This window comes from Rana temporaria, chromosome 1 (genome assembly GCF_905171775.1).
Source record: "Rana temporaria chromosome 1, aRanTem1.1, whole genome shotgun sequence".
In the NCBI taxonomy this organism is placed as follows: domain Eukaryota; kingdom Metazoa; phylum Chordata; class Amphibia; order Anura; family Ranidae; genus Rana; species Rana temporaria.
In genome coordinates this window covers 389,830,871-389,975,049 of record NC_053489.1, presented here as the reverse complement: position 1 = coordinate 389,975,049, position 144,179 = coordinate 389,830,871, and the positions used below count along the sequence as shown (strand labels likewise).

The 144,179-nt window shown below is 45.9% G+C and overlaps 2 protein-coding genes across 3 annotated transcripts; one reads left to right on the top strand and one right to left on the bottom strand.

Annotated features, from left to right (window-relative positions):
• The first annotated feature begins 34,663 nt into the window (after positions 1-34,663).
• MOB3A (MOB kinase activator 3A) lies at positions 34,664-115,843 on the top strand. 2 transcript variants are annotated; one of them, XM_040322581.1, is made up of 4 exons: positions 34,664-34,810; positions 58,871-59,381; positions 86,131-86,333; positions 115,334-115,843. In XM_040322581.1, the coding sequence occupies exons 2-4, from the start codon at positions 58,964-58,966 to the stop codon at positions 115,361-115,363; spliced, it is 651 nt and encodes a 216-aa protein (XP_040178515.1). In that variant the 5' UTR covers positions 34,664-34,810; positions 58,871-58,963; the 3' UTR covers positions 115,364-115,843. The 2 variants fall into 2 exon arrangements, with proteins under 2 accessions (XP_040178515.1, XP_040178516.1); XM_040322582.1 differs by lacking the exon at positions 34,664-34,810 and adding an exon at positions 48,837-48,857.
• A 1,517-nt stretch (positions 115,844-117,360) lies between these two features.
• On the bottom strand, positions 117,361-118,831 carry LOC120912147. Its single transcript, XM_040322580.1, has one exon. The coding sequence runs from the start codon at positions 118,771-118,773 to the stop codon at positions 118,090-118,092; it is 684 nt and encodes a 227-aa protein (XP_040178514.1). The 5' UTR covers positions 118,774-118,831; the 3' UTR covers positions 117,361-118,089.
• Positions 118,832-144,179: the final 25,348 nt, after the last annotated feature.

Here is a 144,179-nt window from a genome sequence, read left to right as displayed (position 1 = left end):
GACATGCTCCCGATGTTGATCTAACGAGCCGAAGAAGACTAGAATGTCATCCAAGTAAACGATGACGAAGATGTCCAAAAAATCTCTAAACACATCATTGACTAAATGCTGAAAAGTAGCGGGAGCGTTGCATTACCCCGAAAGGCATGACCAAGTACTCGTAGTGGCCGTATTGGGTACGAAAGGCTGTTTTCCATTCATCACCGTCCCTGATGCAGATCAAATTGTTATTCCCCCTCAGGTCCAGCTTGGTAAAAATAATGGAAGTTCTCAGTTTTTGGAAAAGTTCAGGTATCAGAGGCAGTGGGTAACAGTTTTTAACCGTGATGTTGTTAAGCAGAGTCAGGCAAGCCGGGTCACAACGGATAATCTGGTAATCAGGTACGGAAGGCTGAAGCGTAGTCGTGATACAGGCAGGAGGGTCTGGCAGCGGTGGATCATTTAGAGGAGCAGGGTCAACAGAAGCCAAGGTCAGAGGTTGGAGAGGTACGGATGGTCGACAAGCCGGGTCAGAAGGTTTAAACAGACAATCAGGTTCAGATGCAGATTAACACTCAAAAGCTGCAGATCAGACAGCAATGTGCTGGGAAAACTAGTGAGCTTTTAAAAGATGTTTGGCGCCAAGCCGAATTAACGTGCACACGTGCACTCCCACCGCGCACCTTCCCATTGTGCACGAGCGCGTGCCATTGGTGCATGCGCACGCACATTGGACGCGCGACGGCGCGCAGTCACAGGTGAGCGCTGCTGCCTCAACCGAATGGTGGTCCGCCGGGATTGAGAGGTAAGTCCCTGACATTATCTCCTTAACACTCCTAGGGACAGGCCAATCCACCACTGCTTTGATCTTATCAGGATCCATGCTTACTCCTTCAGAAGAGATTATGTATCGCAAGAACTGGATCTGAGTTTGTTCAAACTCGCATTTCTCTAGTTTGATGTAAACTTTATTCCGCTGTAATCTCTCGAAAACAATACAGACATGTTTGCGGTGTTCTTCCAAAGTATCAGAGAAAATGTCATCAAATATGCTATTACAAACTGATCAAGCAAATCTCGAAAAGCATCATTAATAAAATGTTGAAAAGTTGCAGGAGCATTACAAAGCCCAAAGGGTATGACCAAAGACTCAAAATGTCCATATCTGGTTCTGAAAACAGTTTTCCATTCATCTCCGGGACGAATGCGGACAAGATTGTATGCCCCCGTAAATCTAATTTAGTAAAGAGCTTGGCAGGGTCTCTCAAGCATTTCTGGAATCAGTGGGAGTGGATAGCGATTCTTAATTGTGATCCTATTTAAATCTCTGTAGTCAATACACGGATGCAGGGTGGAGTCCTTTTTCACCACAAAGAATAAGGCTGCCCCAGCAGGAGAGGTTGAGTGTCTGATAAAACCCTTCTCTAGACTCTCATTAATCCACTCTTTGAGCACCTTCAGTTCAGGTTCTGATAAAGAATAACGGCGCCCAAATGGTATTTCTGCCCCTGGAAGCAATTCAATGGGACAATCATAAGAGCGATGAGGAGGCAGCTGATCCCGAAACTCAAGATATTGTGGAGGTAGCTTGTCGTATGACTTGATAGTTGCCAAAGCTGCTTGTAAATGGTGGAGGGCTTATTTGATAAGATTCTTTGCAATGTTTTTTGCAATGGTCAGATGTAAAGCTTAAAGAACGTGTCTCCCAGTTGCTGGAGGGATTATGGATAGAGAGCCAAGGAATGCCTAGGATAATAGGGAACTTGGGTGATGTGATCAGCTCAAAGCTGATAGTCTTCTGATGGTCAGTCTCAATTAGGAGTTTAAGAGGGATGGTCTCGTGGGTAACTGGTCCTGAAGACAAAGGTGAGTCATCCACAATTTCCATATTAATAGGGGCGAGTTTATTTCTTATTTGAATGTTATTACTTTGAGCAAATTTGATGTCCATGAAGTTTCCCCCGGCCCCTGAGTCCAGCATAACAGAGCAAGGTATTTCATTGCTTTCAACGATAAGCCTTATTGGGATGACAAAATGAGTTGATAAAGAATTAATTTTATTTGCTTCCTGAATCAAAGGAGAGATGGACTGAGAAATTGAGTTTATTTGTTCAGATACTGTAATATCTGTTGCTGCAATTGTTCTTCTTTTAAATTTATTGGGACAATTAACTGCATAATGTCCAGAGTCTCCACAATAAAGACATAAGTTCTCTGAAAGTCGTCTTTCTTTCTCCTGAGTAGTAATAGATCTTTTAATAGCATCCACCTGCATAGGTTCAGGAGTGTCAGAATCAGGAAAAACTCTTGGACCCTTAGGAGGATACTGAGTAGTAGAAAAACGCATGCTACCATTACTGCCTTAGGGCTCTTTCACACTGGCGGCCCGTTCAGGTCCGCCTGACAGTTTTTTTTGCTGACCTGAACGGGCGCTCCGTGCTCCTCTATGGAGCCGCGGATGTCAGCAGTGACATGCCCGCTGACATCCGACCCGCTCCGATCCGCCAAAGTGTGACGGAGGAAAAACCTACTTTTCCATCCGTCTGGCGGAACGGATCGGGTGAACACGGACAGACGGTCCGTGTTCATCCGATCCCCCATAGGGGAGAGCGGAGAAAAGACAGGGCGGTCCCTGCACAGTGTGCAGGGACCGCCCTGTCATCCGCCGGCTCAGCGGGGATCAACGGAGCGATCCCCGCTGAGCTGCCCCATGTGAAAGGGGCCTAAGATTCCCAGTCTCTCCTTTCTCCGATCATTTTTCGGCATGAAAAAAAACGAAGTTTTTCGGCATTTAGGAAAAGACGACGTTTTTCCAACTTCATCATTAAAATGACGTTGCCCACACACCATCGTTTTAAAAAAATGCTCTAGCAAAGCGCGGTGACGTACAACGGCACTATAAAGGGGAAGTTCCATGCGGATGACGCCACCCTTGGGGCTGCTTTAGCTGATTCCATGTTAGTAAAAGACGATTCGCGCTTTTCTGTCTGTTACAGCGTGATGAATGTGCTTACTCCATTATGAACGGTAGTTTTACCAGAACGAGCACTCCCGTCTCATAACTTGCTTCTGAGGATGCGCGGGTTTTTAACGTCGTTTTAGCCCACACACGATCATTTTTTACAACCCAAAAAACAACATTGTTTAAAACGTCGTTAAAAAATGCAGCATGTTCGAAAAAAAAAATTGTCGTTTTTCAGACCCTGAAAAATGATGTGAAGCCCACAAACGATCATTTTAAATGCATTTTTTTTAAAACAACGTTTTTTTTCATGCCGGAAAATGATCGTGTGTAAGTCTCTGATCAATTCAAATACATAATTTAATAAAAGCCTCAAGGTCGTCAGGACTTTCTACTCTGGCAAGCTCATCTTTCACTTGTTCCGAGAGTCCTTGACAGAACTGACTCATTTGTGCTGCTGGATTGCAATTGGTATCTGAGATCCAACGTCGGAATTCAGTTGTGTACTCTGCAACAGAGCATCTACCCTGCCGTAAATTGTGCAATTTTGCCTCAGCAGTAGCGCAGCGGTTAGGATCATTGAAAACTTGGTTCATCGCAGTCACAAAATAATCGAAATCATCCAGGACGACATCATCTTTCTCCACATAAGGGGGGGCCCAGGCTCAGTCAGGAGGTTGATAATAAACAGCACCTTCTTCCTGTCTGAAGTAAATGAAGCAGGTTGCATCTGAAAGTATATACGACATTGATTAAGGAACCCTCAATAATGGCGGCGGTCTCCGTTAAACTTAAGTGGTAGGGGCATTCGTGCATTAGTATCTACGGCAGCAGTGTCTCGGGCACGAAAGTCACACAATTGTTTATTCAGATCAAGGATTTCCTCTTGTAGTGCTTTCACTTCAATTTGTAACTCAGAAATTTTTTCCTGGTAGTTAACACCAAATGTCTGCAACTCAGCGATTTGCACCCTGAGAGGAGCTACAGCAGCTGCTACAACGGCCTCCATGTTTTGGGCCAGAATATTCTGTCACGGTCTGGAGTCAGGCTCAGAGGCCAGTAGCTATAGCAGCAGAGCGGATATTCACACAGGTCACCCTGGCTGATGACATGGGTTCACCTGAGGTGCGGGGTCTAAGCACTAACCGGTATTCACCAGAGCTCCTGATGGTGGAGATGGGCTTTGCTAGTGTTAGTGCCAAGTCGCGATCTTCAGGATAGCCCCACCAGGAGGTGAGCAAGCCGGGGTCTGGAAGCAAATATAACAGGTAGGGATCAAGCAGAAGCGTAGTCGGGGAACCAGCCAAAAGTCGGTAACAGATAGTTGCAGGTTGGGATTCAGCAAAATCGTAGTCGGGGGACGAGCCAAAAGTCAGTAGCGAATGGTAGCAAAGATCGGTCAGCAGCAAGAGAGACAGGAGCAAGATATTGGCTTGTGAAGGCACAATATTCGGGCAACCAGGAAGTGCAGGGACTAGGCATGTGCAATTTTTTAAGTTACGAATACGTTTTCCGTCAATTTTCGTTATTTTAGTTGATTCGTTAACATACGAATGAACGAATGGTTTAGCGCAATTAATAACGAATAACGATATTTTCAAAATAACGAATATGAAAAACAACGAAGATACGAAAGATGAAAGAAACGAAAACATAGAAATAACGAAAATACCGAACCCAAAAAAAATAATAATTACGAAAAACAAAATGAACGAAAATGCAAACTTACTAATATTCGAAGACCGAAAAGAAAACAACCAAAATGCCGAACAAAGAATAAAAAATCAAAATCAAAACTAACGAAAAATAAATTACGAATCTTCGGAAAACGTAAATGAAAACAACGAAAATACGAAATAATGTAAATTAGCTTTCGTTAGTACTGAAATATTTCTGGACATTGACCAATAGCCACTGAGCGCTGTCCCTTTCCTCTGAAGAGGTTTGTTCCTTCCCCCAATGAGCTTCTTTCTCTCTTTCAATACATTTTTATTGAGAATATGAATAAGGTTACAGCAGTTACAAAAAAATTGTCAGGAATAATAATAGCCCTATTGGGCGATGCATGTCAGTTTGCAAACAGATAAAATTGGAACTAAAATAAAAAGAGCCAATTACGGAGAAGTAATACAAAGTTTAAAATCATCTGGCATGCTGTCTGAAAAGGTCATATAAATACATATGAGTGCATCATCTTCACCCAAAAAAAAAAAAAAAAGGGGGGAGGGAGGGACAGGACCTAAGGGGAGCCCGGGACCAACCCCCCCCCGGCACCCCACATGGGATCATACTGTGCCAAGAGCGAGGTCCCTGCCCCCCCCCACCCCCGCCCCACACCCATACTACCTCTACTAAAGCGGGAGGGACTTATACATTGTCAAAAAGGCCATATAGGGAGAACCTCCCCCAAAAAAAAAAAAAAAATGGGGGGGGGGGGGGGAATCCTTATGAAGACAGTAACCTTGCAAAGAAATGCACATATTTAACGTTAAGAACACACCAACCAACAGAAATAGTAAGAGAGGTAAAGAGAAAAGAGGGGGAGAAAAAGAAGAGCGGGGGCGGGGGCAAGGGAAAGAGGGAATGCTTAGTGCCTATCGTCCAATAAAAATCTGGTCATACGTGTGCTGGATCAGGGGTAAGGGGGATACCAACATAGGTAGCCCAAGGAGTCCAGACCTCATGGAACTTCGTAACGGAATCAGCCAGTATGCTGGATAATTTTTCTTGAATCATGATCCATGAGATTTTCTTTTTAACAATCGAAATGAGCGGCTTGGGTTGTTTCCAGGATTTGGCAATGGCTATTTTGGAGCCAAGTAAAATAAATTGAATCAGCTTTTGTGTAGACTTAGGAAGCGAGGGAATGAGAGCATTTAATAAGGCTACATCAGGGGTCCCTGGAATCCGAAATCCAGTCACTCTGTAAATCATGTTAAAGACGATTCTCCAGAATGAGCGGATCCTAGGGCATTCCCACCAGATGTGGGCCATGGTACCCCGGAGCTGGCAGCCCCTAAAGCAGAGGGGATCAGCATCAGAAAACATGGCAGCCAATCTGGAGGGAGTGAGGTACCATCTGGTAATGACTTTAACATTCGCCTCCACCAAGAAGATATTCTGAATGCCCTTGAATGATCTGGAGACAGCCTTGTGCCAAGACTCCAAACTAATGCTTCTCTGAAAGTCAGACTCCCAAGCCTTCATGAAAGAAGTTTTATCAATTGGGTGAGTGAGGGCCGAGTAGATCACTGAAATACCTCCCCCCCCGCCCCATGGCCTGTCCGCACCAAATCTCATATGAAGTGAAATCAGGGGGTAGGGGTTTGGATCTCCAAATACTATGTAGAAAACTTGAAATTTGTCCAAAGTGGACCCTCTCGGAGTCGGGGAGTTTCAGAGTGTGGATACAGTAGTTCAGGGAGATGGGACCGCTAGAGGTGAAGTATTGGCCTATCCGATATAGCCCCTTATCCAGCCACCATTTAAAGTTTGTGGTTTGCAATCCTGGTGGGAAATCGGGATTGTTAAAAATATGTGCTAGAGGACGGATAGTGGACGTTAGGCAGGGATTGCGTTTGAGGTGGTCCCATAATGCAAAGGACTGTGATAATACTGGGGATAGGATGGAAGGGCGGGACTTGGTGGGGGGCCATAGTAGAAAGTCCAGGGGAATAGACGGGACTGCTTGCTTCTCAATGTTGACCCAATCCGGTTTATCAACTCTGGAGTATAGGGAGGAAAATTGAGCCAATCTAGCTGAGAGATAGTATTTGTAAAGGTCGGGAAATCCCAGACCCCCTTTGTTTCTGTGGCGAAAAAGTGTTTCTTGCGGTATACGATATCCTGAAGAGCCCCAGGTAAACTTAAGTAATTTACTTTGAAAAGATTTAAGATGGTTTCTTCTGATTGGGATTGGAAGGGATCGAAATAAGTAAAGCAATCTTGGGAGCAGCGTCATTTTAAGTGAGTTGATCTTCCCTAGCCAGGAGAGGTAAAGTTTGGACCATATGGCAAGATCAGCCTCTAGTTTTTTATAGATAGGGGGATAGTTAAGGTCGTAAAGAGTTTCAGTCTTAGCGGAGAGGACTATACCTAGATACCGTATCGAGGTATCACTCCATTTAAATTTAAAAGAATGTTTCAGGTTTGACACTAAATTAGGGGGAAGAGATACGTTAAGAGCCTCCGACTTGGAAAAATTGACGAAAGACCTGCTAATGTAGAGAAATCATCCAAAGTGCGGCATAGGTTGGGAAGAGTGGATAGGGGGAGGTCAAAAACAGCAGAATATCGTGCGCAAAGAGGGCACATTTGTGGACTCGACCCCCACAATGGACTCCCGAAATATTAGGGTTCTGTCGAATAGCAATTGCCAGAGTCTCAATCGCGATGGCGAAAATTAGAGGGGACAACGGACAACCTTGTCGAGTGCCTCGTCTAATTTCGATAGGGGAGGAATAATGACCTTTAATCCTGATGAGTGCTCTGGGGTTTGAGTAGAGGGCCTTAATAATTCCCATGAACTTGGTACCAAAACCCCATTTCTCTAGAATATTGAAGATATAGGGCCAGGACACAGAGTCAAAGGCCTTCTGAAGGTCCAGAGACAACAAAAATCCCTTCTGGGGGGTCCCTCCCGTCCAATTGGTTTGTAGGATCGATACCAGGTCTATTGCATGCCTAATTTGGTCCGGACCTTGTCTGCCGGGTATAAATCCCACCTGGTCCTTATGAACATATTGTCCGATGAACCCTGCCATTCTATTGGCCAGTATTTTAGTGAGAATTTTAAGATCGTTATTGATAAGGGAAATTGGGCGATAATTAGTGACATCTTCCGGATTCCTGTCTGGTTTGGGAATTACCGTGATAAAGGCTGTATTAATCTGGGAGTCGAAGGGATCACCCTTGATTTTGAAATGAAAAAACTTGGTCATATGTGGCGTTAGTATGTCTAAAAAAAAATTGTAATAGGGGACAGGCAGACCATCAGGGACAGGCAGACCATCAGGGCCAGGGGCAGACCCGCTGCGGAGGCCCTTTACCACCCCTCTCACCTCATCTTCTGTGATTGAGGCATCCATTATGTCTCTGTGGGCTGTAGACAGGGAGGGGATAGGAAGTCCCTCGAGAAATCGTCAGTAGAGTCAGTAGAGGGAAGGGTGGAAGAATCATAAAGTTTTGAGTAGAAACCTTGAAAGGCATCTAAAATTCTGGTTGGGTTGGACGTAGGTGGAAGTCCCCCTATTCTAATCTTGGGCATGGAGAGTAGTTTGGGTTTAGGGGTGAGTTTGGACGCAAGAAGGGGACCGATTTTGTCTGCCTGAGAGTAAAATTTATGCTTACTCCACCTAATTGATTTCTCTGCCCGGGTAGTGAGAGCGAGGTTAAGGGCTAACCTGGCATTGTCAAGTTGGATTGTGGGGATTCCGGAAGGGTCTTTTTTATGTTTAGCCTTAAGGGAAATAAAATCAGTTTCCAATTTATCTATTTCCGCTTGTCTTTCCTTCTTTACTTGCATGGAGATCTGAATGAGCTTACCCCTGACGAAGGCCTTGTGGGCAGCCCAAAGCGTTTCAGCAGAAACTTCTTCTGTGTCATTAAATGAAAAATATTCCGCCAGGGCAATTTCTATTTCCGTAACTCTGGCAGGGTCAGAGAGCAGAGACTCATTCAGCCTCCAAAACGTGCGTGACCCCTCCGGAAGACCCAGCTTAAGAGAAATGATCACCAAGGAGTGGTCGGACAGTGCAGAATCCCTAATAGAGGCGGAGAGGACTCCCGGTGGAATGGTAGAAGGAGTGAAAATGTGGTCTATGCGGGCATATGTAAGGTGAGGGTGAGAAAAATGAGTCTTGGAAGGGTTGAGTTCCCTCCACGTATCAGCTAGGCCAAAATCGTGAAGGATTTTAGCAATTTTAAGGCTTTCTCTCGTGGGACGAATTATTCTAGACCCAGGTGGTTTTGTTTTGTCTAAGCCCTGATCCAAAGCCGTATTAGAATCCCCCTCGAAAACTATGGTTCCCTCTAATTCGGGGGACAGGGTATCTAGCATCGATTTGAAGAATTTAGCTTGACCCCTGTTAGGCGCATAATATGAGACCAAAGAGAAGAGTTGGTCTCCTATCTTACCTTTCACTAAGATAAACCTCCCTTCAGGATCAATATTATCAGATATTTTAACAAAAGTACATTTCTTGGATATCAGAATTGCCACCCCTTTGGTCTTGTTTTCGGCACTGGCCAAATAAAATTGAGGAAAATATGAGTGGATAAAAGTAGGGCTATAACGGACAGGAAAATGAGTCTCCTGTAGCATAATGACGTCAAGATGAAGAGATTTGTAGTGGTCCATTACCTTTCTCCGTTTAATCGGAGAATTGATGCCTTGAACATTATGAGAGGCAATGCGGAGTCTAATGTCTAGTTTATCAGCCATGGAGCGTAGAGTTGGCACCCCGTCTAAAGCAGCCCCCACTCACCCAATGCAGTTTCGGGTCCCGGAGGAATCCGATTCCAGAAGCATCCGAAGCTTCAGAGGCAGTACCCCTAGGGAAATAGTGAAGGAGTAAACAATATACCATTAAAACAAATATTAGGCACATTCGTAGTTGAAAAGGGAAAGCTGGGTAAGGTGAGGAGAGACAGAAAAGAACAGAGAAAAGCAGTACTCCCTGAAAAGGAAAACGGAGCTCCAGGGGGGAGATTCCCCGGAAGCTCTGAGAATCGAGATTAAAGTCAGCTCCCCCTAAACAGGAGCGAGCTGTCCATCCCTCGGAAACCATCAGGTGTCCGAAGGCTGGGTGGAGGCGCAGTGTAACCAGGCCAGAACCGGGCGCCCACAAACTTACACATTCTAATCCAATAGACATATGTATGGTACATAGCATTAAATTATATTACTCTTGCTAAATAAATAGCCCCCAATGATCACCCCGGGCCCCCGTCACCCCACCAGGTGGGGCGAGGGGAGCCCAAAGGGACCATACAAGAGCGTCAGTGACTTAAAGAGCGTCACTCCTCCTGAGCAAAAAAAGGGTAAATAAATGAACATAAATGAAAAAATAACTTGTGGTCACCATGGCCAGTGGCCGAGCATTAGGCTCCCCTCAGGGTCAACAGGGAGAGCTCCAAAACATGGCCCCAATACAATAGATAGAAGGAGCCTGTAAAATTAAGAATAAACCGTGAAGTACTAAAGTCATCTGAGATGGCCAATTGAGGAAAAAGCAAAAAGGCCCATAGAATACAGGAATACGAATGGGGAAAAACCCCCTAAAACAAAAGTCAATTCATGGAAAGAATCATAGTGGAATGTTCATCTTATCCCGAACCAAACATCGAAACAAGCGGGGATCCGCTGGTAGAGCAGGATAATCAGTTCTTCAGGTCGCTCCATTGTCCCTTGCTTTCTTAGATCTGCCCTTCAACCACAGGGGAGATTGAGGACTGGTGGGGATGGCTCGTTTATTGGATCCTTGTCCCACGGAGGATGTATCCATGTCAGCTTCGTGTGAAATTAGCTTCAAGCGCAGAAGTAAATTTTCTCCTTGATGAAGGGTGGAAAAAGCAAAAGGTTTACCGTTGACAGCGAACTTGACCGCAAAGGGGAAGGCCCACTTACATTTGATGGCTTTCTGAGATAGGACTTGAAGCAGCGGTTTTAGAGATCTCCTTCTTTGTATTGTGGACGGAGAAAGGTCTGCAAAAAGTTGTACCTGGTGGCCTTGACACATCACTGCCTGAGCCGCCCTTGCTTGCCTCATAACCTCCTCCTTAATGGAGTAATGATGGGGTTTGGCGATGATGTCTCTCGGGGAACCATCTTTCCTAGGGGGCCCCAAAGCTCTATGGGCCCTATCAAGCTCCAAATGCTGAGGAGAGATGCTAGGGAGGAACAGCTTCAGGCACATTGAGGATAGTTTCTGGGAGTCCGCGAATTCTAATATTAGACCTCCTTGATCTGTTCTCGAGGTCGTCTATGCGGAACATCGCCACATCCAATTGATCTTGAAGTGAATGAATGTGTTTATAGTTCTGGGTCGTGGCGGCAACCGTTTCCTCAACCTTGTTTTCAATGGCCTCAATCCTAGATCCCAGGGATTGGAAGTCTGCCTTCAAATCACACGTTATTTTAGCTGCTGTTTGGGATAGTCCTCTATCCAGCAAGTTTGAAAATTTAAGGAACAGGTCCTCCATGAGGAAAGCAGGCTCCAAGGGACGTGCGTCCTGGTTTATGATACTGTGTTGAAGCGGTGTAATTACACCCAGAGATGAAGGGGTTAATTCAGACATCAATATCTTAGATAATGAATCTCCAGGGGTAGAGGATAGGGAGCATATTCGTGGAGGAATCCCCGCTGGATCAGGGGTGATTTGTGGCTGGAAGAGGGATGGCTCTGACCTGTTTACCCTCTGGTCATTCAGGTTGTGTGCTGGAGCCTTAGGTAGCGGTGTGGCGGCCATTTTGGATTTACCTTACGGTTTTCCAGCGCTCAAAACGGCCTCTAATCCTCAGTGAAACGCGGGCCAAACGGTATGGAAATGTGCCCGCTGGTGTGAGGAGCTAGCCCGTGGTCTTTCGCCTTTCTGGGGTAGCCGTGCACCGAGCCGTGGGCGCCGCGGTAATAGCCTGGAGCGGAGCTTACGGATCAGGCGACCATCTCCGTAGCCCGCGCATGCACACTCATGAGCTTCTTTCTCATGACCTCCTGGCTCCTTGTGTCTTTTTCTGTGTTAGACTGCAGTGCATCTAATTTCTAGATTTGTATTTGTAATATCTGACATATTTTAGTTTTCTTCTACGTCAGACTTCATTCTAGACAAGGTGTGTGTGCTAACTAAGACAGTCAAGTCAATCACAGTAAAGTACGAATTACAAAATTACGACGAGTAGTGTGTTGAATAAACATAAAATGTATTCTAACAGAATTACGAATGCAATAAAATCTACAAAAGTACGTTTTTACAATCAAAGGAAATTAGACACGAAAATACGAATGATCATAAAGCAACGAAAATATATTTCTTACGAAAATACGAAGGCGGCATGATGGAAAATATAATGTAAATACGAATAGCAAAACAACGAAAATTAAACCAACGTAAAAACGAAGGAACGAATAAAATCATTTTAAAAATACAAACGTGGCAGAATACAAAATATAACGAAAATACGAATCTCGATTCAACGAAAAATAAACTAACAGAAAAAAACGGAAACGGAAAAAAGAGTGTTACGAAAATACTAAAGAATACGATAACTAACGTCTTACGAAATTACGACTCGTTACGAATCACGATAAACGAACAGAAACGAAACAGAAATAAACGAACATTTTTGCTGTGCACATGTCTAGCAGGGACATGGCTTTCATAGGAAGTTTATTGGAGGAGCAAAAGGGTTCAAGGTTCAAGGCAAACGAGATTCAAGACAAGATCATTCAAGGAACTATCTGAAGAACTGTCCAAGGAGCTGTCCAGCATTCCAGGTGGCTCAGCAAGCAGAGTCACTACAAGACACACCAGAGGTCTCAGGTTTAAGCCCAGGTCCTAACAGCTTGACTGTAGGCTAGGCACACATGTCTTTGTACTCCTCACATTGTTGCCGCCACACATGCTTAACGCCATCTGAACCAAATAGGTTTATCTTGGTCTCATCAGACCACAGTACATGGTTCCAGTAATACATGTCCCTAGTCTGCTTGTCTTTAGCAAACTGTTTGCGGATTTTCTTGTGAATCATTTTTAGAAGAGGCTTCCTTCTTAGAGGACAGCCATGCAGACCAATTTGATACAGTGTGCAGCGTATGGTCTGAGCACTGACAGGCTGACCCCCCACCCCTTCAACCTCTGCAGCAATGCTGGCTGCACTCATATATCTATTTACCAAAGACAACCTCTGCATATGACGCTGAGCATGTGCACTCAACTTCTTTGGTTGTTCTGATTGGAACCTGTCCTGTTAAACCGCTGTAAGGTCTTGGACACCATGCTGCAGCTTTGTTTCAGGATCTTGGCAATCTTCTTATAGCCTAGGCCATCTTTATGAGCAACGATTCTTTTTTTCAGATCCTCAGAGAGTTCTTTCCCATGAGGTGTCATGTTGAACTTCCAGTAACCAGTATGGGAGAGTGAGAGTGATAACACCAAATTTAACACACCTGCTCCCCATTCACACATGAGACCTTGTAACACTAATGAGTCACAAGACACCGTGGAGGGAAAAATAGGATTTTTGTACTCGTAAAATCGTGTTTCTCTGAGTTCATGGACGGACACAGCAGCATTGACCTTACCGTAAAATCCATTTCTCTGAGTTCATGGACGGACACAGCAGCATTGACCTTAGGGTTATATATCCTTCCTTTCAGGAGAGACTAGGCAGAAAAAACAGCACTTCAAGTGTTAAAACACTTCTCTCAGTACAGCACCTCACAAGGGGCGGGTCCCCCGGGTACATCCCACTCTCTGGAACATCCAGCCTCAGTTCGTAAACAAGCAGTACAAACAAAGGAGGGTGGGTGCTGTGTCCGTCCATGAACTAAGAGAAATGGATTTCACGGTGAGTACAAAAATCCTATTTTCTCTTCCGTTCATGGACGGACACAGCAGCATTGACCTTAGGGACATCCCCAAGCAGTGTCAAAAAAATTCGAGGGGTGGGAAAAACACAGCAAACCAAGCTTCCCCCAAACAAACCAGAGTTACTCAACGGAGGAACTTCAACCTTAAACTGCCGGCTGTAAAACCTTGCGGCCAAAGGAGGCATCCGAAGATGCACTTACATCCACCTTGTAAAACTTTGAGAAGGTGTGGAATGACGACCAGGTCGCTGCTTTACACACCTGTAAAACAGACGCCCAAGAGGCACCAATCACCCTGGTCGAATGCGCTGTAACCTGAAAGGGAGGCGCCCGCCCCTTTAGGGCATAGACCTGGAGCATGACCTGTCTGATCCACCTAGAAATGGTGGCCGACGAGACCACCAGACCCTTCTTAGGACCAGTCACCGACACGAACAGTGAGTCCGACTTCTGAAACGGAGCCGTAGCAGACAAGTACACCAGTAGGGCCCGAACCACGTCCAAGGAATGTAAAGTGGCCTCCTTCGGGTTTTTCGGCCGAGGACATAAGGATGGCAAAACAATGTGCTCATTAATGGGAAAAGCAGAAACAACCTTTGAAAGGAATGACGGCTGCGGCCGCAGCACCACCTTATCCTTATGGATGACCAAGTAAGGAGCCTTGCAGGACAAGGCTGCTAGTTAAGATACTCGTCTGACCGAGGTAATTGCTACCAGAAAAACCACCTTCTGGGACAGAGTCAACAAAGGAATCTTCCGAATGTCCTCAAACGGAGCTTCTTGAAGCACCGAAATAACTAAATTCAAGTCCCATGGAAGCAGTGGAGGACACACAGGAGGGGCCACATGCCGGACCCCCTGCACACACGTACGCACCAAGGAGTGCGCTGCCAAGGGACGCTGAAAGTAGACAGCTAGAGCCGATATCTGACTCTTAACCGTACTTAAGGCGAGAGCCCGATCCACTCCATGCTGTAAGAACAGCAGAATCCGGGACATCACGTATGTACGGGGATGCCATTTCATCTCTTCACACATAGAGATGTAGGCCTTCCACGTACAATGGTAAATCTTTTGTGAAGTGGACTTCCGTGCTTGTAGCATGGTAGAGATCACCGAGCCCGACAGACCTCGGTCCTTCAACACCTGGCTCTCAACAGCCACGCCGTTAAAGCCAGTGACTGTAAAACAGGGTGAAAGATAGGACCCTGGGACAGAAGGTCTTCTCTCAGGGGTAGACGCCAAGGGACGTCTGCCACCAGATGCACCAGGTCCGCGTACCAGGGACGGCGCGGCCAATCCGGAGCGATCAGAATTGTTGGTATCCCCTCGGCTTCCACCCTGCGCAGCAGGGGAGGAAGAAGCTGCAGGGGAGGGAAGGCGTTTATTAGGCGATAGTGATCCCATGGCGCCACCAACACATCGGCCCACGGGTCCCTTGACCTGGTCACGAACCGTGACACCTTCCGATTGAGACGGGACGCTAGAAGGTCCACGTCTGGAGTGCCCCATTTTCGGCACAGACTTTGACAGACCTCCGGGTGTAGTGACCATTCTCCTTGGTATAGCTTTTGGCGACTTAGGTAGTCGGCTTGCCAGTTCAGCACCCCTGGAATGTACACCGCCGACAGAGCCGGAACGTAACTTTCAGCCCACCGAAGGATGTGCGCGACTTCCGTCGCTGCAGCTGAGCTTTGTGTGCCCCCCTGATGATTGACGTACGCCACGGCCGTGGCGTTGTCGGACTGAATTATGACCGGCCGGCCTTGCAGACCCAGAGACCACTTGGAGAGACACAACTTGATCGCTCGGAGCTCCAGTACATTGATTGGAAGGCGGGACTCCTCCTGAGTCCAGCGCCCCTGGGCTGACTGGACACCCCAGACACCCCCCCAGCCGGAGAGGCTGGCATCCGTCGTGATCACTGTCCAATGACACGGCAGAAACGATTTTCCGGTCCGAAGTACTGGAGATGTCAGCCACCACACTAGGGAGGACTTGACCAGTCAATTCACCCAAATCTGGTAATCCAGAGACAAAGGAAGCTTGTTCCAACGTGACAGAATCTCTTTCTGCAACACTCGGGTGTGGGATTGGGCATACGGAACTGCCTTGAAAGAGGCCACCATCAGACCCAGCACTCTCATGCAAAAGCGAAGCGATGCCTATTTCTGGGTCGCCAACCGCTGCACCGCAGATTGCAGTGTCTGTAGTTTTTCCGTTGGGAGAAAAACTCTCGCCTCTGAGGAATCCAGGACTAACCCCAGATATTACAGCCGCTGAGACGGTACCAGTACTGACTTCTGGATATTCAGTAGCCAACCGAATTCTCGGAGGGTCTGACAGGTGATAGACACGTCCTCTTCTAACTCTGAGCTTGAGGAAGCTCTCAGAAAAAGGCCATCCAGGTATCCCACGATAGCGATCCTGCGATGCTGCAGCAGGGCCAGAATCGGGGCGAGCAACTTGGTGAAAACCCGCGGTGCTGAGGCCAGGCCGAACGGGAGGGCCACAAATTGAAAGTGGTCCTCCCCGACCGCAAAACGCAGAAACCTCTGGTGTTTTGCGCATATGGGGATATGCAGGTACGCGTCCTTGATATCCAAGGATGCTAGGGAATCCCCCTGATGGAGCGCTGCTATTACTGAGCGAATCAACTCTATCCTGAATTTTTGCACTTTGACAAAGCAATTGAGGGCCTTGAGGTCCAGGATTGGACGGACCCCTTCCTTCTTGGGGACTACAAACAGATTGGAGTAAAACCTCTGAAACCGTTCCGTTGAGGGAACCGGGACAATCACTCCCCTGACCAGCAGATCCTGGACAGCCCCTGACAGATCCTTCAGGCGATCCGGAGGAAGCCGGAGGTTGGAGGGAAAAAATCTGTTTGGTGGACAAGAGAGAAACTCTATCTTGTACCCCGAGGAAACAACTTCGCAAACCCAACGGTCGGAAAGAAGAGACCTCCACCGAGCCGCAAATTCGTGAAGCTGGCCCCCCACCCGAGATGTGGGCGGGGGAAGACCTTCGTGCAGAGGCAGGCTTGTTGGGCTTGCGGTACCAGGGGCGCTTTTTCCCTTCAGTGGACGCCTTAGTACCCTGGAAACGTTTTCCTGCCGCACTTGGCGGGCGAAAAAAACGCTTGGGGGTAGTAAAAGAGGGCCATTGCTTACGGCGAGGCTCCTTACCCTTCCCAGATTGCGGGAGCAGAGTGCTCTTACCGCCTGTGGCATCTTTTATGATGTCATCCAGGGACGCCCCAAAAAGCTGTTCACACTTAAAAGGCAAATCCACCAGGGCCTTCTTAGAGGACTGGTCCGCAGACCAACACTTTAGCCACAACAGGCGGCGTAGTACCACCGCGTAGGTGGAGGCCCTGGAGAGCAAGGGGAGCGTATCCAGGGCCGACTCACAGACAAATTTTAGGCCCTGTACCAACTGGTTGGCCAGGTCCACACAGAGCTCAGAAGCATTCTGCGCCTCCAGCTCCTGCAACAGGGACTTAGCCCGTTCGGTAAGTGTCTGCGACACCAGAGCCCCGGCCAAAACCGGTCTCACCGCCAACCCCACTACTGTGAATATGGAGCGGGCCACAGCCTCAACTCTCCTATCTGCGGGGTCCTTAAATGCGGAAGCCTCTTCCACAGGCAACGTGGTGGCCTTGTTCAGCCTGGACACCGGAGGGTCCACTGACGGAGGAGAAACCCACTTTTTTAAAAAGTCCTCCTCAAAAGGGACCGGCATGTCTGATGCCTCCGCCAAATCCTCAAGTTTCTGAGTGTCCCGCATCGCAGTGATAAGAGCTCCAACAAATTCCTTTTTACCCCCCTTCTGGCCACTTGCCGCTTCAATCCTGGCAACAAACGCCTCAAGGACTGCCGTCATAGCATCCACCGAGGTCGCAGGGGCACTAAGGGTTAACTGTGGCCGCTGACATGCAGAAAAAACAGCATGTGGGCTACAAGAAAATACACAGAACTGCGTCACCGGTAAAATGGCGGCCGTACACGTGTTTAAAAACCCAGTTACACACAGCAAAACACTATAAGCATACACAGAACAATCACAATAAAAAACAATAGCACCCCATAGCAGCACAGCCCCCCGGCAGTAACAGAGCCCCCCCAGGTGGACCCCCCACCTCACAGCCGCCACCCAGAACAGGGAAGGAGGAAGAGGAAGGGAGATAGGAAAGCAGGGCGGACCCTCAGTCGACCTCCCCAGGAATGCACCAGCCAAACCACCCTGCCGAGGCAAGGGGACACTACTTACCCATCCTGCGACCATTGGCTGGAGGCATTCCAGACAGACCCAACGTCTGCAGGTAGATACGGCATGGCTGTCGGCCCGGCACACTGTGACAAAGCCATAGAGACCGGTCATATGTGCGCCCTGTAGCATATAGCTCACCGGCCACCCCTGGAGCAACGGGGCATGTCGTGGACGGCCTAGCTAAAGGCCGGCACACGCTCGATGGCCGAACATAGGGGGACTACAAGGATCAAGATCCAGCCTGCCACCCAGTCGGCAGTTGATTGTAGATCCCAGGATCCAAAAATGCAGGAAAAAAATCGCAAAAAATAAAAAATCCAGAGCACATGGGTTTCAGAAGGGCCATGTCTTCTCCTAACGCTAGGCATAAAAAAACTGAGGCTGGATGTTCCAGAGAGTGGGATGTACCCGGGGGACCTGCCCCCTGGGAGGTGCTGTACTGAGAGAAGTGTTTTAACACTTGAAGTGCTGTTTTTTTAACCCTAAGGTCAATGCTGCTGTGTCCGTCCATGAACGGAAGAGAAATTACTAATTGGGCCCAATTTTGACATTTTCACTTAGTGGTGTACACACATTTGTTGCCAGCGGTTTAGACATTAATGGCTGTGCGTTGAGTTATATTGAGGGGACAGCAACTGTAACTATGCAAAGATTTACCATGCCTGGACTTCTTCTTTAACCACTTCAGCTCCAGAAGGTTTTACCCCCTTCATGACCAGGCCATTTTTTGATATTTAGCACTGCGCTACTTTAACTGGTAATTGTGCATCACCACTGACACCAATACAATGATCAGTGATAATGCTACACTGTCATTGTACTAATGACACTGACTGGGAAGGGGTTAATATTGCAGCTTAATCAAGGATAATGTTAATGTGTGTATTATGTGCTACTTTCTACTAAAAACCTCTTTGTTCCTTCTCCCTGCTGTGCAGAGCCCTGTGTTGTTTGTCAACACAGGGCTCTGGACTGTGCTTAGACACAGCTGATCAGCTGGTCCTGGCCATGAATAATTGGCAATCCCGCTGTGTCTAATCACAGTATCACAGTGGGAGTTGACAGTGACGTACAGTTACATCGCTGTGCCTGTATGGGCCGCCTGTCCGCAGTACAATGTGGTCGGGCAGTCCTGAAGAGGTTAAAAACAAGCACAAAAGGCTTGCAGTGACATTTATCATTAAAGTGATACTAAAGTGTTATTTTTTTAATTTAAAAATATTAAACATGTTATACTTACCTGCTCTGAGCAGTTGTTTTGCACAGAGCATCCCAGATTATCTTCTTCTCCCCCATTGGCGCTTCTGACCCCTCCCTCCTGCCCTCACAGCAAGCAGCTTACTATGGGGCACCAGAGCCGAGCCGCTGCTCCCGTGCGTGTTAATTCAGACATGGAGACGTGGCACTGCCCCTCTCTCCTCTGTTTGTCTCATTGGCTTTGATTGACAAAAGTGGGAGTCTCTCACAACATTGCTGTATTGAGAGGGGGACTCGGGTAAGTGTTAGGAAGCTGCCGCACACAGAAGTTTTTTTTTTATCTTAATGCATAAAGATAAAAAAAAACTGCTTTTACAACCACTTTAATAGCAATTCAAACACGTGTTTTTGGAGTGAAAAAACAAGTGCAAAATGGTGCATGAGCTACTTTACAGTGTGGTTAATGCATAGGGAATTAAAATGGGTTGGCTGTCCTATGTGCTTGTGCAGAACACATATAAATCCACACCCAATATTTGTGCACGCTTTGGAGTAAATATGGCTGTAATGCAAAGCTGATTTTATCTTCATAGACATCGAAGGAAGTGCCAGTACACTAGCACCTCAAGTGGGGGTAAAATTTTTACACTTTTTCACCTTAAAGCGGAGCTCTACCCTAAAGTGGAACTCCCGCTGATCGGAACCCTCCTCCCTCCGGTGTCACATTTGACACCTTTCAGGGGGAGGGGGGTGCAGATACCTGTCTAAAGACAGGTATTTGCACCCACTTCCGTGCCACATGCGCTGTAGGGAACCGGGCAGTGAAGCCGGAGCGCTTCACTTCCTGGTTCCCTCACTGAGGATGGCGGAGGGGGCAGCAGGGTGACGAGCGATCGCTCGTCCTCTGCTGCGGACGGCGCTGGACTCCAGGACAGGTCAGTGTCCTAATATTAAAAGTCAGCAGCTGCAGTATTTGTAGCTGCTGACTTTTAATATTTTTTTTTTCAGCGGACATCCGCTTTAACAAACGTTCTCTCTTCCCAGCCAGGAATTTGCACACCTATGCACAAACACTTGCAAAACCAAAAAAAATCACATGGATAAGTGCGCATAACTGCTTTAAGCGGAGTTCCACCCATTTTTGTGTTTATTAAAAGTCAGCAGCTACAAATAGTGTAGCTGCTGACTGTAATAAACAAACACTTACATGTCCCATGATCCAGCAATGCAGCCAACCGAACCCTCGATCCTCTCTGCAGCGTAAGCATCACTACTGTGGGCACCAGGCAGTGACAGCTTGTGGCTTCAAGTGGGAGCTGGGTACCTTTGAAAACTAGGTACCCGCTCCTTCCCCCCCAAAAAAAATCCACTTTTGGGTGGAACTCCGCTTTAAAGAGGATCTTCATCCTAGAAACAAACAATTAAAAGTCAGCAGCTACAAGTACTGTAAGTACTGTAGATCAGGGTTTGATAAATTTGCTTGGAGTCTAGGAGCCAGCTAAAAAAGTTAGGAGCCAGAAAACGCGCCCCGTCCCGCCAAGCTCGGGCGCAGAAGCGAACACATATATGAGTAGCGCCCGCATATGTAAACGGTATTCAAACCACACATGTGAGGTATCGCCGCGATCGTTAGTGCGAGAGCAATAATTCTAGCCCTAGACCTGCTCTGTAATTATACCAGTCACATTTAGATGATATTGTATATTGTTGTAGCCCTTATGGGAGAGGAAGTGGGATAGGTTTCTGCCCCCAAAAAATGTTGGCTGTTTTTTTTTTTTTTGTGTAAACCAATAACTTAATTTGGACTCTTTTAGCCTTCGGTCTGGCACCCCATTTATTGCTGGATGTTTTTCTGTTAACTTGCTGCGTACCTTTTGGAGGGTAGCCTTGTCTTTTGTTAACAGCTTAACCTGAGTCAGCGAGCTCTCCGAATATTTTTGCCCTCTTGCTACTTTGCATGAACTCACATCAAAGTCCCAGAGCCTTTTAGATATTTTTTTGTTTCATTGGTTCCAAAATAACTTTGGTGGCTGAAAAGTCTTCACCATTTGTGTCAGACTTGGTCCTTCACTATGCAGTGTGGCAGCTCATATCACCAGCTCATCACTATTTTGTCTGGTAGTGACATACGGGTTTATGGATGTAACAATGGCATGCAGTGAGAGACGGAAGCATCTGACACTCTTGGAAGTGACCAGTGCGGACTATTCTGCCAAAAGTCATAGCTTTTAAAGATAGTGAAGTTTGGATTTACCACCCACTAGACAGGTACAGTAAGTACTAAGAGCCTTGTTTTGCAGAAATCATTTTTGCAGATGATACGGTCCTTTAACCACTTGCTTACTGGGCACATATACCCCCCTCCTGCCCAGGTGAAATTTCAGCTTTCGGCACTGCATCGCTTTAACTAACAATTGCGCGGTCGTGCGACGTGGCTCCCAAACAAAATTGACGTCCTTTTTTCCCCACAAGTAGAGCTTTCTTTTGGTGGTATTTGATCGCCTGTGCGGTTTTTATTTTTTGCGCTATAAACAAAAAAGTGAGACAATTTTGAAAAAAATACAATATTTTTTACTTCTTGCTATAATAAATATCCCAATTTAAAAAAAAAAAAAAATTTTTTTTTCTCAGTTTAGGCCGATACGTATTCTTCTACATATTTTTGGTAAAAAAAAAAAAAAAAATCGCAATAAGCGACTGGTTTGCGCAAAAGTTATAGCGCTTACAAAATAGGGGACAGAATTATTTTTTTTAATTATTTTTTTTACTAGAAATGGCGGCGATCTGCGATTTTTAATGGACTGCGACGTTATGGCGGACACATCGGACACATTTTTGGCGCCATTCACATTTATACTGCGATCAGTGCTATAAATATGCACTAATTACAGTATAAATGTGACTGGCATTGAAGGGGTTAACACTAGGGGGTGAGGAAGGGGTTAAATGTATCCCTGCTTAGTGTTCTAACTGTAGGTGGGGGGGGGGTGACTGGGGGGGGTGACCGATCTGTGTCTCTATGTACAAGAGACACAGATCCGTCTCCTCTCCAGAGACAGCACCGCTGTCTCTGTGTAAAACGGCAATGAGAGATGATCTCATATGTTTACATATGAGATCCTCTCTCATTGGCCGCACAGATCGCCTCGCGAACGGCCACTCTGATTGGCCGTTCGCGGCGATCTGTAATTGGCTGTGTCCGAGGGACACGGCCAACACAGATTTTCCCCGCAGCGCGCTCTGGAGCGCGCGCGGGGACTGCCCTAAGGGGCGGCCGTCAATTGACGGCGGTTTGGAAATTGGGATCCGCACTGTAGCCGTCAATTGACGGCAGGCGGATCCCAAGTGGTTAAAGGCAAGAAAATCAGTCTAGTAGAATGTCAGTCTTTCTCAGCAAAAATAATTGCTTCTGATCACTGTTCATGCGAGCCGCACCTGAGCCAGTCGGCAGACCCGGGACCCGGCGCCATGATGATCCCATCCTCTCCGTGGTCGCGGCTCTGATCAGTCTCTGCAGTGGCTTTTAGAGCCGAGCAGAGAGTGAAGCCGTCCCCCCTCCTCCTGCATGCACAGCACTGTGTAGACATAACGGATGAGGGGGGCGGCTTCACTCTCTGCTCGGCTGAAAGCCACTGCAGAGACTGATCAGAGCACGGAAAGGAGAGAATGTGATGGTTGCGCCGAGTCCCGGGTGTGCAGACTGGCTCGGGAGCAGCTCCTCGGGCTCTACACGTGTGTCCAGTGACCGCTCTGTGCTGCCTAAACCTGCGGCACTGTCTTCAGTCGCGGGAGGGGCGCCGCCGGCCTGACACCCCCCAGTCCCTTAGGAAGCATAGTGTCATGGTCTTACCTCTCTCCTGTCTCCTTCGTTTGACATGTGCTGGCGGCCATCTTGGTTTCCAGGTCTCTTGTAGCCTCCCACCCTGCGGCTCCTCCTTCCCACTGGGAGGAGCTGGATGCCTGGCTCATATATATAGGAGTTCTGTGGCTTCAGTTCCTTGCTTGGTCCTCCTGTGTTCACATGCTTCTAAGACTGCTGCTGCTTCTGGTTCCGATCCTGGCTTCGTCTGACTTCCCTGCTGGTTCCTGATCCTGGCTTCGTCTGACATCCCTGCTGGTTCCTGATCCTGGCTTCGTCTGACTACCCTTCTGGTTCCTGACCTCTGGCTTCGCAAGACTCTGATTCGGGTTCACCATCTGTTTTGGACTTTTTTCTTTAATGCTTGATATTCAATAAAGCCTTCTTATTTTTCACTTATCTCTTGTTGTACGTCTGGTTCATGGTTCCGTAACATTAGGACCAAGCCATGAATTTTGACGGTACAGAGCCATCCTTGCTACCCACGCTGGTTGCCAGACTTGATCAGCTGGAGTCCCTGTTGGGTCAGTTCGCCGTGGCGTTGCAAACCCTGCTTGAACGCACGGTTCATTTCGCTCCCGTTGCCGATGGGTCGGTCGTCGCTCCTGGGCCCGCTCCTACGGCCGATCCGACTGTTGCGCCAGAGTCTACCTCGACACCTGTTGTTGCGCCTGCGGTGTTTCGGGGTATGTCCGGTTCTGCCCCCCTTCCACAGCGATTTGGGGGAGAGCCAACTCAGTGCCGAGGTTTCCTTAACCAAGTGGGCATTTATTTCGAGTTGCTGCCACATGCCTTTCCCACTGAGAGATCAAAGGTGGGGTTCTTGATCTCGCTGCTCTCGGACAAGGCCTTGGCCTGGGCCAGTCCTTTATGGGAGAACAACAATCCGGTGGTTGCCGAGTTTTCCGGTTTTGTTGCTTCTCTTCGGAAGGTATTCGATGTGCCGGCTCGCTCCGCCTCTGCTGCGAAGCTCCTTATGTCCGTCAGACAGGGTTCACGATCCGTAGCCGAATACGCCATTGAGTTTCGTACCCTGGCAGCAGAGGTAGGTTGGAATAATGAGGCCCTGGTCGCTTCTTTCTCTCATGGTCTCTCGGATGCCTTGAAGGATGAGGTTGCAGCTAAGGACCTACCAGTGGAGCTCGAGGCTCTTATTTCTTTCCTGATTTTGATTGACACCAGACTCAGGGAGAGACCTTCCTTTAAGGTGAGCCTGCGGAGGCCTCCTAACAGTTTGGCGCCTACGTTTGCTGTCCCACCCGTGCCTCCCTCTCCTCCCACGCCTCCTGGTGTTGACTTGTCTGGGGGTGAATCCTCGCAGCTGGGGTTTGCTCGCTTGTCCGAGGGGGAGAGGGTACTCCGGAGACGCGAGGGCCGATGCATGTACTGTGGTCTCGATGGGCATTTTCGGTTGGCATGTCCGAACCGTCCGGGAAACGCTCGCACCTGAGATCCTGTCGGGGGCAGATCTTGGGTGGAGTCTCCTCGTCCCCGGTTTCCCGTGTTGATAAACCACTGATCACTGTTGTCCTCTCCTGGGTCGGGGGCTCGGTGACGACCCAGGCGTTGGTGGACTCTGGTGCTGGTGGTTTTTTCATTGATAGTGAGTTCGCTGCCGCCAATTCCATTCCTCTACAGGCTCGAGGTTCCCCGCTGGCTCTAGAGGCGATAGACGGCAGACCCCTCCAACCGTCACACGTGACTCATGAGACCCTTCCAGTGGGGGTAGCCATTGGTGCCGCTCACAGAGAGTCGGTCTGCTTCCAAGTTATTTCGTCTCCACACTACTCGGTGGTCTTGGGGTACCCCTGGCTCCAGAAGCATAATCCGATTTTTGACTGGAGATCGGCCGAGATCCTCTCATGGTCACCACAGTGTGGGGCTAAGTGCATCCATGGGCCTGTCAAGTTGCTGTGTACTTCCTCGGACTCTCTGTTGCCTCCTGAATACGAGGAGTACCGGGATGTATTCGATAAGGTGCGCGCAGTTGCCCTACCTCCGCACCGCCCATATGATTGTGCCATTGAGTTACAACCTGGTGCCGTTCCTCCTCGCGGCAAGGTCTATCCACTGTCGGTTGCGGAGAATGAGGCCATGGAGGAGTACGTGAGGGAGGCGCTGTCCCGTGGTCACATTCGCAAATCCTCGTCCCCGGCAGGGGCTGGATTTTTCTTTGTGAAAAAGAAGGGCGGTGAGTTGAGGCCTTGCATCGATTACAGGGGTCTCAATCGCATCACGATCAAGAACGCTTACCCGATACCCTTGATTTCCGAGCTGTTCGATCGCCTTAAAGGGGCCACGGTCTTTACCAAACTCGACCTGAGGGCGGCATATAACCTGGTAAGGATCAAGGCGGGCGATGAGTGGAAGACCGCCTTTAACACCAGGACCGGTCATTATGAATCCTTGGTTATGCCCTTTGGGTTGTGCAATGCGCCCGCAGTCTTTCAGGAATTCATCAACGATGTTTTCCGTGACCTGTTGCAGCAGTGTGTGGTGGTCTATTTGGATGACATCTTGGTATATTCTGAATCCAGGGAGGCCCACATTCTGGATGTCAAACGAGTGTTGCAACGGTTACGGGAGTACAAGCTGTTCGGTAAGCTTGAGAAATGCGAATTTCACCGATCCCAGGTAACCTTCCTAGGTTACATCATTTCCGCTGAGGGGTTCTCCATGGATCCTGAGAAGGTTTCGGCTGTCTTACAGTGGCCTCAGCCCAGTGGTCTTCGTTCCTTGCAGCGTTTTTTTGGGCTTCGCCAATTATTATCGGAAGTTCATCAGGGACTTCTCCATGCTGGCCAAGCCTCTCACGGATCTGACCAGGAAGGGCAGTAATTCCCAGGTCTGGCCGCTCGAGGCCACCCGGGCTTTTGAGGCCCTAAAATCCGCCTTTGTGTCAGCTCCGATTCTGTCTCATCCCAACCCTGGGTTGCCCTTTGTCCTCGAGGTGGACGCGTCCGAGACGGGAGTAGGCGCCCTTCTGTCTCAACGTAGGACACCAGAGGGTCCGCTGCTTCCTTGTGGGTTTTACTCCCGGAAACTGTCACCCGCGGAGTGCAACTATCAGATTGGTGACAGGGAGTTATTGGCCATAGTGCAGGCTCTCAAAGAGTGGAGGCACTTGCTCGAGGGCTCGGTGGTTCCGGTTCTCATCCTGACGGACCACAAGAATCTGACCTACCTTTCTGAGGCCAAGAGATTGACACCACGTCAGGCCAGATGGGCTCTGTTCTTGTCACGTTTTAATTACGTGGTCTCCTACCTACCTGGTTCCAAGAACATCAGGGCGGATGCCTTATCACGGCAGTACTCCGAGCTGTCCAGGGAGGAATCTATACCGACTTCGGTCATACCTCCGAATCAGATCCTGGCCGCCATTCGCACCAGCCTGACCTCTCCCCTTGGTGAGCAGATTTTGGCGGCTCAGTCTGGTGCTCCCTCTGGGACACCCAACGGCAGATGTTTTGTGCCTGAGGAGTTGCGCACTCGGTTGTTGCGAACCTACCATAACTCCAAGACCGCGGGGCATCCTGGTAAGAATCAGCTGTCCTGGGCTGTTTCACGTCTGTTCTGGTGGCCTTCCCTACGTTCCGACATCGCCGCATATGTAGCGGCATGCTCCGTTTGTGCCCAAAGTAAGTCCCCTCGTCACCTTCCGTTGGGCCTGCTGCAACCCATAGCCACCGGGGAGCGCCCATGGTCACACCTGGGGATGGATTTCATTGTGGACCTCCCTGCATCCCGAGGCCATACGGTCATTCTCATGATTGTGGATCGGTTTTCCAAAATGTGCCACTGTGTTCCTCTCAAGAAGTTACCCTCTGCACAAGAGTTGGCCACGATTTTTGCCCGGGAGGTCTTCCGCTTGCACGGTTTGCCCAAAGAGATAGTGTCGGATCGGGGGAGTCAGTTTGTGTCCAGGTTCTGGCGCGCCTTTTTCTCCCAGTTGGGGATTCATCTCTCCTTCTCCTCGGCCTACCACCCTCAGTCCAATGGGGCCGCAGAACGATCCAATCAGGCCTTGGAGCAATTCCTTCGTTGCTATGTCTCCGATCACCAGGACAATTGGGTTGACCTCCTGCCTTGGGCTGAGTTTGCCAGGAACACGGCTGTGAACTCTTCCTCTGGGACGTCTCCCTTCATGGCCAATTATGGGTTCCAACCTGCCGTGTTACCGGAGGCATTCTCTCCCCAGGATATTCCGGCTGTGGAGGATCACCTTTCTGCTCTACGTGCTTCTTGGGTACAGATCCAGAGGTCCCTTGAGGTCTCTGCGCAGCGCCAGAAACTCCAGGCTGATCGCAGACGAGCGCCTGCTCCTTCCTACCAGGTCGGAGACCGTGTATGGCTGTCCACTCGCAACCTCAACCTTCGAGTGCCCACTCCCAAGCTGGCTCCTCGCTTTGTTGGTCCCTTCCGAGTGCTTCGCAGGGTAAACCCGGTAGCCTATGCCCTTGCGCTTCCTCCTGGCATGCGGATCTCCAACGTGTTTCATGTCTCCCTGTTGAAGCCACTGGTGTGCAATCGCTTCACTTCCTCGGTTCCTCGGCCTCGTCCGGTCCAAGTGGGCAATCATGAGGAGTATGAGGTGAGCAATATCCTGGACTCACGCCTGGTCCGCGGTCGGGTGCAGTTTTTGGTCCACTGGCGTGGTTATGGTCCAGAGGAGCGTTCCTGGGTTCCCTCCGCAGATGTCCATGCTCCTGCCTTGCTCCGAGCCTTCCACGCACGCTTCCCTCAGAAACCGTTTTTTGCACCGCGGAGGAGGGGCCCTTGAGGGGGAGGTACTGTCATGGTCTTACCTCTCTCCTGTCTCCTTCGTTTGACATGTGCTGGCGGCCATCTTGGTTTCCAGGTCTCTTGTAGCCTCCCACCCTGCGGCTCCTCCTTCCCACTGGGAGGAGCTGGATGCCTGGCTCATATATATAGGAGTTCTGTGGCTTCAGTTCCTTGCTTGGTCCTCCTGTGTTCACATGCTTCTAAGACTGCTGCTGCTTCTGGTTCCGATCCTGGCTTCGTCTGACTTCCCTGCTGGTTCCTGATCCTGGCTTCGTCTGACATCCCTGCTGGTTCCTGATCCTGGCTTCGTCTGACTACCCTTCTGGTTCCTGACCTCTGGCTTCGCAAGACTCTGATTCGGGTTCACCATCTGTTTTGGACGTTTTGCTTTAATGCTTGATATTCAATAAAGCCTTCTTATTTTTCACTTATCTCTTGTTGTACGTCTGGTTCATGGTTCCGTAACACATAGGCCGCATAGCCGCGGCCTCAATTAGCGGCCATCGCGGCACCGCGAGATCACGGGTGGGGGGGCATTGTCCGACGCGCACAGGATAACCCAGCTATGCTCCCCCGGGCGCCAGTTCGATAATTCTACACGCAACTGCGACCTGGCGCCCGGTATTTGTCGAACCCTGCTGTAGATTATTATTATTATTTTTTATTATTATACAGGATTTATATAGCGCCACAGTTTAACAGGGCTTAACAAAATTAAGGCATTACAGTTACATTACAATTTGGTACAAGAGGAATTAGAGGGCCCTGTAGATGCTAAGTTACCTTAAAGGTCACTTACCTGTTGAAGAATCTAGCACCGTCCACACCCAGACCGATCCCTCACTGGTCTTCGGGTCCCCGGTGTCGGTGTTCCATCAGAATCTGCAACCCGTCAGATTGGGTAACGGAAGTGACGTTCGGTCAGCTGCACATGTGCTCCACCTGTACCGGGTTGCTAATTTGACAGAACACCTGCAGTCAGAAAAAGGTGGCAGCAGACATTTTACTACACCCAGCTACGTCTTGAATTTCAGAGTAATTTTAGCAATAAAGTGAACGTATAAAATACCAGCAGTAGGAAGGTGGCGGAGCCCATGTTGGTACACCCTGCACTGCTCAGTGCTAAACCTTTAGGCTTTTAATATTTAACATCCAAACATCGGCACAGATGTGAGTACACTATATATATATATTTTTTATATACACTCATTTTATTGGTAAAATTACTGTGAAATTCAAGACGTAGTAAGATGTCCGCTGCTGATGGAACGTCACTTCCGTAATTACCGATTCTGATGGGAACACCGGCATATTTAGTATGGGCCTTGCGGCTTCCATGCCTGCTTCTCATGGTGCTGCACTTTGTGAATGGTCCCGCATCCTTCTGAGACCTGTGATTGGTCCCTAAGAGGCTGTGGGCTAGGGTGCCTACATGTCCCGGATTGCCCGGGACTGTCCCGCAATTGACATGTCTGTCCTGGGTCCCGGGCACCTTCATTCTGGGACAATACAATGTCCTGGAATGAAATAGAGGACACAGCCACCCCCTACTAACTACATTTCCAGAACTGGTTGCTACGGCTGGCTCTGCCCGGCATCTTGCAACCAGTGACAATTTACTCTCAGACAGTGAGACCGGGAGCGAGGCCTGCGCCTAGTGCAGTACTGCTGTCCCCACCCACCTCGGAACCTCCTTCTCCGGCACCCAGCAGTAAGCAGCAGGGACTGGTGTGATCTTTACTCTCCAGATAGTGACTCCACTCTTTTCCTTCTACGTACGCAGCTCATGCAGAGGGAGTTACAGCAGCACTGCATCTGGTGGCAGACTATGGGTGGCAAGTGGCACTGCAGCTGGTGGCAAGTGGCACATTCACCTGACAAATAACCCGCCGCCAAATTCCCCATCAACCCCGAGACTACATTTCCCCCCGCCCCCCCCATCTTTTTTTGTAGGAATGTGAGAGAGGGGGTGTGTCCCTGAATGGCACTTTGGAAATGTGGCCACCCTACTGTGGGTTGAGAAAGTAAAAGCAGGTTCCTATCAAAACTAGATAATCGTCCTGCCTTAGGCTGCATTCACACCTGAGCGTTTTGTCGCCTGAAGCGCGACAATCAAAAACGCTAGAGGGGAAAAAATACATTATTCCCTATAGAAATGGTTCACATCTCCACTCCAAAACGCCCGACGCCGAACGCCTGAAGCTCAAACAAGTTCCGGACCCTTTTTTGTCGCGCGTATAGGGCGGTTTGGGCGTTTTTGAGCGTTTCCATTTCCCATAGAAGCTAATGGAAACGCTCGATTCAAGCGACTAGCGCGGCAACGATCGTTTGCTACGGGCGTTTCGTCGCTTTAACCACTTCCAGACCTGCGCACGACGATGTACGTCCTATTTTTAAAGACGGATATCTCGGTAACGGCAGCAGCTGCTGTCACAACCGAGCTATGAAGAAGCACTAAGGCATAGTGCGAAACGTCAGCTTTTCTTTTGTTGTGCTGTTTTTTGCTGTGGCATGTATTTTGTGATTTTTAATTAAAGGAGGAGTTTTTTTGGAGTGCGGCTGTCCCAGCTTTTTTCCTTCATCCTAACCTGCATTTTGATTGCACTGCCTGCACCCTTGGCTCGGACCACAGGAATCAGATTACCTGGTTCTCTTTGAGCGGTTACCCACTCTCTCATTGCTGTCACAACCGAGGTATCCATCTTTAGTGTGCGCGGTCTGGAATCCGATAATGGCGGTCTCCGCGGCGGATTCACCGCGAGATCGCCGTTATCGGTGGCGGGAGAGGGCCCCCCCCGCCGCTCTCCCGCGCCCTCCGCCACTTACCGGAGCCGTCGGTAGCGGCGGAGGGGATCGGATGCTGTCGGCTGGTGAGCGGGGACGAGACTGAAGGAAAAATCTCCTTCGCCTGTCCCCATAGCTCGGCTGGGCGGAAGTGACGTCAAAACGTCAGTCCCGCCCAGCCTCTTAACCACTTGACCACTGGGCACGAAAACCCCCTTAATCACCAGACCAATTTTCAGCTTTCGGTGCTCTCACAATTTGAATGACAATTACTCAGTCATACAACATTGTACCCATCTGAAATTTTTGTCCTTTTTTTCCCACAAATAGAGCTTTCTTTTGGTGGTATTTGATCACCTCTGCGGTTTTTATTTTTTGCGCTATAAAAGAAAAAAGACTGAAAATTCTGTAAAAAAAAAAAAAAAAATCTAGTTTCTGTCATATTAGCAGGTTATTTCTCACACACAGCATATGCATACTACAAATTACACCCCAAAACACATTCTGCTATTCCTCCAGAGTATAGCGATACCACATGTGTGCGACTTTTACACAGCGTGGCCACATAGAGAGGCCCAACATGCAGGGAGCACCATCAGGCGTTCTGGAGCACCCAGGCCAATTCTGACATTTCTCTCCTACATGTAAAAATCATCATTTATTTGCTAAAAAAATTACATAGAAACCCAAAACATTATATATGCTTTTTTTTCAAAGACCCTAGAGAATACAATGGCGGTTGTTGCAACTTTTTATCTTGCACGGTATTTTCGCAGCAATTTTTTGAACGCGTGTTTTTAAAAAAAAAACAGTTTTGTGCTTAAAAAAAAAAAAAACAGTAAAGTTAGCCCAATGTTTTTGCATAATATGAAAGATGAAGTTACGCCGAGTAAATAGATACCCAACATGTCACCCTTCAAAATTGCACACGCTCGTGAAATTGCGCCAAACGTTGCTACTTAAAAATCCCCATAGGCGACGTATTGCAAGGTATTGGAGTATTGAGGGTATTGCGGAGTATTGGGGGGGTATTGCAGAGTATGGGGGGGTATTGCAGAGTATGGGGGGGGTATTGCAGAGTATGGGGGGGGGTATTGCAGAGTATGGGGGGGTATTGCAGAGTATGGGGGGGGTATTGCAGAGTATGGGGGGGGGGTATTGCAGAGTATGGGGGGGGGGATTGCAGAGTATGGGGGGGGTATTGCAGAGTATGGGGGGGGTATTGCAGAGTATGGGTGGGTATTGCAGAGTATGGGGGGGTGGGTATTGCAGAGTATGGGTGGGTATTGCAGAGTATGGGTGGGTGGGTATTGCAGAGTATGGGGGGGTGGGTATTGCAGAGTAAAATAAAAAAAATGATGAGTGCAATACTCTGCAATACCCCACCCCATACTCTGCAATACCCCACCCCATACTCTGCAATACCCACCCCCCCAGGGTGGGTATTGCAGAGTATGGGGTGGGGTATTGCAGAGTATGGGGTGGGGTATTGCAGAGTATGGGGTGGGGTATTGCAGAGTATTGCACTCATCATTATTTTTATTTTGCAGAGTATTGCGCAGGGATGGCTGGATCTGTGACTGCAATTGTCACAGATCCAGCCCACAGTGCGGCGGCTGCTGCTGCCGCCCGATCCCCCCCCCCTCCCTCTCCTCTCACACTGTACCGAACGGTACAGAGAGGAGAGGGAGGAACCGGCGTCATTACATGACGCCGGTTTGTTTACAAGTGATCGCGCCGTCATTGGACGGCGCGATCACGTGGTAAGGAGCCGCTTCCATTGGCTCCTTACCGCGAGTGCTGTTGCTGCGGGTCCCGTAGACCCGGCGAGCACCGGCGATCGCGTGTGCGCGCCCGCTCGGGCGCGCACAACGCAGTCTCTGGGAGGACGTACATTGACGCCCTCCTAGAGTACAGGAACCGCTCTGTAGCCGTATTTTGGCTATAGGGCGGTTACCAACTGGTTAAAGAGACAAAATTTTTTTTTGGTCATTTGAAAAAATGACATTTTTTATTTTTTTTCTATTTTTTGCATTTAAGCCCAAATATGAGATCTGAGGTCTTTTTGACCCCAGATCTCATATTTAAGAGGACCTGTCATGCTTTTTTCTATTACAAGGGATGTTTACATTCCTTGTAATAGGAATAAAAGTGATAATTTTTTTTTTTTTTTTTCAGTGTTAAAAATTCTAAAATAAATAAAAATAAATGCGAAAAGCAAAAAAAATTTTTTATAAAGCGCCCCGTCCCGACGAGCTCGCGCGTAGAAGCGAACGCATACGCGAGTAGCGCCGACATATGAAAACGGTATTCAAACCACACAAGTGAGGTATCGCCGCGATCGTTAGAGCGAGAGCAATAATTTTAGCCTTATGCCGCGTACACACCATCACTTTATGTGATGAAAAAAAATGACGTTTTTAAAAACGTCACTTTAATTGACTGTGTGTGGGGGAAAACGTTGTTTTATGTCTTGTAAAAAACGACCAAAAAAAATTGAAGCATGCTTCAATTTTATGTGTCGTTTTTCAAAAGTGCACTTTTTACTTCACAGAAATTGACCGTGTGTAGCAAAAAACGTCGTTTTCTAAGACGTTTTTTCATCCACGCATGCCCAGAAGCTACTTATGAAGCAAGCTTCAATGGTAAAACGTGGTGGAACGTAACCTCGCTTTGCTAGAACATTGTGAGAAAAACGATGGTGTGTAGGCAACTTCGTCTTTGAAAATTGAAGTTTCAAAAACGTCATTTTTTACTTCACAGAAAGTGTCGTTTTTTTTCATCACATAAAGTGATGGTGTGTACGCGGCATTAGGCCTACTCTGTAACTCAAAAAATGCAACCTGTAGAATTTTTTAAACGTCGCCTATCAAGATTTTTAAGGGTAAAAGTTTGACGCCATGCCACGAGCGGGCGCAATTTTTAAGCGTGACATGTTGGGCATCATTTTACTCGGCGTAACATTATCTTTCAAAATATATAAAACAATTGGGCCAAATTTATTGTTGTCTTATTTTTTAATTCAAAAAAGTGAATTTTTTCCAAAAAAAGTGCGCTTGTAAGACCGCTGCGCAAATACGGTGTGACAAAAAGTATTGGAATGACCACTATTTTATTCTCTAGGGTGTTAGAAAAAAAAAATATAATGTTTGGGGGTTTTAAGTAATTTTCTAGCAGAAAAAAATGTTTTAGTCTTGCAAACACCGAATCTGAAAAACACCTAAGGTCTGGAAGTGGTTAATAAATAGAACATTTTACTACCAGGCAGAAGATAAAAAAAATCTACCAACATAGCAACAAGTGATGAAAAGATGATCATTTTTCCTATTGGCTAAAATAAAAAACGTTGAAGTACAAAGACGTCGGACGACGATGTATGCAAACGCGCAAATAAGCATGAATACGCGCAAAAAAACGCAGAAAAAAACGACCGAACGACCTACGTTCAGGTGTGAATGCAGCCTTAAAGCGGAGGTTCACCGGTAAAATGCTGTTTTTACCCTTAGATTAATGCTCATTTAGTCTAGGGGAATCGGCTAGTTGTTTTAAAATCCGAGCAGTACTTACCGTTGTAGAGAGCGATCTTCTCCGCCACTTCCGGGTATGGGCTGCGGGACTGGGCGTTCCTTCTTGATTGACAGTCTTCCGACGGTCGCATCCATCGCGTCACGATTTTCCGAAAGTAGCCGAACGTCGGTGCGCAGGCGCAGTATAGAGCCGCACCGACGTTCGGCTTCTTTCGGCTACTCGTGACGCGATGGATGCGACCGTCGGAAGCCTTTCGGAAGACTGTCAATCAAGAAGGAACGCCCAGTCCCGAAGACCCATACCCGGAAGTGGCGGAGAAGATCGCCCTCTACAACGGTAAGTAATGCTTGGATTTTAAAACAACTAGCTGATCCCCTTAGACTAAATGAGCATCCATCTAAGGGTATCTAAGGGTAAAAACAGCATTTATGGGTGAACTCCCGCTTTAAAATAAAATAAAAAATGAAAATAAAAAGAGGAAGGAGGCAAATAATTGAAACTTCCTCTTTTCAGAGAAGTTCCGCTTTAAACCCTGCCTGTTTAAGATTTTTCTAGGCATGAAGACGTAATTTTTAAAGGCACGAACAAGGTTTTATATAGTCCCAGGACTCGGAAGTTATCCCTGAGCTTGCACACATTCAAGAATAGCGAGCATCCTTCCTCTGCTCCCCTCACAGCATCCCTTCCCGCTGCCATCTTTAGTCATCCGATGACACTCAGTGCTGGCAGGGGGCGGAGCCGGCGCGGGCTCACGAGTTTCAATTAGAGAAGAAGGAAGCCCGGGCGGAAACGGTCTGAAGTCACACCTCAGAAGTTTAGCGAGAGATGATGGATGTCTGAGGCGGTCTGGGAGCGAAGGTAACCGGTTCCCTTCGGAGCAATGCGACTGAGAGACTTGTGTGGATGTGGAGAGGTCATTTAAATAATGAGGGCGGGAGCGCCGTTCTTGGTAATAGTGTGTTGTTCAGCGGGTAATGCGGAATTGGGTATTTCTAGGCCATGGAGCCTGTAGGTGTAAGGTACCAGGCTACTCATTTTGTCTTTGGCTTAGTTTTCTCCGGTATTTTTGTTCTCCCCATGTGGTGTAATAAAGTTTTACAGAGGCTCCTCTGCTGTAGGTGACGTTGGAATGCTGTTTTCTGATTGGTCGCCGGGTGTACATCATCGTCGTTCTAATTGTTCTCTATCGTTATCCTGGCTGACACCGTTACAGAAAACGGACTAAAGTATTTATATGGTTATTGCAACCACAACCTGTGGAAGTGCTTTTCAAAGGTCACACCACTTAAACTGACTTGTAATTTCATGATAAATCCTAAAAGGAGAGGCTCCAGCCCCTGCCTCCCAATTCTTAAAGTGGAGGTTCCCCCTAAAAAAAAAAATTCTAACAATACATTCAGAAGACTGATTACACTGCGGGTAGGCTGGGTTTTTTTTTTATTTATTTTTTTGTACATACCTCGTTATCGCCGTTTCATCCCTCGGCTTCCGGGTATGATTCTTGCTGGACCTAGTTGATTGACGTTCCTCCGAACGGCGCATACTGCACGTCACGACTTACGGCGCCTGCGCAGCGACATTCGGCTTCTTTCGGAAAGTCGTGACGTCAAGTATGCGTTGGTCGGAGGAAGGTCAATCAACTAGGAACGCCCAGCCCCACAAGAATCATACCAGGAAGCCGAGGGATGAAACAGCGATATCGAGGTATGTACGGAAAAAAAACAGCCTACCCGCAGTGTAATCAGTCTTCTGAATGTATTGTTAGAATTTTTTTTTAGGGGGAACCTCCACTTCAAATCTCTTCTAGAATATGCTCAGCAAAATTCAGAACACTTTCTGCTTTAGACCCCTTTCACACTGAGGAGTTTTTCAGGTGTTTTGGCGCTAAAAATAGCGCCTAAATACCACCTGAAAAACTCCTGCCCTGCAGTCTCGATGTGAAAGCCTGCGTGCTTTCACACTGAGGCGATGTGCTGGCGGGACCGCTCCAGAAGACCTGCTAGCAGCATCTTTGGAGCGGTGTGTTTACTGTTTCTCCACCGCTTCCTATTGAAAACAATGGGACACCACGGCTATACTGCTGGCAATGTGCCTCCTTTTCGGCCGCTAGCGAGGGTTAAACCTGCACCGCTAGCGGCCAAATACCGCGGCTATTCCAATGGTATAGCGCTGCAAAAAATAGCGACGCTATACCGCCACCGCACCTCCCGCCCCAGTGTGAAAGGGGCCTTAAATTGGGATATCTGTTTATATAACCCTTTTTTCCCTCCTAGGCTTCCATTTTAAAAAGTCCTGAATTGGCTGACACAGTGGTTACGTGATCGGGAACTGAGAAGTAAAAACTAAAGCTTATTCTGTACTCGGGTGGATGCAGTATTTATCCAATGCTGAAGCTGTCCCCTGCCATCTCTGCAATGAGAACTGAGTGATCAAACACTGCTGATCGCTCAGTTCTCCCCCTCCGCTCTAAGCAGAGAGCTGTGACTGTCAGTCAGTGGCTCTCTGGTCTGCCCCTTCAGCACTCACTGCAGTTTTGGGGAGGGAGTGGTCAGTGGTTGGCTCAGTCTGACAGTGATCCATGTATGTGGATGGGTCGAGATCTTTTCCCTGCCTGGACCAATTGAGTGACGTTAGCTGACAGTGGGCTAGAGCTGCATGCTTTATCTTTAGACCCCTTTCACACTGGGGGTGTTTTGCAGGCGCTATAGCGTTAAAAATAGCACCTGCATTCCGCCCTTAAACAGCTGCTCCTCACACTCCAGTGTGAAAGCCTGAGGGCTTTCACACTGGAGCGATGCGCTGGCGGGGCATCAGAAAAAGTCCTGCCAGCAGCTTCTTTGGAGCGCATTACCAGCCGTGAACTCACTGCTGCTAATGCGCTCCTGCCCATTGAAATAAATGGGCAGCGCAGCCGGACTTCCAGCGCTATTAACGCTTTCTGGGCTGCTAGCGGGGGTTAGGGGAAGCTCTGCTGATTTTATTATCTGATCAACGTGTAGGAGGAAATGGATACCAAGCGCCCCGAGGCGATTCAGTTCGCATGTGTTGCGCTATATAAGTTTTTCACTCACTCATGTGCAAGCTAAAATGCTGTCTTTTTTTTCTTTTTTCCTTCCATGTCCTCCTTAGATCACTTGTAGTGCTAAGTGGATTTTCCTTTAGTAAATAACACCAATGTATCTTTTAGATCAAAGGGCAGAACCACTTAAAGCGGTTGTATACCCTTGTAATGCAAAAGGCATAATGAGCTAGTATGCACTGCATACTAGCTCATTATGAAATACTTGCCTTAGGCCGAGGCGTCGGTAACTCACCTGGTCCACGCCGAGGTAGCTGACGTGTTGCCTCGGCGTGTCTTCTGGGTATCACGGCTCCAGCGCTGTGAGTGGCTGGAGCCGCAACATCGTCACTCCCACGCATGCGCGGGAGACTTCTTTCCGGCAAGGTCGGCCGGGCTTTCAGCTGAAAATCCCCTGTACGCATGCGCAGCTGCAGTCAGCGCCTCATTGCGGGGGGAATATCTCCGAAACCATACAGGTTTAGGAGAGGATTTTTTTACCTACAGATAAGCCTTATTATAGGCTTACCTGTAGGTAAAAGTAAAAAATCTGACTATACAACCGCTTTAAAGACTAAAACTTTTTCTGACATTTGTTGCTTACAAGTTAATATCAGTATTTTTTGCTAGAAAATTACTTAAAACCCCCAAACATTATGTAAATACTTATAACAGAGAATAAGCAACAAGGGGTAAATATATTGCGCTAAAAGAAAAAATGAAGTACTAAATTGATATGTGTAGAAAAAGTTATGAAAAAACAAATGTTGAATTGATAACTGAAGCTGCAACGCCCAAAAAAACATGTGATATACATGTGACAAATAGAACCAAAAACAAGATAAAATAAATCTAATGAATAAACACTACATAAATAATATTAAGTGAATATATTATGTATATAGATAAATGGGTTAATCGTTGGGACGTGATGAAATGTCACACAAAGGCCAACAAAACATATGTTAATAAACCAAGTGAAAAATTGTGTAATTGAAAGCAATCCCTTGAGGGTTAGCCTGATACCATATGGAATTGATAACAGTCCCCAAATCAACATATATAAAAAATAGTGTCCAAATCCAAAATCATCCAAAGTAAAGAGATGGAAAAGATGAAGAAAAATCCACCACCGATTTCAGATTGAGGTTGGTTAGAGAAGATTCTTGAAATCACACCGGAGAAAGGTAAGTATATGCTCTTACCAGATATGAGATCAAACAGGCATATCCATCCACTCGATCCAGGGATGAGGGCACTCAAAGGTTAAGAACTCCCCAGCTTCCAGCTGATCCTCGCAGGATTCATGCAGGTGGCTCTTTCCGCAAAGGACACTCCACTTTGAACTCCAAATCCCAATGCGATCACCCAGAGGAAAAAAATGAGGGCTCGAAATGGGTGAAGTACCATAAAAACTGGTTTTATTTAAAACGGCGTGTAGCAATGTACACTCAACATTTAAAATTGCCGGCATAAAAAACAACAGAACAAACAAATAAATGTACGCCCGGGGGCACGTTAACGCGGTGATGTCAGTGCGTGGCTCCGCCCTGACATGTTTCGTCATAGATGACGTTATCAAAGGGATTGCTTTCAATTACACATTTTTTCACTTGGTTTAGTTAACATATGTTTTGTTGGCCTTTGTGTGACATTTCATCACGTCCCAACGATTAACCCATTTATCTATATACATAATATATTTACTTAATATTACTTATAGCAGAGACCCTAGAGAATAAAATGGCAGTCGTTGCAACATTTTATGTCGCACTATTTGCACAGCGGTCTTTCAAACTAATTTTTTTGGGGAAAAATACACTTCAATTCATTAAAAAAGAAAAAAAAATTTAAAGTTAGCCCAATTTTTTTTGCATAATGTAAAAGATGATGTTACGCTGCGAGAATCGTGATCTTTATTGTAAGCAAAAAAATGTTTCTCATTTTATCCAGAATGGTGCAGCTCTACTGATGGCTGAAAACAGGTCACAGGAGTGCAGAACAAACTGCACTACTGTAATTCTTGGAGAAGTAGGGCCAAAAAAAACTTTAGCAATACCTCTCCTTTTAACAGGACCAAGAACACCTTTTCTCATCAGCAGTTAGAGCAGTCTTGTGACTTCTATCAGTCTCTGGTTAAAGCTTGTAGGGAAAGTTTTTTTCATTGTCCTCTGAGGATACAAGATTCCTAACCCTCTGCACAGTGCTGATTGGGCCTGTGCTGATCACACAATGACTACTGTATGTAACTATACATACATACACACGTGTGTGTGTGTGTGTATGTATGTATGTGTGTGTCTGTGTATATGTGTATATGTATATATATAATATATATATATATATATATATATATATATATATATATATATATATATATATACACATACACATACACACACATTTTTCTCCTTTTAGAAAAAAATCTTTCTCTCCTTTTTTAAATTATTTTATCCCCGTCCTCGACTTATATATTTTATAATTATTTCCCTGTTTTCCCATGAGTTTGTTTCTCTCCTGTGTAGTTATTGAACAGGTCCAGTTCCTGTTCCTTACCACTAGGTGGCACTCCCCCCATTGCTATATATAGGCATCCAGTTCCTTCTAGTACTCTATGCTTGAAAAAGGAGCGCGCTCAGCTACACGCAAGCGCCAGCTCCGGAACGTCGCCGCATTCCAGTGACGTCACCGCGACTCACGCTGCGCTCCACGCCTCCCCCTCGAGTGTCTCATCGTACCAGCTGGATTTCCTGCTAACGGACGGTCCGATGCAGAGAGGCCCTGGAGCAACACATCAGCTAACATCTAGCGCGGACGTACGTCACATTAGGAACTATGGGCCTGATCCACAAAAGGGATACGCCGGCGTATCTACTGATACGCCGTCATATCCCTGTTTCTATCTATGGAACTGATCCACAGAATCAGTTTCTCATAGATAGGCAGAAGATCCGTCATGTGTAAGGGACTTACACTGTCGGATCTTAGGATGCAGTACCGCGGCCGCCACTGGGGGCATTTCTCGTCGAAATCCAGCGTCGGGTATGCAAATTAGCACTTATGGAGATCCACGAAGCTTTTTCGGTTCGTTTTTTCTCCGGAAGTATTAGTTTGCCGTCGCAAAATTAGGGCTGCTTTTACAAAGTGTAAACTGTTTACACCTTGTAAAAGTATACCCTTCTATCCCGCGTCGCTGTCATTTATTTATTTTTTATTTTTTCCCGCCGCAACTCTTTTTTTTTTTTTTTTTTTTTACGCCCGTCGCGATTCTCAAAACCCGGCGCAACGTAAATCCGCGCAAAGCACGTCGGGGAAAATAACGTCGGGAGCATGCGCAGTACGTCCGGCGCGGGAGCGCGCTTAATTTAAATGGGACTCGCCCCATTAGATTAGGCACGCCTTGCGCCGGACGGATTTAAGTTACACCGCTGAAAATTTCTAGGTAAGTGCTTTGTGGATCAGGCACTTAGGTAGAGATTTTGCGGCAGTGTAACTTAAATGGCAAAAGTTAAGTTACGGACGGTTTTTGTGGATCAGGCCCTATCTACCTAGGATCTTCATGTCGGATCTCTATAATCTTATATGTAAGTAGATGTTGTCACCCTTGTATTATTAAAGCTTCTTTGTCGCTAATCCGCAGGCGGCCTCTTCTTTTTTTTTTTTTTTTTTTTTTTTTTTTTTTTATTCCAAATAAATTGTTTAAGTTTGGTATTTAATTGCTGAACAAAATTGGCAGGTGTATAGGGATAGGAAGGCACCTAAAATAATAAAGTATTTTTGGCAATGTCTGCATCTTAAATGCAGCTATTTTCCCAACCCAAGATAGTTGAGTCTTCTGTATGTTTATTAGGTCTTGATTAATACGATCTAAGAGGGGATGAAAGTTATTTTCTTAAACTTTGGATGGTTGTCAGGTTAGTTGTATTCCTAAGTAAGTTAATGAGGTGTTTTTTCCAGCTGAAATCATACTGTGTCCTAAGGTTGTTTGCTAATAAATTCGGTATGTTCATGGGTAGAATATAACATTTATTTTGATTTTATAGTATGACACAGCGTTGAATTTTTCTGATGCTGCAATTACTGACGGTAAGGATATTTCAGGGTTAGCTAAAGTTAGTATAATATCATTGGCAAATAAACCTAATTTGTGTTCGTCTTGACCAATTGTAATACCTTTGACATCTGGGGAGGAACGTATATATATTCCCCTAGGGGTTCTATCGCTATGAAAAATATTAATGGGGATAAAGGGCAGCCTTGTCTGGTCCCGTTTTGTAAGTGCAAAATTTCTAGAGAGCATGCCTGATGAGAAAACCCTTGCCGTGGGATTGGTGTATGAAGCCATAATGGCAGAATGAATAAAGCCATGAAGGCCGAATTTAGTCAGAGTTTGAGAAATATATTCCCAATGCATCCTATCGAAAGCTTTTTCAGCATCTAATGCTAGAAGTAGGGCGGGACTACGGTCGTTATGTATTCGATTTGATAATATTTAACATTCTTCTAGTGCTAGCGGGTGCTTGTCTACCTTTGACGAAGCCTACTTGGTCGGGTTTGATTAGTGAGGGGGTTATGTTAACTAGTCTATTTGCCAGTATTTCCACATACATTTTAAGATCGGAGTTTAGTAAATAAATGGATCTGTAGTTTAAGGGAGATGTAGGGTCCTTTCCGGATTTTGGTAGTGTTATTATTACTGCTTCTAGAAGCTCTTTTGAGAAGGTTTTTGAAATTGCTGCTTGGTTGAACAGTCTGGACAGATTAAAACGTCCTTGAATGTCCAATAATATTCTCCTGATAGGCCATCGGCACCTGGTGCTTTATTTTTAGGTAATTCATTTATGACTTTCAGAATTTCCCTCACTGGAAATCTGATTATTAAGCTTTTTTTAAGGATAATGGGTCATTGGAGGGCAATTTAGCTTTGTCTAGAAACGCTTTTATTTTATTGGTGTCGGGTTGAGGGGTGTTCATGCCTTCTTTAAAGCGGGAGTTCACCCAATTCCTTTTTTTTTTTCTTTCCCCTTAGATTCCTGCTCGTTTTGTCTAGGGGAATCGGCTATTTGTTTTAAAATATGATCCGTACTTACCCGTTTTCGAGATGCATCTTCTTCCGTCGCTTCCGGGTATGGGTCTTCGGGAGCGGGCGTTCCTTCTTGATTGACAGGCTTCCGACGGTCGCATCCATCGCGTCACTCGTAGCCGAAAGAAGCCGAACGTCGGTGCGGCTCTATACTGCGCCTGCGCACCGACATTCGGCTTCTTTCGGAAAATCGTGACGCGATGGATGCGACCGTCGGAAGCCTCTCGGAAGACTGTCAATCAAGAAGGAACGCCCAGTCCCGCAGCCCATACCCGGAAGCGGCGGAGAAGATGCATCTCGTAAACGGGTAAGTACGGATCATATTTTAAAACAAATAGCCGATTCCCCTAGACAAAACGAGCATGAAGCGAAGGGGAAAATGTGTAAGGTATGGGTGAACCTCCGCTTTAAGGTTGCACAACGCCTCATAATATTGTGAGAATGTGTCTACGATGTCTTGGGGGATGATTGATACTTTACCTGAGCTGTGGTGAGTTATTTTAAGAATTTTTTTTTTTTTTTTTTTTTGACGTTGGCGCAATTGGGAAGTAAGGAGTTTACCTGCTCTATTTCCTTCTGAGTAATATTTTAAATTTAGTTTTCTAAAGTACTTCTCCTGATCAGCTATTAGGATAGATTTGAGTTCCTCTCTTAGGTTGGAAAATCGACGTTCTAATTTTGTGTCTATAGGATTCTTTTTATGTAGATCTTCCTGGTTTGCCATCTCTTTAAGTAGTGAATTTTATTTTGATGTTTGTTTTTTTTCCTCTAGCGGTTATTTGTATTAGGAGGCCTCTAACATAGGCTTTATGGGAGCACCATAAAGTAGAATCATTAACATTGTCATTATCATTCAGTACAAAAAATTCTTCAATGTATTTCTTCATCACAGACTGATGTTTCTCCTGAGAGAGAATAAACGTGTTATTCCTCCACAAATAATTATTGGGGCTGAATTGGTTTGAATCGATCTCTAGTGTAATTTGGAGTGTGGTCGGACCACGTTAAGCTGTGAATTTTAGCGTCAACTATTTTGGGAAGGAGATTTTTGTCTGTGATGAAGTAATCTAATCTGGAGTAGGATTTGTGCACATTGGAAAATAAGGTGAAGTATTTTTCTGTAGTGTGCAAGCATCTCCATGGATCATACTTCTATAGAGAAAATGTTGGCTAATCCTCTTCTGGGAGTCTTCCCCTTTTTTGACGTGTCCATGTCTGGATCCATTGGAGCGTTGAAGTCCCAGCAAATAATGAGGTGACCCTTCTGTATTTTCTTTGCCTTCTGAATCACTTTTTGGATGAACTGGTGTGTTTTTTTTTTTGGGAGAGTAGATGTTGACAATAGTGTACAGTGGGGATCGAAAGTTTGGGCACCCCAGGTAAAAATTTGTATTAATGTGCATAACGAAGCCAAGGAAAAATGGAAAAATCTCCAAAAGGCATCAAATTACAGATTAGACATTCTTATAATATGTGAAAAAAAGTTAGATTTTATTTCCATCATTTACACTTTCAAAATTGCAGAAAACAAAAAAAATGGTGTCTGCAAAAGTTTGGGCACCCTGCAGAGTTAATATCTTGTACTGCCCCCTTTGGCAAGTATCACAGCTTGTAAACACTTTTTGTAGCTAGCCAAGAGTCTTTCAATTCTTGTTTGAGGTATCTTTGCCCATTCTTCCTTACAAAAGTCTTCCAGTTCTTTGAGATGTCTGGGCTGTCTGTCACGCACTGCTCTTTTAAGGTCTATCCATAGATTTTCAATTTATGTTGAGGTCAGGAGATTGTGAAGGCCATGGCAAAACCTTCAGTTTACGCCTCTTGATGTAATCCCCCGTGGATTTTGAGGTGTGTTTAGGATCATTATCCATTTGTAGAAGCCATCCTCTCTTTAACTTCAGCTTTTTCACAGATGGCATCAAGTTACCATCCAAAAATGGCTGAAATTTTATTGAATCCATTTTTCCTTCTACTCGTGAAATGTTCCCTGTGCCACTGGCTGCAATACAACCCCAAAGCATGATTGATCCACCCCCATGCTTAACAGTTGGGCAGAGGTTCTTTTCATTAAATTCTGTGCCCTTTCTTCTCCAAACGTCACTTTGCTCATTCCGGCCAAAAAGTTCTATTTTAACCTCATCAAAGAACTTGTTTCCAAAATGCATCAGGCTTGTCTATATGTTCGATTGCAAAGTTCAAACGCTGATTTTTGTGGTGAGGACGTAGAAGAGGTTTTCTTCTGATGACTCCTACATGAAGACCATATTTGTACAAGTATCTCTTTATAGTGGAATAGTGTACCACAACTCCAGTGTCTGCCAGATCTTTCTGGAGGGATTGTGCAGTCAAACGTGGGTTTTGAATTGCTTTTCTCACAATCCTGCAAGCTGTTCTGTCTGATATTTTTCTTGGTCTTCCAGATCTTGCTTTAACTTCCACTGTTCCTGATGACTGCCATTTCTTAATTACATTCCGAACAGAGGATATTGACATCTGAAAACGCTTTGCTACCTTCTTATAGCCTTCTCCAGCTTTGTGAGCGTCAACTATTTTCAGTTTCAGTTTTCTAGACCACTGCTTAGAAGAACCCATGGTGCTGATTGTTGGGGCAAGGTCAGATGAGTCTGGGCATTTAAAACCTTTGAGATTGACATCACCTGGTCTTCCCAGATGATGATTGAGAACAATCCATGACACTGGCAGGTCTCAGCTTTGCAAAGAGGGCAGTGCATGCTATAAATTCTGCAGGGTGCCCAAACTTTTGCAGACGCCATTTTCTGTAATTTTGAAAGTGTAAATGATGTAAATAAAACCTAACTTTTTTTGACATATATTATAAGAATGTCTAATCTGTAATTTGATGCCTTTTTGGAGATTTTTCCATCTTTCCTTGGCTTTGTTATGCACATTAATACACATTTTTACCTGGGGTGCTCAAACTTTCAATCCCCACTGTATATTGTATTGTCTATTGAGGCCACTAAAATTATGTATCGTCCTTGGGCATCCGTTTTGATGTCTAATTGTTGAAAGGAGACACTGTCTTTTTATAATTGTAATCTCTCCTTTTCTTCTTGTCGGATACGAATATTTGAGGAAATTTTTGGTGATTAAATTTGGGAGGGTTATCCTTGGCAAAATGGGATTCTTGAATACAAATGACATCACCTCCGAATTTAATAGCATCTGTCCATAGAGCTCTTCTCTTGAACGGGCTATTAAGGCCCTTCACATTCAATGACATGAGTTTGAGAGACATCTTGGATAAAGGGATAAATGCTGATGTGTAAAATCATCTTTTTATATATATATATATATATATACCGATACTAGTATCGGTACCGATACCGAGCATTTCCCCGAGTACTTGTGCTCGGGGGAAATGCTCCGATGCCTCATCCGATACCTGGGCAGGCAGGGGAGTTGCAAGTCTCCTCCCCCATGCTGTCTTTCCCCCTGCTCCGTGCCCATCTTTCCCCCTGCTCCGTGCCCATCTTCCCCCCATGCTCGTCTTCTCTCCTCCGTGACCGGCTTCTCTCCCCCCGCTCCTCCGTGAGTTAGGAGCCAGAATACGCGCCCCGTCCCGACGAGCTTGCGCGCAGAAGCGAACACATACGTGAGCAGCGACCGCATATGTAAACGGTGTTCAAACCACACATGTAAGGTATCACCACGATTGGTAGAGCGAGAGCAATAATTCTAGCCCTAGACCTCCTCTGTAACTCAAAACATGCAACCTGTAAAGTTTTTTTAAACCAGTCGCTTATTGCGATATTTTTTTTTTACCAAAAATATGTAGAAGAATACGCATCGGCCTAAACTGAGAAAAAAAATGTGTTTTTTATTTTTATTTTTTTAATTGGGATATTTATTATAGCAACAAGTACAAAATATTGTATTTTTTTCAAAATTGTCGCTCTTTTTTGTTTATAGCGCAAAAAATTAAAACCGCACAGGCGATCAAATACCACCAAAAGAAAGCTCTACTTGTGGGGAAAAAAGGACGTCAATTTTGTTTGGGAGCCACGTCGCACGACCGCGCAATTGTTAGTTAAAGCGACACAGTGCCGAAAGCTGAAATTTCACCTGGGCAGGAGGGGGGTATATGTGCCCAGTAAGCAAGTGGTTAAATAAAAAAAAAAATGTGAGAATCGTGATCTTCATTTTATGCAAAAGAATCGCGATTCTCATTTTTCCCAGAATCGTGCAGCTCTAGTGTGTTGAGATGTACAGTATCTCACAAAAGTGAGTACACCCCTCACATTTTTGTAAATATTTTATTAAATCTTTTCATGTGACAACACTAAAGAAATTACACTTTGCTACAATGTAAAGTTGTGAGTGTACAGCTTGTATAACAGTGTTAATGTGCTGTTCCCTCAAAATAACTCAACACAGAGCCATTAATTTCTAAACCGCTGGCATCAAAAGTGATTACACCCCTAAGTGAAAATGTCCAAATCGGGCCCAAAGTGTCAAAATTTTGTGTGGCACTATTATTTTCCAGCACTTTCTTAACCCTCGTGGGTATGGAGTAGAGCTGCACGATTATTCGTCAGTCGTTATCGCAATCTTTTTACTGTTGCGATTCTTGACACAGGGTTTCACGATCTTTGACATGAAAATAATTTTCTCTCTGCACTTGGGTATGCAAAGAATTTCTTGTCTGCTCTCAGCCAAAAGTCAGTCTGGGCAATCTGCCAAGTTTTGAAAACATTCTTTATCAGTGGAAAGTTAAGTCTAAACATTGAAAACATTTTACATCAAAGGAATAAACTTCTGTAGAAACATTTAACCACTTAAACACCAAACCTTTTTCTGACAGCTCTTTTCAAGTTAAAATCATTTTTTTTTGCTAGAAAATTACTTTGAACCCCCAAACATTTTATAATTTTTTAGTAGAGACCCTAGAGAATAAAATGGCGGTTGTTGCAATATTTTATGTTGCACTGTATTTGCGCAGCAGTCTTTTTAAATCCAATTTTTTTTGGAAAAAATTACTTTAATGAATTAAAAAAACTAGCCAGTAAAGTTAGCCCATTTTTTTTTTTTTTTTTTGTATAAATGTAAAAGATTTTACGCCGTGAGAGAATCGTTATCTTCATTCTAAGCAAAAAAATTGTGATTCTCATTTTGGCCAGAATCGTGCAGATCTAGTATGAAGTTCCTCAGAGCTCCACAGGTTGCCACTGGAGTCCTCTTTCACTGTTCTATGATGACATCGCGGAGCTGGTGGATGTTGGACAACTTGCGCTCCTCTACCTGTCATTTTTTAGGATGCCCCACAGATGCTCAGTAGGGTTTAGGTCTAGACATGCTTGGCCAGTCCATCACCTTTACTCTCGGGTTCTTTAGCAAGGCAGTGGTAGTCTTGGAGATGTGTTTGGGGTCATTTTGTTTGGGATACCCCCCTGCAGCCCAGTCTCCGAAGGGAGGGCATCATACTCTGCTTGAGTATGTCACAGTACATGTTGACATTCATGGTTCCCTCAATGAACTGTAGCTCCCCAGTGCCAGAAGCCCTTGTGCAGCCCCAGACCATGACACTCCCACCACCATGCTTGACTGTAGGCAAGACACACTTGTCTTTGTATTCCCCACCTGGTTTCTGCCACACACGCTTGACACCATCTGAACCAGATAAGTTTATCTTGGTCTCATTATACCACAGGACATGGTTTCAGTAATCCATGTCCTTAGTCTGCTTGTCTTCAGCAAACTATTTTGTAGGCTTTCTTGTGCATCATCTTTAACCACTTGTGGACCGCTGCATGACGATATACGTCGACAAAATGTCACGGCTGGGCACACTGGCGTACAGGTACAACCCCATGAAGAACCCAGCCGTGGGTCACGAGCGCGCCGGTCCGAAGCTCCGTGACACCCGATCGCCGCGATCGGGTCACAGAGCTGAATAACGGGGAGAGGTAAGTGTAAACAAACCTTTCCCCGTTCTTCCTAGTGGCTTGTCAGTGATAGTCTGTTCCCTGTCATAGGGAACGACGATCAGTGACATCACACGCCCAGCCACGCACCCCTACAGTAAAAATCACACACTAGGGCACATTTAACCCCTTCACTGCCATTGTCCTTTTCACAGTAATCGGTGCATTTTTATAGCACTAATCACTATAAAAATGAAAATGGTCCCAAACGTGTCTGCCATAATGTCGCAGTCACGATAAAAATCACTGATCGCCGCCATTAGTAGTAGTAAAAAAAAAATATATATATATATATATATATATATATATATATATTAATAAAAATGCCATAAAACTATCCCCTATTTTGTAGACGCTAAAACTAAAATATTGCACTTTTTTTTCAAAATTGTCGCTCTATTTTTGTTTATAGCGCAAAAAATAAAAACCGCAGAGGTGATCAAATGCCACTAAAAGAAAGCTCTATATGTGGGGAAAAAAAGGACGTCTGTTTTGTTTGGGAGCCATGTTGCACGACCGCGCAATTGTCAGTTAAAGCGACGCAGTGCCGAATTGCAAAAATTCGGGACTTAAAAGGGTTGTAAAGGTAAAAAAAAAATTCCCAGGAGAGTCGGGACGCCCACTAACATACAGCTCCTTTCTCTATTTGAAATGTAGGGAGCGTCCTGACTTTCCTGCTCGCCCCCTCCCCCATCTAGGGAGGGGGCGAGCACGACACTCAAAGAAGAAGCCTTGCATTACTTTGTGGAGTTACAAACAGAACAGGAATCGAGCATTTCTCAGAAGAAATAAGGACATTTAAAAGCAAAATCGAAGGATGAGGTAAGTGTAGGAGGACTGCACTAAGGTAAAGAAAGCAATTTTTTTACTTTTTTTTTTTTTACCTTTACAACCCCTTTAACCACTTAAGACACGGACCAAAATGCAGGTAAAAGACCAGGCCCCTTTTTTGCGATTCGGCACTGCGTCGCTTTAACTGACAATTGCGCGGTCTTTTGGTGGTATTTGATCAGCTCTGCGGTTTTTATTTGTTGCGATATAAACAAAAATAGAGCGACAATTTTGAAAAAAATGCAATATTTTTTACTTTTTGCTATAATAAATATCCCCCAAAAATATATATATAAAAAAAAAAAAATGCGTATTCTTCTACCTTTTTACCTTTTTTTTTTTTTTTTTTACTACTAATGGCGGTGATCAGCAATTTTTTTTCGTGACTGCAACATTATGGCGGACACTTCGGACAATTTTGACACATTTTTGGGACCATTGTCATTTTCACAGCAAAAAATGCATTTAAAATGCATTGTTTATTGTGAAAATGACAGTTGCAGTTTGGGAGTTAACCACAGGGGGCGCTGATGGGGTTGTGTGACCTGAAATGTGTTTACAACTGTAGTGGGGTGTGGCTGTAGGTGTGACATCGATTGTGTCCCCCTATAAAAGGGATGACACGATCGATGCTGCCGCCACAGTGAAGAACGGGGAAGCCGTGTTTACACACGGCTCTCCCTGTTCTTCAGCTCCGGGGACCGATCGCGGGACTCCATCGGCGATCGGGTCCCGGTCACCGAGCTTCGGACTGGCCACGGGAGCGCCTCGCGACCCACGGCTGGGTATTAGTACAGGACGTACCTGTACGTGGATGTGCCCAGCCGTGCCATTCTGCCGACGTATATGTGCAGGAGGCGGTCCTTAAGTGGTTAAAAGAGGCTTCCTTCTGGGACGACAGCCATGCAGAACGGTGTTCGGCGTATGGTCTGAGCACTGACAGGTTGACCCCCCACCCCTTTCAACCACTGCTGCAATGCTGGCAGCACTCGTACGTCTATTTCCCAAAGACAACCTCTGGCTATGGCGCTGAGCACGTGCACTCTACTTCTTTGGTCGACCATGGCGAGGCCTGTTCTGAGTGGAACCTGTCCTGTTAAGCCTAGGCCATCTTTTATGGCAACAATTCTTTTTTTATAGATCCTCAGTTATTTGCCATGAGGTGCCATGTTGAACTTCCAGTGACTAATATGAGAGAGTGAGAGCGATAACACCAAATTTAACACACCACCTCCCCATTCACACCTGAGACCTTGTAACACCAAGGAGTCACATGACACCGGGGAGGTGAAATGGTTAATTGTGCCCAATTTGGACAGTTTCACTTGGGGGTGTACTCACTTTTGTTGCCAGCGGTTTAGACATTAATGGCTGTGTGGAGTTAATTTGAGGGGACAGAAAATGTACACTGTTATACAAGCTGTACACTCACTACTTAACATTGTAGCAAAGTGTAATTTCTTTAGTGTTGTCGCATTAAAGGATATAATATATTTACAAAAATGTGAGGGGTGTACTCGCTTTTGTGAGATACTGTATGTACATCAGTGCTGCATTGCCATACAAAATGAATGGCACCACAACGTGCTAACTCAAAACAGTGGCCCGGATTCATATAGGAGATACGACGGCGTATCTGAGTCCGGCCGTCGTATCTATGCGCCTGATTCATAGAATCAGTTACGTATAGATATCCCTAAGATCCGACAGGTGTAAGTGTCTTCCACCGTCGTATCTTAGGCTGCAATTTCACGCTGGCCGCTAGGTGGCGCTTCCGTTTGTTTACGCAAGGAATATGCAAATTACTATTTGCGTATTTTTTTTTTACGTCGTTTGCGTTAGGCTTTTTCCGGCGTATAGTTACCCCTGCTATATGAGGCGTAGCTAATGTTAAGTATGGCTGTCGTTCCCGTGGCGAAATTTGAAATTTTAACATTGTTTGCGTAAGTCGTTCGCGAATACGGCTGGACGTAATTTACGTTCACGTCGAAAGCATGACGATTTGCCGACGTGATTTGGAGCATGCGCACTGGGATTCAGTCGCGGCCGGCGCATGCGCAGTTCGTTTCGGCGCGGGGACGTGCTTGATTTAAATGATACACGCCCCCTACCCGCCGAATTTGAATTCCGCCGGGTGATTTACGCTACGCCGCCTCAACTTTACAGGCAAGTGCTTTGTGAATAAAGCACTTGCCTGAAAAACTTGCGGCAGCGTAACGTAAATGACATACGTTACGCCAATATAAAGATCCGCTCTCCTACCTGAATCTGGCCCAGTGTGTGTTTATGATAATGCAAGTGTTATCCTAAGAGCCGGTTCACACAGGGGCAATACGACTTCCAGCACGACTTTGGGAGGCAACTTGGACACGACTTGAGTATGAATCATCAGGCAACTTGCAAGGCAACTTCAAGTTGCCTCCAGGACAGGTCTGTGGGAGGGAGGGGTTTGCCTGAGAAATGTATGTTATCTTCCTGTATTGTTGCTTCAGTTAAAACCAGGGCTGTGGAGTCGGTAGATAAATGTTCCGACTCCGACGTTTTATGTACTTCCGACTCAGACTCCCCGACTCCGACTCCTCGGTATTAATATGCGAATGTATTTTATACATTCCTTGAGGGAAAGAAACGCAACCTACCACAGGACTACTGGCTGGGAAGCCAACAGTCTACTGTATTGCACAGTTTAAGCAAAAGACAAACACAATGAAAACAATCAAGTGACTGGATAGTAGCAGCAGGCATAAACATCAGGAACAGGATCTTTACCAGTTCAAAAATACAAACCACATTATTTGTTTTTTTTAGAACAAAAACAAAGCTTATCTATAATGAACCAAAAACAAAATCTGCAAAACCTAGAAATGGTTTATATTAATCTTGAAATGTAGTTATAGGCTTAGCAAATGCAAATCAATTCAATGTAGAGTTCTAAGGAAGAGAATTGCCTCTGCCAGATCCTCTTTCATAGAGGCTCTTAAGTCAGACTTTATTATTTTTAGGGCTGAAAATAATCTTTCGACACTGACTTGGGTGGGTGGCATTGCAGTAACTATTCTGGCCACATCACTAACGATCTCTGGATAAACAAGGATGGCTTCTTCAACAGTAAGTTTTGATGAGCGATCATACTTTTCAACTTCTTTTAGTACTGGTTCTCTAACATGCGTTCCCTGTAAAAGCAGAACACAACACTATGGAAAGTATAAGTATTGCAGCTCCTAATTGTGCGTTGCGTGCCATATAGTGAAGCACATGAAAAGCATGCTTCTTCACGGTCACTTAAAGCGGTGGTTCACCCTCCTTCACATCATTAGACCATTACATTCGGCATCGTAGCGCGAGCTACGGTATGCCGGTCTTAAATTTTTAATCCCCGTACTCACTGTGCTATCGATCATTGAAGAATCCGACTCCCGCGGGGAATGGGCGTGCCTATGGACGATGATCGACGGCCGGCTCTGGCACGTCACGCTCCCCGAAGACAGCCGGAGTAGGTCTCGGCTCTTCACGGCGCCTGCGCACAGGCTATGCGCAGGCGCCGTGAATAGCCAAGCCTATTTCGGCTATTTCCGGAGAAGCGTGACGTGCCAGGGCCGGTCGTCAATCACCTTCTCTCACCATAGGAACGCCCATTCCCCGGAATCTTCAATGAGCCATAGCACAGTGAGTACGGGGATAAAAAATGTAAGACCGGCATACCGTAGCTCGCGCTACGATGCCGAATGTAATGGTCTAATAAAAAAAAACATTTTTTTTTTTTTTTAACAGGGTGAACCCCCGCTTTAACGTGTTCGTTTTGCGGTTACGTGAGGCACTGCATGCATTGGTCTTTATTCTTACAGTAGAGAAGTCATTAATTATAACTTTTTGTGAATTGGGACATTTAAACTTGCTTTTTTTTTTTTATTATTCCAATCTAAATTTAGTCGGAGTCGGTGCATTGTTTGCCGACTCCGACTCCAGGTACCCAAAATTTCCTCCGACTCCACAGCCCTGGTTAAAACAGTGATCAGACTTCTGAGGCAACTTCCATTGAAATCAATGGGTACAAGTTGCCTAGAAGTCGGATTGAAGTAGTACAGGAACCTTTTCTGAAGTCGGAGCGACTTCAGCAGTGTGTATTAAGATGGCTCCATTCACTTCCATTGATTTTTCTCAACCACTCGACTTGGGGCAACTTCAAGTCAGATCCCAGGTCGCCCCTGTGTGAACCGGCTCTAAAGGAGAAGTTCCTCTTCCCTAAATATGTCACAATGTATTTAGGGCATAACGTGTTTCAGCTCCTGCCCTACTGTTACCCTTCTCTTGTGAAAGCGAGTTCCTCTCCTCTGCAGCAACTGTCACATTTTGAAATCTGCCCACACCTTCATTCATTCAGAGGTCTGTGAATGAAGAAACTACAAGTCCTGTCTTGCATCCTCCACATTGGCTTGTAGTTAATGGACTGCGAGCTTGCAGATCAGCATGCTCCTAGTCCATTCACTCTTCCTCCAGCTTTCAAACTGAAAACTTGTACAGAGGTATGGGCAGAAAGCTGGAGAGAGGGACAATGTGCAGAAGCCTGACATTGTACCTGTGCTTCACTGATTACAGGTGCAATGCTTTGCAGGCTCCTGGGGGGAAAAAAAATGCAAATTTTTATTTCTCTTATTGTCCATGGACGGACACAGCTCCTTAAATCTTGACAAGTGGGTTATGTTCCCTGTTTACAGGAAAGGACTAGGCAGAAACATGTTGGCTAATTAAATACATGTTACATTGACAGAGTTGAACAGCCCCGCCCAGGGGGCGGTCCCTCCAGACATAACCCTCCTCACTGCAGCCTCAGTATCGTTCTGCCTAGCAAGGAGAAGGACGTATGGCTCCCCTTGGGGTCAGCGCCCTGAGGAGAAATTTTATTTTACTTTTTCTTGAAGAATCTTCTTTCAACTGTCGGCTGAGAGACAGGCTGGATCATATAGATCTTTGTAGTCTACTCAGTCCGACCAGCAAGCGTGGGCACACCTTTGCAAAGAGGCTGGGTCTGCCACGCCATACCCCATGACTCCTGGGGTGGCCGGCGAGCTTTGCTCCGAGGTCCACAAATGACTGGGCTGTGGTGTTGTCTCACTCACAGTGGACCGGGCCGACGGCTACCTCCATTGCGGTTGTAGTTCTGTCAGGAATGCGTCAGCGAGTTCTCGCTCGGACGGGTAAGTACAGTCCCTCCTGCTTCGGTGGGTTGGTACGGCTGGGCATTCCTGGGATTCGGGGGTCCTCTTCTCCTCCCTTCCCTGCTCCTTTTCCCTTGCTGCATTGCTAACATTGCCGCTGTCAGGGGGGAGGGGGCCTTCCTGAGGGGACTGTGTTATCTGGCCTGTGTTTTTTCACTGTTAAAAAGCCCTGTGATGAGCACAGATGTTTATAATTACCCTGTATTATACTTCAGCGAGTAATTAGACACTGAATGATTGGTGATCCTTACCCACCTGTAACGGTTTTGTATGGTCATTATATCTCATATGCTCATTGCAATGTATCTGTGTCTTATCCTTAAAGGGTCACTAAAGGAAAACATTTTTTTTTGCTGAAATGACTGTTTATTGGGTATAGAGACATAAAAGTTAACTGATTCCTTTTAAAAATGATTAATCTATCATATAATGTGCCTCTACTTTCACTTTCGGTTTTAAAGGACATACATGAAGTTCCGGGTGAGAGGTGAGTCGGGAAGACTCACAGAACAAAAACAAACAAATCCAGGGCAGTGTTTTGTTTTTAAAATGAATCTGATTGGTTCTGAGGAGTTTTAGACACACAGTAATGACAGCTTAGACCACCGTGAAAATCTCCCAGTATGATGGTTATAAGGAAACAGGCAACCAGGAAGTGTGGAGATCCCAGCAGAATTACAGCAACTTCAAAGCAAAAACGAACAATAAGGACATGAAACCAGTACTGCAGTAAGGTAAAGAAAGCTATTTAGCTAAAAAAAAAATTCCTTTAGTGACCCTTTAAAAAAAAAGCCCTAGGAGGCTTTTCCTCTTTAAATGCGGCATTTTGCCGCCATTTGGCACACAGGTCCCTGCAGATGCAGAACAGTTACCTCACGGTTCTTTTCCTCTCGCACGCTGTGTGCTGAGAGTGGTCGGCAGTGCTGGGCTGTCTCCTCCTGAGGTGAGTCCCCTGGTTACCCCTGAACAGGGCTCTAGGAGCTTTTGTCTATTTGTAAGGACAGGTGTGCATATTATAATACACACTATGTAAATATTATTAATATCTGGAGTCCGTATCTGGGTCCTTCCCCACATTCTGGTGGTGGCAGCAGGTGTTAGCACCTGGGATTCCCACAGAGGTTTTATTGTTAGTCCTGGACACGTTTGTGGCAGGGTGGGGGTGGACTGTGGACGGGCGGTAAAAGAGTGTCTCCTTCCCCTGTTATCCCCTGGGGAATGCTCTGTTATGGAGCCATTTACCAGGTACCTGGGTAGTAAAAAAAAAAGAAGCAGGCTAAGGCATTTCTGGGTGCGCTTTTTACTGCTGCAAGGGACTCTCTCTTAAGCTGGATAGTGCAGCTGGGTTTCCGCCGAGGGCTCTGTCTTTTTTGGATCACACAAATCAGACCGCTCTGTGTGTATTTTTTACTTTATTTTATTTTTTACTTCTGTGCCCTTCTTTGATAATTTCTGAGATGCGGAATGAGAAAAGCCGCTGAGGGTTTTTGTGGTCCCTCACCGCCGGGCGGGAACCCCCGCTTGTATGGATCTGACTGATAGAAGATCCGAAGTACTGACCTGTTCCAGGTTTACCATGCTGGGGTCTGACTTGCGGCCTATTGTGGCCACTACTCTGGGGTCTTAGTCGGCGCTGGCGCCATTTTTTGGGAGGTTTTTCAATTACATTGAAAACTCCCATTGGTGGCCATTTTGTCATGGCTGCGCTCCATCCGGGGGACGTCCTGGCATCCCCGGACATTAGGGACGTATACATGCATGTCCCGTTTTTGCGCATGTCAGTGTTTTTTTTTTTTTTTTTTTTCTGTGCTTCGTGATGAGAGAGGGTCTCTGTCAGCCTGTGGCCCTACCTTTTGATCTGGCGTCAGCACCATGGGTTTTCAGCTAGGAGCTCGCACTTATCCTAACTTTCTTGGGACAGCGAGGCTTTGGCTACTTGGACGACTTTCTTCTGAGAGCAGCTTCTGTCTCCGACCTAGTGGATGTGTTCTTCCCATTCAGACCCTCCGATGATTAGGGTGGGTGGTAAATGTTTAGGCCAGAAGGTGTAGCTCAGTGGCAGCAAGCCTGCCCTCCATGTGTGCGGCCCAGGGTTCAAATCCTGTGCATGCTAGGTTCCGACTCAGCGTTGGAGTATCTAGTGTTGATCCATACTCCTTGGCGAAGGTCCTTCTTCCCCTGGAGAAATTGCAGACTCTTCAGTCTGCAGTGAAGGTATTGGCATCACGCAATCGGTCTTCTCTCCGGGCGCCTGCTGGTTTGGGGCCTGTGGGTAGCCTCCTTCAAGGCGGTACTGTATGCCCAGTTCCACACTCTGGTTTTCCAGTGTAAATACTGTCCAGGTGGTAAAAATCTCTTGTCTCTGAAATCATCAGATTCCGGTGCGCCACCTAGTCAGTCTCTCTGAGTTGGTGACAGATCTCCTACTCTTCGGTCCAGGAAGTTGTTTCTTCCTTCCAGTGGTCAGTGTTTACGACGGATGCCGGTTCACAAACCTGGGGGGTCCAGTCGGCCCTGAGTCGCTGGACTTGCATGGCCACACCTCCCTGAATGTGTCTGGTTTCGGTAGCTACCCAGGGTCGGGCATGGCTAGTGCCTGGGTGGGAGACCGCCTGGGAATACCAAGTGCTGTCTTCTGTTCATATTTTAGGCGATCAGGCTATGCTTCTCCTCGTGGTCGACCGATCTGGTTTCAGCCGGACAAAGCCACGGCCGTGGCTTCGGTCTACCATCAGGTATACCAGCAGGCGGACTACAGATGCTGGACCAGGGCGACTGGTCTTTGTGCTTGGGGTGTTGCGGCTTCCTTGCAGGAGGTGAGCCTCACAGGGCATGGATCTCCTGGCCGCTCATCTCCGCCGCAAGGGTGTCAAAGTTAGTGGCCAAGTCTAGTGATCTGGTACAGACACGTCAGTCGCGCTGGTGGCCCTGTGGGGTCTGTATCGCCGACTTTTTGCCGTTCCTCTATGGTAGTTGCTTCCTCGGCTGCTCCACAGAGTGGAGGCTGAGGAGATCCTGATGATTCTAATCGCTCCAGATTGACCTCGGCGTCCTTGGTACGCCAATATCGGGCGCCTGGTAGCAGAGGTACCCTGGTGGTTGCCAGGGCAGGAGGTCCCTCTGTCTCGAGGTCCCATACTTCCTCCTGTTGTACAGTCACCGACTTGCTCAACATGGCTATTGGAAGCCAGACTTTAGGTGACCGGGGTCTGTCTGACTCGGTCATCTCAACAATGATGAGGGCACCGTAGTCTTCTTCCGGAGGATCTACCGTCGCACCTGGCAGGCCTACATCTCTTGGTGCGAAGGGATGGAGTGACGTCCACGGACTTACTCGTTGTCCGGGGTCCTGCTGTTTTTAAAGCTTGGAGTGGATCTAAAAATTGCTTAAAGCACCGTTTGGGGACAGATTTCAGCCTTGGCTGTGTTCTTTCAGTGGCCTTTTTGCGTTCCCTGGTGGGGCCCCTTTTTTGTGTGCAGTGGGTTTGTCATATACTTTCCCCTCTTGGCCCATCTCTTCCCCCATGAGCTTTGACTCTGGTGCTCTCGGTTCTTCAGGAACCTTCCTTTTTGGAAACATTAGAGAGATTTTCTCTTGACACTATCTCAGAAGGTGGCCCCTTTAGTGGCCTTTACCTCTGTTAGAGGGGTTTCTGAGTTGGCGGTCTTGTCTTGCAAGCCACCATGCTTGATCCTCCATAAGGATTAGGTGATGGTGTGCCTGTGACCTTACTTCTTCCGAAGGAGGTTTCGGCCTTTCATACTTTAGGCATGGTATGCGCTTTGCGGGTGTACCAGCCTACTACGGCTCCGTTTTGGAGTTCTGACTCTATTTTGTGTCGGTGTCTGGTCCACAAAAGGGCCTGGTGGTCTCGTCGACCACCATTTCTCGGTGGATCAGGTAGGCCGTCATACAGGCCTATGCTCTTAAGGGGCGGGCCCCCCTTTCCGGTCACGGCACCTTCGACCAGGGCAATTGGTGCTTCCTGTTTTTTTTTCGACATCATGCGTCTGTCTCACAGGTGTGCGAGGCGGCGACTTGCTCGTCCGTTCACGCTTTTTCCAGAATTTACATGGTTGCTGTGAGTGCATCTTCTGATGCTTTTTTCGGCCGCTAGTTTTTGCCGGCGGCAGTTTAAAGTTGCACCTCCTACGTTGAGGAGCTCTACTTGTTTTGGGGTGAAGTTGAAATTGGTTTTACTGATTTCCCACCCCTCGTTTTTGATACTGCTTGGGGGACGTCCCACTTGTCAAGATTTAAGGAGCTGTGTCTGTCCATGGACGATAAGAGAAAATAGGATTTTTTGTACTCACCGTAAAATCCTTTTCTCTGAGTCCATAGACGGACACAGCACCCACCCCTCCTTTTTAGGTTTGTATTTCTTGTTACGAACTGAGGCTGCAGTGAGGGTTATGTCTGGAGGGACCGCCCCCTGGGCGTGGCTGTTCAACTCTGTTAATGTAACATTTATCTAACATGATTCTGCCTAGTCCCCTCCTGTAAACAGGGAACATAACCCACTTGTCAAGATTTAAGGAGCTGTGTCCGTCCATGGACTCAGAAAATGATTTTACGGTGAGTACAAAAAAATCCAATTTTTTATTTTTTTTATTTTTTTTTCTACCTGCAAAAATATGTGCATTTATCCTAAAAGGTGAACTTGGCCTTCAACTCAATGCAGCACAGATATGTTTTTAAGCCCTACAAATAAAGTATTATGTATTAATGTACCTTTCATTTGGTTTGTTTTAACAGTGTTTGTTTTTTTTGTTTTTTGTTTTTTCCAGATCAAAAGCCATAGTTGCTCTATAGTCGTTTGGACGTGGACGGTCAAGTAAAAAGCTGACACAGGAAACGGGTTTTTTTTTTTCGTTGCAGCCATGTCCAATCCCCTCAAACAAGTTTTTAACAAAGACAGAACATTCCGCCCCAAGCGAAAGTTCGAGCCAGGCACTCAGCGATTTGAGTTGCATAAGAAAGCCCAAGCGTCTCTCAATGCAGGTCTAGATTTGAAGTTGGCTGTTCAACTACCACATGGAGAAGATTTAAACGACTGGGTGGCAGTTCATGTTGTGGATTTTTTCAACCGTATCAATCTTATTTATGGTACAGTCAGTGACAGCTGTACTGAGCAGTCTTGTCCTACTATGTCTGGTGGTCCAAAATATGAATATAGATGGCAAGATGAAAACAAATATCGAAAACCTACAGCATTGTCTGCTCCAGAGTACATGAATCTTTTGATGGATTGGATAGAAGTTCAAATAAACAATGAAGGACTCTTTCCTACAAATGTTGGTAAGTTTTTAGCATTTTTACTTCTGTTATAGAAACCTAGAAGATTGACGGCAGTAAAAAGACCAAGTGGTCCATGAAGTCTGCCTCCCTTTTTTTTATTTTTTTTTTTTTTTTACTGATGACGGACTCGCTACCTCTACTGGAAGTCTTCAAGTATCAACCACTCTTTCGGTAACACAGTACTTTCTAAGATTAGTTTAGCATTTCCTCCTGCTTGTTTGAGGTCATGTCCCCAAACACCCTTATTTTGTTTTGTTACTTCACCATTTTATGTTTCTGATATGTCTGTTGTATCGTGTGATAATGTGGACTGGGCACCTCACAAGGCTGTGTGAAAGGGCAAGGCCACCGATTGGAACATTAGTAGAGCAAACATCAGTGATCCCCTTTACATCCTTAGGATACAATCAACATATTTTTTTTTTTTTTTATAAATTCTTATTATTACAATGTTTTAAAAAAAATACAAAGACAGAGCCTCCGGGCAAACCCGGCTTGCGAAAAACAAGCAAATAAGAAACCAAACAACCTCGTAACTAACTAAAATTAAACATTCTAAGAATCTTGCTGCTAAGGTCGAGGATTAACGAGTGCTCAAGTAAACTAAGCATGTAATTACTAGGGTAACTCAACCAGACCAGTGACACCAGCCGTCTACTGTCTCAACCGTGCCATTGATATGGGAGGAGCTTGTCTATTATGACAGGCCATACAGTGCGGAATACATAGATGAAACCTTGTGATAACCAGTCCAGAGCTGCCCGGAGGGAAGGCACTGAATCCCGAAGGAAAAGCATGTCATCAGCGTACAAGGCCAGCTTTTCCTCCAGGGATCTGACCCTCACCCCCCGGACCGCCCCAGGGGATCTAATAGCCGAATCAATGGGTTTTATCATGAGGGAAAACAAATTCCGGGGATATAGAGCATACCTGCCTAGTGCCCCTTTTTGATTAGAAAGGGAGAGGCGAGCAATCTGCCAAGTTTAATTGGGCCCTCGGGCCCAATTAAAAGATTGACCCATGTGCAGAAGATAGGACCAAAACCATAGACTTTGGGTACCTCCATATAGATCCAGGAATTTAATGTTTTTTTTTCTGATAAAGTGCAACAAGCACTCTAGTACCTTGTTCATCAGAAGGAATATGCAAATGAATAAAAACTCTACAGATATTTACATTCGTAGACTTGCATAGTTCCATAGTCAGGTTGAAAAAAGACACAAGTCCATCTAGTTCAACCATAAATAAATATCGTACAATCCCATATACCCAATTCTATACCCACAGTTGATCCAGAGGAAGGCAAAAAAAAAAAAAGCAGCATATGCTCCAATTTGCTACAGCAGGAGGAAAAAAATTCCTTCCTGATCCCCCTAGAGACAATCGGATTTCCCCGGGATCAATTTTACCTATAAATGTTAGTACCCAGTTATATTATGTATATTTAGGCAAGTATATTGACTACTATCTGCAACAATTAGTTCAGAAGATCCCATCATACATCAGGGACACTAAACAGGTCATTAACTTGTTGGCCAATGTCACCCAGAAGAGGGGATTGTGGCTGGTTACGGCAGATGTAACCTCGCTTTACACCATCATCCCTCATCTTTGTTTGGAAGCAGTTTAAAGCAGGGGTTCACCCAAAAAAAAAAAATTCTAACATTGCATTGAGCCGAGTTGTGAGAATGACATTATGCTGTGTTTGTTTTTTTTTTTTTGTTTTTTTTTTATTTCCTTGCCGTACGTACCGTTTTTTTATCTATTTTCACCGCGGCTTCCGGGTATGTAATCTGCGGGACTGGGCGTTCCTATTCACATGTTAATTGATTGACATGCTTCCCACCGGCGCATACAGCGTGTCACGAGTTGCCGAAAAAAGCAGAACGTCGGTGCACAGGCGCCGTATAGAGCCGACTCGCAGTCCAGCTTCTTTCGGCAACTCGTGACGCGCTGTATGCGCCGGTGGGAAGCATGTCAATCAATTAACATGTACAAAAACAATTAAGTGGCGCTAGAATAATGATAAATGGATGTAAAAAAATGAATCGACACCAAGTGACAATGTGATCAAAATGGAAAGTCCATATATGTTGAATCAAATAACAGTGGGTCGTTTGAAAATACACTGTTGATGGATGATCTTATATGATGGATGATTCCAAACACCACAGTGAAATGGGAATGAATAAGATGTGAAATAACCACCGCCGGGAGAGGAGGCTTACCGGAGGTATTGAACCCTAATAAGCATACGCTTAGAGGGTCAATACAGGCTGTGTATAAGTTGATGAAAACCACATCAATCGGATCTGGATATACAGTTGGAACGATGGCCTGAAAGCATCACTTAAACCAGAGCAGGGGGAGTGACAACGGCTTGATGATGACTCACAAGGGATCAGATCATATCCAAGGTACATAAAAGAAAACGAAGTCGCATAGTGTAATACCGTAATAATATTGAAATTTAATGACCGTTAAAAACACTTACAGTTTCGATAGAAACAAAGGGCATCAATAAAAAGTTGTGCATGGCAGCAGCAGAGTCCCGACGCGTTTCGCAATAGTTTGCATAAACTCTGCTGTTGCCACCATGCTTAAATATCAAATATGACCCCATCAAACCATTTCCTGGGTGTTCACTCAATCCAAGATCACTTCCGGGTTGATTTGTCATGTGATAAACATGTATATGGGGAATGATTAAAAACAAGAGAGCTGGGAGGCTCATATGTGTTTGCAGTTCAAATATTGCAATATTAAAACAGAAATTCTAAAAGGGAAAACACTTGCTGACATAGGTGATGAACACGAGTATGTTTAACATTGTGTATCCTTAAAGATCATGTGACGTGTCATGTGGGGCTTAACCTTTCATGTTGGCCAATGAGATAAAAACGTGTAGGTCACGTGTATGGTGACCCCACGTCAGACTCCACCAATGAGACATGGAAGGCCCGGCAACGGCTGAAGAACACAAGTCTGGCACAGCAAACATGATCGCAGCAAAGTGCTCTACATGATTGCTGCGATCATGTTTGCTGTGCCAGACTTGTGTTCTTCAGCCGTTGCCGGGCCTTCCATGTATGGACTTTCCATTTTGATCACATTGTCACTTGGTGGTGTTTCATTTTTTTACATCCATTTATCATTATTCTAGCGCCACTTAATTGTTTTTGTATATTTGTATCACTTTCTTGTTTCACTAGATTGTTTGTGGCTGCTCATTGCACAGATAGCGCAGATTTATTTTTTGTTTTCGAATCAATTAACATGTGAATAGGAAAGCCCAGTCCTGCAGATTACATACCCGGAAGCCGTGGTGAAAATATAGATAAAACCATATGTACGGCAAAGATATAAAAAAAAAACAGCATAATGTCATTCTCACAACTCTGCTCAATGTAATGTTAGAATTTTTTTTGGGGTGAATCCCCGCTTTTAAGTTATATCTAACAAAAGGGTCTAATTTGGTTTTGCCACAGATTGATTTTTATCATGGAACTATTAGAATATGCCGCCAGCCACAACTATTTTTGGTTTAACCATCAATTTTATCGCCAGGCTAGGGGTGTGGCAATGGGGGAAAGATACGCCCTATTAGAAAGTGCTGTACTTTACAAGGCTATTAAATATAAACAAAATTAATGAGCTCAAGAGATATTCACAGGTTTCCTCTATCTACTGCATAAATGGATTCATTGGTCCATGCCTATTAAAACACGCACTGCTGCTGGTAAAATTAACATCTCTTGTTTATTCCCAAGAAATAGGGATATTCCCACGTCACATATTTAACATAACAATACATACATTATACAAGGGAAATTCAAAGATACTTATCACATCTGGAAAATCAGCTGGTTGGGCGATGAGCCTAGAGCTCCCATAGAGCATGTGGCAGGAACCAAGAGGTAGGGGAAAAAGGGAGAAGTCCTCGGCCTGGCCACATGTCTTAGACCCAAGATGGCCACCAGGTTTCCATGAGGCTTTTGGCCAGCCGAGATCCTTACTCACCTAGCATCCAAGAGAACAGAGAGAGCTCTGAGTTCCAGCCACTCACTCAACACCCATTCAAAACTCCCTCCCCTTTGCCTTTGGACCAATGACCATTCATAGGGCAGCCCCTTTCTCCAGCTGGCTTGCAGGATATTTGTCTTACACATCTAGGCCGGCCCCCCTGCTGTGCAGCTTTTGCCTGAGGGCGAAAATCCTCTGTGCCTTTAAAGATTGCAAGTGTCATTTGTTGTACAGCCTGCTGAATTTCTCCAACATATGCCGCTTTGCGCCTGAAGGGCGCATATCACCCTTCTTCAGACATGGCTCCCATTGAACAGTCCATATGGTCTTAACGCCCAACATGTGTCTACTAACCAGTACCCCTAGAACAGTCCTTAACTGTCTTAACGTATTGCGTTTTTCCACATGCGTCTCAGAAACGGCTCCTATGAAACAGTCCATAACGGTCTTCCAACATGTGTTTCAGACACCGCTCCTGTGGAAGAGCACATAATGGTTTTACTGTGTTGTGCCTCTCAACATAGGCTCCAGAACCGGCTCCTATGAAACAGTCCATGTGTTTCCGAATCAATACCTCTGGAACGGTCCTTGACTGTCTTCCAACATGTGCTTCAGAATTGGCCCTTTGGAACAGTCCATAGTGGTTTTAACGTGCTGTGCTTCCCAACATGTGCCGCTTTGCTACTGGGTGACGCACCAACTTCCGTGACGGCTTCCATGTCACCATTCCGTATCTTTTTCTTTCTGACATCTTAATGAAAGAGGTGTAGTACAGGCAAGGGGTATCCATTCACTCACCACTCGCCAGCACACACTCAGAGCAGCATATTAACCAGCTTTCAGATACGGAGTCTCAAGGAGGGCCTTTTCTTGCCCATCTTACTAGCCTAAAATATACCGTTATCACACTACACCATGACCTAAATCAACCCATTACCATAATGTCTACATATATGCATATGACCCATCAAATTTCATATCCCGCTTCCAACCTTCTATAACTCTATACTGTAAATACGGGTCGGGATTATGCAGGCTTGCTCACAGTGGTTTTTCCTACTGCAACTTGGCCTGTCTGCGGTACCTCAGGGATCTAAATTGGCAGCAAAGTCTCTAATTTGTACGAAGAGACCCTACCGTCAATTTGTCCCTCAACTTGCATAGATAAGCAGGAGAGCTTCCTATAGAAGTTTTGAGTCTAAAAACACATATAAATCTCAAACAATGACAAAAAACCCACACAATTCTATCCCTGTGACTGGATTCCAGCGACCATGCCCAGGGTATATCCTGCACCTCTACCTACTGTTAGGCTCAAGAAATACCCTTGTTTCATGACTGACGTTACATTGGTATCCTCTAGGACAAGGAAAAACGTGTCTACGTCCTAAATAATACCCAGGTGCTTCCTTCCCAGCAATGATCTCTCTATCTAGAACACAGAGTACTGTGTATTGACCCGGTATGCAGAGGACATCGTGGTCATGCTTTCAACAGAGGGAAATATAAACCTGCCCCCAGCTTCCATACTCTCTGACCACATGTGGGTCACTTAGCCACAAATGCAACAACATAGAATCCCCAGTCAGTAAGCCCATTGACGCCACAAAATCTACAGACCGAGTCTGCACTTCTGTACATGGATCATACAGCACCACCTTTCACAATCCAAACCAGTACAGCCCATCCAGGCATTCGACTACCACTTTGGATTAGTGTAAGCGACGTGTTTTGCAAAGTCTTACTGAGCGGTGATGCTAACTCATCAGGCCACTGCCCTTCATAGAGAGACTGTACAATCAGCTTGATGGTGGTTAACTCCGCCTGCCGCTGCATGCACGCCAGAGCCAATGACATATATCTGTCCTATACCATCTCACACTCTACCAACCTCTCTCCCTGGTTGACAGAATCTTGAGCCACTTTACACTGGATCCTATTCCCCCCAATATAGTGCTGAATACATCCCTCCTCTTCTGGTTACTCCTCGGAGATAAGCGTCCTGAACCTCACTCTGTGTCCGCACGTCTCCTGAGAGCAAGCCACTAATATACCGTACCTGATTCAGAGTATATTCAGCACATATAGGGTACTAGGATTCTATCAACCACTGCGAGATGCTGAAGCGCCATGTGGTGACGGCATACTGTACCCTGGTAGCCAGCGTTTATTGCACTGGCATTTCCCATGCAGGGTTTCAACCTCTCAGGTAAGACATCAATTAGGTGTATCTCCCACATGTCCAGTAACCGAGAGCTTCTCTATAGGACTGCTAAGATTGAGACACCGCCCCTACGAGGAAGTTTTCACCCCATTGATGTATCACCTGGCACCCTCTAGTCTGGCCAACAGACACTGTATTATGCATAAGTGCCAGCCTCCTAGGTACCTGCACCATATTCAGTTACGTCAATACATCTAAACAAAAAAACATTTCCTTCTTTGGTAATAAACAAAAAAACATATTTTACAACTCTTGTTCTGAAGGATTGGATGCGTTCTATTCCTTCCCCAACCTCCAACCCATTGCATTTGTATTTAAGTCCGTTTGCATCCATAAATGACAGGAGAGACTTTGGCAAAATGTTTCACGCGTCTCGTTGTTGGGCAAAGTCTTTCAGATTCAGTATTGGTGCAAAAATTGTCCTTAACCACTTCCAGACCTTAGGTGTTTTTCAGATTTGGTGTTTGCAAGACTAAAACAGTTTTTTCTGCTAGAAAATTACTTCAAACCCCCAAACATTATATATTTTTTTTCTAACACCCTAGAGAATAAAATAGTGGTCATTCCAATACTTTTTTGTCACACCGTATTTGCGCAGCGGTCTTACAAGCGCACTTTTTTTGAAAAAAAATCACTTTTTTGAATTAAAAAATAAGACAACAATAAATTTGGCCCAATTTTTTATATATTGTGAAAGATAATGTTACGCCAAGTAAAATGATACCCAACATGTCACGCTTAAAAATTGCGCCCGGTCGTGGCATGGCGTCAAACTTTTACCCTTAAAAATCCCGATAGGCGACATTTAAAAAATTCTAGAGATTGCATTTTTTGAGCTACAGAGTAGGCCTAGGGCTAGAATTATTGCTCTCGCTCTAACGATCGCGGTGATACCTCACTTGTGTGATTTGAACACCGTTTTCATATGCAGGCGCTACTCGCGTATGCGTTCGCTTCTGCGTGTGAGCTCGTCGGGACGGGGCGCTTTAAAAAAAATGTTTTTTTTGTTTTCTTATTTATATTTATTTTATTACTTTTTACACTGAAAAAAAATAAAATACAAATTGATCACTTTTATTCCTATTATAAGGAATGCAAACATCCCTTGTAATAGAAAAGAGCATGACAGGTCCTCTTAAATATGAGATCTGGGGTCAAAAAGACCTCAGATCTCATATTTAGACTAAAATGCAAAAAAAAAAAAAATGTGAAACTGTAATTTTTTCAAATGACAAAAAAAATTTGTCTCTTTAAGAGGCTGGGCGGGACTGACGTTTTGACGTCACTTCCGCCCAGCAGAGCTATGGGGACAGGCGAAGGAGATTTTTACTTCAGTCTCGTCCCCAGTCAGCTGCCGAACGGTCCCGATCTCCTCCGCCGCTACCGACGGCTCCGGTAAGCGGCGGGAGGGGGGGGGGACCCTCTCCCGCCACTGATAACGGCGATCTCGCGGCGAATCCGCCGCGGAGACCGCCGTTATCGTGTACCAGACCGCGCACACTAAAGATCGATACCTCGGTTGTGGCAGCAGCTGCTGCCGTTACCGAGATATCAATCTTTAAAAACAGGACGTACATCGTCGTGCGCAGGTCTGGAAGTGGTTAAGGACCCTTTCACGCTGATATACGTCAGCAGAATGGCACGGCTGGGCACATCAACGTATAGGTATGTTGTCCTTTAAGCCCAGCCTTGGGGTCGCGGGCGCGCGCCCGCGACCTGGTCCGAAGCTCCGTGACCGCGGGACTCGCGGACCCGATCGCCGATGGAGTCCCGCGATCGGTCCCCGGAGCTGAAGAACGGGGAGAGCCGTGTGGAAACACGGCTTCCCCGTTATTCACTTTTATAGGGGGACACAATCGATGACGTCACACCTACAGCCACACCCCCCTACAGTTGTAAACACACTTCAGGGAACACATAACCCCAACAGCGCCCCCTGTGGTTAACTCCCAAACTGCAACTGTCATTTTCACAATAAACAATGCATTTTAAATGCATTTTTCCCAAGGCGTCTTCTAGGACAGCCCTTGAGAGATGGAGCTCCTCCCTGGACAGGAAACACATCACCCCCAGCTCTTTAAAAGGCGGTCCCTCAGGCATCTGGTCAGTTTTATGTGTTTCCTCAGAACGGAGGAGACATGTCACCTGAGGAACCGTCTTTTCAGAGGGGGATGGATCCGGGAGAGTGTCCATCTCTAAGGGCGGGGGAAGACAGCTGGGCTGGTTGTTCCCTCACCTGATAATCCTCTCCGTTTTTTGGGCCACGGGTTCCCTCCGCATGTGTATGGAGTTCCCCGTTCCTCCTTCCCTCCGGTGCCCGGCGAGGGAGTGGGCAGTGATGGCGTGCATGGGCGGCGGCGTCTGGCGGCGGGAGAATCTCTCCTTGCGGTGGACGCCGTGACCCGGAAGTCGCTGGGCGTAACCTCCAGGCCGGAATGCGCGTCATTACTGTGCGCCGGAAGCTCAGGTTCCGGTTTCCTGGCGCGGGGTTTGGAAGAAGGCCGAGTCGGCGCATTCAAAAGGCAGCAAGCGTGGGCTGTACTCTGCCTATCCACCGAGCAGCATGGACGCTGCACACGCTCCAGGGGAGTCTGGCGCCGGCTCTTCACAGGTAGGCTGGCTGTGCCAGAACCTTATGCCTGTGTTTTTTCACCTGTGTAGGGGAGCTAGATAGGTCTGTAATCCTATGTATAGCTCAGTGGGCACCTTAGGACAGGGGAGGAGGGGGCACTTGTTATGTATTTACTAAGAGACCCTCTCTCTCTCTCTCTCTCTTTTTCCTGTCAGAAAGAATCAAAGGATGCTAAAACCCCTTCTAGAGACAAAAAGAAATGTGCCACATGTAATTCAAGGCTTGCTTCTGGCTATACCAAAAGCTTATGTGGTCCCTGTATTACTACTGTTGTGAATAGCGAAGAGGATTCCCCGCTTAATAAGTTTCTGGGTTCTTTTAAGGATGAAATGCAAGCCACTTTTCAGTCTTTCAGGAAACTAATTGCTGACACACAGATTCCAGGTTCAGCTGCTAGACAGCAGGAGGTGCTCACCTCTCCAATTCCGGTAGCATCAGGAACAGGTGATCCTGTAGAGAATGAGGAGATTTCCCTTGATAATTCTGATGCAGATTCTTCCCAGGCAGATTCTGGGCAAGAAAATGTTCAGGATGACTCCCACACCCCTACTAGATTCAAACTCTCCCAGGAGGAGGTAGATGAACTAATTGGGGCTATTCATGAGACATTGGAGTTGAAGGAGGAAAAAGCTTCGCTCTCACGTCATGATAGGATGTATCAGGGGTTAAGCAGGAAAAAACAGAAGGTTTTTCCAGTGCACAAAATAGTTTCAGACTTGGTTCTGAAAGAATGGGAGGAACCTGACAAGAGGCCCTTCTTTTCAGGTGGTCTAAAAAAGAGATTCCCCTTTGATGAGGACCCCGCTGCGGTCTGGAATCAATCTCCCAAACTTGATGCCCCACTAGCAAAGGTATCTAAACACTCAGATCTCGTTTTCGAGGATATGGGACATTTGGCGGATCCCATGGATAAGAGGGGATGTTATCCTCAAGAGATCCTGGGACACGGCCATGGCTAACCTTAAGCCAGCCCTAGCAACCATGTGTGTAGCACGTAATTTGGAGTTTTGGCTCAAACAATTGCAGGAACACCTGACAGCAGGTACGTCTAGAGAAGAGCTGTTAAAATCCTTTCCCATGCTGTTTAAAGCTGTGGGCTTTATTGCCGATGCCTCGGCAGAATCGGTAAAACTTTCAGCCAGGGCAGCTTCCCTATCAGTGGCTGCGAGGAGAACTCTTTGGCTCAAAACCTGGCTGGGAGACACTGCCTCTAAGTTACGCCTTTGCAGCGTTACTTTTTCAGGAAATTTTTTGTTTGGCACTCCGCTAGATGAAGCGTTAGAACGCACTGCGGATAAAAAGAAGACTTTTCCTGACAAGAAAAAGTCAGGTTTCAAGAAGTTTTTTCGTCCCTTTAAAGGGCAAAAGAAAAATCAGGAAAAAGGGAAGTCAAATAGACCCTGGGCGACACAGGGGGGGAAAAAGAAAGCCAATGTGCTCTTTAACCCTCCTGACAAAAATCCCAAAACCCAGTGATGTCAGGATCCAAGTGGGAGGAAGATTGGGGGACTTCCTTCCACAATGGAAAAAACTGACCTCCAACAATTTTGTCAGGGGAGTCATAGAAAAGGGTTATGCTCTGGAGTTCGATCAAGTACCACCAAAAAGGTTCTTGATTACACAACTGGCAAAAGATCAGACAAAAGCCCAGGCATTACAACATCTCATAGGAGAGCTTGTAGATCAGAAAGTCATAATACCAGTTCCCAAACAAGAGGAAGGTCAGGGTTTTTACTCGCACGTCTTTTTAGTGCGGAAGCCGTCAGGCAAGTACCGCCTGATCTTCAACCTAAAACCTTTGAACACGGCCATTCGATACAAAAAGTTCCGGATGGAATCAATCTATTCTGTGAAGAATCTGCTTCAAAAAGATTGTTTCATGGCAAAAATAGATTTGAAGGATGCCTACCTTCATATTCCTATCAGGGAAAGCTCCCAAAAGTTCCTCCGCATAGCCATTCAAGTGAGAGAAAAAATTTATCATTTTCAGAGTCAAGCTCTTCACTTTGGCCTCTCCTCGTCCCCGAGGATCTTTACCAAGATTCTTGCGGAGACACTGGCCCCCCTAAGACTCCAGGGCATAACAGTCGTCCCATACTTAGACGACTTACTGTTCTTGGCACCAACAAGGCAAAAATTGCTGGCAGACCTAGTGGTCGCCCAGCAGTGGTTGACTCAGTTAGGTTGGATCATCAACCAGGAGAAATCAAACCTCATTCCCTCTCAGGAGATCCTGTTTTTGGGCTACATAATAAATTCAACAGAACAGAAGACCTTTCTTCCTCAAGAAAAAATCGATCACATAAGTCAACGAGTAGCGCAAATACAGACAAATCTCCCTGTAACAGTAAGGGAGATAATGTCGGTTTTAGGCCTCATGACAGCCTCCATCCCAGCAGTGAAATGGGCCAGGTTTCACCAAAGACCGCTCCAGTCATTCCTTTTACAGAATCTTTTAGGAAAGGACTTGGAGGACAAAGTGTTTCTTTCAGAAAAAACAAAACAAGCACTTTGGTGGTGGAGAAACCAAAACAATCTGAAAGGAGGTCTGTTGAGGAACCCCTCGGTTACGCTCATCCTGGCGACGGACGCTAGCAACCAAGGCTGGGGAGCCCATCTAGGGGATCAATGGGCGCAAGGCCCTTGGAGTCGCCTAGAAAAGAAGCGCTCGTCAAATTACAGAGAGTTAAAAGCTGTAGCAAAAGGCATGGCAGCATTTCAAGACCAACTAAAACATCAACATCTGCAGATCAGGTCGGACAACGTCACGTCAGTGGCGTATCTGAACAAGCAGGGGGGAACCAGGAACCCCAGCCTGATGAATATAGCCAAAGAAATGTTTGTTTGGGCAGAAGAGAATCTGGAGTCTCTATCAGCCGTCCATCTCAAGGGTACGCAGAACGGTCTAGCAGATTTTTTGAGCAGACAGTTTATCTCTCAAGAGGAGTGGTCTCTAGATCCGACAGTGTTTGCAGACATAGTTACCAAGTGGGGTCTTCCGGAAATCGACCTTTTCGCAAACAGGAAAAATGCCAAACTACCAAATTTTTTCTCTCTGAATCCAAGGGATCAACCACTAGCAGTCGATGCCTTACAGAACCGTTGGACATTCACCCTGACCTATGCTTTCCCTCCACTTCATCTTTTGCCGAGAGTCCTCTCCAAATTCAAGACGGAGAAGACTTCCCTCATTTTAATAGCCCCTTTTTGGCCGAAAAGGGCGTGGTTTTCACTTCTACTATCCTTAGTAGATCGGCCACCCTGGATGTTGCCGTGCAGTCCGGATCTGCTGTCTCAAGGTCCGGTCCAGCACCCCAACCCAGCCTTTTTGAATCTGGCGGCTTGGTATCTGAAATAGACATCCTGAAGTCCAAGGGTCTATCAGACAGGGTGATCAAAACTCTGTTGCAGAGTCGCAAGCCAAATACCAGAGCAATTTATCAGAAGCACTGGAAAAAATTTAATCTCTGGCTGAAAGAGAATAGGAAGAGAGAATACGATTCTCCAACAATTCTAGAATTCTTACAAGAGGGCATCGACAAGAAATTGGCTTTAAGTACAATTAAAGTTCAAATTGCGACCCTATCAGTTTACGTTCAACGCTCATTACAGCAAGATCCACTTATTAACAGATTTTGTAAGGCGGTTGCTAAACAACGGCCGGCCCCATGCCGAAAAGTACCGACATGGGATCTTTCCATTATGTTGAAAGCAGTTATTAGAGAGCCCTTTGAGCCGATATCAGAGGCTTCTCTAAGGTTAATTACTTTAAAGACAGTCTTCTTAATTGCGATGACTACAGCTCGCAGAGTCAGCGAACTCCAGGCTCTGTCAATCAGAGAACCTTACATGCAGGTATTGGAGGATCGAGTCATTCTGAGGACGGACCAATCTTTTGTTCCAAAGGTCGCTTCCTCTTTTCACAAGAGTCAGGACATCATTTTACCCTCTTTTTGCAATAAACCTGCAAACAGCAAAGAAGAACAGCTGCATCGGCTGGACGTCCGAAGATGCCTCCTTGCCTATCTAGATGCAACTAAGGAGTTTAGAACATCAGAGGCCCTGTTTGTTCTTTTTTCCGGAAATCGAAAAGGAAAACAAGCTTCAAAAGGGACAATATCCAGGTGGATCAAAATGGCCATCTTGGAAGGGTACAAAACTCTGCACCTGGACCCTCCGCAAGGCTTGAAGGCACATTCTACAAGGGCGTTAGCCACGTCCTGGGCAGAAAGAGCCGGCGCTACCCCAGAGCAGATATGTAAGGCCGCCACGTGGTCAAGCATGTCAACATTCATTCGACACTATCGTTTGGATGTCTTGAGTAATCAAGATCAGGCCTTTGGGAGAAAAGTCCTCCAAGCAGTAGTCCCACCCTAATCTGGTGAGTGCTTGCTCATCCTCAAGGGCTGTCCTGGAAGACGCCTTGGGAAAAACAGTTAGTCTTACCGGAAACTCTGTTTCCAGGAGTCTTCCAGGACAGCACGTTCCCACCCTATGCTTTGAGGTAGGTGTGTGTGTGTGTATATATATATATATATATATATATATATATATATATATATATATATATATATATATATATATATAATATATATTTATATATATATATATATTTATATATATATATATTTATATATATATTTATATATATATATATATATATATATGAATATGCATGAATAATGTAAATGGTATATATGTTATTAACTGTATTTCAGCTCCGTCCTTCGGTTCTTGGATTAAAACTGACCAGATGCATGAGGGACCGCCTTTTAAAGAGCTGGGGGTGATGTGTTTCCTGTCCAGGGAGGAGCTCCATCTCTCAAGGGCTGTCCTGGAAGACTCCTGGAAACAGAGTTTCCGGTAAGACTAACTCTGTTTTTTGCTGTGAAAATGACAATGGTCCCAAAAACGTGTCAAAATTGTCCGAAGTGTCCGCCATAATGTCGCAGTCACGAAAAAAATCGATGATTGCCGCCATTAGTAGTAAAAAAATTAATAAAAATGCAATAAAACTATCCCCTATTTTGTAAACGCTATAAATTTTGCGCAAACCAGCCCATAAACGATTATTGCGATTTTTTTTTTTTTTTTGTTTGTTTTTTTTGTTTTTTTCTTAGACCAAAAATAGGTAGAAGAATACGTATCGGCCTAAACTGAGGGAAACAAATGTTTTTATATATTTTTGGGGGATATTTATTATAGCAAAAAGTTAAAAATATTGATTTTTTTTTTTCAAAATTGTCGCTCTATTTTTGTTTATAGCGCAAAAAATAAAAACCGCAGAGGTGATCAAATACCACCAAAAGAAAGCTCTATTTGTGGGGGAAAAAAGGACGTTAATTTTGTTTGGAAGCCACGTCGCACGACCGCGCAATTGTCAGTTAAAGCGACGCAGTGCCGAATCGCAAAAACTGGCTGGGTCCTTTTAGCTGCCTAAAGGTCCGGGTCTTAAGTGGTAAAGTAACACTGCACCCGCCAGGCGCTGTCAATGTCCTCCTTGGAATGAGTTCCACATAAGAGTCTGTCCAACACACCGAAGTCTGGTGGCAGTCTGGTACAAAGTCTTTACGTTCAGGTTCCAAGGCCCTCAACAGGTAATGTGCAAAGGGGCACTTCCAGAAAACATGCAAAGCAGTTTCCTCCTGGATGATGTAAAATGGGCAGTGCCTGTATCTGCACAGGTTTCTGGCATGCATTAATGTCCTCCAGTGGCATCCCCCCCTGGATTGTCATCCATGCCAGTTTTGTGCCTGTTGGTGAGTCCCTTTTTGAAGAAACATTCCTCCAGACCACTTTGCAAGTGGCTGAAGGGAGGCCTGGAACAGTCTCAACAATGTCTGATCAACTTGTGAATAGTTTTTGGTTTCCACAAGTCAGGTTTAACTCCATGCAGCCCCAGCTCCTTGATCAACTTAAAAATATCCACGTAATACCAAGGAGTGTCCCTGTTGTAGGGTATGGAACTGTCCCATTTGTCCCATCGAAGGGACCTCTTAAGAGGCAGGAGGAAAAAACGAGACACGGCGTTGCCACCAGAGTTCAAAGTTCTGTTAACCAAAGTCCAGCGGACGTAGCTACAATTAAAGAACACCCTCAGAAGTGTGATGTCTGGCACACCCTTGCTTCCCTTGAGAGGTTCCTTGAACATAACCATCCGCTTTACTCTGTCCATTTTGGAGCCCCAGATGAAGTGAAACTTTGCCCTGGTGATGGCCTTGCAGGTATTGACCCGAGGGGGCCAGGCCTGGACGAGGCACTGCAACACAGGGAGAATCTCGCTGCGGAGTACCAGTTTTTTCCTTTCAGTGGTGAGGTCTCTGAGGCTCCAAGTCCAAACTTCTGTCTCATCTTGGACAGTTTCTCCTCCCAGGACTTCAGGGCTGCGCCCTCGGCACCAGACCCCAAGAATTTTGATGAAATCCATTTTGATGGTGAAAGGAATGGATGCAGAAGATGGAAACCACTTTACGAAGAGCATGACTTCTGACTTACCGCAGTTGACCTTTGCCCCTGAAGCTTTGCTGAAGTCCTCACAGGTATGGACAAGTGGTGAGGATAGAGCGCCGGTCAGCACAGAACACTGTCACGGCGTCCATGTAGAGTGAGCACTTGATCTCCCGTATGTCTGGTCCTGGTGCTGTGATCCCTCTGATCTCTGGGTTCCGTCTGATGCTTTGGGCAAAGAGCTCTATACAGGAAACAAAAAGGGTGAGAGAGGGCAGCCTTGTCTGAACCTAGAAGGAACCAGAAAGGGGTCAGTTTCTCTTCCGTTCATGGACGGACACGGCATCATTTGACTGAAGGGTTATATCCGCTTCCTTCCAGGAGATTTAGGCAGAATTACAGCACTTAAAGTGTTGACAACCTTCCTTTAGTGCAGCTCCTCCCAGGGGGCGTGGTTCCCCGGGTATAACCCACATCCTACTCTTGTAGCCTCAGTTTTTTTTCTGCTGCCTAACGACAGGAGAGGTCAGGCACTCTGGAGTCCTGTACTCTGGAATTTTTTTTCTTGCGATATTTCTCGCTTTTTATTATTTTTTTTTCTGCATTTTTTAATCCTGTGATTCTTCTATCAACTGCCGACTGGGTGACAGGCTGGGTCTTGACTCTTGTAGTCCCCCCATGTTCGGCCATCGAGCGTGTGCCGGCCCTCAGCTCAGCTTTGGGACGTCCACGACAGGCCCCGTTGCTCCAGGGGCGGCCGGGGAACATCTTGTTCTAGGGCACACATATGACCGGTCTTTTATAGCTTTGTCACAGTGTGTCTGACTGACAGCCATGCCGTTTAGCGGACGTTAAATCTGTCTGGGATACATCCAGCCGGTGGTCACAGGACGGGTAAGTAGTGGCCCCTTGCTCAGGTAAGGTGGTATGGCTGGAATTTTCCCCTGGGAGGTCGACTGAGGGCTTGCCCTGCTTTCCTCTCTCCCTTATTTCCTCTTCCTCCTTTCCTATGGGGGTATCGGCTGTGAGGGGGGGGGGGCTTTCTGTGGGCTTTTATACACCTGGGCCTGTGTGCGGAGCGGGGGGCTGTGTGTGTTCACTGCAGGGGGCTGTGTGTGTTCACTAGAGGGCCTTTTGTGTGCTATGGTGTGAATTATGTGCTGCGCTGTATTGCTGTGTCACTGTCTTTTTAAATGCGCAACGGCCGCCATTTTGCCGATGTCGCTCTTTGTATAGCTCGGTGGTCCTATGCTGTTTTTATACATTCGGCGGCCATCTTGGATTTCATTTGGCCTCGTGTGGCCGTTTTGTGATGCAAAAAAGACCGCAAATCTGCCTGAGGGGACAGGCGCAGCCGGCTTCTCAGCACACCTTGGGCTTCTCTCAGCCCGCGCTGCACCGGGAGGGGTGGTGAGTTCCCAGGGGGCCCCCCTACTCTGTAGTAGCAGCCAGGGGGTGACACAGCGGTGGGGCATAATGGAGCCTGAACCAGGGACTTCTTCCCCAGCAATGCCTGAGTTAACCCTTGTTGCCCCTCCCCCTGCCACATCTGTTGAGGCAATGTCGGCTGTCCTGGAGTCTTTTCTCGCCAGGTTTGAAGCGGCTAGTGCCCAGAAGGGGGGTAAAAAGCGCCCCCTCCCTGAGCCTGCTTCTGGGGATGTCTCCAACGCAGAATCGGACCATGCTATTTCTGGTTCTGTGGTGTCGGAGGATGCGGGCTTAACCCACGTGGACAGTGAGGATGACTCTGCTTCAGGGTCAGTTGCGGACAAGGAATTTGTTGGAGCTCTTATTTCTGCGGTGCGTGATACTCTGAAACTTGAAGATGTGGCAGTGGCACCTGACGTGCCAGTCCTTTTTTTGGTTCCGCAAACCGCCACGCACCGCTAAAGTGTTTCCTTGTGTTCCTGATTTGGACAATATGTTGTATAATGAATGGGATACACCGCAAAAAGTTTTTGCCGTTCCAAAAAACTTTGCAACCCGTTACCCCTTTGAGGAGGACTTTTTAAAAAAGTGGGTCTCTGGGGCATCCCTGGATGACATCATTAAGGATGCCACTGATGGTAAGAGCACACTGCTCCCACAGTTTGGGAAGGGCAAGGAGCCTCGTCGCAAGCAAGGTCCCTCCTTTACTACCCCAAAGCGTTTTTTTTCGTGCGCCCCCGCTGCGGGGCAGAAGCGCACCTGGTACCGCAAGCCCAACAAGCCTGCGGACAAACCTGCTGTTTCCGCATGAAAGTCTGCCCCCGCCCGGGTCTCGGGTGGGGGGCCGGCTTCGCAAATTCGCGGCTCGGTGGAGGTCTCTTCTGTCTGACCGTTGGGTTTGCAAAGTGGTTGCCTTGGGGGTACAAGATAGTTTCTCTCTTGTCCCCCAAGCAGATTTTTTCCTTCCAACCTCCAGCTTCCTCCGGTTCGCCGGCAGGCGCTGTCAGGGGCTGTCCAGGATTTCCTGGACAGGGGGGTGATTGTGCCAGTTCCCTTGCAGGAACGGTTTCAGGGGTTTTACTCCAATCTGTTTGTGGTCCCCAAGAAGGACGGGGTCCGCCCTATCCTGGACCTCAAGGCCCTCAATTGCTTTGTCAAGGTGCAAATATTCAGGATGGAGTCTATCCGCTTGGTGATAGCGGCACTCCATCAGGGGGACTTCTTGGCGTCCTTGGATATCATGGACGCATACCTACATGTTCCCATATGCACAAAGCACCAGAGGTTTCTGCGCTTTGCGATCGGGGATGATCACTTTCAATTTGTGGTCCTCCCGTTCGGCTTGGCCTCGGCACCGCAGGTTTTCACCAAGGTGCTCGCCCCGATACTAGCCCTGCTGAGACAGCAAGGCATCGTTATCGTGGGATATCTGGACGACCTTCTCCTGCGAGCTTCCTCAGGCTCAGAATTAGAAGAGGACGTGTCTATCACGTGTCAGACTCTCCAAGAGTTCGGCTGGCTTCTGAATTTCCAGAAGTCAGTGTTCCGGCCCAGAGACTGGAATACCTGGGACTAGTCCTGGACTCCGCGGAGGCGAGAGTGTTCCTCCCGACGGGAAAACTGAAGACCCTGCAATCTGCAGTTGTCGACCCAGAAGTGGTCGTCTCTTCGCTTCTGCATGAGGGTTCTGGGTCTGATGGTGGCCTCCTTCGAGGCGGTTCCGTATGCCCAATTCCACACCAGGGACCTACAGAAGGAGATTCTGTCACGTTGGGACAAGCTCCCGTCTTCTATGGATTTCCAGATTCAGTTGAGCCATCTGGTCAAGTCTTCCCTCGTGTAGTGGCTGACGTCCCCGGTGCTTCAGACCGGGAAGTCTTTTCTGCAGTGCCGCTGGACAGTGGTCACGACTGATGCCAGCCTCTCCGGCTGGGGGGGGGGAGTTTGGGGCACTCAGTCAGCCCAGGGGCGCTGGACTCAGGAGGAGTCACGCCTGCCGATCAATATTCTGGAACTCCGAGCAATCAAGCTGTGCCTTGCCAGGTGGTCCCTGGAGCTGCAGGGCTGACCGGTCAGGATCCAGTCCGACAACGCCACGGCCGTGGCGTACGTCAATCATCAGGGAGGCACAAGGAGCTCAGCTGCAGCGACGGAGGTCGCGCACATCCTTCGGTGGGCCGAAAGGTCCGTTCCGGCTCTGTCTGCCGTGTACATTCCGGGAGTTTAAAATTGGCAAGCCGACTTCCTAAGTCGCACAACTCTGGATCAAGGGGAGTGGTCTCTCCACCCGGAGGTGTTTCAGGGTCTGTGCCGAAAATGGGGCACTCCAGACGTGGTCCTTCTAGCGTCCCGCCTCAACCGGAAGGTGCCACAGTTCGTGGCCAGGTAGAGAGAACCGTGGGCGGACGCGTCAGACGGGTTGATGGCCCCTTGGGGTCACTATCGCCTAATTTACGCCTTCCCTCCTCTGAGGCTTCTTCCTCGCCTGCTGCGCAGGGTGGAAGCCGAGGGGATTCCATCAATCCTGATCGCCCCAGATTGGCCGCGCTGCTCCTGGTACGCGGACCTGGTGCGTCTGGTGGCAGACGTCCCCTGGCGTCTACCCCTGAGAGAAGATCTTCTGTCGCAGGGTCTGATCTTCCATCCTGCTTTACAGTCACTGGCTTTAACGGCGTGGCTGTTGAGAGCCAGGTGCTGAAGGACCGGGGCCTGTCAGGGCTCGGTGATCTCTACCATGCTACGTGCACGGAAGTCTACTTCACGAAAGATTTACCATCATACGTGGAAAGCCTACACCTCTGTGTGAGGAGATTAAGTGGCACCCTCGTACATACGTGGTGTCCCGGATTCTGCTGTTCTTACAGCGGGGAGTGGATCAGGCTCTCGCCTTGAGCACGGTCAAGAGCCAGATATCTGCTCTGGCTGTTTACTTTCAGCGTTCCTTGGCAGCGCACTCCTTGATACGCACGTTTGTGCAGGGTGTCCGCCATGTGGCCTCTCCGGTGCGCCCTCCACTGCCCACATGGGACTTGAATTTGGTCCTCTCGGTGCTTCAGCGAGCTCCCTTTGAGGAAATTCGGAAGATCCCTTTGCTGACTCTGTCACAAAAGGTGTTTTTTTCTGGTAGCTATTACCTCAATCAGATGGGTGTCTGAACTGGCGGCCTTGTCCTGCAAGGCCCCCTACTTGGTCATCCATCAGGATAAGGTGGTGCTGTGTCTGCAGCCCTCTTTTTTTCTTCCTGAGGTCGTTTCAGCCTTTCACATTAATGAGGACATTGTTCTTCCATCCTTATGTCCTCAGCCAAAGAACCCGAAGGAGGCCACTTTGCATTCCCTGGATGTGGTTCGGGCCCTTTCGAGTTTACTTATCGGCGACGGCTCCGTTCCGGAAGTCGGACTCACTGTTTGTGTCGGTGTCTGGTCCCAGAAAGGGCCTGGCAGTCTCGTCGGCCACCATTTCCAGGTGGATCCGACAGGTTGTGCTTCAGGCCTATGCCCTGAAGAGGCGGGCGCCTCCTTTTCGAGTCACGGCGCATTCGACCAGGGCGATCAGTACCTCTTGGGCTTTCCGACATCAAGCCTCTGTGTTACAGGTGTGTAAGGCAGCGACCTGGTCGTCGGTCCACACTTTTTGAAAGTTTTACAAGATGTGAGTGCATCTTCTGATGCCTCCTTCGGCCGCAGGGTGTTACAAGCGCAGTTTAAGGTTGGAGTTCCTCCGTTAAGTAACTCCGGTTTTGTTTGGGGTGAAGCTTGGTTTGCTGTGTGTTTTTTTTTCCCACCCCTCTAATTTTTGACACTGCTTGGGGACGTCCCTACAGTCAAATGATACTGTGTCCGTCCATGAACGGAAGAGAAAATAGGATTTTTGTACTGACCGTAAAATCCATTTCTCTGAGTTCATGGACGGACACAGCACCCACCCCTCCTTTGTTTGTACTGCTTGTTACGAACTGAGGCTGCTAGAGCAGGGTGTGGGTTATACACGGGGGAACCACGCCCCCTGAGAGGAGCTGCACTAAAGGAAGGTTGTTAACACTTTAAGTGCTGTAATTCTGCCTAAATCTCTTGGAAGGAAGCGGATATAACCCTACAGTGATGCTGTGTCCGTCCATGAACTCAGAGAAATGGATTTTACGGTGAGTACAAAAATCCTATTTTTTTTCAGCCATTCACCAACACCAAACGTCATACATCGCATTCACATATGAACATAACATTTCCCCAAGACCAAACCTGTGCAGAGCTCTGCACATAAACTCATGGTCAAAGGCCTTCTGGTCAAGAATGACCAGCACCGCATGCACACGGCGGCCATGAATGTACTGGACCGTGTCCCGGACGGGTGCAAGGCTGTCTGCAATTCTGCGACCAAAAATGCACAAGTCTGATTCGGGTGGATGATCTGTCTGTCTGATGGCAGACTTCAGCCTGTTGGCCAAAACCTTGGCGAGGATTTTATAGTCCACGTTCAAGAGAGATTGGATGCCAATTTTTCAGGTCTGATCGCTCTCCCTTCTGCTTATACAATATCGTGATCATCCCCTCCCTCATTGACTGAGGCATTCTGCCCTCCATCCCCATCTTCTCATACAGCTCGAGCAGGTCCGGGCCCACAAGATCCCACAGCGCTACATAGAGCTCTGCTGGGAGACCATTGCAGCCCGGGGTCCTGCCCCACCTAATGGATTTATCGGCAAAGTGCCGCTCCTCCAGCACAGTGGAGGCAGGGAGGATTGACCGGAGGCAGGGACAGGAACCTGGGGAGGGTGGACTCACCTGTGGCCTTCTGAGGCTCCTTTTGGCTTCTTTAGTGGCTTTTTCCTGACGCTGGAAGATGTACCCTGAATCAGGGCTCAAGTGTAGTTCCGGGTTCTCTGGCGGCAGTCTTTGAACACATGCTCTGCCAATCCTTAGATGTTGCTCTGAACCTCGGACAGTCCCTGGTCGTGTGGCCTGCAACCCGAAAGTACAAACTGTGCAAACCTTACTTACGTGTCCAGGCTGGCCACACCTGTGACAGTTGTGGGGCTGGCCAGGGCAGTACAGGATTTTTGCGGAGGCTCCCAGGGAGAAGCACGGCTGCAGATGCTGGAGGTCCCCCAAGAGTGTCCCTTTAACCTGCAAGACAAACCACTTGCCTATCCAGAAGCCAAAGACATTGAAGATTCGGACCAGATCCTTTGCCACAAAGCAGAACCTCCGGAGGTAGGGGGGATATTTCTTTTTCTTGGGTATGGGGGTTCCTCATGGCAACCGTCGCTAACCTTTTTTCTCGTTGTATGGGAGTGTTTGCAATAAAGTTACTGAAAGGGGGTTCCGGGCTGCAAGTCTCCATGATTTTCCAGCGTCGTCTGCAGACACAAGTAATAGAAAAATATACCTCTTGTGAAGGTCTGTATGAACAGTGTCTCTGCTTTGCTTGCACCCTTGCTCCAAGATCATCTTCTTGCCTAAGATCTCCTGGGTCATGTTGGGGACTCTTCCGTCCACCTCCTTCAGCTGCAGCACAACCGTCTGTTTCATCCAAGGCTGCAGTGGAGGAAGCCCCACTGCGGATGTCCCTTCTGGAGTTCTTTGGTGGCTTTCTTCTGGTTCAACGTCTTTTTTTTGCAGCCTTTACAAAGGCTCATGAGCGTCTACTACCTGAAAGTAGTAACACAGAGTTGGGGAGGGGGGAGGTTTGCAAAGTCGTTCCCTGTGGCGGCTAAGCCTCTGCACAATAGCAGCAAGTAGGTGAAGCTGAATTTAATCAACGATCCTAGAAGGCCGAGCAGAGGTACCCCACAAGGACCAAATGGCTTGGATAGGTAAAAATGGCTCTCAACGCCTTACCTGTGAAGCAGACACCCCTAAAGGCTATAGTCGATACTACACTTGATCTTGGCCAAAAGCTCCTTACCACGGCCAGGAGGGTTGGGGATCTACAAGGGCTGTCCATGAAGGAACCTTTCCTATTGATACAGTCAGTCGCCCTCAGGCCAGACCCTTTTTATCTACCAAAGGTAGCATCCTTATTTCATAGGATGCAAAATATAACTTTACAGTATTTTTGTGATAAACCAAAAAAGAAAAAATGGATCAGGAAAGCTATCTCACTGGCTTATGGGAGAGTTCTGGTCCCAGTCCCATTCAACCAGGTCACTAGCAAATTCCTGGGCAGAAAAAAGCAGGGGCCTCCTGGGAACAAATCCACAGGGCGGCCACCTGGTCCAGTCAGGATATGTTCCTAAAGCACTACAAGCTGTGGTCCCACCCTGAAGGTAGGCCTGTGTTTCTTTCCACATTTTCCACAAACTTGTGGGAAAAAACGACATGTTCAAAAGACTCATTGTGCCTCATAGAATAATCGTTGGTGTTTGCTTTCCAAAATAAGCTAATTTTCTTGGGTGTTGCCATTGTCCTGGTGCTCCAGGACCTTCAAAAGTGTAAGAGGTTGTCCAGAAATGTTATGTGTAATTTATGATCCTAGAACACCTGATGGTGCTCCTTGCATGTTGGGCATCTATATGTGGCCAGGCTGTGTAAAGGTCTCATACGTGGTATTGCCTTACTCAGGAGTAAGAAGAATGTATTTCAGGGTGTAATTTGTGGTAGGCATGTGCTCTGTGTGAGAAATAACCTGTTAATATGACAATTTTGTGGGGAAAAAATCGTAATTTTGCAAATTGTAGGAAAAAATTAGAACTGCAAAAAACTTACTGTGCCTCTTACTAAATACCTTGGAATGTCTACTTTCCAGAAAGGGGGAAATTGGGTGATATTTGTACTTTCCTGGCACTTACTCTGAAGCTGTCCCCCACAGCGCGACCTCAGCACGGCTTGCAAACGACTTCTTTAATAGAAGTCAATGCAAGCTGCTCCGCAGTCGCCCCAAAGTAGTACAGGAACTTTTTTCTAAGTCGAAGCGACTTGTGTCGCTCCTATTAGAACAGTTCCATTGTACTGAAGGGAGCGCAACTTGTCAGCTTGTGAACCGTCACTGAGGCTGGGTTTACACTGGTACGACAAATGCTCCGTCATTGGGAGCACCTGCTGCATGACGTGTATAAATCAATGTTTCCCTTTGAGAGCCGTCTTAACTGGTCTGACTTTGAAATTGGTTCCTGCACTACTTTGGTCTGACTTTGATTCTACTTCAGCCCATTGAATATCATTGAAGTTGGATGAAAGTCAGATCACCTTCTTAACTGATCTGACTTTGGCATGCGACTTGTGCTCTGAGAATCTTGAAGGGGCAACTCCACACCAATTAAAAAAAAAAGGCGTGGGGTTCCCCCTTCAAGACCATACCGGAAGATTTTTAAGGGGGGAAACCCTATACCAAAAAAAAAAAACAGGACATGTTGTAGAGCTGCACAATTAATCGTAAAAAAAAATCGTGATCTCGCTTTAACCCCCCCTTACAATCTCTATTGCAGAGTTTCCCGATTTATTCATGTAACAAGCGTAGAGACTTCTCTACTCATACTGGCAGTCTGCCAAGATTTTAACATTGTCTGTGCTAGTAGATAAGTAGAAACATAGTAACTCTCTTCCTTCTTAGATCAAAGGGATAAAACTTCTGTGTCTAAACCTTTTTCTGAGACTTGTTTCTTACAAAGTTAAAATCAGATTTTTTTGCTAGAAAATTACTTGGAACCCCCAAACATTGTATATATATTTTTTTAGCAGAGACCCTAGGGAATAACATGGCGATTGTTGCAATATTTTATGTTGCACTGTATTTGCATAGTGGTCTTTCAAACACAATTTTTTGGTAAATACTTTAATGTATTAAAAAAAAAAAATGAAACCGTAAGGTAAGCCCAATTTTTTTATTTTGTTTAATGTGAAAGATGATGTTGCGCCGTGAGAATCGTGATCTATCTTCTAAGCAAAAAAATTGTGATTCTCATTTTAGCTAGAATTGTGTAGCTCTAACATTGTCGTCGTCCCCCCCCCCCCCCAATCCATATCGGACTCTTCCGAGCACGCAGCCCGGCAGGTTAGGAAAGGGGGGGACTAGCGAGGACCCCCCCCACTCACTCCTAAACCATACCAGGACGCATGCCCTCAACATGAGGGGGTGCTTTGGGGCAGGGGGCCCTGAGCCTCCCACCCCAAAGCACCTTGTTCATGTGTTGATGAGGACAAGGGCCTCTGGCAGGTGGTTGATGGAGTCTGTGGGTGGGGGGGGCTTATTTGAATCTGTAAATCCCCTTTTACAGGGGGGTGGGGCAGATCCTGGCCTCCCACCCTATGTGAATGAGTGTGGGGTACATTGGATCTCTCGCCTTTAAAAAAAAGTGTCAAAGTTAACAATAGTACAGAGGTTTTTAAAGTAATTTATTAAGGCAGCTCTGGGTGTCCTCCGATTTCTTCTCCCTACTCCGCTGATGTCTGCCAGGTCTTGTTTCTCTGCTGTCTTCTCCCTCTGTTTTCCTCTGATCTTCTCTTGACGCTCTCTACTGTTCTAATGCTAAGACCACCGTGTGCTATGACTTAAATAGGCATGGGGCAGGACCACCCGCTGATGTCGTCCAGCGGCACCGCCCTGGGGCAAGGTGAGCATTGATGTCACAAGGGGAGGGGCATCTGATGTCAGTGGGTGGCCCCGCCCCATGTCTATATAAGTCATGGCACATGACGGCCCTAGCATTAGAGTGGGAGAGAGCGTTGAGAAGATTGGAGGAAGAACAGAGGGAGAAGACAGTGGAGAGAGGAGACCCAGTGGAAGACAGTGGAGAGACGAGAAGGACCGTTTTCTTGACATGAGGGGTTCCCCCTTTAAAATCCATACCACAGGTACTGTATTGAAACTGTACAATGACAAGTTGTGACTTTTATATTTTTGTATGGTAAAACTTTAATAAAAATCATTGAAACATAAAATCCATACCAGACCAAAGGGCCTGGTGTGATCTTGGTGGTGAGAACCCCATGCCTTTTTTTCTTTTCTTTTCTTTTTCATTTATTTTTTTGGCGAGGAGTTTTTCCCTAAAGAATCATACCAGGTGCCTGGTATTGTCGGGATCAAAGTCGGATCCCGTTCATTGAAGACTTCAAGTCACAAGGCAAATTCAGATTTAGTGTCAAAAGAAATGAGATGGGCCTTCAGTACGTTTTCAATGATTGGCACCATAGCTTGTAGACTCTCTAAATTTCATATATGTAACAGTTTAACTTTTGGCCCAATTTTATGAAAAAAAATTACCAATTTGCAAAATTTTATAACCAAAACAAAAAACTAATTTTTTAACAATTTATAGCGCAAAAAAATAAAAACCCAATGGTGATCAAATACCACAAAAAGAAAGCTCTATTTGTGTGAAAAAAAGGACAACGATTTTCATATGGGTACAGTGTTGCATGACTGAGCAATTGTCATTCAAAATGTGAGCACTGAAAGCTGAAAATTGGTCTGGTTAGGAAGGGGTTTAAGTGCCCAGTGGTCAAGTTAAAATAAAAAATCTGATTTATACTTGCCTGCTCTGTGTAACAATCTTGCACAGAGCAGCCCCTTTCCTATTTGGTTGTCCAAGGCCAGTGCTGTTCACTCTCACTCCTCTCCTCAGAGTGCCCCCACAGCAAGCTGTGTGCTATGGGGTACCCAAACTGGTGCTCTCCTGAGCCAGGCTGTGTGCATCACAAAGCTTGCCCATATTTGCTGATCACTGGATTTGGCAGACAGCAGCAGGAGCCTATAGCTCTCACTGCTCTGTGAATCCAAGCACAGAGGAGAGTGGTGCTGCTGGCAGGGACAATGCTGGCTTGTAAGAGGTGTCGGGTAAGTGTTTTTTTGGAGAGGCAGGAAACCAGTAGTGTGTGTGTGTGTGTTTGTGTGTGTGTTTGTGTGTGTGTTTGTGTTTGTGTTTGTGTTTTTTTTTTTTTTTTCCTTTAATGCAGGGAATGCATTAGGTTAAACACCTAGACGTTGGAACCACTTTAACTCATTCTGTATATAGTGAATTATTTTTTTTACATATTCCTTTTTTTGTTTTCTTTTGATAGGTACTCCCTTTCCAAAGAATTTTCTGCAGATAGTGAAAAAAATTCTGTCAAGACTTTTCCGGGTCTTTGTTCATGTCTACATTCATCACTTTGACAGAATCATCCAGATGGGTGCAGAGGCACATGTGAATACCTGCTACAAACACTTTTATTATTTTGTAAAAGAATTTAATCTGATTGACACCAAGGAACTGGAGCCATTGGTGAGCACATTTTACTTTCTCTACACCCCCCGTCTTGCGTTCCAAAATGGCATCTAAAAATATGTAAGGATTACCTGAGGACTTATCTTAGAGGAACACTGGGTGTCAAATGAAATTTCTAAGCTTCTAAAGCTACCCAGAAAGCACTGCTGCTGTTAAATCAGAACATCAACTTATATATATATATATATATATTACCGTATTTATCGGCGTATACCGCGCACTTTTTTGCCCTGAAAATCAGGGCAAAATCGTGGGTGCGCGGTATACGCCGATACCCGCTTTCCCGCGCCGAGTTTTGTATACTGCGCCGACATATACCGAGCGCAGTACACTCGGGTATAGTCGGGCAGTCTCGGCTCCTTCCGCACTCACGTCCTGGACGTACAGGACGTCAGCGCGGGTAGCCGAGCATTGCCGACAATACACGAGTGTACTGCGCTCTGTATATGTCGGCGCAGTATTCATACTCGGCGCGGGAAACGAGTGGGGTGGACGCCGGATCCGCCGCAGAAGGACACCCGAAGCCGCAGAAGGACGCCGGACCCGCCGAAGAGGAAAACCGAAGCCGCAGAAGGACGCCGGACCCGACGAGGCCGCCGATGAACGCTGTGCAAGACACCAAAACTGTAAGTACAAAAAAACTTTTTTTCCACAGGATTGGGGGCCACTTTAGGGGTGCGCGGTATACGCGGGAGCGCGTTATACCGCGATAAATACGGTATATAATTTGTCATGGGTATCGGAGCATTACAGAACACTGGTTTCTGTTTTTCACTTTAATGTAAAATGTTGTCATCAACCTTGTGGTGTCCTTTTATGAAACTGCGGTAAAATACTGCTAATCAGTTCTCAGGCATTCTCAAAGGAGATCGCTCTCCTCGGAGTGCCTGTTTATCAAGCTTTGTAGATTGCTTCTCATGTTGAGATGAGAAGCGATCTACAAACGCTGGGAACTCCTGAGAACGGCTCCTCTCACTGTAATCTCGCGTGATGTAGCGGGATTACAGTAAGAGGAAGTGAAAAATACAAAAGTTGAACACGAATTACCACACATTACACACCACATATTAATAAAATAATAAACGTTACATTCCCACCAAACAATATACATTAACCTAATTTTTAAAAAAACATTGTTTTTATCAACATTTAAAGCTCATACATGTGCCTATTTTAATGTGAATGGTGTATAGTAAATGAACGGAATCCCACATATGTAATGCAGCTATACACCATTCATATAAATGAAAAATACATTTGTAATCATCAATTATTATTATTTTTTAATAAAGTATACAAATATAAACCCTGTATAACTGTAATAGAACAGTCTAGAGGTCGACCGATATGGGTTTTTCTCTGGCCGATGCCAACATTTAGAAATCGGGGCGGCCGATATATGATGCCGATTTTTGCGGTCGATATTTTGGGTTAATTTTTGGATTGGGATGCATTGTGGAGGGGGATGGATGGATGGTGCTGGGCGTGGGTGGGGGATGCGTTGTGGAGGGGGATAGATGGTGCTGGCCGTGGGTGGGGAATGCGTTGTGGAGGGGGATGGATGGATGGTGCTGGCCGTGGGTGGGGGGTGCGTTGTGGAGGGGGATGGGTGGAGCTGGCCATGGGTGGGGGATGCATTGTGGAGGGGGATATGAAGATGATTGAGTTGCATTGTGAAAATGGATGAGCGTGAGAGTTACATTGTGAAGCGGCTCATATCCACCCAGAGTCATCCTCATCCATTTTCACAATGCAACTCAATGCCAGCTTGTCAGTCTGTCAGGTGTCCCATCAAAGGAGTCTGCAGGGGGCACAGCAGCACACATTAAGTTTTTGACTTGCCCTCCATCCATGCAGGGAAGGAAGAGGAGGTAGTGCTGGCCACGATCACCTGACAGGGCCCAATCAGTACATCCGTCCCCAGTCCAATCCATGAGGGCCCAGCCTCTGACATAATCCTGCCAGGCACCACTCTTCTACACATGTTCCTTCCCAGACAAGATCCCAGTAGATGCACCCCCTTTCCTATATAATGTATGGGTCCATCAGACATCCTCACTGCTGTCAGCTCATCATCTGAAGATCTCCATCCTCTGACAGCTCACCCCCATCCTGTAATGGGCTCTCCCTGTCTCCCCCACTCTATGATGGGCTCTCCCTCCTGTCTCCCCAGCACCCCCGGGTCCGGTGTGATGGAAGGCCCGGCTCCTGAAGTGCTCGGCCCCCCACCCTGTGGCACACAATGGCGGTCTGTGTGTATGAGATAGAAATAGAGGGTTGGTTGGCTAGCTGTGGATGCCGGTGTGGGAGGAGTAAGGAGCGGGAAGACACACTCACCATCGCTCCTCTTGATCTCCACATAGATCCCGATCTGGATCTTGCCGAAGCTTCCTGCCATGCTCAGCTCAGCTCCCCTCCAGGTCAGCGATGCCCCCGGCAGTGTTACTAGTCAGACGGCGGCAGCGGCTCAGGCTTGTGACATGTTGTTTGATCATCATGCTTTCTTCCTCTGCTACAACCCGCCGAGGTAGGGGGGCTGGGCGGTGCTACTGAAACTTGTTTCCCTTCTCTATAGGGGCCGGCGTAGGCTATCAGTGGCGCGGGTGAATGATTTCTCGTGCTGCTGTAGGTGGAACGGGCACTGGAAAGAAGGGTATAGTGTAGCACCTGAAAATCGGCTTAATTTTCACAATAATCGGGCAATGCCGATTTCTTAAAAATGGCCAAATATCGGCCGGCCGATATATCGGTCGACCTCTAGAACAGTCCATGGGTAAAACCATATTTTAGGGTTTACCATTTTTTTTTACTAAAAAATGATATAAAAATGACTTTAATAGCATTTTAATGCAGGTAGAATATATATATATATATATCTATCACACACACTATAAATTCCTAACCTGCTCATTTTGGGGTGTGTAATAGTGGGGAGGATGTGTTCTGACTGTATGGCTACTTGTGTGTGTGTGTGTGTGTGAAGGATGGAAGTCCAAAAACACTTCCTTCTTCCTCCACAATACTCAGCCAGCTTTGTGCTTCTCTCTCTGATTCTCCACCTCTGAGATGGTGAATCAGAAAATGAGAATTCTGTCACAGATCGCCAGTGAGGTGCTGAGATCGCACCTTCATAAACTGTCCGTTTCTGTGACAGTCAGTTACAGATTCTCACTGCGCTGCGATAATCAGTGGAGAACATGTTCTCCACTGATTACCTCAGCTTCATAAACTGTTTATGACCTGAGATCAGCGGTGAGACTCGGGATCGCCGCTGATCTCACTTTCATAAAAAGGACACCTTTGCTTGCTAGCTTTGTCAGAATGCAAATGCAGAAAAAATATTTAACTATCACTGCATGTATTGGGTTTTTAAAATGCAATGAGGGACATGTATTGAGCAGTCTTTCACAGGTTAGCGACTTAACACAGATTTAATATTGTATATTGCAGCTTAGCAGTCTTTAGATGTGCTGGCTGCATGTTTCCCCCTTTTTTTTTTTTTTTTTTTTTTCCCCCTTTTATATTTTTCTATTTTTGTTGTAACACACTTACTGTCTTGGGTAAAGTAGTTATTCCTGCGCTACAGTAGAAACTATGTGTGCAGAGGGTAAAGAAAAGGGGGGGGGGTTGTCATCCGGGGACCTCTGGACCCCTAAAAAAAAAATTGGCCCTTTAATTAAAAAATAAAATAAAAATATATTAAAAAATTATTTATTTTTTTATAAACAAAAAAAAAAGGGGGAGGGTTGCCATCCGGGCCCCTGGGAACCTCCGGACCTCTAAAAAAAAATTTGGCTCTTTTAATTTAAAAAATATTTAAAAAAATATATATATTTTTTTATAATAAAAAAAAAAAAAGGGGGGGCGTTGCCATCTGGGGGCCTCCGGCCCCTTACATGTGTACTGCCTGTACCCCCCTGATGGCAGCCCTAAAGGTGCGGCTACTACCGTATGGGCCAACTACTACCCACAGTGAGACAAAATCAAGAGATGGTGTTGCTCTCCAATAGCATAGAATTGTGTAAGTGGTATAATGTACAAATAACCAAAATGGTATAATTGATAAATGAATGTGCAAATTGACTGACTGAAAGATAAAAATCACTATAAACGCTAAGATAAGGTGCATCCAAAGGTGTACTGAATGAATGTGCAAACAGTGCAGATAAGGTGACTCGGGTGCATAAATAAAATCACAACGTAAATACATGCAGTCGCAGAGGAAATCGCAGGATGGTGTTATGCTCCAATCAAATGAATGACTGGACATAACTGATATACAACAATGATGGATGAATAAAATGGTGAACTGAATAAGAGTGCAAATACATACAAATAGGTGACTGTATAATGTAAGTAAAATCACATCATATGAATGGTGGATAGAACCGCAAGATTGTCCAATTGTTACAAAGTGTAAATGGTGCAACTGCGACTCAGTTCAAGAGGTGAAGAAATTGCAAGGTGCAAGTAGAGTGCTGGGTGCAGAAATAGAATCGCAGCATAAAAATAATATATGCAGTCGCAGAGGAAATCGCAGGATGGTGCTATACTCCCATCAACATGAATGACTGAACATAACTGATATACACCAATGATGGATGATGCAACTGCGACTCAGTCCAAGAGGTAATGCAATTTAATCAAAAGAAATTGCAAAGTGCAAGTGAAGTGATTGAAGTGCTGGGTGCTAAATGACATCAGCAGGTGGCAAGGTGACTTGTTGGTGAATCTTCGGTGTATGGTGACACCCAAAGGTGTGCTAGCAAATTACCTTACGGCTGCAAGGTAAGCAGCATTCAATAAAACCAATGGAGTCACTCGGGGGTAGAGGGGATAACTCCTATCCATCCTTCCAGTAGTGTAGCGCCTAGGGGGTTAAGGCTTCCTTCCTGGCTGGGTGGTTAGCAAGGTAAGACAGCTCCAAAGTGTGTCACCAGGCAGGGTAGAGAAAACATAGAGGAGGCTCTCTAGTGTAATATGTTTTAAACACTCAGCAGTTTATTCAAGTGTATAACAAACGGGGTACTCGCATTTAAAACAGTAATGTAGTATATATCAGAAACGAAGCAGCGAGCTCACAATGTGCAAACGTCACTTCCGGTGTCTGACGTGTATCGTCGCTGTCACATGACTTCATCGGAGATACATTCTGGACATCGGTAGTGTCTTTATATAGTGAATAGGAAAAATGTAGATACGCCATTTTCTTGTAGCCCACCTATAGTTAGAATAGCAGCAGCCATTTTCTATGTGATTATTCTAATGGTCTACAACCATGGCCATTTTGTTGTGGTTATATATGGACATACAGGCACTGATGGCTTCTTCTTGTGAATTGTTTACAGGTATATAAATAAAATCGTGACGTGAGCCGCACAGAGTAACTTGTATCATGGGTAACATAGATTTACCAATAAAGGCTACAAACAAGACCTGATTAAACAAAAAATAGAATAAGTAATAAGAATGGACAGAGCAACACATATCAAGGATAAAGAGAAGGATGACACCAGAACCAATGCAGTACCATCTGTTTTAGATTACAACGCTCAACACAAAATTGTCGAAGATTATAAAACACCATTGGCACATCTTACTGACAAATGAAACAAAATTCTCTTTCGCTCTGGTGCATTGCCAAACCCGGGTGATGTAGTATAGTTATAGTTTGTCAGGTTGAAAAAAAACACAAGTCCATCCAGTTCAACCACAAAAAAATAAACAAAAAAAAATAAAAAACACAATACAATCCCATACACCCAACTCCATACCCACAGTTGATCCAGAGGAAGGCAAGAAACCCCAGCAGAGCATGATCCAATTTGCTACAGCAGGGGGGAAAATTCCTTCCTGATCCCCCGAGAGGCAATCAGAATTACCTGGATCAACTTTACCTACAAATCCTAGTACTCAGTTATATTATGTACATTTAGGAAATAATCCAGGCCTTCCTTAAAGCAATCTACGGAGCTGGCCAGAACCACCTCTGCAGGGAGTCTATTCCACATTTTCACAGCTCTTACTGTGACGAAACCTTACTGTGAAGAAATCTTTTTCTCGACGTAAAGAGTGCCCCCTTGTCCTCAGTGTTGACCGTAAAGTGAATAACTCAACACCAAGTTCACTATATGGACCCCTTATATATTTGTACATATTGATCATATCCCCCTTATTCTCCTCCTCAAGAGTGAATAAATGTAGTTCTTCTAGTCTTTCCTCATAGCTAAGCTCCTCCATGCCTCTTATCAGTTTGGTTGCCCTTCTCTGCACTTTCTCCAGTTCTCTGATATCCTTTTTGAGAACTGGGGCCCAAAACTGAACTGCATATTCCAGATAAGGTCTTACTAATGATTTGTACAGGGGCAAAATGATCTCTCCCTCTGGAGTCCATACCTCTCTTAATACAAGAAAGGACTTTGCTCGCTATGGAAACCGCAGCTTGGCATTGCATGCCATTATTGAGCTTATGATCAACTAAAACCCCAAGATCCTTCACTACAGATCCACCCTAGTATGTATGATGCATGCATATTCTTAGCCTCCAAGTGCATAACTTTACATTTATCAACATTAAACCTCATCTGCCACATAGTCGCCCAATTAGACAGAGCATTGAGGTCGGCTTGTAAATTGGCGACATCCTATAAAGACGTTTTTCCACTGCATAGCTTGGTGTCATCTGCAAAGACAGAAATGTTACTTTTGATCTCAGACCCAATATCATTTATAAAGATATTAAAAAGTAAGGGTCCCAACACTGAACCTTGGGGTACACCACTGATGACCTTAGACCATTCAGAGTAAGAATCATTAACCACTACTCTCTGAATTCTGTCTTTTAGCCAGTTTTATATCCATTTACAAACTAATATATCCAATCCTGTAGACCTTACCTTGCACATGAGCCGAGTGAGTGAGAAACTTATATAGCGCAACACATGCGAACTGAATCGCCTCTGGGTGCTTGGTATCCATTCCCTGGGCCCTCAGAAGAGATGGGTCTTGATCTTTCTCCTGAAGGCCAGGTGGTTTTCCGCCAGTCGGATGGTGGTTGGTAGAGCGTTCCATAGTCTGGGTCCTTGGACCGCAAATCTTCGTTCTCCTTTGGACTTGTATTTGGCTTTGGGTAACTGGAGTAGATTTTGGTTGGTGTATCGCAGAACGTGATTGGTGTTGTGAGCTATTATTTTTTCGCATAGATATTGGGGGGCATTTCCTTGAATACATTTAAGCGTTAGACAGAGTGCATTGAAAGCGATTCTGTCTTTTACGGGCAACCAATGAAGGGATCTCAACGAAGGTGAGATTAATTCCCATGTTTTTTTCCCAGCCACAAGTCGAGCAGCCGTATTTTGAACGACTTGCAGACAAGTGATTTGGTATTTTGGGAGTCCAAGATAGAGGGCATTTGCATAGTCCAGTCTGGAGTTGATGATAAGTGTCCCCACCACGACTGCTATGTCTTTTTTTTGGGATAAAGGGAGTGAGTCTGCTTAGAAGGCGCAGCAGATGGTGCGATCCGCTGACTACTGACCCTATTTGTGCATCCATTGTCTTGTCATTGTCATGTAGGTGTCGAAGATGACTCCGAGACATTTGACTTTGGTGCTGGGGCTGATGGATTGACCCAGGATGGGCAGGGGCGTCCATGTTGTTGCGGGATAAATCTTCCGATTGGCCTGAAACAGGAGAAGTTCTGTTTTTGAGCCATTGAGTTTAAGGTAACTCTTTGTCATCCACTTTTCTATCAAAGAAAGGCATTTCTCTAGTACGAGATAATGATCCTTTCTGTTGCAGATGCGAAAATATAGTTGTCATCTGCATAGGAGTGGTAAAGTAACTTCTGGTTGCTAATAATTTCAAAAAGAGGGCGGAGATAGATATTGAAAAGAACAGGTGACAGAGGGGATCCCTGGGGGACTCCGCATGACACTGTGTGCGTTTTTCAGAAGTGAAAGGGCCAAGTTTCACTATTTGTGATCGGTATTCCAAGAAGGAGAACCACGATAAATCGAATTCCGCAACTCCGGCTACTTCGACTAGCCGTGTCAGTAATAATTTGTGGTCTACCGTATCAAACGCTGCGCTTAGGTCCAGCAGTACTAGAAGACAAGATTCTCCTTCGTCTGTGGCCTCTAGAGCGTCATCCCATATTTTGAGCAGTGCTGTTCTGTCCCGTGACCCGGACGGAAACCGGACTGGAATGGGTCAAGTAATTTATGGGTGTCTTAAGTGATGATGTAGCTGTTGTACAACTTCTTTCTTCATTACCTTGGAGAAGACATTCAGGCCTGTTATGGGGCGACGGTGGTTAGGGTCTTTGGGGTCGAGGGTGTTTTTTTTTTTTTTTTTTTAGAATTGGTTTGATTATACCTTGTTTCAGCAAGGGTGGCACCATGCCCTCCTTGAATGACTGGTTTATGAGCTGCATGATAGCTGGAGCCAAAATATCGGCACATTCTTTCAGCAGTTTGGTGGGGATGATATCATTGGGCGCTGTGCTATTTTGCAGAGTCCTGATGATATTTTTAGTGGCATCGATGGAAATGGGTTTTAGAGTGAAATTAGGTGATTGTGGCAGAATTATGTGGGTATTAGGTCTGTGATTTGGGGTGGGGGGGGGGGGGTAGATGGAGGTTGTATTTTGCTGAATGCTTTCACTTGATGATCTAGATCTATGTGTGTGGATGTGCTCTGGAGATTACCTGGCCAGCTATGTGTGCCCTTCCCTGTGTATATATTTTTTCCATTCGCAGGCTCCTCCTTCCCTCCGGGTGCCCATTTTCTCGTAGGGGTATATACCTTCACTGTGCGGGTGCGTGCGCACCTTTTTACCATTTGGGATTGGCATTTGGAGCTAGACCGGAAGTAGCGGGTGGAACGCAAGTACACCCGTACTTCCTGGTCGTATGTGCCTGCCACATGCGCACGCACTGGGGGTGCGCATGCAGGTTGGGTAGCGTCGTCTCGGCGCGACCGGAAGTGCGGGCTGAAACGCAGGAGGCACCCGCACTTCCGGGTTGCGATACGGCGTGCGTTCCAAAAGGTGCACAGGAAGACTAGGAGCATGCAATCCATTGCCCACTGTCTGCGGCTCCACCGCTGCCTCTGGCGACTTGCAAGGAGGAGCTGGCTTGGGGTAAGGATCATTTTTGTTTTGGCCGTGTATGGTGTGGCTTGCGGTACTTTGTGCCCCTCCTATCCACCTCCCTTCTCTCCCCTACCCTCAAAATCGTAAAACTTTTATCGCAGCCGGTCCCGGTCCAGTAGAGTTGGCCTATGAGGACATCTTTTGGATATTTAAAAGGGGTGAGTTGCCACGGTATTCTCCTTTGGTCATTACATTCTGATCTACCTTCTAGGGAGTGAGATTGTGGGAGATCCATCCCTGTGGGCGGGTGTGGTGGGCTAAGAGGGGCGAGGCCGGCTAATCGATGGCCACCTGAGATGGGGCCCTCCCTGCACAAATATAACAGAGGACACACAGGAGAGAGCCATCACCACCTAGGCTCTGAGGAAGCTGTCTATATGTCTGTGGTTCCACTGGCAGGTGCTGTGAGGTTCAGTTCTTAGCTGTCTGAAAAGCGCTTATTTCAGCTCTCATTGTGAGTAAGACCATTGTTTTTATTCTGTTTTTAATAAAATATTAGTGTTAATGCACTAGGTCGGTGCGCCCTCCCCCTTTTTCCTTTTTTTTTTTTTTTACATCTTACTGACAGACACACATTTAAGAGAACTCCTCCCACAGACACCAAAATGTGTATATAAAAGGGCTCCAACTATGAGGGACAAACTGGTTAAAAGCATCCTAGACACCCCCCCCCCCTTCCCCCACAAAATAGGCTAGACGTTCTTTTCCGGAAAAGGGTTCTACCCATGCAGATGATGTTTTGCCTTCACAAAGTCCAAAGAAACAGCTGAAAAAACATTAACACCCCTTTCACATTGAGACGTTTTTCATGCGGTACAGCGCTAAATATAGCGCTGCTATACCGCATGAAAAAATCATGCCCTGCAGGCTTCAATGTGAAAGCCCGAAGGCTTTCACACTGAAGCGGTGCGGTAGCAGGACCGCTCCAAAAGTCCTGCTAGCCGCATCTTTGGAGTGGTATAGGAGCGGGGTGTTTACCGCGCCTTTCCATTGAAATCAATGGGAAACCGCGGTAATACCGCCTGCAATGCGGGCGATATTAACCCTTTTTCGGCCGGTAGCGGGGGTTACCTCACTAGCGCCCGAATATCACGGTAAATACGACGGTATAGCGGCGCTAAAAATAGCGCGGCTATACCGTCACCGCACCTCCGCTGCCAATGTGAAAGCAGCCTTAAGTTCACTTCCAACTACCACTGGTAACACATATGAAGTGAAGGACTTTATCTGTTGCAATACAGAGGGAGCTGTATATGCCCTGGAGTGCAGCTGTGGTTTACAATACATTGGACGTACAAAGAGACCACTGAAAGTACAAATCAAAGAACATATACAAAACATCATTAAGGGTTTCAACACATTTGAGATTCTGGGGCATTGAACCCTATAAGAGACACTGGAGAGGGGGGACATAAAGTTAGAACCCTGCGCCAACTTGAGTCCAAATGGATATTTGTTTTAGACACATTTACACCCTGTGGCCTTAACATGGAATTTGATCTTAATTGTTTTATCAGTGACTTTTAAGATCCCTCGCCTCCTTTTATAGACGCACTTCCTTTGGTCTATGTACATTTTTTTTTTTTTTTTTTAGATCCCGCCTCCTTTTTATATATTTATTAAATTGGTGTTTACCCGTCTTCTCTAATTTTATTATCATATTTGGCCCTCCTCTTAACAGCACGATATACATATTTTTATACCGCAATTTATTTTAGAATATCTATGGCTACTGATTTTATTGGCAATTGATTTTATGCCTTCTGCTAAAACATCACTTCTAGAGTCCTAATTTAACCACTTAAGCCCCGGACCTTTAGGCAGCTAAATGCCCAGGCCTTGTTTTGTGATTCGGCACTGCATCGCTTTAACAGACAATTTGCGCGGTCGTGCGACGTGGCTCCCAAACAAAATTGACGTCCTTTTTTCCCCACAAATAGAGCTTTCTTTTGGTGGTATTTGATCACCTCTGCGGTTTTTATTTTTTGCGCTATAAACAAAAATAAAAATTTTTTTTTTTACTACGAATGGCGGCGATCAGCGATTTTTTTTTTTTTATTTTTTTTTTTTTTTTAATTTTTATTTTTTTTCTTGACTGCTACATTATGGTGGACACTTCGGACAATTTTGACACATTTTTGGGACCATTGTCATTTTCACAGCAAAAAATGCATTTAAATTGCATTGTTTATTGTGAAAATGACAGTTGCAGTTTGGGAGTTAACCACAGGGGGCGCTGAAGGAGTTATGTTTCACCTAGTGTGTGTTTACAACTGTAGGGGGGGTGTGGCTGTAGGTCTGACGTCATCGATTGTGTCTCCCTATAAAAGGGATGACACGATCGATGCAGCCGCCACGGGGAAGCCATGTTTACATACGGCTCTCCCCGTTCTTCAGCTCCGGGGAGCGATCGCGAGGGGGCGGCTAGAAACTAATAGCCGCGCCCACATCCCGGATCGCTCCCCGACGATTTCAGACCGCCGCATGTACCGGGGGGGGGGGAGTCCCGATCGGACCCGCGGAGAGGCAGGGACGGACGGGTACGCCCACCTGCCTGTACGTGCCATTCAGTGGACGTACTTATACATGCGGCGGTCGTTAAGTGGTTAAACACCCGTTTTTTATTTACTCTGACCATGGCTACCCCTATTTTATATATTGTTCATCTTGTTTTTTTTATCTTCTCTTAACCACTTAAGCCCCGGACCAATACGCTGCCTAAAGACCCAAGGTGTTTTTACAATTTGGCACTGCGCTGCTTTAACTGGTAATTGCGCGGTCATGCAATGTTGTACCGAAACAAAATTTGCGTCCTTTTCTTCCCACAAATGGAGCTTTCTTTTGATGGTATTTGATTGCCTCTGCGATTTTTATTTTTTGCGATATAAACGGAAAAAGAACAAATTTTGAAAACAAAATGATTTTTCTTATAACAAAAAGTAAAAAATATTGAATAAACAAAATTTTAGTCAAACATTTAGGCCAAAATGTATTCAGCCACATGTCTTTAGTAAAAAAAATCGCAATAAGCATATATTTATTGGTTTTCACAAAAATTATAGCGTCTACAAACTAGGGTACATTTTCTGGAATTTACACAGCTTTTATTTTATGACTGCCTATCTAATTTCTTGAGGTGCTAAAATGGCAGGGCAGTACAAAGCCCCCCCAAATGACACCATTTTGAAAAGTAGACACCCCAAGGAAACTGCTGAGAGGCATGTTGAGTCCATTGAATATTTTTTTTTTTTTGTCCCAAGTGATTGAATAATGACCAAAAAAAAAAAAAATTTACAAAAAGTTGTCACTAAATGATATATTGCTCACACATGCCATGGTTATATGTGGAATTGCACCCCAAAATACATTCTGCTGCTTCTTCTGAGTACGGGGATACCACATGTGTGGGACTTTTTGGGAGCCTAGCCACGTACGGGACCCCGAAAACCAAGCACCACCTTCAGCATTTCTAAGGGCGCAAATTTTTGATTTCACTCCTCACTACCTATCACCGTTTCGAAGGCCATAAAATGCCAAAATAGCACAAAACCCCCCCAAATGACCCCATTTTGGAAAGTAGATACCCCAAGCTATTTGCTGAGAGGCATGTCGAGTCCATGGAATATTTTATAATTTGACACAAGTTGCGGGAATATGACAAACTGATTTTTTTTTTTTTGCACAAAGTTGTCACTAAATTATATATTTCTCACACATGCCATGGTTATATGTGAAATTGCACCCCAAAATACATTCTGCTGCTTCTCCTGAGTACAGGGATACCACATGTGTGTGACTTTTTGGGAGCCTAGCCGCGTACAGGGCCCCGAAAACCAAGCACCGCCTTAAAAGATTTCTAAGGGCATACATTTTTGATTTCACTCCTCCCTACCTATCATAGTTTTGAAGGCCATACAATGCCAAGATGGCACACAACCCCCCCAAATGACCGCATTTTGGAAAGAAGACACATGGCATGTTGAGTCCATGGAATATTTAATTTTTTTGCCCCCAAGTGATTGAATATTGACCAAAAAAATAAATTACAAAACGTTGTCACTAAATGATATATTTCTCACACATGCCATGGTTATATGTGGTATTGAACCCAAAAATACATTCTGCTGCTTCTCCTGAGTACGGGGATACCACATGTGGGACTTTTTGGGAGCTTGGCCGCGTACGGGACCCTGAAAACCAATCACCACCTTCAAGATTTCTAAGGACATAAATTTTTGATTTCATTCACACAAATCTTGAAGGCGGTGATTGGTTTTTGGGGTCCCGTACGCGGCTAGGCTCCCAAAAAGTCCCACACATGTGGTATCTCTGTACTCAGGAGAAGCAGCAGAATGTATTTTGGGGTGCAATTCCACATATAACCATGGCATGTGTGAGAAATATATCATTTAGTGACAACTTTGTGCAAAAAAAAAATCAGTTTATCATATTCCCTCAACTTGTGTCAAAATATAAAATATTCCATGGACTCGACATCCCTCTCAGAAAATAGCTTGGGGTGTCTACTTTCCAAAATGGGGTCATTTTGGGGGTTTTTGTGCTATTTTGGCATTTTATCTGTGATAGGTAGTGAGGAGTAAAATCAAAAATGTACACCCTTAGAAAGCCTGAAGGCGGTGATTGGTTTTTGTGGTCCCGTACGTGGCTAGGCTCCCAAAAAGTCTCACACATGTGGTATCCCCGTACTCAGGAGAAGCAGCAGAATGTATTTTGGGGTGTAATTCCACATATGGGGGGAGTATGCTTTGCGCGTGGGTGTAAGCGTTACTGGCACTAACTAGCGGCACCAGCGACACTAATACAGCGATCAGAAAAACGATCGTTTAGTGACGCTGGCAATAGGGGGGTGAAAGGGTTAACTCTAGGGGCAATCAGGGGTTAAAACCTTTATTAGAAAATGTATGGGGGTACCTAACGCTATAAAAACCTGGCGGGCGAACCTCAAAAAATAACTAGCTACCTAGCGGCACGAGCGACACTAATACAGCGATCAGAAAAACGATCGCTTAGTGACGCTGGCAAAAGGGGGGTGAAAGGGTTAACTAGGGGGTGATCAAGGGGTTAAAAGTGTTAGGTCCAGGGTAGCCCCCTACCCCCCCAATAAAGGTTTTAACCCCTTGATCACCCCCTAGTTAACCCTTCCACCCCCCTTTTGCCAGCGTCACTAAGCGATCGTTTTTCTGATCGCTGTATTAGTGTCGCTCGTGCCGCTAGGTAGCTGTTTTTTTTTTTGAGGTTCGCCGCCATGTTTTTATAGCGTTAGGTACCCCCATAAATTTTCTAACGCTATAAAAACATTGCGGCGAACCTAAAAAAAAAACTAGCTACCTAGTGGCACGAGCGACACTAATACAGCGATCAGAAAAACGATCGCTTAGTGACGCTGGCAAAAGGGGGGTGAAAGGGTTAACTAGGGGGTGATCAAGGGGTTAAAACCTTTATTGGGGGGGGGGGGGGTAGGGGGCTATCCTGGACCTAACACTAACTGCCTGACACTAACTGCCTGTCACACTGGCACTAAATGCAGTGATCAGTAAATGATCACTGCTATTTAGTGACAGTGTGGCTGGGGGGGGGATTGTATGCCTATGTGTACAGGTGTCAGTGTAGTGCTTGTGTACTCACTGTGTGATGTCTCCGCTCCTCCGCCGGAAGAATATACCGGCGGGAGGAGCGGTGACATCACTTCCTCCTCTGCCTGTGTTTACAATGCAGGCGGAGGAGGGCGGGGGAGGAAGCGGATTGGCTGGGGAGCGATCCGGAGGGGGCGGACAAAGACGAACCGCCGCCCCCTCATCCCGGATCGGTCCTGAAGCTTACCGGATCGCCGCAAGTACCGGGGGGGGGGTCCCGATTGTATATGTACATGAGGCGGTCCGGAAGTGGTTAATACACTAGTTTTTACCCAATTTTTATCAAATTTTATTCTTCCATTTTAATCATTTATGTTGCCCTGTGATATAAGTTACTCTGTGCGGCTCACGTCACGATTTTATATACCTGTAAACCAGGGGTCTCAAACTGGCGGCCCTCCAGCTGTTGCGAAACTACAAGTCCCATGAGGCATTGCAAGGCTGACAGTTACAACCATGACTCCCACAGGCAGAGGCATGATGGGACTTGTAGTTTCACAACATCTGGAGGGCCACCAGTTTGAGACGCCTGCTGTAAACAATTCACAACAAGAAGCCATCAGTGCCTGTATGTCCATATATGACCACAACAAAATGGCCGTGGTTGTAGACCATTAGAATAATCACATAGAAAATGGCTGCTGCTATTCTAACTATAGGCGGGCTACAAGAAAATGAAAAAAATGAATACGTATAAATAATATATATTAGTGGGAGCGCTAATTAAAATGGTGTACTAATTTAAATAATAACATAATAAAAACACATATTTAGAATACACAAACGCCAGCCTGCCTAAACAACTGAATTGTTGATAGGCCTTAAATATATAGTGAATTGAGTTCTGGAAATACACAAAGTGAAACCATTACACAAAAAAATCACCAAAGTGCAGAAAATATGTGACAATTTTTATTGGTTTATGTTTACACATGTGATAGTCCCCCAAGTCCCAGAGCTGAAACCAGACCCGAAACAAATCCTACTGGCGGTAGGTAAATAAGTGAAAGTGATCACTTAAAAAATATTTGTATCCAAGGCAAAAAAAACTTGTGACAGTCCTAATAATCCTTTGGATAGATAGCAAATAGTGAACATTAACACTCGTAGTGGTGTAATCTGAAAAACGTCCTGTTGAAATCCAAATCCAAAAGGGGTGTCTTGCTATGTTCACCTTCACCAAAAAAACAAATAACACCCAAACGTGCTCAAAGTAAGATGGCATCTTACCAGAGAGCAATGCCCCTTTTAATTAAAAAAGAGGGCAATTTTTGCTTGTAGTACAATATGTTACTGGCATGGATGGATATAGATGGTGCGGATGGACTCGAACCCCTGCCTCACTAATAGGCTCAGATCAGGATATGAAAAGGAAGGTACACAGCAAATGGTGCAATCCTGTTTAATAAGTTAAAAACAATATACAAATAAAAGCCAAATGGCTGCTTACATTCTAGGGTGCCAAGTGACCTGGCACTGAGGCTGGATGGCGATCTCGTAAGTGGCAATGAAGCCACGAGTGGAGGTATCCTGGCGTGCGTTCCACCTGTAATGGCGGAGAGCCAACGGGACCGGAGGTTACGTTTGGTGCAAGACCTAGTGACGCCTCAATTGGCTACAAGAAAATGGCTGATCTGCATTTTTCCCATTCACTATATAAAGACACTTCCGACGTCCAGAATGTATCTCGGATGAAGTCATGTGACAGTGACGATACGCGTCAGACACTAGGACACTGGAAGTGACGTTTGCACAGTGTGAGCTCGCTGCTTGTTTCTGATATACACTACATTACTGTTTTGATTTGAAAATAAAGATTATACAAAAAAAAAAAAGACAAAAATAGTATGACTTCACAACAAAGCCACAACAATCAGGGAAGGAGGAAAGGGTAAGAGGTCAGGAGGGGAACAGAGAACAAACACAAATGGGGGGGAAAGGGCAGAGTACTGAGGGGAGGGAGAGGCACCAGGGGACATGTTTAGTATAGCCCAAGCATAGACAACCATCACATTTCGCAGGGGAGAGCCGCAATGTGCGGATGACAGGGCACCCCACCCATCTCGGCCCGACCTGGACGTTCAGTCCACGTGGCCAGGCCTCTCTCCTAAACTAGAGGGGGGCAGGGCAGCCAGCCACAGCACATACAACTCCCCCGCGCATTAACCACTTGCCGCCCGCCAATGACATATTGACGTCGGCAAAGTGGTTGTAGAATCCTGACCGGACGTCATATGACGTCCTCAGGATTCTGAGCTGCTGCGCGCCCCCGGGGGCGCACATCGCGGCGATCGTTGTTGCGGGGTGTCAGTCTGACACCCCGCAACACCGATCTCGGTAAAGAGTCTCTCATGGAGACTCTTTACCACGTGATCAGCCGTGTCCAACCACGGCTGATCACGATGTAAACAGGAAGAGCCGTTGACTGCTCTTCCTCACTCGCGTCTGACAGACGCGAGTAGAGGAGAGCCGAACGGCTTCTCTCCTGACAGGGGGGGGTTCGCGCTGATTGTTTATTTATTGTTTATTGTTTATTGTCCACACTGGACCACCAGGAAAGCCCACCCTGGACCACCAGGGAAGGGCAAACTGAAAAAAATGCCCCCCCCCCAAAAAAAAAAGTCCCAAAAAATAAATAAAAAAAGTCTGATAAAAATAAATAAAAGATGCCAATCAGTGCCCACAAATGGGCACTGACTGGCAACATAGGTGCCGCCCCACAGTGTCCATCAGTGCCACCCCACAGTGTCCATCAGTGCCCATCCATGCCCAGTGCCCATCTGTGCCACCCATAAGTATCCATCAGTGCCACCCATGAGTGCCCATCTGTGCCGCCCGTGTGTGCCCATCAGTGCCGCCTATGTGTTCCCATCAGTGCCGCCTATGTGTGCCCATCAGTGCCGCATACCAGCGCCGCCAATCAGTGCCACCTTATCTGTGCCCATCAGTACTACCTCATCGATGTCCATCAGTGCCATCTCATCAGTGCCGCCATATCAGTGCCCGTAATTGAAAGAGAAAACTTACTTATTTACAAAAAAATTAACAGAAAAAAATAAAAGCGTATTTTTTTTCCCAAATTTTTAGTCTTTTTTTTTAGTTGTTGCGCAAAAAAAAAAAACGCAGAGGTGATCAAATACCACCAAAAGAAAGCTCTATTTGTGGGGAAAAAAGGACGCCAATTTTGTTTGGGTACAATGTAGCATGACCGCGCAATTGCCATTCAAAGTGCGACAGTGCTGAAAGCTGAAAATTGGCTTGGGCAGGAAGGTGCGTATGTGCCCTGTATGGAAGTGGTTAAGCATGGAGTACCCAGAGCGGTTAAAAACCAGAGGACCGTCTAGGTAACCCAAAAACAAAAAGAGAAACCTAAGGCTCCCAGGTGTCCCAGAAGGGGAAACTAGTTAAAACCAAACAGATACATAAACAACAATGAGAAATAAGGGGGTTGAAAACAAGAGAAATGGGGTCAGAAAAGGAACAGAGGAAAAAAGGAGAGAAGAAGGGAAGATGGATTAAGGAAGAGAAGCATGTGAATCAGCCCTCAACGAGATCATCTGCACGGTGACTCACTATGAAGTGGAGCTTGTGGTATTAGATTGGCGGTGCGTCTGAACAAGTCTCTCAAAGGAAGGGTCTGCCAAGGCTAGCAGTGCAACGTCCAGGCTAGAAGAAATCATAACGGTGTCATAGCACATGGACTCTCCACTCGGCCCAAACAAGATCACATTTTTTGCGGGTGCCTCTACAGTCAGCCAACCACCTCTCAGCCTCCATGATCTCCCCCACCTTCCCCAACCAATCTTGCTCGCTTGGAATACGCAAGCTCTTCCAGTGTATCGGAATGAGCCGTTTTGCTGCGTTGAGGAGGTGGGGGAGAGCACTTCGCTTATAACGAGATAAGGACATTGGGGGGACGTGGAGCAGAAAATGTTTGGGCTGGGCCGGATATATTTTTGCTAACCAAGTCCCAGAACGTCTGCAGCACTCGGCACTCCCACCAAATGTGGAGAAATGTGCCCTTCTGTACACATCCCCTCCAACACCCATCGGAGGCCGTGGGAAAGATTCTGGCTAAGGTGGTAGGAACCCGGTACCACCTCGACATCAGTTTGTAGTTGTTCTCTTGGGTCTTAGAGTCTACCGAGCTCGAGTGTGTCAAGCAGTATTGATGATTTAGCTGTTCCCCGGTGAAGTTGGACTGGAGATCCCTCTCCCATTCCTTAATAAAGAAGGGTGTGAGGCTAGGTGTCGCCTTCTCTAGCAGTTTATAAAGTGCCGAAATCATGTTGGGCAACGCGTCTTCAGACGCCCACATGCTTTCAAATTCTGTCAGAGTACTCCTAATTCGTGCTTGTTTATGACATTTCCTGACAAAAGATTCTAATTGTCGGTGTCTCCAGAAGTCAAAAGGGAAGCTACCATATCGTCCTCTCAGGGCATCTAGTGACATCAATGATCCCCCCTCCACGAATCCTGCCAGACTAACAGTTCCGTCACCCACCCAAGTCCCAAGGGCGGCTTTCATCTCTCCAGGAGAGAACCACGGGTAACCACACACAGGTCCCAGCGGAGATGTCCGCGGTGCCAGGGCTAGGCGGCTATTTATTCAGGCCCACAATGTCAGTGAGTGTATTGTCAATGAAGAGACCCAGTCAGAGAGCCCCCTGTCTTCCGGGGGAACCCAAGGTGCATAAGATAAGTCCCGTCCAGCCATCGTCTTTTCCAGAGGTACCCACAACTTAAAAGATGTGTGAAACTTCCAGTTCAGTATACGTTGTAGTATTGTGGTATGTTAGGGATGCCCAGTCCCCCCTTCAGCTTGGACCTTTGCAGTGTCGCCATGGCGAGCCGGAGTCTCCTGCCTCCCTACACAAATTTAACAAAAAGGCTGCGAAGGTTTGAATAAAAGCATTTCGGCAGGCGCATCGGTACCATTTGCAGGAGGAAGAGGATACGGGGCAAAACCGTCATTTTTAAGATGTTCGTCCTACCCACCCAGGTGAACTGGGCCTTGTCCCATGTCTGAAAGTACTGAGTGATTTTCTTCAGTAGGGGGACATAGTAGTGTGTAATATAAAGAGTCTAGTCGATTCGTAAGCTGGACACGAATGGGAAGAAGTCCCTTAGTGAAGTTGCGAAGGTTTGGGGGATCGTAATCGGCAATATCTCCGATTTTGCGTAATTTATTCTAAAGTTGGAGACCTCTCCGTACGTCTTCAGTTCTTGCATCAGGTTTGGCAACGAGATAAGAGGATCAACGACAAGTATATCGTCTGCATAAGCGGAGAGTTTGTGTTCGAGGGAGCCCGCAAGCACCCCCCTGATGCTCCGATTCGCCCTGACCCTCTGCAGCAACGGTTCTAAGACCAGAGCAAACAGAAGGGGCAAAAGCGGGCACCCCTGCCTCGTGCCATTCTGGATAGGAAACGTTGCAGAGAGGCCCCCATTTACCTTCACCCGGGCAGTAGGAAACTCGTATAGTGTGGAAATCTAGCGCAACATGTGTGGGCCTAAACCGGTGCCCCTGAGCACAGCGTCAAGAAAATTCCAATCCTCGCGATCCAAATCCTTCACCGCGTCGGTAGACAAAATCAGGTAAGGAGGCATTCGATCGCGCGTGTGCGCCCAGTGCACAAGCTGGATGGCCCTATTTGAGTTGTCCCTAGCTTCCCGTCCTATGAAACTAGTTTGGTCCGCATTCACTAAATCAGGGAGGAGATGTTTTAAGCGATTTGCGAGAATTTTAGAAAAGATCTTGAGATCCGTATTTAAAAGGGAAATGGGACGATAACTCTGCGATTGAGTGGGGTCCTTACCATCTTTTGGGAGAACAGTGATATGCGCCAGCGAGGACTCTTGGGGGAGGCGTCCAGTGGTCGCCAGGGAGTTAAGGAGAGCGCAAAAGGGGGTCTGTAGCCTATCAAAAATGTTTAAATAATAAGCCTTAGTGAAGCCATCAGGCCCAGGGCTTTTGCCAGAGGGCAAAGACTTAATGGTGGCCAGAAGTTCTACCGAAGTAATAGATCGTTCCAGGTCCGCTACCTGTTCTGAGGATAGGGTGGGGAGCCCAATCGAGGAGAGATACTCTGCAATTCGTGCCTGCTTGAGGGCCACGTCTGCCGGAGAGGAGGCGGAGTCCAAATCGTACAAGGCCGCGTAGTAGTCGCGAAACATGGACGCAATTTTCGAGGTATGTTGAGCAGGCTCCCCCGATGGGGAGTGCAACTTATGCACGTGTGCCAAGTCTTTTTTTGCGGAGAGCGCGAGCCAGCAGCCTGCCGCACTTGTTGCCATGCTCGTAGTAAGTGTGGGCCATATATCGTAGCTTGCGGTTAATTTTACGATCCAACGATTTTGAAAAAAGCTGCCTGAGCTCGCATACACGGCGAAGCTCATCAGGATCGGACATGCGTTTATGTTTGAGCTCGGCATTCTGTAACGCCTGCAGCACTCTCCGGAAATCCGCCTGCCTCTCCTCATTAAGCTTGGCTCCCATGGCAATAAAGACGCCACGAACCACAGCTTTGTGGCCCTCCCAAAGAGTTCCTCCACTAACCTCCCCGTTGGCGTTTTCTGCGAAATAGTGCATCAAAGCCTCTTGTATTCCCGCCACTACACCAGTGTCGTCTAGTAGATTTTCGTTTAGTTTCCAGGACCGCGCCTTGGCAAGGGCACATGATAATGAAAAAGCAAGGGTCACCGGAGCGTGGTCCGAAATGGTAATTTGTTCTATGGTCGCCCCTAGCAATAAGTCAAGGAGTGTCCTGGTCTACTAGTTATAGGTCAATTCTGGTATATACCTTGTGCACACCAGAAAAATAGCTATAGTCTTTCTCAGAGGCATGAAGAGCTCTCCAACAGTCCACCAGCGTGTGTTCCTGAAGGGTCTTCCTAAAATGCCGCAAAAAGACGCGGGAGTGGGAAGATTTCTTTTCGGAAGTATCTAACAGAGGATCAGGGCTAATATTGAAGTCCCCTCCCAGGACAAGCCTGCCCCCCCTGAAGTCTAACTGAGCGAGGACCTGGTCAATAAATGTGAGTTGCTGCGTGTTGGGAGCGTACAATGTGGCAAAGGTGTATTTTTGCCCCATAATATTGCCCTTCAAGAACACGTAGCGACCCTGAGGGTCCGCCCTGTGTTCGGAGGGTTGAAACTGACAATGTCTGTGGACCGCGATAGCCGTACCCCTAGATTTAGGCCTAGGGGAGTTGCTAAGGTACCATTGAGAAAACAAATGGGTAGGTAGTTTTGGAAGTGAGGCATCAGTAAAGTGAGTCTCCTGTAGGAAGATCACTTGGGGCCCCCAGTCTTTTCAGTTCTAACCAGAGCCTATTCCGCTTATTGGGGGAGCAAAGCCCACGTACATTATATGACACTACCTTAATCGTAGCCATAAGGTGGAGGGGAGAACCATCTCTAGACGCACCCATCTTCTCAATTAACACCGGCAGGAGCTGATCCACATACTAGACACAGAGGAGAAAGGCAAAGAGGGAGAGGAAAAGAAGGGGAAGAGAGAAGACAAAAAACATTAACACAATAAATAAACATTTCGGGTCCACAGGAGCCCCAAAGGCCATAAGTGGTGGTACCCCATCCTGTTTGCCCGGCTCATGCAGCCCCCCCTCAGAGGGGAGCCACCTAAGTGAGCAAAGTGCCCGTATCCGGGCAATCACCCATAATGGGTAGTCCTATGTGGGAGACGTGATCGGACATGGGAAGTCAGGAAGTTCCTGCTCCCCACAAAAGGTAGAAGCGGCAAATGTCCGTGGATGAAACATATGGAATTAGCACGGCGGTGGGGCCCTGGAAAAGCCAGGGCGCAACATACATATCAGCAAAGGACGTAGTCCAGGAACAGCCCTAGCCTATGTGTCCATAGCTGTTAGTGCCATTATGCGGCCAAGAGGGGGGAAAAAAAGCAAAAACAAGGCTCAAAAGGTCTAGGTATAAGAAAAAAGAAGCTGAACAGACAAGGCCCACGTTGCAAAGTCTGCTCAGCAATAGGGTTGGAATCGCCACAGTCTGTTAGCGGACAGGTTGCTGACTGAGGCCCGTCCCTGGAAAGGTCGTAGTCCCTAGGAGTCATCAGTCCCCGGCTGGGGCCGCTTGTCCCACCGCGGCAGAAGAGGAACGTTTGCGGTTCCGGGAGTCCCGTCTCGAACGGACCTGCTGCCAGGGCTGGGGTGCTTGTAGCCATGAGATATCCGTGGATAGCCTCCAGTCTGGGAAATCAACTGGCTCCAGTTTCAGCAGTGATGGGAACCGCGGAAGGTCATCCTTATTGCGTAAGATTTGCCGTCCCTGTCGGCATGGAGACAAAAGGGGAACCCCCACCTATAGGTGATGCCCGCAGCGCGCAGGGATTCCAGCAGGGGGGACAATGCTCTACGCTGCATCAGAGTATGGCGTGACAAGTCCTGGTAGAAGAATAAGCGGGCCCCATCAAAGTAAAAAAAAGGACGCTTGCGCATATGTTGCATGATCTGATCTTTGACTGTATAGCGGTGGAGCTTGCAAATTATGTCCTGCGGGTTATCTGCATCCTGTGAGGGCGGTCTGAGGGCCCTGTGAGCCCTATCAATCTCCACCCTCTCAGTAGAGGGGAGACCTAACCGCTCCTTAAAAATGCCTTGTAGCGTAGGCACTATGTCTTTGGCTCCTGTTGCCTCCGGTAACCCCCTTATGCGAATATTGGACCTGCGAATGTGGTTCTCCTAATCATCTAATTGTGAGATTAGGGCCTCTATATGATGATCTTGAGCAGCACACTTGTCCCTAAGCTGAGTTATTACAGGCAGGACATCTTCCACAGTCTGCTCCAAAGTCTCAAGCCTATTGCCAAGCTGAGTGGTGTCATTTTTCAGCTCCTCAATGTCCTGCTTAAAGGCCTTCTCAACTCTCATAGCAAAGCGATCTAGATCTTCTCTTGTTGGAAGGGACAGGATGTGCTGCCTTAAGTCTGCATCCCCCATCATACCAGACACATCTGAGCCCACACCGCGGGAGGCTGAGGAGCCAGGGGATTCAGGGGGGGGGGGGGTAACATCCCTTACCGGTTGCAGTGTCTGTATAGGCGATCCTCCGGGTGCGGCGGTGAAGGAGGTTTCGCAGAACTCTGCACAGCGGCGTCCTTTCCCGGCCGCCATCTTGGATGCCCCGCCACGCGGCTGTGATCCGCCACCGAAATAAGAGCCTATGGAGCCGGTACTTCGTTCTAATGGGGCTCCGTTTCTGGAGGAGGTCCTCCGGAACCGGGACATACCACTTTGGTCTGTGTGTGCGGTAAGGATCCACCGGATCGAGCTGATTTAGCTGTGAGATGTGAGGAACTCCAGAAATGTGCCTCCTCACTCGGCCATATCCAAGCCACGCCCCTCTACGTTACTGTTTTAAATGTGAGTACCCTGTTTGTTATGTTTTAAACACTTAGCAGTTTATTCAAACATATTACACTAGAGAGCCTCCTCTGTTTTCTCTACCCTGCCTGGTGACACACTTTGGAGCTGTCTTACCTTGCTGACCACCCAGCCTGGAAGGAAGCCTTAACCTCCTAGGCGCCACACTACTGGAAGGACGAATAGGAGTTCTCCCCAAGTGATTCCATTGGTTTTATTGAATGCTGCTCACCTTGCAGCCGTAAGGTAATTTGCTAGCACACCTTCGGGTGTCACCATACACTGAAGATTCACCAACAAGTCCCCTTGCCACCTGCTGATGTCATTTAGCACCCAGCACTTCAATCACATTACTTGCACTTTGCAATTTCTTTTGATTAAATTGCATTACCTCTTGGACTGAGTCGGAGTTGCACCATTTACACTTTGTAACAATTGGACAATCTTGCGGTTCCATCTACCATTCATATGATGTGTTTTTACTTACATTATACAGTCACCTATTTGTATGTATTTGCACTCTTATTTATTTCACTGTTTTATTCATCCATCATTGTTGTATATCTATTATGTCCAGTCATTCATTTTGATTGGAGCGTAGCACCATCCTGCGATTTCCTCTGCGACTGCATATATTATCTTTACGTTGTGATTTTTATTTATGCACCTTATCTGCACTGTTTGCACATTCATTCAGTACACCTTTTGGATGCACCTTATCTTGGCATTTTTATAGCGATTTTTATCTTTCAGTCAGTCTATTTGCATATTTGCACATTAATTTATCAATTATACTATTTTGGTTATTTATACATTTTACCAATTACACCATTCTATGCTATTGGAGCGCAACACCATCTCTTGATTTTTTCCAACACTTACTGCCTTATTGTCGCAACACTCGCTCTATTGCAGTGATGGCGAACCTTGACACCCCAGATGTTTTGGATCTACATTTCCCATAATGCTCCACTACACTGCAGATTGTTTGTGCATCGTGGGAAATGTAATTCCAAAACATCTGGGGTGCCATGGTTTGCCATCACTGCTCTACTGTATCAGGACTATTGAAACAAGGCAGGATTACTGAAACCTCTCCCTCTTCTCCCCTCTATAACATAAAGGGTGGGCTCTGTGTACTTTTTAGAATAATTTAACTGATAAGAATTCAGCACAGTTTGAAAGCAGAGGATTTTATCAGCTCACAAGATTTCTGGCAGAATCAACAGGTACTTTTCACACTTATCAATTTAGATTTAGCAAAATGCTTTCAATGGTATATTTTATCAAATTAAATCGAAACAAATACAAAGTCCATTGTTAGGGTTTATATACTCCCTTTTTAAAGTGGAACTGAACGCTGTGCAAAAAAGCATGCAACTAGTCCTTAGTATTTCCTGTGGTTCCCATGATATTTCCTCATTACTGACTTGCCATGCCTTGTTCTGCATTGTTTTGTGTCTGTGGAGGCAGCCACCTTGGTGAATGCTGAGCTTTGCTTCAGAGCCTTCAGCAAGCAGAACAGTGGGTAGCACAATAGTGATATCACGTAATCTCAGTCTATATTTCCTGAGATTAGCAGTCAGAGGCAGTAGTGCCATGAATTTCACAATGCAGATATACAGCTATGAGGCTGTAGGCACACTTGCATACCAGGAAGTGGACTGCTATTTTTCAGGGGAAATTCAAGTGTTTGGATAATCAGATTTGTGTGCTATACTTAAGGAAGCTGGGACCAGATTGTGTATGATTAAAGTAAGGTTTATTAATATATATGTGAACAGTGAACCATAACTATAATACGGCGCCCACTCGGTCGTGTCCATTTATTCACTTAGCTCTGTTTGTTAATGAACTACTATCCTCAACATCCTTTTCGGCTGCAGGCTTGTAGTTCTCAATGAACTACCACAGCGCTGTTGTAGTTCATTGATTCTTCCTGTCAGATTGGATCTGCTTGCCCGTACAGGCACACAGATACAATGACAAATCTCCAGGAGACCTGCATGGGATCAGCAATCTGCTGATGCAATCCTTTACAGACTACAAATAAATAAATGCACTTTATTTTATTTATTTTTACCTGCAAAAAAATGTAATTTAAAGGGTCACTAAAGGAAAAAAAATGTTTTAGCTGAAATGACGGTTTACAGGGTATATAGACATAATGGTTAACTGATTCCCTTTAAAAATGATTAAAAATAGATAAACAATCATATAATGTACCTACAGTTTTTAGTTTAGTTTTTGCTGTTGTTTCCTGGTTCTCTGATGTACAGACACAAAGAGCCAATAGAGGACAGTGATGCTTTGTAAAACGAAACTGGATTGGTGCTGACACACAGTAATCACACCTCCTTGATTAGTCACCACAGTGAGAAATCTCCCAGTACTGTGGTTATCAGGAAACAGACAACCAGGAAGTGTCCAGAACAGAGAGGAATTACAGCAACATCAAAGCAAAAACGAACAATGAGGACATAAAACCAAGACTGCAGTTAAGGTAAAGGAAGCTATTTAGCTAAAAAAAAAATTCCTTTAGTGACCCTTTAACTTATACTTTTAGAAATGATTGGGGTTGGCTTTTTTTTTTCTGTTGCAATAATACTTTATAGCAGCTACCGTAAGGGGACACTTTATGAATTTTAGCTGTAATATTCTATTAGATCTGTCTTCGAATCTGTCTTTATGATCCTGTCTAGCTTATGCCGCGTACACACGATCGGATTTTCTGTCGGAAAAACCATGGATGGTTTTTCCGACGGAATTCCGTTCAAGCTTGGCTTGCATACACACGGTCACAAGTTCTCTGATCTTTCGTCCGTCAAGAACACGGTAACGTACAACACTACGACGAGCCAAGTTCAATGCTTCCGAGCATGAGTCGGAATTTTGCACTTCGGAATTGCTACAGACGATCAGATTGTCCGATAAGAATTTTTTCCCGTCGGAAAATTTGAGAACCAGCTCTCAATCTTTTTTTGGCGGAAATTCTGACAGCAAAAGTCAGATTGAGCCTACACACGGTCGGAATTTCTGTTCAAAAGCTCACATCGGACTTTTGCTGTCAGAATTTCCGATCGTGTGTACAGAGCACACGTTTCACCTTTTTTAACCACTTAACAACCGAGGACGTCCATTTACGTCCTCGACTTTGTGCGGTGATATCTGAATGATGCCTGCAGCTACAGGCATCATTCAGATATCACCGTCTTCAGCCACCGATTCTGTGCACGATTAAAGCGGCCGTTCCGCCGTTGGATCGTTCTTGTAGGCAGCGGGAGGGGACGTCCCACCGCCATCCGGTGCTTCTCCGGGCTCTCCCGTGCCATCGGGGGCCCAGAGAACGAATCGGCCAGCGCTGGCTGGGAAGCATAGAGATGGCTGGTGACCAGATGCAGGCCCGGGTGCGACGTTATGACGTCACGCCTGGGTACCCGGAAGTAAACAAAGCCGCAATCACGGCTGTCGGCATGAGATTTTTTTTTTTTTAAAATGCCCCTGTCCCCGGTAGCTTGCGCTCAGAAGCGAACACGCATGCAAGTTTTGCCCACATATGTAAACGCTGTTCAAACCCCACATGTGAGGTATCGTTGTGTGCGTTAGAGCGAGAGCAACAATTCTAGCACTAGATCTCCTCTAACTCAAATAGTAACCTGTAAAAAGCGTCGCCTATGGAGATTTTTAAGTACCGAAGTTTGGCGCCATTCCATGATTGTGCGCAATTTTAAAGCGTGACATGTTGGGTATCTATTTACTCGGCGTAACATCATCTTTCACATTATACAAAAGAATTGGGCTAACTTTGTTTTTTAATTCATGAAATTGTTTTTTTTTTGCCCCAAAAAAAGGCGTTTGAAAAATTATTGCGCAAATACCGTGCGAGAAAAAGTTGCAATGACCGCCATTTTATTCCCTAGGGTGTCTGCTAAAAAATATATATAATGTTTGGGGGTTCTGATTAATTTTCTAGCAAAAAATTTTGATTTTTTACATGGAGAGAAGTGCCAAAATAGGCCCGGTGGTTAAGTTGCATTAGTGAAAAAAATTTACTTTTGCACAATATTCAAATTTTTCGAGTTTTATCTGTATCTAAACATCTCCCCATATGTGTATGCGGCATGTGTTAAGCCATATACCTCTATGGAAGCGTGCATTCATGAATTCATACAAATATGCTTTTAACAAATAACTTTTTTAACACTACGACGAGCCGATAAAATGAAGTTCAATGCTTCAGAGCATGCATCAATGCATTGTTTCCGAGCATGTGTTGGAATTGCTACAGACGATGAGATTTTCCGATAGGAATTTTTTCTGTCTGAAAATGTGAGAACCAGCTCTCCATCTTTTGTTGGCGGAAATTCCGACAGCAAAAGTCCGATGGAGCATACACACGGTCGGAATTTCTGTTCAAAATCTCACATCGGACTTTTGCTGTCGGAATTTCTGATCATGTGTACAGGGCATTAGCCTTGCTGTGTGACAGAATTAATACATGACCCTCAATATTTTTCACGATAGTGGCCTTATAAAGATAAAAGTGCTAGGGATGTCGTCATGATCCCTGCTTTACTATCTACTAAAGCACAAATTCCTAATTTGCAGCTGCAATATTTACATATTGATATGCTTGTTCAAGATCAGGGTTTCAACAAATGGTGAAGAAAGGATAAGGATGGCAGCCACAGAGCATGCAGTTTCCATATTTCAATTGTGACCCGTTCCTTTTTATCAAATTTGCCTCATTTGGATCAGTAACTACTTTTTTATTTTTCCTTTAACAGAAAGAAATGACATCGAAGATGTGTCATTAAGATGTGAATGACCTTTTCTCTCACCTGATATTGCCACTTATGTTGCCTTTGGAGCCCGTCGAGAACCGCAGTTCTATATTTCTGCAAGGAGAGGGTCACACTGGATAAGACTATTGCCGTTTTATTAATAGATGTCTATATAGGATATTTTTAATCTATTTTTTGATGTGCACTCCTAGATTTTATTTTTTTAACTTTGTATTTCAGATTTTCCTTTTGATGCTGAACTGTACTCACTTCCACCTGTGATATTTTAGGGTCTGCATTGTGTGAATTACATCTCAGGTTTCTTTGTCACTTTTTTATACATTTTACTTCTTTTCTAGCATGTTCACTGCCGTTCATACCCAACATGTAACTTTACATGTGTTTTTTTTAATTCATGTATTCACTAATTTACAACTATAAAGAGAGCATTTTTGCATTGCTTTGTTTACAATAAATTTTTTAAAAAGAAACCGGTATTTCCGGCAAAACTTCTGTTTGATTTGTCAAATTATGTGCATCACTTTACTCCTATTCAGCTACTATTACACTCTGCTACGCTCAAGAAAAAAAGTTTTTGATCACCAGTGCAGCAAAAATATTTACCAAAACAGGACAAGTAGACCGCAAAAGGCATTGCATTTTAGGAAAAGTGATGCGAAGGTAAGTGTTGTTTTCATGGGCTTATAAAAGGTGGAAAAAAACAAAAAATCCCTGTGTCTTCAGAACCGTAAACTCTATTTAGGCATTTACAGGCATTGTTAAAAAAAAAGTTTTTCCTTGATAAAATAGAGAGGCCGGAAGTGAATGTCTGTTTAACCCTCCTCTTATGTTAGCTTTCTGTTACTATCCATGATGTTAACGGGTCGGTTTTGACCCGTGTCTTAAATCAGCCATAAAATCCCCCCTGAACAATTATTTATCATCCAATTTGTTTCTTACCTCTTGGTTACCTTGTTAGGCTTCTTTATCCTTGAAAAGATTGGTTTTAATATTTTTGGTGTGACCCCTTAGACTAGGGATATGCAATTAGCGGACCTCCAGCTGTTGCAGAACTACAACTCCCATGAGGCATAGCAAGATTCTGACAGCCACAAGCATGACAGGCAGAGGCATGATGGGACTTGTAGTTTTGCAACAGCTGGAGGTCCGCTAATTGCCTATCCCTGCGACCTTTCTTTTGATAGCATACCTCTCATTTTCAAATTTAAAAAATGGTAAAATAAACCTCAATAGAATATTATAAGTAAATAAAAGGTTGTTATGTCACCAGAACTCGCTGAGGAGTATTTATGTCTCCTCGCTGAGGAGTATTTGAACACATCTCTTACATTTTTATTTTATATATATATTTTTTTTATTTTAATAACATTAACTTAAATAACATTAACTTTAATAACATTGATGGTGTCGGGGTCAATTTTGACCCATATATATTTACTTCAAGAAAATAGCCAAAGGTCTTCTTTTTTTTTTAACATAAAACGTTCATAAACAATGAAAAGCAAGTAATAATACAAAATGTAGACTTGCAAGGTCAACAAACACACAATCAAGCAAGGCAAACCAATAGAAATCAAGTACTAGTTTCAAAGCATCTTTGTGCAAGAACTTGCATGTGTTTGTGTGGGTGTTTTTAGATGCATGTGTGGCAAAAGCTGACACTTGGCATGTTCTTTGCAGATATATTTTTTACAGTGGAAGCATAATGTGTGTCTTTCTGTCCTTATTGCTGGGGCAGACCTGACACACCTTTCTTTTAGAATCAGATGGCATCACTGGAGTTGTGGCTGTGCTGGTTGATGTTGAGGCAAGGCTAGATGATGAAGAGGATGCTGGCACTGATTCTCTTTGTGTTGTTGATGGTGTGGATGAAGTGCTTGATGAACTCTGCATCTGTCTGATCACGGCTGCAGCGATTGGATCTCGAGACACCCGTTTCCTTTGCTCAATGTGTGACAAGGGAACTTCCTAGCTCCTCGAGAAATATTCTCTGCTTGTTTTTTTTTTTGTGTGTTCCAACCTGGGTGGATGTGGGTCCATAACACAAATGCATTGTATGCAGACACATCTAGGATGTTAGAAAACACAGCCATCGGCTATCTCCTGGTCATTCGCTGACAAGTATAGGTAGCAGTCAGCTTGTCCACTCCTCCTTTGTTTTTATTGTAATCCAGGATAATTGTGGGCTTTTTGTCACTTCTTGATGACACAGCTGCATCTTTGTGAAAAGTGGACATAAGTATCAAATTTTTTTTTTTTTTTTTTTTGGACAATATGAAACAATGGTGGTGTCTGTAAAAGCAAATTTTGAAGAAAGTGGAGCTCTGTCCTTCACCTGCAAAATTTCAGTGTGCAGCTCAGGTTTATTTATTTTTTATTGTGCCTACCATGGTGAGTTTCCTCCTGAGAAGTTCTTGTCCAAGGTCATAGCTGGTAAAAAAAATTGTCACACGTGATATTGTGACCCCGCAGTCCAGTAGTCAAATCAAGGACTACACGTTGTCCTTGTTTTTTTTTTTCTCAGGGATGCCACTTTCAGGTTTGCCGGTGTAAATCTGTAGGTTCCATGCATAGCTTGTTTTTGCATCACTGGCTGCCCAGATTTTGATGCCGTATTTGCCTGGCTTACTGGGCATATACTGCCAGAAGGGGCAATTTCCACGGAAAGGGATCAAACGTTCATCTACTGTAACCTGAGGCCCAGGGTTAAACATTAGTGGAAGGAGCTGAACCCATTTCTACCAGACATCCCTTATGGGAGCAAGCTTGTCAGATTTTGCTCTAGTATCTCTGTTGTCAAATCTGAAAACTCTTGATATCATTTGAAAGGTGTGAAGTGACATTGTTGCTGGGAAGACATATCTGCCTCTTGACTTGTCCCAGAGACTATCAGTGGCCTCATTATAGGATCTGTACACTCCAGCAAAAAGAACAACACCAATATAAGCATCTAGGCATTCCTCATTTATGTCATTCCACATGTTGCCATGGACTTTTTTTCCTTCAAGGTTTGTCATTGCAATGATCACTTGTTTTAGTGACAATGGCATGAACAGTTCAAAACATGTTTTGATGTCACTTACTCTCGTCACAGCAAACCTTGTAATCCCAGGGGTCATTTTGATTACATCTGCAGCAGCTGCCCTGCCATGTAAGTCAGGAGGTTCTGAACTCCAACAGATCTTACCACTTTTGGATTTGAATGTTTCAGCAGGAACCGCAGCAGGTTCAGCACTGGTGGCCTCCTCATCAGACTCATCAGATGTGTCTGTGTATTCTGGTTGATACTCTACTTCATCTTCTGCCTCAGAAACCTGCTCATCCATATCGCTATGCTGCTCTGTGTCCTCTGCCTCATTTTCATCCAAGATATAATCCAGTATTTGGCTTCCTGTAAATCTTCTCACTCTTGCATGCTGCATATTGGAGATGATTACTCTGCAAGTCAGCAACTCTGAAATGTATTGGTCCTATGTTTCTTTACTTTACTTTAGAGAAGCAGACAAGCAGGCAAAAAGATAGACCCCTCCCTAACTACAGCTCACAGGGTTGAGAGGTGATTGGCTGTCGGTGTTACTAAGCAGAGAGTGTTTATGATTTCAGTTTTGGCACCTATTAGTGTCCTATAATCCTATATTATAACTGGGTCAGAATTGACCCTAACACCATAAACGTCTTAATTTTCACCACAGTATTTTATAATTTAGTGAAAAGGATTCTTTTTCTATTACATTGTTTAAATAGAGGTTCCTGACAAAGTAAAAAAATCTTGATGCAATAAACAAATTTATGTGATACTTATAGACATTCAAAACCTGAAAACGGGTCGGTTCTGACCCTAACACAAGAGGAGGGTTAAAGGCAACAACCACTTTAACCACTTCAGCCCCGGAGGATTTGGTTGCCAAATGACCGGGCCACTTTTTGCAATTCAGCACTGCGTCGCTTTAACTGACAATTGCGACGTGGCTCCCAAACAATATTGAAGTCCTTTTTTTCCCACAAATAGAGCTTTATTTTGGTGGTATTTGATCACCCCTGCGATTTTTTTTTTTTGCGCTATAAACAAAAATAGAGCGACAATTTTGAAAAAAATTAAAATATTTTTAATTTTTTGCTATAATCAATATCCCCAAAAAGTATATAAAAAAATATATATTTTCTTCAGTTTAGGCCGACACGTATTCTACATATTTTTGGTAAAAAAAATCGCAATAAGTGTTTGTTTGGTTTGCGCAAAAGTTTTTTATAGCGTCTACAAAATAGGGCATAGTTTTATGGCATTTTTTTTTTTTTTTTTTACTAGTCATGGTGGCAATCAGCCATTTTTTTTTCTTTTCTTTTTATCGTGACTGCGACATTATGGCGGACACTTTTGACACTATTTTGGGACCATTTATACAGTCATCAGTGCTATAAAAATGCAGGTAGGGGGTTAACCACTAGGGGGTGAGGAAGGGGTTAAGTGTGTCCTAGGGAGTGATTCTAACTGTGTGGGGGCTGGGCTACCTGATAGGGAGCAGACAATCAGTGTCCTGTCACTAGGCAGAACAGATAAATGCCTTGTTTACACAGGCATCCCCCTGTTCTGCAGCTCCGTGACATGATCGTGGGAAACATCGTGTCCCGTGGGCACGGTCACGGAGCACATGGTAGCCGTGCCATTCTGCCGTATAAGTGAGTGGTGCGGTCGGCAAGCGGTTAAGCTGCTAAAAGGCTTCTGGCAGCTTGTCAAAGTGACTGTTGGAACTCCCAGATATGATGCTTTCACTTTTTTGCCTCCAAGTGCATAAGGGCTTGTTCACAACAGCAGTTGGAGGGGTGGTAAAAATATAGTAGTGGCACAAAAAAGGATACAATTAAAGTCCATTCAACTAAGGAAAAAGTAGTCTAATATAACTGAAAAGTCCAAATGACCTGTCCATGAAAAGCTAAGCACCAGTGGCAACCATCCCCAGAGTAAGCTAGCTATGTAGTGGGTCAAAAAGAGAAAGGAAAGCGCCATTTAAGTGCAGTATTTAAAATCCGCTTTGTTATAACAGCGATAAAAAAACTCACAAGATGTTGAGTAATATAATGCTCTTTGGTATAAAAGGCACCGCCATTATACCCCTTTCCTGCAGAATCCACAGATAACAGACAGTGTGGCTGTCAGCTAAGGATGCTGGATAGGATCCTGGAAGTGCCTCACGCTGGCTTGGAACGCACTCTTGGGGCAGTTGTGAGATCAGCTACAGGTAAAGGATTGGTGCTTCACAGGCTACTTGCTCCGAACTCACTGCTTCTTCTACAGGCTTATAGAAGGAGCAGTGAACTCCGAGCACATAGCCTGTGAAGCACCAATCCTTTACTGTACACAGCTGGCATTCGCACCATCTGTCATCAGCAGATCCAACAGGAAGGGGCAGTGCTTTTTATACTAATGAGCATTATAATATTCCACATCTTGTGAGTGTTTATTACTGCTGTTTATATTAAAGCACATTTTAATACTGCACTTAGATGGTGCTTCCCTTTCCTTTCTCTTCTTGGGAGGGTGGTAAAACCCTGCAGTTGAACCACGTTTTTACTGCCTTTTATACTAGAACTCTCAAACATTTTATTTGTGTGTGTGTATATATGTATGTGTATGTGTGTGTGTGTATGTGTGTGTGTGTGTGTGTATATATATATATATATATATATATATATAAATTATTTTTTTTTTTTTTTATTTTTTTTTTTTCCCATGCACCATGGGACACAGAGTCAGGCTAATATTCATTACCTGCTGGGTTATACTCCAACAGGTTAATGGACACTGGTAGACCAAGGTCTTTAGACAGGAAGTATATGGGTCTGCTTTCCGAGCAATCTGGACAAGAAGATATCCAGCCGGGAACTGCCTCTCAATCACAGAGGCTCTTGATTCTGACTCTTACCGAAATGGTTCGCTCTGCCTTAAAGTTGCCTATTACTGAGGTCACGGAGTCTCCCTGGTCCTCTTTCGGATCCCTGAGGCCTCTTCAGGCCACACAGACTTTCCCCTACATCCCCTGTTGGAAGAGGCAGTGTATTCTGATTGGGAACAGCCTGACAGGATTTTTGTTCCTCCTAAGAGGTTTTCCCTTTCATATCCTGTGCGGCCGTCATATGACATCCTCGACTTCCCGGCCGCTAGGGGGCATGCGCCTGCCGCGTCACTAGGGAGCCGATGCGTTTGCCTGGTGGCTGTGATGTCCACCAAGCACCCGCGATTGCCAGTTATAGAGCCAGTGTAAACACACAGATCCACGTCCTGTCAGGGGAGAGGAGATGATGGTGTCTTCCTTGTACATAGGGACACCGATCGGTCACCTCCCCCAGTCAATCCCCTCCCCCCCACAGTTAGAATCACACCCTAGAGAACACATTTAACCCCTTGATCACCCCTAGCCTGCCAATGACATTTATACAGTAATCGGTGCATATTTATAGCACTGTTCGCTGTATAAATGTCAGTGGTCCCAAAATAGTGTCAAAACTGTCCGATCTGTCCGCCACAATATTGCAGTCCTGACATAAATCGCAGATAACCGCCATCACTAGTAAAAAAAAAATGTCATAGCCAAAAATAGTAGAAGAATACATATCGGCCTAAACTAAGGGAAACAAAAAAAAAATTATATATATATATATATATAATTTTTTTTTTTTTTTTAATTGGGATATTTATAGCAAAAGTAAAAAAAATTTTTTTTTGTTAATAGTGCAAAAACTAAAAAACGCAGAGGTGATCAAACACCACCAAAAGAAAGCTCTATTTGTGGGGGAAAAATTATCAACATTTCATTGGGGGTACAGTGTTGTATGACTGCGCAATTGTCATTCAAATCGTGACAGCGCTGAAAGCTGAATATTGGCCTGGGCAGGAAGGGGGTGAAAATGAAAATGAAGTAGTTTAAAGCCTTTACAGGTTACCACTTTAGATTTACAGAGGAGATCTAATGCTAGAATTACTGCCCATGACGTTTGCGGTGATACCTCAGGTGTGAGACGATCACTGTTTAAATGTGTGCAGGACAGATGCGTATGTTCGCCTTTACATGTAATCAAGAGGATATGCAAATCCCTCCTCTGCCCCATTTGATTACACCAAGGTCAATATGATTAAATGCTTTTGTTTTTTTTTTTGTTTTTTTTTAAATGAAGTGGTTTGCATCCCGGCAACCAAGTGATGTGACGTCATCGATTCTGGGTTATTATATCAGAACCCAACAAAGCCGATCAAGTCTTTTGCTGGGCTCTATGATCAGCCAGCGGAAGCCCTGTGTGGTTTTGTGTGTGCTTATTTAACGGAGAAACTTAATGTATACAAAAAAACATGCCATGCCGACTTTATGACCATGAACTGAATGATCAAATGACCACCGCTAGCCCTACTTTCGAGTTGCTTCCAGCAAAAGGCAGTGGATGCCTGGAGTGCCAGCATGCTGAAAAGAAGAGTCTGCTGTCAATCATAATTTTCAGGATCCCTCTCGAGCCTGGCCTGGCTCAATCTGGTCAGCTGATAGTGGGCAATGGCCCATTATTAGCGGACTCTGGGTTACAGGAGAACAAAAGTAAATATAATTCCCATGACCATCAAGAGAAGTACAACCAAAAAAGCTTTGGCCATACTTTAAAAATTTGTGAAAGTCTTTTTAGCTTCCCTAGAGATTAAAGCTGCAGTTCTGACATCTAAGAGACGGCAATGGCTGATAACATTCCTTTTTTGATGCTGTGCACTAGAAATTCCACAATGTCTGGAAGGTATAGTAAGAGCTACACTCTGTGGAAGCTAAAAAGGAGGTTTTCCCCTCTCACCTTCCAGGACAGCTACTTGAGAGATGATTGGCTCCGCCCTCCACAGGAAACACAAATCGGATACAATTTAAAAGGCCTCTCCCTTTCCTCTGACCCTCAGTTGTTTTGTGTTTCCAGACCCTCCAGAAGCACCAACATGTTTTTTGTTTTCCTAGGTCTGGTAACTGTGGTTGGTGGACCCCCCTTCTCTGGTATCATCCAGGACTAGTTGTGGCCAAGTCCTGGGTGATAGTCCTGTACTTTAAGACCAGAAGGGTTCCCTATTTTTAAGGTGACTTGCCTGCGTGGTGGCAACTCCCTTCCATTTTTTCCCTAGCTCTGGCTTTGTGGAACTGTGTCATCCTCGTGCTTCACAGCGGTGTACCAAGATGGCGTCGGAGGATTTCCGGTGATGCGGCAAGATGGGGGCCGGAAACCGAAGGTCACATGATGCGCGTCCGGGCGCCATTTTTTTCGTAAGAAAGCATAGCGTGGATACACTGAGGACATGCTGCTTGGGGAACAGTCTGCTGAACGCCGAACAGGGGCATTTAGCGGTACAGCAGCAGCCTATTTCTCCGACCGATCTCTGCTTGCCTCATGGAGTTTGAGAACAGGTATGAGGATTGAGCGCCCACTCGGATTCAACCTTTTTTTGTTTATGGTTCTTGTTTCTGCTTTTTTCTAGGCCAAACCAGTGAAGAAGAAATGTGGGAACTGTAGGGCCAAGCTTTCTGATAGTTATAAAAAAAATATTTTGTGAGGATTGTATTCCATCCAGAGCTAGTTTAGAGACTTCCTCTTTTATGGAGTTAATGTCTTCTATGAAGGAGGTAGTGCCTCCTTTCGGTCCTTTAATTTACTAGGACCTTCCTCGTCTAGATCCAAAGCTCAAGAACCTTCAGCCTCGGCTAGATCCCTTCCTCTGTTAGTATCTGAGACCATTAGTTCACACAATGCTTCTGATCTGGAAGGAGGTGGAAATCCGGGTTCTTCATCTGATGAGGAGTCTGCATCAGAGGAAGATATGGGTAGCTCAACTAAATATCTTTTTCCAGTTAAAGATATTGATGAACTACTAAAGTCAATTTATACCTCAGAGCAGATTGTGATGCTACAGCAAGCCCTATCTGTACAGGATAGAATGTATAGGGGGCGGAAGTCGAGAGCTTTTCCGGTGCACCAGTCACTTAAAGCGGAGTTTCACCGGTAAAATGCTGTTTTTACCCTTAGATGGATGCTCATTTAGTCTAGGGGAATCGGCTAGTTGTTTTAAAATCCGAGCATTACTTACCGTTGTAGAGGGCGATCTTCTCCGCCACTTCCGGGTATGGGCTGCGGGACTGGGCGTTCCTTCTTGATTGACAGTCTTCCGAAAGGCTTCCGACGGTCGCATCCATCGCGTCATGATTTTCCGAAAGTAGCCGAACGTCGGTGCGCAGGCGCAGTATAGAGCCGCACCGACGTTCGGCTTCTTTCGGCTACTCGTGACGCGATGGATGCGACCGTCGGAAGCCTGTCGGAAGACTGTCAATCAAGAAGGAACGCCCAGTCCCGAAGACCCATACCCGGAAGTGGCGGAGAAGATCGCCCTCTACAACGGTAAGTAATGCTCGGATTTTAAAACAACTAGCCGATTCCCCTAGACTTAATGAGCATCCATCTAAGGGTAAAAACAGCATTTATGGGTGAACTCCCGCTTTAAGGACACGATTCTGAGTGCAAAGAACCTGAAAAAAGGTTGTTCCAGTCCAGAGGACACAAAAGAAGGTATCCTTTTGAGTCTGAGTTCTTTCATCCGACACCCCCATAGAAGAGATTAGGGAGTCTCTCCCACTCATTGCCAAGTCAGTTGCCTTTTTTAGCTGATGCAGCAGCAGATTCTGCCAGGTCTTCTGCTCTCACTAATTCAGCTAGGCGAGCTATCTGGCTTAAATCTTGGGAAGGGGATCTTGCCTCCCAAGAATAGACTCTGTACCTTGAAGGCAAGCTCTTATTCGGTTCCTCCTTAGTGGAGCTCCTAGCTCATTCCTCTGAGAAGAGTAAACGGTTCCCTTCTTCCCAAAGAAATAAGCCCCAGAATAAGAGGCCTTTTGCAGGTTCCAAAACAAGGTTAATTTTAAAACCTACAGGCAAAGAAGTGGTCTTTTAACAGCGATAAGGGGGGGAGGGGGCTCTCTTTGCTCCTTCAGCCCCTTCCAAAAATCCCTAGTGACGAAAATGTACTTGGAGTTATGAGATGACATTTGTCTATGTAACTATGTTTGCATCTTTATTATGTACATGGATAGGGGTAGGGGGAAGCTTGTCCCGTTTCATCAGAGAATGGGCAGAGATTTCCAACAATTCCTTTATTCCCCAAACACTGGAAAAGGGTTACAGATTGGAATTCAAAAGTCCCAGAATAGGTGCAAAAAGGAACCCGGAAGAGGACAGCCTCGAAAACATAGGGAAGAGCTTTGCAGGAAAATCCTGCTCAGTCTCTGAGGGGTATAGTACCAGCACGTATAAAGTTTTTAATAGCAGTCTCTCTGCTGGTGAGGGAAATAGTGCATTTATGTAAGTTCTGCCAATTAGCCTCCCAATCCCTATGGTGATATTCAAGGTTCATTTCCTGTTCCCACTGAGCCATATGTCTAAGCGTGGAGCTACCCCCCCACTCCCTCCATAGATTTATATAATACCAAAATTAAACCATTTTGTCTAGGGGAAGAGCTACAGAGGGTTTCAAAGGCAGAATTAGAGTCTGAGGGGGTTGTCACATAGTGTGTCTGAAAAAAGTGGCGGATCTGCAGATATCTGTAGTATTCCCCTAAGGGGATATACCTTTTGGGCCTGAAGATTGGAAAAAGAGACAAACTTGTCTCCCTGAAGGAAATCCGCCAGAGATGTCAGACCACAACCGGTCCACCACCAAAAGCTTTCCGGGCCTTAAAAGCTGCAGGAAACCTAGGATCGCCCAAAAAAGAGGCTCCAGGGCGACCTCCGATTTTGAGAGCTAACCGAGATTTAAACCTATCCCATGGGCCACAACTAGGTTCTTCACCATCAGATCAGAAACATAAGATCTAGAGGACCACAACAACCCTGGTAGGTGGAACGGCAAAATAGAGTCTTGTTCAAAGTTGACCCAAGGAACCCTAGAGGCCTTGGATGTTCCACTGAGCCTGTTGAGAGAATCTACTGACCAGATAATATAGCCAGATATGAGGAACCACCAGACCTGTATATACCTCTCTGGAGAACCTAGGGGGCCTGCCATTCAAGATAAATCTATTCCGGTGGGCCTGCAGTTTAAAGGGGTTGTAAAGGTACAATTTTTTTTCCTAAATCGCTTCCTTTACTTTAGTGCAGTCCTCCTTCACCTACCTCATCCTTCAATTTTGCTTTTAAATGCCCGTATTTCTTCTGAGAAATCCTCACTTCCTGTTCTTCTGTCTGTAACTCCACACAGTAATGCAAGGCTTTTTCCCTGGTGTGGAGTGTCATGCTCGCCCCCTCCCTTGGACTACAGGAGAGTCAGGACGCTCTCTACGTTGCAGGTAGAGAAAGGAGATGTGTGTTAGTGGGCGTCCTGACTCTTCTGTAGTCCAAGGGAGGGGGCGAGCACGACACTCCACACCAGGGAGAAAGCCTTGCATTACTGTGTGGAGTTACAGACAGAGGAACAGGAAGTGATGCCGCGTACACATGACCGTTTTTCATGACGTGAAAAATAATTTTTTTAAAAATTGTCATTAAAAACGATCGTGTGTAGGCTTCAGAGCATTTTTTATGACGTGAAAAATGGGCATTAAAAATTTAGAACATGCTCTAATTTTTCGCGTAGTTTTTCACGTAGTGAAAAACGGTCATGTGTAGACTTTGACAACGTGAAAAAACTGTGCATGCTCAGAAGCAAGTTATGAGACGGGAGCGCGAATCGTCTCTCACCAAACTTTTACTAACACGAAATCCGCAAAAGCAGCCCCAAGGGTGGTGCCATTTGAATGGAACTTCCCCTTCATAGTGCCGTTGTACGTGTTGTCTGTCACCGCGCTTTGCTCGAGCATTTTTTTTTTTCATGATTGTGTGTATACAAGGCAGGCTTGACAAGAATCACATCGAAAAAAAACGTTGTTTTTTCTAGAAAATTAATAATGGTCGTGTGTACGCGGCTTGAGGATTTCTCAGAAAAAATAGGGACATTTAAAAGCAAAATCGAAGGATGAGCTAAGTAAAGGAGGACTGCACTAAGGTAAAGGAAGCTATTTAGGGAAAAAAAATTGTACCTTTACAACCCCTTTAAGAAGATAGGACTTAAAGATAATTTGTGGCAGAGCTCTAAATAGGTAGAGGAGCTTGGGCAAGATCGTCATCTTGATTGCCGTGATCCTTCCCAAAAATTAGATCTTATAAGGAGCCCATGTCTTGAGTAAATGTTTCAAATGAACAATAAGAGGAGAGAAGTTGAGAATGAATAGTCCTGCATAACCCCCCGAGATCTTTACTCCCAAATAGGAGAGACTGGACTTAGCCCATGAGAAAGGGAAAGATCGTTTAAGATTCTACAACTCGGAAGGGGGGGAAGCCCACAGGGAGAGCCACTGATTTGGCCACATTGACTGAAAGGCCAGAGACCTCTGCAAATGTTTCTAGGGTGTCAAGGTTTTGTAGGGTGATCAGAGTGTTGGTGAGGAATAAGAGTACGTCATCTGCGTACATGCAGAATTTGTATGTAGAGTTAGCCTTACTGTAGCAAGGGATGTCAGGGTGTCTAAGGATTGCAATAGCCAGGGGTTCAATGGCTAGAACAAAGATAAGTGGGGACAATGGACAGCCTTGTCTAGTACCCCTACCGAGCTGGAAAAAAATCGGAACTACAACCGGGGATTCTGATGCAAGTGCTGGGATTCTGATACATAGCATGAAAGGCATGACTGAATTCACCCCGAATGCCATAACGCTGCAACAGGCGAGACACATGGCTCCAAGACACACTGTCAAATGCCTTATGTATGTCAAGTCTAAGCATAAATAGTTTTTTAAGAAAATAGGTTTGCGTCTTGTATATTCGTTGCCAGGTGGATATTATCCGCAATGAACCAATGAGGGATAAACCCTGACTGGAAGGGGGCGTGGCCGGGATGTAGAGAGGAACGGACGTGCTAAGCTTGTGCTCCTGCCATCCGTGCACAGAATCCGTCCCCATCCTCGCTTCCAAGAGCCATCCTGCTCAGCAAAATTCTCCCTCCTGTCTGGGGGGCTCCCCCGGTCCTCCCGATGCCCGGCAAGCGCAACTCGGCTAAGAAGGTGACGAGTTATTCGTCCCGTTTTCCGCCGCTGACCACACGCGCGGCGGCCATCTTGGAGCCTTCCTCATCTTCTCCGGCCTCGGTAGCGGTGCAGACAGAGTCCTGGATGGCGGATCTTGAGGCCCTGGACCTGGAGGAGTCACAGATGGAGGTGAGGAGTCCCCCGGGGCAGCTGGAAGGCCGATCCACCGCCGCGATCCTGGCGGCCATCGCAGACAGCAAATCCTCTGTAGAGGGTAAGATAGACACGCTGGCTATAGAGTGTGGGCTCATAAGGCAGGACATGGATAAATTCAGGGGCCGCCTGTCTGAGGCAGAGCAACGATTGTCAGTAATGGAGGACACAGTGGCTTCCACCTCTCATTCTGTTGGGGAACTGCAACAGCAGGTCAGAGTCCTGATGGCCCGTTCTGAAGATGCCGAGAACCGCCTGCGCCGCAATAATGTGCGGGTGGTTGGGCTCCCTGAGGGCGCAGAGGGCGCCAACCCGGTGGAGTTTGCAGAATCCTTCTTTAAAGACCTTCTGGACCTGCGGAACCTGTCACCTGTATATGTGGTGGAACGCGCCCACAGGGTACCTGCCGGTAGGAGGCCTGCGGGCGCATGGCCGCGTGCCTTCCTTGTCCGCCTGCTTAACTTCAGGGACCGGGACACGATCCTGGCCGAAGCCCGTAAACACCCTGACCTGAAACATGAAAATGCTGTGATTCACCTGTATCCTGACTTCTCACAAGAGCTGCAGAAGAAGCGGCGCTCCTTCACAGACGTCCGTCGTCGCTTGAGAGAGAAGGGCCTGGTATACAGCATGCTCTACCCTAGCCGTCTGAAGGTGATTCACAGGGGCTCAGCAAAATTTTTTGATTCTCCGATGGAAGCGGTGGATTGGCTGGATTCACTGGCCTGAGGAGGTATTGAGGTGGCGATGTGATCGACCAGGGAGGAGAAGTCACTTACCTGTCTACGATGTCCTTGCTGGGAGCAGTGGTTCCATGTTGCAGTGTTTGAATGATATGCTCCGGTTACACTTTGTTGTGGAACTTCATAGCTGAAAGCTGGTTGAAATGCTACGAGCGGTCAATCATCCGTTCCGGACAGGAGCAGCAGGTACGGTTAAGCACGGATTGAAAATCCCGCGTGATTCCCTGAAACCCCCCACAACTTTTTTTTTTTTTTTTTCTCTCTTTTTTGAAGTGGATGGACTTTTGAGACGTTCCACGGCTGTTCTATACGTTTTGGGTACAAAGTTTCTCCGGCGGTAAAACCGTTTTTTAGTTTGGTTCGCCTGGAGCAAACAGGGCGTTGGGGCTTGTGTGATGTTTTTTTCACTGTATTTTTGCCAGATGTTTTTAATTTTTCTTACTGGCATGTTTTGTTTCCCCCCCCTCTTTTTTTTACCTCTCCCCCCCCCCCTTCCTTTTTTTACCCTTGGGACATTGACTTTTTGCCTTCACCTTTCCTCTGCTTTGGGGCTTCGCCCCATGTGCGTGTTACAGTGTGTGATACCCTTCATGACATGTATATTGAACCATTGAAATATGTTACCCTGTGGCTCTCTGTGTCCAGACTCCCCCCCCCTGACTGGCTGGATTCGTGTGCCCCTCCTGTCCTTCAAATATTTTTCTTTTCCAGACCCAATGAATGATATCAAACTAGTATCGTGGAATGTCCGCGGTTTAAACTCTAAATTCAAACGCTCTTTAGTCTTACAGTACCTCAAATCCCTGAACCCCCATATTGTCCTCCTGCAGGAAACCCACCTGGTGGGTAGTAAAACCCTTTCCCTGAACAGGAGCTGGATACAGAGGGCAGTGCACTCCACTTACTCCTCATACGCCAGAGGTGTGGTCATCTTGCTGCATAAGAAATTGCAATGTAATATAGAGCATGTGGTGACGGACCCTCAAGGGAGGTATGCTATTGTAGTCCTCACAGTAGACTCTCAGCTGTTGGCTATAGCAAATGTTTACATCCCCCCCCCCCTTTCACAAGGAGGTGTTGTACCTGATTTTAGAGAGGATTGCCACCTTTGGTCCACTAAAATTGCTAGTGGCTGGGGATTTTAATAATGTGATCGATTATGAGCTGGACACTTCTAACCCGAACCGGGTGCGGAATCTGGATCTCGGGCACTGGGCAGATGTGGCGGCTTTGGAGGAGGTGTGGCGGTGGAAACATCCTGGTGAGAGAGGTTACTCCTATCTTTCCCACGTCAGCTCATCCTCCTCCCGTATTGATCTGGCCTTTGCGAATCCGACCCTCCTGCCGCTGGTGACCGATGTTGGTTACCTGGCCGGGGGTCTCTCGGATCACACCCCCTTGCAGGTGACGCTGTGCCGCCCTGGGGGGGGTAGCCGGAGGATCTGGAGACTACACCCGGGGTGGGTTGATGAACCATCGGTTGAGCCGCTGGTTGCCGGCCATATTGCTGAGTACTGGGAGGTCAATGACGGCTCTACGGGTGGGCACATGGTATGGGATGCATTTAAAGCGTCCACCCGGGGTGTGTACATTGCTGCTATCAAGGCTGCTAGGACTGAGAAGAATTCAGAGTCGAAGGCGCTCCAGGTCCATGAGGTTCGGTGTGCGAAGGCTCATGCTGAGGCGCCCTCTGCCTCCACACTTGCGGAGTTGCAGATGGCCAGAAGGGCCTTCTTGGTTCATCAGCAATCTCTTACGCAATGCATGTTTAAATGTAAGGCGGAAGACTTATTTGAGAAGGGGGACAAGAACGGAAAATTGCTGGCATACTTAGCGGCAGATGCTAGGCCTCATGTGGCAATTCCTTGCATACACACGGCAGGAGGAGCCTTGGTGGGGGACAGGGAGGGGATAATGCAGGCTTTTGTGTCCTACTACTCTGACCTCTATGCGGCTATCCCACAGTATGACAATCAGGTTCTGACGGACCTGCTGGACTCCTTTCCGATCCCGGTGTTGCCTGGGGAGGCGGTGGAGCTCCTGGAGGCTCCTTTTTCTCCTAAGGAGCTGACTGGCTATTGCTTCCTTCCCAAATGGAAAGGCACCGGGTCCTGATGGGATTCCGGCAGAGTGGTACAAGACTTACTCTGATGTGGTCTCGCACAGGTTGCTGACCCTCTACAGGGAATGTTTGGAGGTGGGAAGTTTGCCCCCCTCGTGGTACGAGGCCCAGGTGGTTGTGCTTCCCAAACCAGGGAAGGACCCCCTCCATTGTTCCTCATATAGGCCAATTGCTCTACTGAATATGGACCTAAAAATTTTGACCAAGATGTTAGCTAATAGGTTGATGCCCTGCTTAGAACACTTAATTTCACCTGACCAGACAGGGTTCATGCCCAAGAAGGCTACAGATATTAACTTACGCAGAGTGTACGCCCACACACAGATTGACGGGGACATATCTCACGGGGGGGCCATGGTGTTTTTCGATCTTGAGAAGGCGTTTGACTCCATTGATTGGGGCTACATGACCCAGGTACTGGAGCGTATGGGCTTCGGCCCTGTGTTCCTTAAATGGATATCATTGCTATATAGTAGTCCGGTGGCGGCAATTCGTTTAAATGGTGAGGTGTCGTGCACCTTCCCGGTATTCAGAGGCACCAGACAGGGGTGTCCCTTGTCACCGGGCTTATTTGCCCTGGTGATGGAACCCCTGGCAATTGCACTACGATCCTCGCCTCAAATTGAGGGAATCAAGGTGGGCACCTTGACTGAGTCACTAGCGCTTTACGCAGATGACCTGGTTTTGTTTCTGGGGGATACCGGTCCTTCCTTACATGCCGCACTTTCATTGATGAGCAGGTTCTCTGTGGTCTCGGGCCTCAAGGTCAACTGGACCAAGTCAAAAATCCTCCCACTCCGGTCCCATGTGTCGTCTAGACAAGCTGATCCTTCTAATCCCCTACAGTGGGTAACTCAGATTAGGTACCTGGGGTTACAAATTACGAACTCTGTGTCAGACTTTGTTAACCTCAATGTGTCCCCATTATTGAGCACTGTCTCCAGGAAGTTGAACTCCTGGAAGAATCTCCCCCTGTCCCTCATTGGTAGGGTCAATCTTATTAAAATGAAGATTCTCCCTCTCCTGCTTTATACACTTAGGAACACTCCGGTGTGGATCCCAAAGTCCATTTTTAGGGCCATAGATGGTATGATCTCCTCCTTCTTGTGGCAGGGTAATCTCCCTCGTCTCAAGTTGGCCATCCTGAAACAACCCTGGGGGGAGGGGGGTTTGGCGGTACCCGACTTCCATAGGTACTTCCTGGCAGGCCAGCTGACGGTTGCACACCGTTGGCTGACTTCTGCTCCGGACGATGCTGCGGTGTCATTGGAGGCGGCTTGTGTGGGTTCCTATGAGGCGCTCTCCTACTTAGTTTATAGAGGCCCGAGGGCCCCTTACCCCTTGACGCACTCCATGAGGTCAGTGATCAGAGCATGGTCTGTGGCACAAGAACTGAGGCCTTCTGATCGCCTCACCCTCTCCCCCAAAACGCCTCTATGGAGAAACCCTAATTTGTCACACTTTCTGGACTACCCGGACCCGGTGGTGTGGGCGGCCTATGGGATAAAGACCTTAAGTCACATTGTGGGGAACGGTATACTTCTGACGTTTGATGAACTAAAGGCGCGCTATGACCTTCCCAATACCCATTTCTTTAGGTTCCTGCAGTTGCGCCATGCATTCCTGGCTCAATTTGGTGGGGTCCCTTTGACTTTAGAGATCGGGGATTTGGAATCGCTGGCCCGTAGCGAATCACTTCCTAAGACGGTATCTAGCATCTATCAGGAGCTCTTTCAGGACACTACCAAGCTGCTGTCGCCCTGCAGGAGTGCTTGGGTGTCTGTGGCCCCGGGACTGGACAGGGACGACTGGGACGATGTCTGGGGGGCGGCATTTCAGGCCCTGGTCTCCACTAGGGACAGGCTTATACACTACAAGTTCTTGCATAGGATATACCTGACCCCGGCCAGACTGGCTAGAATGTTCGGAGGTCAGGGCTCTGCCTGCTGGCGGTGCTCCATGCCCTCTGCCGGTTTTATGCATGTCTTCTGGGATTGCCCCCAGATCAGGGCATACTGGCAGGAGGTGGTAGATTGCATTAGGTCGGTCACCTCTATCTCGATCCCCATGACTGTGGAGGTGTGTTTGCTGCAACTAGTTGAACCCCTGGCCACGACCAGGGCTATAAGGACTCTTCTCATTCTGCTGCTTTTTTATGCCAAAAAAAGAATCATCCTTTCATGGAAGAGCTCCTCAGCCCCAACGGTGACAGCCTGGAAGGTGTTAGTCAACAAAGCCATCCCATTCTATAAGGCAACTTACTTGAATAGAGGGGCTTTGACCAAGTTTGATAAGGTATGGGGGGGCTGGATGGCCTCTGTGGATACAGTGTCAGATTAAGCTGGATGGGTAGGAGGCATGCGGGGTCTGACGGCTGAGGGGGTCAGGGAAATTGTGAGTAGGGGCGCAGGATATGTCTCATGATGACTGTTCACTTTGAAGAGGGTACTTGTTACTATGCTATTATGGAGGGGTTCGGTCCTCCATGATGGAGTGCGAGCATCCGTCTCTTAGCTCGGTACTGGGGTCAAGGGTCGGCAAGAAGGCGTTATTTATACTGTGTAAGGGGGAACGGTCAAGCTTGGACTTCATTGCATTATAATCCATCTCATTACATTTGACCGGTGTTGAATATGCCTAATGCAAGCATTTGTCCCCCCCCCCCTTTTTTTTTTTTTTTTTTTTTTTTTTTTATTATTCTTTCTTCCCTCTTCTTCCCCCCACTCCCCCCCCCCTCCCCCTTTTCTTTTGGTTGGGTTTTGGTTTGTACACCGGTCTATGTGTCATGACCGGTAACTGTTGGTCGCGTTTGTGGCCTGTTATTGTGTATGTGTCTTGAAAAATTCAATAAAAATAATTTTACAAAAAAAAAAAAAAAAAACCCTGACTGGAAAGGAGAGATCAGGGAGGAGATCATCCCCCCAAGTCTGTCAGCCAAAATCCTGCTAAAGATTTTCAAATCATTGTTAATAAACGATATAGGCCTAAAGTTCTGAGGCAAGGAGTGGTCCTTATTTTGCTTCGGAATAGGAGACATATTAGCCAACAACATTTCTTCAGGGAAATTGCCACCCTGGAGGACAGAGTTAAAAAGCTGAACTAGTGTGGGTGTGCGTTGGGGGGCAAATTTCTTATAATATATAGCCGAGAAGCCATCCGGCTCCGGGGAGGAGCCATTTTTTGAGACTTTTTATGATATTGAGTACTTCTGATGGGGAGATGGGTGAGTTGAGTTTGTCTGACTGGGAGGTGGAGAGGGTAGGGAGAGAAATATCATCAAAGCTATCTAGAGCTGCTTGGGATGGTTCCCCTTGGGGTGTCCCCAGCAGCCTAGAGTAATAATAATTTTTTTTTTTTTTTTTAGAACTTCTTGAGGGTGAGAGGTTAGCTTCCCCGAAGGGGAGGATACTTTACATACATGTGGGGGGTGAAAAGACTGGTTCAGCTTTCTGGAAAAAATAGTAGAAGCTGCATTACTGTGTAACAAAAATCTGGCTTTCGACCATCTTAGGGCCTTCTCAACTTTAGCAGAGAGTAAAGAGTCCAATTCTAGACGTTTTTGTTCAATGGTCCGTCTGGTCGAATCCAACGACAGTGCAGCAGAGTTTTTATACAATACATCCAGCCCCTGAGAGAGCTGAATAATTTTGTGTTTATTCAGTCTATTGCTTGTAGAGGCCAGGCTAATAAGCTTACCCCTCAGCACTGCCTTATGTGCCACCCAAACTGTGGGGATGGGGGTTTCAGGCAGGGAATTAAGAGCAAAATAAGTGCCAATAGATTGGGCTGTCTCCACAGCCGAGTCAGAGAGGATTGCCTTGTTTAGTCTCCAGGTGAAAGGAGTGGGGGTCTGTCCAACAAGATCAGTGGTAAACGAGGCGATATGGTGGTCCGACCATACGCAGCAATGAATGGAGGCTGACCTAGAGTTGGCTAGAATAGTGGGGGTGGAGAAGATATAGTCCAACCTGGAGTAACTTTTACTTTTACAACATCCACTAAAATATAGTATACATGTATGTATATCATAGGCGTGGGCACACCCTAATCACCGTGTGGTGCAGATTGCACCAAAACATACTGCGTTAAACGTGCACTAACGCACAGAAAAATACAGCATTAATTGGCACATAACACACTGAAATATACTGCATTAAATGTGCACTAATGCACAGAAATATACTGCGTATAAACGTGCACTAATGCACAGAAATATACTGCGTATAAACGTGCACTAATGCACAGAAATATACTGCATTAAACGTGCACTAATGCACAGAAATATACTGTGTTAAACATGCAGTAATGCACAGTAATATACTGTGTTAAACGTGCAGTAACGCACATGAAATAGATCCCTGATATTTCACCAAAGCTCCCTAATGGGGCTCCTAAAATAAAAAAATATTAAAAAGATAAAAACTACTGACACTGCCCTACTGACACCAATCTCTGCCCTACTGACACCAATCTCTGCCCTACTGACACCGTCCACCACTCTACTGACACCATCAGTATACTGTATATACACTTGCACACACATGCAAAGGTTTGTGCTTTGGGGTGCAAACCCTAATGCAATAGGCTGCGCACACCTATGATGTATATAGTTTTTTCATAATACAATACTTTTAGAATTGTTCTCCACATTATCAGTATAAATCCCTTGAAGTACATGTTTTTCAATACAAAGTATTTTATATAGACTATTCTTTTACATTTCCTATACTATTTCCCATACAATAATTGTAAAATTCTTATAATTTCTTAACCTTGACTCCACCTATCAGTCACTATTACTTTAGTCATGTCATATCGTCATTATAGTCAGTCCAGATTTGTCATTAGTTTTAATTCTGCATTCTTCCCACAAATTTTGCTAAACCCAAAACCATTCCACTTTTTGTCCATCCCAGCACATTCTTTACTGTAGTTCATTAATTCTATAGCAGTCAGCATGGGTCTCTTCTGTCAGTCACTACTATACTGTCTAAGTCAGTAGCCTAATTTTAATTACTATGGTTTATTTTATTTAGTTATTTTTGACCTCTCCTATGTCTTAAAAACATGAATTATAAAACAATCATATCTGTACACACATACGTCTTGCTTTTTGTATAAGTATCCCCCCCAACATAAAAATGAGAGTTCTTGCAAATATCAAGATATAAATAACATAACGTATCTTCTAAAGCATCAATACCATATATTCTTAGTGAAATGTCATACTTATTACATTACACCTCCCCACTTTTTTTTTTTTTTCAAAAAATGATAAAACTAATAGTTTATAATGCAAACATAAAAAAGTGCAGCGCATATATGATAAATAAACCCTATATATTACATATGGTGTCCAACAGTGATGATAAACAAATGAATAAATGTATGTATATCACAAAATAAATTGAACAATCACTTTAAATGTTCAAAAAAAAGTCCAAAGTGAATAAAGTGATGATAGTCCCTATATTCTGGAATGTGAAGTAAAGGAAACCGCCACCATCCAATATAGAAGAGGCTTACCGAAGGCAGTGAACCCAAAAGAACGTATGTTCAAAGGGGTCAACAGGGCATGGTATGAACCACTGGAAGAACTGGATCCTGAGCTGTAGTTCCCAAACAAATGATACCCACACCAATCAACATAAAACAAGAGGATACTTCGATGGTAAGTAGCTTCCAGGTGGAGGGCCGTAGAGCCAATGGGATGTAAATTGAAGAAAAAAAGAAAAGGGCACATAGCATAATACTGTATATAAATGAAATTTAATGTAGGTAGGAACACTTTCATTAAGAAGGATAAAAACAGCGCTTGTAGGTAAAAACGGCAGCAGTGGAGTCTTCCAACGCGTTTCGCATCAAAGTGCATCGTCTGGGGCAGTGTTTCCCAACTCCAGTCCTCAAGGCACACCAACAGGTCATGTTTTCAGGATTTCCCTCAGATGAAACGGCTGTGGTAATTACTAAGGCAGTGAAACTGATTAAATCACCTGTGCAAAATAATGGAAAGCCTGAAAACATGACCTGTTGGTGTGCCTTGAGGACTGGAGTTGGGAAACACTGGTCTGGGGTGACGATGCACCCTCTTGTTTACGTTGATTGGTGTGGGTATCGTTTGTTTGGGAACTACAGGTGAGGCTCCAGTTCTTCCAGTGGTTCATACCATGCCCTGTTGACCCTTTTGAACATACGTTCTTTTGGGTTCACTGCCTTCGGTAAACCTCTTCTATATTGGATGGTGGCGGTTTCCTTTACTTCATGTTCCGGAATATAGGGACTATCATCACTTTATTTACTTTGAACTTTTTTCTGAACATTTAATAAGTGATTGTTCAATTTATTTGGTGATATACATATATTTATTAATTTGTTTCATTATCACTGTTGGACACCTTATGTAATATATAGGCGTTTATTTATCATATATGCGCTGCACTTTTTTATGTTTGTTTTGTATTTACCATTTGTTCACTGGTAGTGTCAGCTGCTCACATTTGGACTGCAAGGAATTTTTCTGTATGTTTTAATATAATACATTACCAAGGAGCCATCCTGAGGGCATTTGGCTACTCTCAAATTTTTGATATAGAGCAGTCTGACGCAGAATAAAAGTATCATGACATGACCCTGGAAAACCTGTCCACACACTCCTTATCCACTATCTAGCGTCACACACTACTTGGACATTCAGAGAGTGGTACTGCGTACGGTTCCTATAGTCCACTTCACATCTCCTGGGGGGCCTGATTGCAACATGGGTACAATCAATGGCCCCCAGGATCTGTGGAAATTGTCCACGCTGGTAGAAAGCCACCTTCACATCAGTCCACTCATCTTCAGTTTGTGGCCAGTGTATAAATTGGGGCACAAGGTCAAGAATGGCATTAATGACCTGCATAAACACCCTGGACACAGTGGATTGGCTGATTTCCAATATAAGGCCAGAGGTGGTTTGGAAGCTGCCATGGCCCAAAATGTATAATGTGGCCAGCAATTTGACCATGCCAATAACTGCCTGGCTTCTTGCTGTTGTTGGTTCCAGTTTCTCCTTGATAAATGCGATATAATATATGTATGTATGTATGTGTATATATATATATATATATATATATATATATATATATATATCCTCTATTGCAACCTATAATATATATAGCTATCGCATAAATGTATTAATGTGTGATCCCTTGTTGTTAATCTAACCTATCAGAAAATATGACCAGAGTGTACTAGGCTTAAGGCTATATAACGCTAGCTATGAAGACAGACACCTTTGCTAGGTACACAGGTTATATTTATTTCCTTCAAAGTAGGAATATCACATTCTAACAACAGATATCTATAAAGCCTATGACAATACTGTTAATAATAATGAAAGATACTTAACACGCCTCTCGGTAACCCACACTGGCTGTGCTCAGATGTAAAAGAGGGTCTCTCATTTACAGAGGTCCTGTTTTTAAAGGACCTCATCCAAACACCCTCCCATTGCCCGCCCATCTGCCGTTCGACCAATCGTTGCACTTCCACGATTCACATCCTTGTTCCTGATTGTCCTGCCATACCTAGCCTCCGGGGGCGATATTGCCCATATAATCTCCAATAGATTGCTGGTCCCTTGATCATTGCAACTACCCTGTTTCCCCGAAAATAAGCCCTACCCCGAAAATAAGACCTAGCGTTATTTTTGGAGATGGCTGCAATATAAGCCCTACCCCGAAAATAAACCCTAGTTAAAGTCGTCGTAAAAACATGTAATCCGTTTTGTAAAAAGATTATATAATGTGCAATGTGTCTCCTTTTTGTAACTTTGTTTTGGAAAATACCTTACTTACAGTGCCGCTGGACGCTCACGTGACCGGCTGGAGATCTTCTCCTCTCCAACGTCAGCGGTCCCTTCCTCTGCAGTGCTCAGAGTGGAGAAGAAGAGCTACAGCAGGTTACTGTGCTGGCTATCATGCTTTAAAGGATCAGGATATATTTTTTTCTTTTTGGGGTTACAACCACTCTAAGATCGTCATGATGACATGACTGTATTTGAATAAATGTAGATTATTGTACATACCGTAAATAAATAAGACATCCCCTGAAAATAAGCCCTAGTGTGATTTTTGTAGCCAAAATTAATATAAGACCCGGTCTTATTTTCGGGGAAACACGGTATGTTGACAGTAGCACTTCCCTTTTGTCTGCCAAGGGCTAAATCAAAGAATTTCGTAGACATTGCGGAGTCGGGTCTAACAGATTATATTCCTGAGAGGGGCTGTTCAAAACTCAGAAATTATATATTCCTTGCAACATATGCAGATTTACGCCTAAAAGGCGCAAAACATCCTTCTTCAGGCATGGCTCCCATCGAACAGTCCATATGGTCCGAACAGTCCTTAACTGTTTTAATGTGTTGCGTTCTTCAACATGCGCCTCAGAAACAGCTCCTATGGAACAGTCCATAACTGACTTCCAACATGTGTTTCAGAACCAGTACCTCTGGAACAGTCCTTAACTGTCTTCCAACATGTGCTTCAGAAACAGCTCTTTGGAACAGTTCATAATGGTTTTATCGTGTTGCGCCTCTTAACATAGGCTTCAGAACCAGCTCCTATAGAACAGTCCATAATGGTTTTAACGTGCTGTGCTTCCCAACATGTGCCGCTTTGCTACTGGGTGACACACCAACATCATTATTCCGTGACGGCTTCCATGTCACCATTCTGTATCTTCTTCTTTCTGACATCTTCATGAAGGGGTGCAGTACAGGCAAGGGGTGTCCATTCACTCACCATTTACCAGAACACTCAGAGCAGCATATTAACCAGCTTTCAGATACAGATTCCCGAGGAGAGCCTTTCTTGCCCATCTTACTAGCCTAAAATACACCTTTATCACACTACACCATGACATAAATCAACCCATTACCATAATATCTACATATATACATATGACCCATCAAATTATGTATCCCGCTCCCAACCTCCTATAACTCTTCACTGTAAATACGGGTCGGGATTATGCAGGTTCGTTCACAATGGCCTTCCCTACCGCAATTATGGCATGTCGGCGGTATTTCAGTGTTCTGAATTGGCAACAAAGCCTCTAACCTGTATGAAGAGACCTCACCACCGATTCGTCCCTCAACTTGCATGGATAAATGCAAGACTTTCATATATAAACGTTGAGTCCAACAACACATACCAACTTGAACCAATGACAATGCTGCAGCAATAATGAGTAATATTACAATGGGATGTATCAAATTCAAAATACTGTTGGCCTTACTGGAATGTCCAAATACTATCTCCCACCAAGTTCCTCCCGCATCATTTTCTAGTCTCCTTTATTTCATTCTGATCGTGGTGGTTGAGGATAGTAGCATTCTCTCTTGCTGCAGCGTTCTCATAAAGGCTTTCATCTCCATCCCAATCTGTTAACCATTCCTGTATCTTCCTTCCCATACCAAGGTTCAGGGATCTCAGAGTAGCAGGGCGGTTATGTTTGATATCCACAGACAGATTGGCAATATGCAGTACCACATAATTCCATTCCTGTGTCTGGATTTCAGAGACACCGCCAAGGGAACACCATGCTCCTCTAGCTAGTGTCAGGTTCACAGAACATCCTAGTTCCATGACTAACGTTACATTAGTATCCTTTAGGACAAAGAAACAAACTCACCCATGTCCCAACTAATACACCGGTGTTCCCTTCCCGGCAATGCTTTCCCCATCCAGAACACAGACCGAGGCATCTTCCCAACACTTCTCAATCACCACCGTGTATTGACCTGGCATACACAGGACGTCATGATCATGCCTCCGACAGAGGGAAATATCAACCTGCCTCCAGCTCCCATTCTCTCTGATCACATGTGGGTTATTTAGCCTCAGATGCAACAAGGCAGAATCCTCAGTCAGCAAGCTCATTGATACTACTGAATACACAGACTGAGTCTGTACTTCTGTATATGGGATAAATGAGGGATCAAGCATAGCATCTCTCATAATCCAAATTAGTACAGCCCATCCAGGCATTCGACCACCATCTTGGATTAGTGCAAGAGGTGTGCTTGGGTAAAATCTTACTGAGCTGTGATGCTAACTCATAAGGCCACTGCCCCTCATACAGAGATTGTACAATCAGCTTGATGTTGGTTGATAATTCCGCCTGCCCCTGTGTGTATGCCAGAGCCCAGTGCCGGGACAAGGTCATCCGGTGCCCAGGGCAAAGATGAAAAACTGCGCCCCCCCCCCTCTGCTGTGAAAAGCTACAGTGCCTACAGACGATGGGCTCTATACTAATGCATCAGTGACAGTGCATATTACCAGTACCTTTGCTAATAAAGCAAACTCCCCTTATTAGGGGACTACATTACACAGCCCCCTCACCTCCTGGACCCCTTTACATTACAAAACCCTCTGGACTCCTTTACATTAAGCAGCACTCTGAAGCCTTTGGGTTCACACTGGTGTCCTGGAGTTTGTCGCAGCACTGGGGTATAAGCAGTTTTTCTGCGATTTATCCCAATTTTTAGCTGCAGTCCCACAGACTTATATTAGCTTGTGTAATTTTACTGTGTTTTCTGAAAGCACACCAAAGATGCCGTAAAGTGGACATATGGTGCGCTTTCAAAAAAATGTGTAATCTAATAGAAGTCTGTGGGACTGTAGTGAAAATTGAGCTAAATGCAGGAAAACTGCATATACCCCAGCACTGCAACTGAACCGCAGTGCATCAGTGCGATCCCACTTGAGCCCTGGTTCACATATATGCGATGCAGGAATCAGCGCAATTCTAGTGCGGATTCCTGCATTGCTTGTCGCTTTTCGGCGGTTCACGCTGCCCTTTGCAAACTGTTACGGGTGTCAATGTAAAAATTAATGACACCCCGATCGGTTTGCAGATCGCAGTGAGAACTGTGAAATGGTGCTGGAATCGTATTGCATAGGTGTGAACACCCATGCGATCCGATTCCAGTGCGCACCAAAAAAAAACCCTGGCTAAAAGGAACATGATGGGGCCAACTATTAGCATGGGCTGGTTAAAACAAAACTCTTTGGATAGAGTTAATGAAAGACTCTGCCAGAGGACAACAGAGGAAAGAGGGGGAGGAAAAGATTTGGGAGAGAGAGAGGGCAAAGTCTGGACACAGTGACAGTGCTGCTGATAACTTACGTGGATGTTCCCAGATGCTCACACTAGTTCAGTCGACTTCTGTATCTGTCGGCTACTTGTTTAAATTTTTTCCCGCCCACACATTCTTTTCAGACGCAGCACACGGGCTGACAGGAACAGAGGGGAGGGTGAGGGAGGAGGCAGAGCCGATGTATCCTCTTCCATGTCTGTGAAAGGGGGGGGTTGTACTCTCCCTGGGCTGTTAGGACGCACAGCATTGCTCTCCCTGCACTGTCAGCATGACGATGTCACATTGCTGCTGGCACTACCGAGCCCGCCCGCTCTCTCTCACTTTTTTCATACAGGTGAGGATGGGGGAGCCGCCTCCCAGTTATTACACCACTGACTGTGCCACCTCTTCCCCCAGTAAATGGTCCCGTCCAGGGCATCCGTCCCTTCCGCCCACCCCTTGTACCGGCCCTTCCATGACATATGCCATGACATATTTTTGCCCTGTATCACCACACTATCTACCAACCTCCTAAAATGGTGGATAAAATCTTGAGCCACCTTTGCCTGGGTATTTATGTGACGTAAAGTCCCATGACCCCCCTTTTCTTTTTTCATTTATGTGACATTGTTGAATGTTATCGAGAATGTCATTGATCTCTCTAAGTAACAAAGCCCCGCTTGCTGTCTGAAGCTATGGCTGAGAGTTTGATCTTAAGGAGATCGATGTCCACTCCATTAACAACGCCCATTCCGGCTCCTATTCCCCCCAATATAGTGCTGAATACATCCCTCCTCTTCTGGTTACTCCTCAGAAATAAGCATCCTGCATGAGCCTCACTCTGTGTCCGCACGTCTCTGGGAGCAAGGCATTGATATACTGACCGCACTTGATTCAAAGTACAGTGGAGCAAAAAAAAGTATTTAGTCCACCAATTGTGCAAGTTCTCCCACTTAAAAAGATGAGAGGCCTGTATTTGTCATCACAGGTATACCTCAACTATGAGAGACAAAATGTGGAAACAAATCCACACAATCACATTGTCTGATTTGGAATGAATTTATTTGCAAATTATGGTGGAAAATAAGTATTTGGGCCCAGATTCACAAAGGAGATACGACGGAGTATCATAGAATCAGTTACGCATAGTTATCCCTAAGATCCGACAGGTGTAATTGTTTTACACTGTCGGATCTTAGGATGCAGTACCGCGGCCGCCGCTGGGGGGCGTTTGCGTCGTAAACCATCGTCGGGTATGCAAATTAGGAGTTACGGCGATCCACGACGGATTTTCGCGTTCGCTGCTTCGCCGCTAGTCTAGTTTCCCATCGCAAAGTTAGTCGTCGTTTTGGGTGCCTTAACTTTACACAGCACACGTATGTGCTGTTTAAAGTATGGCCGTCGTTCCCGCGTCAAAATGAAAAAATTAACGTCGTTTGCGTAAGCCGTCCGGGAATACAGGATTACGCTACGCGCGTCGCCGTTTGAAAAAATTACGTCACGTCGCGCAAAGCACGGCAGGTAATTCAAAAGGGAGCATGCGCAGTAGGTCCGGCGCGGGAGCGCGCC

Excerpts from the sequence above, each read along its gene's own strand:
- LOC120912147 (XM_040322580.1), bottom strand. The coding sequence starts at position 118,773 with ATGCAGCATGCAAGAGTGAGAAGATTTACAGGAAGCCAAATACTGGAT.
- MOB3A (XM_040322581.1), top strand. The coding sequence starts at position 58,964 with ATGTCCAATCCCCTCAAACAAGTTTTTAACAAAGACAGAACATTCCGC. Across the intron at positions 59,382-86,130 it reads ACTCTTTCCTACAAATGTTG|GTACTCCCTTTCCAAAGAAT; the intron begins GTAAGTTTTTAG and ends TTCTTTTGATAG. Across the intron at positions 86,334-115,333 it reads CCAAGGAACTGGAGCCATTG|AAAGAAATGACATCGAAGAT; the intron begins GTGAGCACATTT and ends TTCCTTTAACAG.